The sequence below is a fragment of the Prinia subflava genome (assembly GCF_021018805.1).
Source record: "Prinia subflava isolate CZ2003 ecotype Zambia chromosome W unlocalized genomic scaffold, Cam_Psub_1.2 scaffold_22_NEW, whole genome shotgun sequence".
Classification (NCBI taxonomy): domain Eukaryota; kingdom Metazoa; phylum Chordata; class Aves; order Passeriformes; family Cisticolidae; genus Prinia; species Prinia subflava.
Window position 1 is genome coordinate 5,961,081 of NW_026960606.1, and position 114,076 is coordinate 6,075,156.

A 114,076-nucleotide genomic window follows, 5' to 3' on the forward strand; every position below is an offset into this window, starting at 1 on the left:
TGATTTACTGGTGTGAATTATGATACAGCACTTTCACAGGCACAGAGCTGCCAGCCCCACTTACACTGGGTTTTGTGAAAGAAAAACCCTGATTGATAACTTCAAAATAATGTCTTGTTTCTGAACTTCCTTTCTTAGAAAATTCAATCCTGATTGGCTGTGGGGTTTTTTGAATAGCTAGGCTGAGTCCAAGATTTTTTTTTTCTGAAAAAGTCATCAGGATATATTGAAAATAAAGGAACTTTGCTTCATTACTATGAATTTAAGCATTCATTAATACAATAATAGCAGAGTGTTGCAGTGTGTTTTTATGGTTTATTTCTGAACCCCTGGTTCTTCCCCTGGGTTTCTCCTCCCAGCTGTGTCAATCCTTCCTTCTCTCCCCACCCAGGCCCCTGCCAATCTCTAGAGTCCTGTCCAAGAATGGGGGGGAAAGGGTTTCCCCCCTCAGGGGAATTCCAGAAGAGAGTGTCAGTGAGTGGCAGATTGAAAAGATGCCCTTCACCTTTTGGAAGGTATTGGGCTATCCAGGTGTCCTTCTTCCCATGAGAACCCCCCTCCTCTGCCTGGTTGGTGGGTTTTCTGTCCCTTCCCATCTCACCTCCCCCCAATAAAAGCTACAGGGACCGCGTGGCCTGGGGTTCTGCGGGGGCTGTTTGACTGGTTCAAAGCCCATGCTGGGGCTCAAATAAACTTTGGACTGTTATAAATGCCAATCCAGTAGTCCAATTGAAAATATGATTTGGTTTATTAAAAATCAAATTACAGAATTTCGGTAAGCCCAACCAGTGGAGTTACGGTGACGATAACCCAAGAATCCTCAAAGGGCGAACTAGACAGCAGCCTCTACTGCACTGCAGTCCCCCAAAGGTTCACAAATTGGCCCCGTTTGGGGTCCAGGTTTTATACACTTTATTTTGACCCTGGCATATGATTTCCCCACAGTTCTTTGTTTCCCTGGAACAGTTATTCGAATGCATGGCTGAATGGAGTCTCCTCTGGGAGGGAGAAGTGTCAATTTTAGTCCTCCAGTGAGTGAATGAAAGCTGAAATTTTTGAATGGAAAGGCATTCTCCTCTGGAGATCGGTGCGATGATGAGGCTCTGATGGCTCTGCTGCCCATGGGAGGAGAACTGATTCCTTATCTTAATGTGTCTTCCTTTCTGATGCCAATCTCATCATCTCCAGTTCCCGACATCTCATTGTGTTCTCCTAAATGGTGGTTGTTGGGTGGTGCCTGCCTTGGAATTCCTCAATTCCATGGTTGGCTGAAATTTAGGTTATACTCTATATTACATTTACCAAATCCTGATTTTGACATACTATAACCCATAAAAACAAGAATTAACCCACTATATCTATCACAGGACTAAGACCCCCCCCCCCCCCCCACACACACACGCACAGTCCGGCTGCTTCTTCGTCTAGTCCAGTTTCTCAGGCAAGTAAACATCAGGAGAAAGTGGTCTCCTTTTCCCAGCTTCCTCAAGGGTCTGCCTCTACCAGCTGCCGTTCCCAGTTTGGGATAAGACGGGACAAGAACTAACACGTGGTTGGAGTGTTGCTGCTCCCAGCCAAGGAGCCAAGAGAGGTATGTCTGTGGGTAACTGCAGCAGCTGTCTCTTTGTGGTATCAGCTGGAAACTCAGCAGCCCAAGTGGTCCGGTCCCGTTTTGTGGTCTAGCAACTCCACAAGAGAGATGACAGAGAACATGTAAATGGCATTAATGACCCTTAGCAGGAAACTGCGCTGTAAAGTTGATCAGGACCTGTGAGTGATTTGCCTATAAGTGACAGTCAATAAGATGATAATTGTTCACTAGCAATTTGGGAACAAAATGAGTAGTATTCACACAATTAAAGCTTTAAGTGTGCTGTTAATCAAGGAGGATCAGTTCTGTAGGAGATTCGCAGGACGGTCACAAGATATCTCTGGAGTCTGGGCAGCTCTTGAAACATGCAGTTTATTGCATAGGGTCGTGAGTGCAAGACCTCTGCTTAAAGCTGCCAGCCACAGCTAGAAGCATGCCCAAGAGAGACAGAGCAAGAAGGAGAAAGATGAAGAAGAAGATGGAAATGATGAACATGATGATTAAGTTCTTGTTACATTACATTATATCTCTTTTTGTCTTGAATATGCTAATTTACAATCATCCAACCAGTAAAAGACACAAATCCAATAGAATCTGCATACAGCCTATTAGAAGTACTACATTACCACACCGTGTTACATTTTAAACCCTAAAAGCTAGTTTCTAGGCCCCTTTTTTCTTCCCTGCCACGTCGGCAGGGTCTCCCCAACCTTTGGACCCTTGGCATCCCTTTATTTGCCAAGGGTATTGTTCAGTCAAGAGGGATTCTCCTTCAACTGGCTAAACCATTGTTTTCCAGTTGTTCAGTAACTAACAGCTTGGCATCTTACATCTCAAAGTTCGCCTTCATTTCTACTTCGATTATAGGTTTCATATTCTTAAAATCTTCTACCAAGCAATTATATTTATAAGGCTTTCCTATTTCATCCTTCCCAACAAGTTTGCAAAGCTCTCCTGTTTAAAACGATCAGGCTTGAAGAATGAAGTCTTTCATCAAATGAATAGTTGGATCATTTGGAATGGCAGCAGAGGTGACTGGAGTTTGCAGTTGAAAGCACTGAGATGCCTGAGAGGTTTAAAAGCTGATGGATACTGCCCAGTGAACAACCTTGCTGACTTTGTTTCCATAACACCTTCCTTTGTGTCACCTTGGCCCCAGTCCAAGGAATCCTTGGGTAAATACACCTAGCTCTCCTAAAGCTTCAGGAATTCAACTCTCAGGGAAGACAGGGCACCCTGCAGTTTAATATGGGCCCACAAGGAGCCATCACTCATCCTACACAGAGCATCAGATGACCCTGCTTATTCCTGGGACAGCCAATGAAGCAGAAATTCACTGGCCTGTCACTTCTTGTAGGGTTGGGCACCAGCACAGGCAGGGTTCAGCTGCTCACAAAAAACTCCTCTCCTTTCTATTTCCTTTTCCCTTCTCAGGTTCCAGTATAGGCTGTTGTAACCGAATTTCTTAGAGATCGTGGGCACAATGTGCTGTGGAATGAGATTTGAGCTATCCCAAACTGGGCCTCAGATTTGGGCCTGCATAGAAGTAGATAAGCTTTGTGGCGCAGTTGGAAATTAGGTTAAGGTGTGGGCATAGACTGTATAGGGCAATTAGAGTGAAGATACGGTAGCTGCCTTAAACTGAAATAGTTTACATACTTGTTCATGCTGAATGCCAATAAGAATGCACCTGTAACTGTAAATTATTTTGCACTGTATAAAACCAGCCATTTCAGGAATAAAGAGGAGAACGTATGTTTTAACGACACTGGTCGTATCTGCGTTTGCTCCGTCTCCAACCCCAAATAGAGACCCTGGTTTCAGGCTGTGAATTAATAATGTTACAATTCAGAAGATGGTCTTACATGTGGACCAATGTCTTTTATTAAGAGTGATTAAAAATCAGAATGATTTTTGAAGATAAAAGTAGCAAATACTTTCTGGGGTTTTTTTTTATTCTACAGCTGTTTTTTTCCTTCTTTTGTTTTCTTTCATTGGTTGCCACTGACATGAAGTGATTTACCAAGTTAGGCATACAGCCTTGAAACACTGAGACCGTGATCAAAAACATGCTATAAGCATAAAGAAACATTCCATGAAGATATCGTTTTGTCTTTCAAACAGCATTTTGGCTCCTGGGGAAACTCCAGACAGAAGAAGAGCACAAAACTCTCAGAACCCTCAGAGAGGCTCTCAGAATGAAGGAAGAGGTTGCCCAGCGGAGCAGAGACAGGATTTGTTGGGTTGTTGTCATGTGTCACCGCTCTTTTGGGAGCCCTGGAGGCTCAGGTGTGCCCCAGCTCCACGGAGACCTGCCAGGAGGTGGCAGGGCATTGATGGAGGTGTTTTATCCCTCTTTGGAGCCCTTTGGTTCACGTTTGTCTTTGCAAATCTTCTGCGAGGATGTCTTAATTAACCCTGGGCATGGGTTTTAAGTACATGAGGAAGGCCAGAAAGGCGTTCTTAGGTGATCCTTGTGCCAGGCTTTAAGGATGGCCTCTCTGTAAGAACCCAGTGCCGGAATAATTCATCATTATCTTGATCACCTGAAAAGTTTCAAGACTGAAGTTATAGATTTATTTTAAATGGGAGCTTGCACTAATGAAGCAACATGAGAGCAGATAAAATGCTTTAACAGACTAGGTTTAAAAGTTCTTTCACATCTTAGTTTAATTGCACTCACCTTACTGCAGGTAAAACTTAAATCTCCTCTCAGATTTCTAGTGCTCATAAGAGTCTTTTTCATATTTACTTCATAAAGTCTTAAACATTTTTATAGAAAAGAAATACCCTACAAGCAGAATCACCATTCTGCAAAAGAAAAACTTCAGAAATTGTGGAGGAATCACAGAGCATATTCCAGATAAGGTAAGTGGAATGAATTAATCTCGCTCAAACTCTGGTAATCAGAAACTATTATGTCTAGGACATATAGTATAACGCATGTCAGAACAGAAGATAAATTCCTTTGACATAAAATTACAGTGTTTAATGAAAATGAGCTACAGATGGATGGAACTTCTGAATCTTCTGTCAACCCCATACAATTCTGAGAATGGCAACAACAAATATGGAGGAAAAAGTGAAGATCTTTTACTTAAATTTACACATCATTTTCTGTTCCTGTACCGGTTTCCTTTTAAAAATGGGCATTTTTCCAATGTTACATGCAGCGATTTGGAGGAAAAGTTAATTTGGGAGATGTTTGGGCTGTTCAAAGTGAGCAGTTTGGGCAATACTGGGACCACTAAATCCACAAGCTCTCTTCTCAAAAACAGCTGCACACTTTTCTTCCTGAGAACTGATATAATTTAGTTTAATTCATATTATTTATTACAGGACGTACATGGAAACCTTCTGTTTCATAAAGGAACTTAATAAAAGAACTTAATTTTGTTACATAAAAAAAAAAAAATTACCAGTGAGGGAGAGCTTACAGAGAACCAGCAAGGCAAAATGAGTTCATGGATCTGCTGAGAAGTTTTTGAGTTACACGAAGTAGATTTTTATGCCTGTTAAATCTTGTTTTAATAGGAAAAATCTGAAGGCACTCTCACTCCTGTTATAGCTATAGTGTGGTAAGCACCAACTGGTTCTGTGTGCTTCAGGTGTATTCCTAACTGGAATTCCCTGTTTATAGTGTAGCTGATAGAATAGCATTATGTGGGAAGGAAAGCCAAAATTCTGACTTTCAAATGTCTGCATTTCCTCAGAGCCATAAAATGGAGTGCACATGAGACTCTTCTCACATCTAATGGGCATATTCTGGTTTCACACAGACTGCATAGGCTGAGGGCTCAAAGGCAGCATTTGACAAAGCACCTAAATACATTACTTTGCTTCTAATACCAGATATTTGGAGTATTTTACAGCTGAAATCATCTCCATTTTTAACTGTTTAATTTCTTAAGGTAAAAACGTCAGGATATAATAAAAGGAAGGTTGTGGTGGTCCCTGGACCATCCACAGAGGACAGTTCACTCCCTTGGAGAGTGAGCAGCTCCTAGGCTGCCTCAGTCAGCAGTGACTCCCCTTTAAGAAGTCCCTTTGAGAGATTTCCTTGTAGCTCAGGGTGAGCAAAAGTGCTTCAACCCATGTGCAGCCCCTAGGCTGCCTCAGTTTGCAGGGACTCTCCTTTGGGAAGTCCCTTTGAAAGATTTCCTTTTGTCTCAAGGTGAGTAAAAGTACTTTGACCCATGAGACTTTGCAGTTCTATGTTAATGTTTCATACCCCATTGGTTGTTCCCCTTGTTCCTGGTTTTTATCCCTCCTGATTGGTTCTTTTTGGATCCTTCCCCTGATTGGTCCCTTTCCCAATTCCTTTCCCCATTGGCCAAGTTGTGAAACCCCACCCCTGGCTACCCTATATAATCCGCTGTTGCCCGGAACGCAATAATCAACGACACAGAGGCAGAGGTCTTCAGCGAAAGCTGCTCCCCACCGAAAAGAGGGCCCAGCCTGTTTATTCTTTTCCTTTTATAATCTTGTGGGTCTGGGAGCACATTGGCTCCTGGGGTTACTACCCCTTCACCCCACTGGCCAGACCAGCTGTCAACCAACATTATTTTCAGGCTGGAAATATGTAAGCAAAGGACAGTGAACAAAAACAAGAAGGGTTGTTTATGTTCCAAAGCGTGAGAAAGTGAAAGACTGACCCTTAATATCGCAACAGTAGCTAAAGAACTGACTCCATCTTACAAGCAAGTAGAAGGCTTTAAAAAATTTCAGAAAAACCAGAGCAACAATCCGTCTCCCCTGGGACCATTTGGCTCTTTTCCCCTCTGGACCTTGTGAAATAAAAAAGCTCTCCTGGAGATCGGAAAGACCCTGTCTCGCTGCTTTTACTCCTGCTCAGGTTGGCAAAAGAGCCTCTGCTGCTCAGGCAGCCACACAAAGAGCTAATCACTCTGCACCTGTGAGTGCACAAAGAGCAAATCATTCTCTGCCTGAGAGTGCCTGTGCCTCCATCGATCTAGGTGTCTTTTTAAAGATGCTTCTAGCGAGGAAGGTCGCAGTACCTTCACCACCGGACCAGACCATGACAGAAGGTGTTTGGGGGAAGTTCAGTTTTGATCTGGCTGCATACTGATCCCATTTATTACATCCTAGTTTTCATAGATCTCCTTGAAGCTTTTCTGAATTTTTATTTGCACATCAACTCAAAATATTTTTCTTCTTTTAAAAGTTCTAGTTATGCCAACTTTGTATCAGTACATCATGAAATTATTGAGCAGCCTTGTTATTATGAACTGGACAGAAATCCTCTGCTGTGTCTGTCTCTGTGTAGGGACATGTGGGCCAATAATTAATGAAAACAAAAATGCTACTGACAGGTAGGCTTTGAGAAGCAATCTTGGCAATAAATATAAACTTCGGTAGATATCTCACCATTGATTTATAAAGTCTTTGTGAGCAGCAAAAAACATTTGCATGAGCCCAAGAGGATTTTTACACCTTGGCATTGCCAGGTTGGAAAATCTATTTACATGACATTAATTTGAAGTAATTGGCTCAGTGCCAAGACAAAAACACTGATAGGTCTCTTTACCTGTCCCTCAAAAAAGTAGCTATTCTCTATTGGGCTGTTTGCCAAAAACACCCCACCCAAATCATTCAATACTTAAGGGAGAGCACGAGGCTCCTCAGTGCATTCTCGAGGTGTTGTAGGTGTATGGGACCTGTCCCTACACTGTTTGGCTTTGTTCTTTGTTTTTTGTATGATTTTCTTCTTTTATTAAAACCTTTTTGCTTTTTCAAGACATACTCAACCATGCCATCTTGCTAGTTATTTAAGCCATTTTCTGTGAGGTGCTGGACACCCTCAGAGGTATTGAACCCTCGCAGAGATGATAACACCTGACTCTCCGGGAAACTCAATACCTGAAACAACTTTAGCAAAAGTTTATTTTCATCTATAGCAAAAGTACTTTTATGAGAAGATGCCAACATTGTAGTAGAACTTGCATCATATTTGTCTCTGGAGGGCTGAATAAACTCAACAGTCATAAGAGAATTATAACGGTTTTATGATGACAACCTAGTGGAGAAAATAAAAAAATGAAATTAAGTAAAAGAGGCTTGACCATGAAAAAAAAGAGAAGAAATACAAGGAGATAGCAAACCAAAAAAAAAAAAAAAAAGTAAAGTGAAGTTCACAGAGATTGATAGTGTCTTGGTTTGAGGGGAAGTGAGGTTTTCAAGAGGCTGTAGTCAAACCAATCAGTGGTCAGATTTGAATGTTGGCATTTTTAGTGGCCGCTGAGGGGTTGGACACGCCTCCAAGGACACAAGGAGTTAAAAGCGAGGCTTCCTAGAGGGTCTGCCTCTTTTGGGTTTCGGTTTCAGCAGGGAAACATCTCTTGTCCCCTGCCCAGTTTACTAGGCTAGGTGGGGGAGAGGAGCCAGGTGGCCGGGCTGAAGGGAACCACATGGCCAGGCTGAAGTAAGCTAGGGCCCCACGGGAGAAGAGAGTGGACAGGACTGGAGCTGAGCTGGCCCCATCCAGGATGGAGGGATGGAGAACTTTGGAGGTGCCTTCCGTCCCCCCGTCCCCCATTCCCCCCCCCTCCCCCAAAGAGAGAGACTGCTGCTTCAGCGTTTCGAACATTGGCAGCAGGCAGCAGCGAAGAAAAAGCGGGGGGAGGGGCGAGGAGAAGTTCTCACTGTGTAAAGAGGTGCCAAGTCCGGGACCCTGCCGGGAGCCAGGAACTGTTAACCCTTTCTTGGCAGAAGGAAACTTTTTCCCAGACATTGCTTCTCATGGCTAGTAGTTTCAGAAGAGAAAGAAAAACAGCCTAGGACCGAGATGATAAAGTTAGAAGATGAAAAGAACCCTAGATGGGCAAAGAATGAGAGGAGTGGCTTTCTGAGCTGGACTTTTCTTGCATAATGTTAGCCATAGACTGAACTCAAGTCTCTTTTGAACATAAACTGCATTTGGGTGGATGCAGCTGCCTTTGCTTTTGCTACAGTGACTGGCACTTTAAGAGTAGAGCGAGCAGAGAAGAGAGGGGAAGAGTGTGGTGGCGCCCTCTGCCCTCAGGGGAGACCTGCTCTTGGAACCCTCGGCCCCAGGGGAAAGATGGGGAGAGCTCGGCATGCAAGCATCCTTAAAAGAGCCCTATATGGAGCTTCAGCCTATGGACAGTGGTGAGAGCACTGGACATAGGAGAGTGTCACCACGGCAAGTTCTCCGGGCGGTGCCATGGGTGACATAGAAATACATAAGGGGTGGACCTGTGTTTTCTGAGGAGCAGTCTGTGGTGCGAGAGAGGCTCCTCTCTCCCTTGCTGAATTGAAGATTAGTTTTTTGAGTGGTGATTGTTTGATTTAAAACCCAAGGGTTTGGTCTGTTGAGGGTAATGTGTAAAGGGTACAAACTGGGGGAGGAGAAGAAATGTTCTGGGAAGGTTTCATTTCTGTTTTGTGTGTGTGTTTAGAGTTTTCCTTTCTATTTCTGTTCCTATGTAATGTAATAAAGTTTTGTTCTCTGTTTTCAAGTTTTAGGCATGCTCTGCTCTGTTCTTGACCACATCTCACAGTAGCTCATTAGGAAAAACATACACTCATGAGTGCATTAACATCTGGCCAGCGTTAACCCATGACAGATAGTTAAAACTTAAAAAAATTACATTACATTTTAGATTTTGTTGGCTTTTAATCTTTTTTAAAGGCCCTTCAATTCTCTAATGCTAAAGTAAATAACCTCTTGGCATTTAATCACCATGAATTTTAACTCTGTTGCTATGTCTGCATGCTAGATAATTGAAATGTGAATCTATATACAATTTTCAGCTCTAAGTTACTAAGTATAGAGTGAAACAGATTCCAAATAAAATGTTGCTTTCTGATCTGACAATTATGTTGTTGCAAGGAAGAAAACAGGAAAGAGATCTGTAATGCTCTTGTATACATTTAGAGCTTCATTGCTCCTGCTTTGCTTCATGGCCCTTTTTACCTTCTGTAGTAAAGCATCAAATGAAATTTTTATAGTGTATTTTATTGTATTTTAAGGATCAAATTAAGTTTGAGAGGTTCCTCAGAGGAATTACTTTTTGGGTTGGTTTTTTTTTTTTTCCCTACTTTGTAATGTCTCTTTTAGCTTTCGACCTCTTCTCTCCAATCTTTCCCAGTTTTGCAGGATATTGTTAATGAAGTGTGTACAATGCTGCTCAGGAAAACATGCCATAGTGATTTTTTTCTTCATTCTTGCAGCATGTTGATTCCATCTAGCAGCTGCAGGGCCCTTTTCCCACAAAAGAATCTGATTACTGAGTGTGATTAAAATGAATTTTTCTTTATATGGCACACTGTTTTCCCCAACTGAATCAGATAAGCACATGTTTTTCTGAGCATCGTGCAATACTTAAGGTTCTAAAGACACAATTATCACAAGACTTTTTATTTACTATTGTTCAGCATCAACACTGTAGAGAGAAAGAAACTAATGAGGCCTTTGATAACCAGTTCTTATCAGATGCCTTGGGAAGAATGGGGTTTTTCAATTACCATCAATTGTTCAGTACCCGTACATAGGCTTTTATTTTTTTCCTCTAGAAGTGCTGATTTTATCTTTATTTTGAGAAAGATTATCTTATATTTGAATACTTGAAATTAAAACTGTTCACACTTGGAGTGGTTTTGTGACAATTGGCATTATTTTCTTGTGCCTGATCTTACATGTGAGCACTGTCAGATAAACACTGAGCTTCAGGAGGAGACTCTCAAAGGCAGGAAAGCCTTTGGCAGAGAGGTCTGGAGGATTTGAGGGCAGGATGTTTTTAAGGAGGCTGTGAGAATAGAAGGCAGGTAATGCATACAGAAGCCTCTAGGGAAGTGATATTTCCAAGCTTTTTGGAAGAAAGCTCCTGTTTAGTGAGGAGAGGGAGGCAGGGAAAGAGCCACTGAGACTTGTTATGTAAACAGCTGCATCCAAATATTAGCTCTGACTTTTAAAAGGGACCAGTTGGACTCTGAGGAATTTGGGAAACTGAGGCAATGAATCCATTTGGTTTTTGTCTCTCTATCCATCTCTGCTGCTTGTGTCACAGAAATAAAGAGGTTTTCTTAGGGAGTTTTTTTTGCCCCACCATTGTAATTACTGAGGAACTGTCTTAGGTGGGGGGTAGGTGTCCTGAAACAACAAAAGCAAATTTTGCTATGTAGTAATGGTGGTTCATAACAGGTTATTAATATATTTGTAGTGTTTTAACTTCTCTACAGAGTATAGTCAAATATCTCTGAGCTCAGAATTACCTTGAGCTGACAGAAGTCAGGAATAGTTAGCCCTTTGATTAAACTATAGCAGAGGAAAGGGTTAGTTTCAAGTGCTTCACTTTCCCCAACATTTTTAATATTATTGTTTTTATTTAGAGCTGTCTTATAAATAGTATAAAGATGATTGTGAGTTGGTGTCTATTTTCTGTAAGAAATAATTCATAAACTGTCCTTTTTTAATGTTTTGCTTCAGAACCTCTTTCTGAATTCTGGAACTAGTATCATTGAATTGTCTTAATTTGAGGTGACAGGGAGAAACACATATAAAAGCAAATTGCAACTATGTGTTTACAGAGAGGTGAGGTGAAATGAGATTGCTGAATGCTGGAAAAGTTGCATCCAATATCTGGGAGCAGTCCCTGTTCCCTGCTGCAGTGGAAGGATGAGGCCCTGTTTTATCCCTTATAAAAAGAAATGTGAGGACTGTATGAAGTTTCCTTATCTTTCATGTAAAACACATTGTATTCACCTATGGCTCTGTTTTGTGACTATCCTAGAATGGAAAATGGGGAAACAGGGCAAAAACCATTTTATATCATATATTTTATTTATGGCTTTAACACCGTGTGCATTTTCTAAACGGCAGAGCTGGACAGTTTTACCCCACATCAGGAACTGCAGCTTAAAAATGTCTATATGAAGTCAGGGGAGGGTGCTTCAGGCTACCTGGCTGGTTGATGGGCTAATGGGCCAAAATAGACCCTTCTTTTCATCCATCTGCCCACATCATTGGCTTATCATCCAGAGCCTTTGCAGCCAAAGAAATGGGTTCCATGATTTGAGCTCAGCAAAATCAAACACAAAAATCTTTTGATTACCATGTGCCAAAACCCAGGACAGGCACCAGGGCAGGGATACCAGCTGGTGCTTTGGGAATATTTACAAAAGGAGCTTTGCTGTAACTCGGTAAATTTGATTCCAAATTTTCCTGAGGAGCTCAGCAGTGTCTGTGTGTGCATGTGGGGAGCATGTCCATTAGGCAGTTCCACTAACAAATGGAGGAGGCTCTTGAGAGTATTAAAGAGTGGATTTATATTTCAAGGATAAATATTACTACAAGGTAGCCTCGTGTTGTCTTAGAAACAGGATTCTCCAAAAATTGTCACATAGCACCATCTTCTGAGCAGAGCCTGAATGGCAAACCAAGCCTGAGCTGAGCTCGTTTCGCTCAAACCCCCAGTGCTCAAGACTTTGCAAGGACTGGGGGAAAAGAAAACTTCTATCCAATTGGCTGAGGAAGAGGACTCATTATTAAGAAATGGATCTAAGAGTGTCATGTCTACCCTGAGTGAAAAATTCATGGGCAAACATCAAGCAACTCCAAGGAAATTCACACTGAAATATCCTACATGGAAAATGCAATATGTGTGACCTTGTCAAGGAAAAAGTCTTGTGTTACTGCCTGGATTGAATAAATCCTTACCAAGTTCCTATAAACTTTGAATGTAGGCTGTTCACTCCTTGGTTTCTACAATTTGAAGACACCCAGTACTGATCAGCTGAGATTGAGATTGTGGTTTAGTGTAGTTGTGTTGTGCAAGAAATTAAAAATTATATTCTATCAGGAAAATAATTTATTTTTTTGTGACAGCTGTAAATAGCTCTAAAACTGCTTTCCTCCAAGTATCACTGCTAAAGTTATGGGAGGGAGTTTTCTGGGCTTATGCTCTTGGCCTAAAGATCTCCTACTAGACAGAGACATGGTTAAGCTGCATCTTCAGCCTTTCCCAGAACTGATTTCACGGGTAAGTGGCATCGCTGCTCCCCATACATTATATTTACATAAAGTATCATTGCTGCTGCAGCTCATGTAGAGATTATCACCCAAACCTTCAAATCCTCTTGCTTTCTTTCTTTCCACCTTCCTGTAAAGAGTCCAATATCCTTTTGTGGAGTGCTGGTTTCCTTTCCCATGGTTTTTCACTGCTGTACAAATAATTTGGAAAAACCAAAACAAAACCCTTAAAGTTCAGTACTAAAACCATCATACCCTTCCCATCCTTTCCCTTTTCCCCATACCTGTATTTATCTTGGTGTTGTTTCTACAACAAGGAGCCTTAAAATTGAAGTGCACTTGTTACAGCAGCCCTGCCATGAAAATGAGACCATCTCATCTCATCACACACACATGCAAATATTCACATGCTCTGCCTCAGAGATTGTGGTTCATGCTAGGAAGAGCTACTGAATTTATTAAACTGATAAATGGAGCTGCTTTCTGCAAGGTAAAAGCATGACATAGTTTTTCTGCCTCGTGTTATTTTTTACATAAGCAAACCTGATGACACAATTTCTTTAGAGAGCTGTAAAGAAATACAAGAAGTCTTCTAATACTCCTTCTGAGCCTTTATTAAATTACAGAAATGTCAGTGTGTATTTCAAGAGATATTTAAGGGGATTGTTTATATCTAAGTGTTTTCCCTAAGTTTCATGCCTTGTTTACTGATAGAGGACTTAATAAAATTTGCAAACTGAGGAGGGGACAAAGGTAGGGGAGTTCTGTGTTATCTCTCAAAGATCCTGTGTGTTTGGATTAAGATACTACAGACTTGAACAGCTTTTTGGAGATAGGTTTATATTTATATACCTTTCTCTTGGCTCAGGAGCTGTGGCTGCTTTCTCTCACTTGAGGCTTCTGCCTTCTTTTTCCCAAGAAAACTTCAAATTCCCTGCAAAGGCTCAGTGGGTCAGACCCACTGGCATTGTCAGTCTGTCAGTGTCCTGATGTGCTGCTTGCATATGTTGGCATCAGTTGCACATTGTTTGTATCATTTTTATGTTGAAATTTAAAAATTGAGCATTCAATACCAGTGCTTTCCAAACAAATAAAGTAAAAAAAGTAAAATATGAGGCTGTACAGGTTACTGGAAGCAGTGGTGTGTGGCAGTGTGTTAATTTAATCGGTTAGGCTTTCTATACTTTTGTACTTGTCCCCTGTATCCCACCCCTCGATGGTTCCTTTGTTAACTCACATGACTCCAGCACCTGCCATGCGACACATACGGTTAGCTGTCTGTCAATTCTCCCGCCTTTGTAAATCCCTCCTATTTTTCCCCTGATTAGTCCAAGCGATGTTCTATTACACCTGTATCCCCTGGCAACCTGCCTCGGTTGGCTGGCAGCGGCTGGCCACCCCCTTTGTCCCCCCTCCAAATCCTTCGGACAAAAACCCCCGGCACCCCTCGCCCCCCGAGCAGTTTCGGGCTGAGGAGGTGTTTGCAATAAACCCTCTGTTCGTCTGAAATTGTTTCCTCCTTTCATTCCACTGCCGTCGAATCTCCATCGCTCGCATAAGCCCCTGCCAGGCAAAGAACCCACGGGAGTCAGAACTGCTTGTGAGCCTGCAGACTGACCCCATACCACTCTGTCGCTGTGTCTGGGCCAGCGGTGACAGAGCCCGTTGGCTCTCTGTGAGCACACCGACGCAGTGGTGTGCTGTTTTAGGAGAAAAGCATGATTTAGAGCCTGAGCGAAAAGTAGCAGTGACCCTCTCCCTGCATCCACACAAATCCTTATTCGTACAAAGGATCGCACATGGCTGTTGCAGGACCAAACCAGGATGACAAAGAATAGGGGGGGAAACGTTAGAATTTTTATTAATGTTTAAAAGTTAGTGTTTGCTGCAAGAAGATGCTCTGGGTAGGTGGTCAGACAGCTTCCCTCTGGGACAGGAAGAGAGGAGCAACATCCACCTCCCAGTCCCCAGTGTGTCACTGGGCAGATTCTGTCTATGCTTGTCCCCTTGTGTTTGCTTCAGATTCTGGATCTGCTGGGAAATTAAATATTTCCTTCTGATGTGACTTCTGGAACCCACGAGCTGGTTTAGGGTTCATTCCCCATTTGCTTGGCAGGGGGGAGTTTGTGCATCTTTTGTTCTTTCAGAGTACAAAAAATGAGACTGATGCTTTTGTGTCTTCTAGTTTTGAAAGGATGTAAAATAAAATCCACAAAGATGTTAAAATATAATCCAAATTTTCTTAGCAGAGAAAGTAAAGTTTATTTGAATGTAGCATGCTATATAGAAACACAACTGATTTTTAAAGTTAAAAATGTTCTTTTTATAAATATGCTTATGAGATATTTTCTTTAGAGGCATTCAGTAGGTTTAATACTATATATTTTTTTAAATAGCACATTGCTAAAATCTGAAACCACAGTATTCTATCAGGAAAGTTGGCCTATACATTCAGAGATTTTTGTCTCTGTCCTGAATTTTCTGATACTGACAAAACAACATCTTAACAAACACTGAGGTGGATACTGACCAAATATTGTGCTTTACAGCATAGAATATCTTACATACATTCTTTTTTTCTAGAAAACACTCAGCATTTGAAATTATAAAAAATGAAATTAAAGTAAAACAGTAGAAATTGGCACACAAAAAGAAAATATCATGCATGTGGAATACTGTGTGCTGTTTTCAGGTGATTATTTTCCTTTTTGTTCTTGATTCTTATCATTTCACTAATTCCAGATAGAACAGAAACGTGTTTACATAAATGGTATGTAATGTTACACAGTGGGTGTGGTTTATTCCTTACCATATTTCTACTGTACATGAGAGAAAGCTGGTTATCTTCAGCTGAGGTCAAAGACTGTCATATCAATATGATATAAAAATTTCATTTTTTAAGTTATATTCAAGGAATTTAATTATGTGAGTGTTTTAAAATTTAATGTACGGTTATCATCCCAGGAATAGTCAGATTAGTTTAACACATATGGTTAGTGGGCAAAGAGAAATCCGTGAATAAGCTGGCACACAGAGCAGCATTAAAATATCACATATCTATGCACTGAAATTGATTGCAAATTATATTTGCCTTATGTTTTGACAAAAGAGATTTCTTTCTGCTGGCACACAATAATGTAAAGGTACCTTAACCCTACTATGATTTAACTTGCATTATTCAAGTCAATACACTGCTAAAAATGGATATTCTGTCATGGTTCTAGCAGTGCTGGATGGTAAATAAATTATCTGCTTCTCTGGTTTGATTTCAAAGTTAATTTCTGAATATAGAAATTAAGTTGATTCTGCAGAGAATATTCTGTTGACAGTAATATTTAAGAGCAAATATTTCTTTTTGTGCAGTTCCCTGTTGGAAGTGTTTCATAGTCATTTTCATTTACTTAAAATATAAAAGCTTTTAAAATAAATTTTAGCATTCCTGAAAATATAGAAAGGACAAAAGTTTTCTAAATCTTATACACATCTCTCACTGCTGCATTTTATAAATAACCTATACACTTTTGTAACAAACCTGAACCATTCAAACATTTAAATCATTTTAGTGGATTTTACGTATTAGGCCTAATACTGATTTACTTCTGCAAACTTTTCTGATTTTTGTGATGCAGGAAGACACTTCTGTGCTGTAATAGTGTGACAGCTCAGGGATAAATATTGTTTGTAAGGGAGGACTGCTGAGGTGTGTGCAGTCTGTACTGCTCCTGGAAATGTTTCTTGTCTTCTGGGACTCCACTCAGTTCAGTTTCACAATAATTTACAGTCCTCAGGGCAACTTCACAATGACAACACATGCTCCAGCCCTGCCAATGTTGACAGGAATTTCCTAGAAGGGAAAAGGAAAAAAAAAAAAAAAAAAAAAAGAAAAGGGAGGAAACATTTTTAGATTTTTAGTAGTATCCTATGGATAGGACAAGAAGAAATTAATTTCATATTAATAGGAAAGAAATTTGTTTATTCAAACTGATGTAATGCTAAAAAATTAGGTTTAACTAAGGTATGAAAACACAGTTTGGGCTTTTTGGCAAAATTCAGCAGCCCCTGAGTTACAAAGGTGTAGCTTGGTGCTGTTCCCTTGACATGTTCAAAAGGCCTTCACATCCAATGTTCCAAAACCACGGACTGTGTGCCTGCAAAAGGATCTTGGCAGTCCAGGTATTTCTTCTTGGCCTCAGTGGGGAGGGCCATAAATATGAAAGTTTGAAGGTGCCTCCAGAAGAGGGTATTGCTGATAAACACACCAGATCTACCAACAGTGAATTTAAGCATGTCAAACCCAAAGTAATTTGTGCAATCTGCTTTGCTTGCCCATGCATTTCCTCCACCCCTCAGTCTAAAAAGTTTCACATGGTTATTTTACAGGATAGGAAACTGATATTTTATTCAAGCCCACTTACAATATTGCTGCATCCTAACGTGTTGTTTTTCACCAGACTGGCAATAATTTCACAGTTATTTGGACAAAATTATTCCTAGCTGCAGGAAGAGCCCCTATCATTTCTGAGGCATCATTTGTGTCCCCATTACCTCTGTCCACTGGTTGTTCTGAGCATCATAGGACTCCACGGTGTCCAGGTAGAAGTGGCCATCATAGCCCCGCACTGCATACAGCCTGTCCCCCAGGGGACAGATCCCAAACGCGTCCCGAGGCACACTCAGAGGGGCCACTGTGGTCCAAGCATCTGTTTTGGGGTCATACCTAGGAAGCATGGTGATCAAAATCATCAGAAAAAATGCATGGTGGAGACACATTTCAAATTTAAATTGCTGATGTTCACTTGTTTTCTCCTGTAGCAACGCATGATTTACACCAGGAACAAGTAGAACTGAGATGTGATTCAGTTTTTGGTTTAGCCACTAAAGGGGTATTCAAGCACACAGAAAATGCCCCTGTTTTCACTTTTTCATTACAGTCTCTCCATTTCAATTACATTAAGCCATCAATACATTTAAAACACAAATGGGACCTGAGGGAATGACACCCTGGCCACCAGTTGACTCAGCAAAGTTAATTTCAATATATTCTTATTTTCTTCCTCCATAAAGCTTTTGGTTTTCTGTTTATTGTCAGAATTAATGTTTCCAGCGAAGTTTACTATAAAAGAAATTAAATATCTTCTGTAATAGCTCTAAGTTTCTCTCATGAAATGCATGGCAGCATCTTATGTTAATATTATTTCTGATCTATTCTAATATAAATTACAGTGAATTCCAGGTAGTTCCTGCTTTACCCCATCTAACTGAGAACAGAATTTGGCTGTTATTGTTCACAGCAGGGTTTAACACCTGCTCAGTTTTCCTTTTTTTTCCCCAAATGACAAGACTTTATGATATTTCTTATATTTTTACAACTTTTATCAGTGTCAGTCAAATTATTGGAAGAAACTGAAAAGTATTTCCTTCCTACAGTACATGGCACAAGCAGCCTAAACCTGAGTTCTGGACCTTGAGGAATAGAAAGGTCACATCTTGAATTTGTCTCACTACTTCGGTTGCTTTTATCTGGCTCTTGGGTAGCTCAGGCAGAAGGGAGGAATTTGCTGCTGAGGTTTAATTCTTTTGTTATCACAAAAGTATTGGAAATCAATTATTCCTGCTCAAAATATTATTTTTAAAAGGTGGAATATGTTTTACAAACACAACATTCCAATTGTGAAGAGAATTTATTCTGTAATCCCTTCCTGGAATGTAAACAGAGAAGAAACAAAAGCAAAATAATTTCTTACCTCTCCACACAGTCAGGCAGGTGGGAGCAGTGGTTAGAAGCAGGAGCATCATGACCTCCCACGGCGTACAAAAACCCACTGTAGGTGGCCACACCGACACCACCTCTCCTCTTGGACATGGAGGCACATAAACTCCACTTGTTTGTATGAGGATCAAAACACTCCATGGATTTCAGGCAGGAGCTCCCATCTTGCCCACCAACTGCATATAGCCTGGGATAATAACCCGCAAGCAGGCAAACAATTTCAGTCTTTATCCTCCCACTAATAAGAATTTTATCTGGCTGACTTCATTCAGACCATGCTAAAATTGCCATTACGCCCATTTTTTGCTGCACTCTGGAACTTCCTTTGCTCAAAGGCTTTTTTGTGTTAGATTAAGTTATATTTTTCACTCAGTAGAAATCTTCAAGCAGCCACATATGAAAATTAAGCTTAAAAATTCATGTCAGGTTCTCTAAATGTGAGCAATAGAAAGAGTTGAATTGAAAGATGCTGCATATGTTTGAAATGTATGGTAGCATTCCCTGGGACAGTTACAGAATATTTGACATTTTATCACATTAAAAGTTTTTCCTGTGCAGTTAACTTTAATAACTTGAATAGATATCTAAAACATATATAAAATATGTATTAAATATATTTCCTTCTAAGTCTGTATTTAAGAAAATCTGCTGTACAGAAGGCACCACCTTGTGTCATCTTATCTGTTCAGCCCAAAGACACTTAGCAAACAACTGGAGATTTAAACAGCTGATGTCGGGGAAACTTGTAGGAATAAATTGTGGTAATCCATGTAAAAAAAACCATCAGGGGTTGTGGCTTTTTTGTCAATGAATTTTACAAAGCCTGAACTTCTTTCTGGTCTCAAGCTAACTTGGATGCTGTTGGACTAGGATGAAATATAATAGATGTGTTCAGGTGTTGAATGTGCTGGGTTTTCCACTCCCTTTCAGACCCCTGTTATTGTTTTCTGCCATGAAATTGAATTTATTTAGTGCAGCTTATTAGAGACCTAGGGAACACGTGGACTTGCCCAGAGTAAAACACGTAAACCAGATCAGCTAAATTTTCCTTTAGAAGTGCCTGTTTTATTCCAGAGACTTAAAAAGCTTTCAGACTTCTCTGGTGCATATTTTAACTAGAAGATTCTTCTGTTCACCATTAGAATAATAAAAAATCCCTAGCTCGCTCTCTCCTAATGTTTGTTCACTTGATAAAATTAAGTTTGGTTTTGCAGTTTGTTGTCTGATCCATACAAAACTTGAGGCTTTGATTTATTTTCTTTTCATATCATGTCATTGATAGAGCCTGCTTGTTTACACAGCTTTCACAGGGCAAGGAAATCTCTGTATACATAAAGTGATTGATTGTGATCCTTTGTTTTCCAAAACATGTCTTCAAACATGGCGGTGTTTCCCATTCTCTAAGGAAAAGACCAAATATAGCATTATTGACTGATGTTTTCAATGGACCATTTATTGGTCCAAGTGTTGCTCCACCGATATACAAAGGCTTTTCTGGTAGGATTGAACAGGAAAAAATACATCGTGATTTAGGGAAACAGGAAAGGAAGCATTCTCTTGGTTGGACCGCAGCAGTTGCACTGAGTGATGGACATTTGATCTCCTGGTATGCCAGAAATTACATCACCAGACTAACAGACAGATTTTGTATAATGCAAGAGATGGAAGGCAGAGCAAATCTGGATAGGAGAAGATTTATAAGAGGCTGTTTATTCCATACCTAATTAATGAACTCATCTTTCCATTAAACACACCATACACCTTCAACATTTTAAAAATTGTCTGTGAATTTGTATGACAAAGGAAAGACTCTTTCCATTCACATTGTCTATTTAGAATCAATGATTTTAAAGTGTAAACATAAGCTTGGATTTTTTTTTAAGTAGCTGATTTTATATCCCCACATGTTATAATCTAGGTAAAATTCTGATGTGCATGTAATGACATTTTCACATTGCTATAATTTAAAAGGGCTGAAATGTGTTTAAAACCTGACTGTAAGTTTGAAATCAATTTACCACACAGCAGAGGAAAGGCTTTCCTTTCTTATTTCTATGCATTACATCGTCTCTTTGTTTCTTCGAGGTCATTAATAACCATAAGCCTGAAAATAAAATTTAAGAAGCTGCGTTTCCAAGGAAGGAAGCAGATGAAAACCCAGAAAGGGGTTTTCCTGTTGCCATACTTGCTGTTGAGTGCTGCAACCCCAACAGTGCTCCTTGGGGTGGACATGCTGGCCACATAATTCCACTGCCATGCCTGCGGGTCCCAGCGCTCCACTGTGTTGAGGTAACTCCACCCATCATGGCCACCAACTGCATACATTGGTCCTTCAAGCATTGCTACTCCTTGAGAGACAGAATTAGGGACAAATTATCTCCTGGTTTCAGTGGCCAGCAGCATATTCATCCCATACATTAATTCCCTGTGTGCAGATAAGCAATTTCAGCTGGTATTAAACAAACTGAAAGCTGCCTTTTCATTTGGAAGAATAAATAAACAAGCACTTCACATACAGTGTTCTCCTAAATAACCATTATCTTTTGCCAAAAGATTAGAGGAAAGCTGCTTTAGTTCTGATGTTCTCTTCTTGGACTTTTATCTCTTTCACTTCTAGTGACCTTGCTCTATGTCATGGGTTAGCACTGGCCAGATGTTAATGCACCCATGAATATATGTTTTTTCTCTAACAACTACTGTGGGATGTGATCAGGAACAGAGCAGAGCAGGCTTAAACTTTAAAAACAGAAAAACAAAACTTTATTACATTACATAAGAACAGAGATAGAAAACTCTAAACACACACAGAGACAGAAATAAAAACTTCTCAGAACATTTCTTCTCCTCCCCCAGTTTCTACCCTTTACACATTACCCTCAACAGACCAAACCTTTGGGTTTTAAATCAAACAATCACCACTCAAAAAAACCCCAATCTTCAATTCAGCAAGGGAGAGAGGAGTCTCTCCCGCACCACAGACTGCTCTTCAGGAAACGCAGGTCCACTCTTTGTGTATTTCCATGTCACCCGTGGCACTGCCTGGAGAAGTCTGCCAGGGGACACTTTCTCTTTCCTATGTCCAGTGCTCTCACCACTGTCCATAGGCTGAAACTGCATACAGGGCTCTTTTAAGGATGCTTGCATGCTGAGCTCTCCCCATCTTTCCCCTGGGGCCGAGGGCTTTTTTTTTCTCTGCGGGCAGAGGGCGCCACCATACCCTCTCCCTTTTCTTCTCTGTTCACTTCACTGCAGCAAGTCGAGCTAGGCTACATCCACCCCAAAATGCAGTTTATGTTCAAAAGAGACTTGAGTTCAGTCTATGGCTAACATTATGCAAGGAAAGTCCAGCTCAGAAGCCACTCTTCTTCAATTCCCTGCCCATCGGGTTCTTTCTAATCGTGCTTTATCATCTCGGTCCCAGGCTGTTTTTCTTTCTCTTCTGAAACCACTAACCATGAGAATCAATGTCTGAGAAAAAAGTTTCTGCCTCAGAAAGAGTTAACAGTTTCTGGCTCCCGGCAGGGGGCTGCAGGCTCAGGCACTCCCAGGCTCGGCAACTCCCACGCAGCTAGGCACTTTCTCTGGGAGAGGGGGGAAGAAGGAGGGCACCTCTACAGTTTTCCACCCCTCCAGCCTGGATGAGGCCAGCTCAACTCAAAGCTTGTCTCTTCTCTTCTTCCCCCGGGGCCCCAGCTTACTTTAGTCTGCAGTGTGGTTCTCTTCAGACCAGCCACGTGGCCCCCACCCCCACCCAGCCTAGAAACTGGGCAGGGGAGAGGAGATGTTTCCCTGCTGAAAACGGACCCCAAAAAGAGACCGAACCCCCCTGGAGTCCTGCTTTTAACCCCTTGTGTCCTCAGAGGCGTGTCCAAACCTCCGAGTGGCCAATCCAAGTCCCAGCACAAAACCTGATCACTGATTGGCCTGCCCACATCCCCCTGGAAAATTTCACCTCCCCCCCCAACCACGACACTCTAAAACAAATTTGAGCCTCTAAGAGGGAAATTATGCTATTCTCCTACAAAAAGGCAAAACTTGAGTCAGGCAATGAAAAATATGCCCAAACCAACAACCTCCCCTAATTCTGAGCCAGCTGAAGCTCTGTAGTGCTGCCAGCAGGAAGCCTGGGTGGGTAGGTAGCTTGCTGTCCTTACCAGCTAAAGCATCACAACATTTTAATGCCTTTTGGATAAGAGCTGGCTCCTATCTGCTGTCCTTGAGGCACAGGAGAGCCAAATTGGCTGTCTCTGCAAAGCTCTGTGTGGACAAATACTGGGCCATTGTGCTTTTTCATAGAAGGGCTTTGGTGCCTTCTCTTTGGGAGCTGCTGCTGCTCTTTGTTTCTTTTGTTAGGTGAGGTAAAATGTTTCAATCCAGCTGCTTAAAAGTTTTCAAAAACTGTCTTTCAGGCCTAAATATACATGGCCTCATTTCTTCAAAAGCACCAACTCTCCACAGAATCTCCCTGAAGGTAATAGGGGCTGTAAGTGTGAGGCAAACCAGGCACAGATTGAAGCCAAACTTTGGGCACTCAAATTTATGGCTGTGACCTACCTGTTTGGGAGAATTATGCCCCTGCAGTCAGGAACTATAAAGATTTCAATGACAATTATTTCATCTGTTTAGTCTTCTTCCCATTTGCCACCTACTAGTATTTGGTTCCATCAATTTTGTGCTCTAACTGGTAAGAACCCTACACTACCCTTTCTCTACCAAGCAGTGGAGAAGGTGACATAGGCCACAATAGTTTGCCAAATAATTCTGGATTGATCTTCCTCTATTATCCATAAAAATAAAAATATTCCATGTCATTTGAACTTACTGATGATTTCAAGCAATGCCTGTTTCTGTAACTTAAGAGAAGCCAGCTTTTTCATAAGATCTGGGATATATAAATCATTCAGAAATCATCATATTCCCTCTGTTACAGTCTATTAATCTGTAAACTTAGCCTTATTTTTTATAGTTCTGGAAAGAAATTCTAGATTTCATATTCAAATTATTCCTTCAGTGTGAATAATATTAAGGATTGTTTTGCAGTAAAAAAACCATAGATACTAAGCCACGACAGAGCTCTGTAAAACTTCTTATAATTGCAACATTAGAACTGGTGAAGTTGTACTTATTTTCATACACTGTTTTCTTCAGTCTGAGTTGTTGCCCTGAACTGAATTACAGAGGTGATTAATACCTCTGGATTGAATTCATCATGTATAAAAAAAATAAATAAAATCAGGTTGTTAGTGTATTGTAAATGTATCCCTTGGCCATTAAATCATGTGATGAGTTGATTATTTTCACTATAGCTTATATTTTGGAATTTCCTACAAGCAAAATTAACTCTGGAAGACCAGTGCTAGTTAGGTGAATATTAACAAAATCATAAAATCATGGCAATAGGCAAACCTCTCTTTGAAAAATATCTTCTACAAATATTGCTGCATGTTACCAAATGCTGTTAAAAGTTTCTTCAGCAGTGTTTGAGTTGATCAAACCCCATCTGTGTGTGCTGGGAGGCATTTGCAGAGGCAGAGCCCCTCTTACCCAGGCCGTGCCTGTGTGTTGACATTGGGGGCATCACAGTCCAAGACTTGGTGAGAGGGTTGAAGGACTCGACAGTGTTGGAGGTTTTGAGCCCATCCCTGCCCCCCACAACGTAGAGCTTGTTGTCAATCACTGCAACCCCAAACTGCAGCCGCCGGCCATTCATGGTCCCAATTTGGATCCAGCTGTTGGTCCTGAGGTCATATTTCTCAATTGTGGTGGTGCCTGTGAGAAACAGAGACAGCCATGGAGAGAGCAGTACCCAGTAGTCAGCAGCCAGCTCAAAACACGATTAAATTATAAAATATTGAAGTTTTTTGTGTGAGATTGTGCTGGGAACTTCAGTTTTCATGTGAAGTTCTCATTCTTCAGTCCTCTCTAATAAGAAAGCTGCATTAATTGCACACGTGATTGGCAAGTCTGAGAATATACTGGTGGCAAGAAATGGAGAATCAAGTTGTAGCAATTTTTGTAGCAGTGCAAATTTTGGAGGTAAGTTAAATCTGTTACTTAAGTACCATGAGAGTAGGGGGTTTGTGGGGTTTGTTTTGGGGTTTCTTTATAGTCCTTATGAATACAGTGCCTCACAACAATCCACTCTTTAACCATGTCACTAGTGTCACTCTTATCACTAGTGCCTAAAGCATTAATGATATTAAAAGCAGACTCCATGTACCTGTCTGAGGAACTAGACAAACACCTTCAGGAATCCTGTGGATATTTTCCCTTTTAGGATGAAGTCAGGCAGGAGACAGGGCTGTGTGTGAGTGCACATCTGGTTCCCACAGGTATCTTCCCTGAAGCTCACCTGTGCAGCAGCCCTGCAGGAGCTGCTTGGCTATCGTAACACATCAACCACATTTTCCATTTTTTCCAGGTCACTGGACATCCAGTAACATTTTTGCTAAAACTCTTCGTAAGGCACGAACTCTCTGCCTTTCAGCACTGACACTTCTCCACGCACTGGCTCCCAACATCACTCAGGAGCCATAATTGCTCCTCTGAGAGCTGCTAAGCACAGCGAGGGCACAGCTCACTAAGATCCAAGGTAGAACTGCCAGTGCACCCTGGAGCTTAAATTCAGCTCAGTCAAAGGTAGCCCGTTGAGGAAAACAGAGCTGATTTCTTGTTCCTTGACTGGGATTTGAGACCGGACAAGTGGTGTTTTGAAGATAACAACAGGGAGTTTGTGGCTAAGAAATTATTTTTACAACAGGAAAACAACCATGCAATAAAGCAGAAAAGAAAGATAGGATTTGGTTTCGAGATCTGTTAGGGATCACCTGATGTACTCCAGAAATTCAGTGAAATAAGAGTTTATCTCATGCTATTTTATTTTTTATCCATATGTTTTTCCACATGCATAGGTTGGGAAAGAAACAACTAGCTCCATCTGCAATAAAAGACAGAAACTCTGCTTTCTCCCCTTTATTCAGAGCAGCTGGGTGTCTTTGCCTGTTCTTTCCATCTTGTTGTTCTGTTTGCTGCTCTTTGCTTTGATTCTTCCTCGTTTATTCTATGCTAATACACGAGTGCCCCAAAGTTCTCCATTTTAAAGGAAATCTCTCACACTAAAACACAGGGAAAATGCAGTCAGGTTTAAGTGTGTTGACATACCCCTGTGGGCTGTAATTTTTACAGAGGCTGGAAGATTTGAGAGCCACAAAACTTAATGTAGTTTAGGCACATTCCCATTTTTCAAAATTCCAGCCCAAAAGTACCTCTTTGATCTTCTTTTGACCACTGGAATTTGAGATTTGTCTTCGTATTCCACCTGAGATAAGCACAAAGGCAAACCTGGCATTGCCTGAGATGCCAAGCCTGGTGTCTGCCTTTATCTCAGGCAGTGTGTTACTGCCAGAGGTGGGAGTTACTCTCTTCTCAGAGCTGTTCCTCCAGTGCATCCTGGTCTCTTTTTGCTGTTTCTTTATCTCCCAATCCAGCCCAGGCTCCAAATCTGAGTCAGAGCTGTGGAGGACAGCAGGGAGGAGCAGAAGTGCTGTTCTTCTTACCCATCAAAAGGGAAAAGTTCAAACAATTGGCTTCATTCCAAGGTAAGAAGTAAGAGGCACCAACAGGAAGTACAGATGTTGACTGAAATATCTCTTTCTTTGCATAACCTTTACTAGGAAAAAATGATTGGAAAAATGTATTCTTATTTTAGGGGAAGATAGTTTAAAGATTGCCTGGTTGTCTGATATAATTCATAAATTCTCAGTATCGCTAATGAATCTACTTAATTGCAACAGATTACTCATATTTGCTAAATTGTCCTAGGAATGAGTGTTTTCATGTTGTGCTGGCAATGAATGTGTTCTGCACTTGATTTGATTGCACAGAGATAGGGAGGTAGCTATGCAAGGTCTCTCATATGAGGAAAAATCAGTCATCAGCAGCTTTTTGTAAACCATGAAATAGATTATCTTCTTTGTGATTCTATTAAAAGTGAACTCACACAGCTAAAAGTAATTCTGTGCAGCAAGTCACTAGACTTAAAACTAATTATAGTTCTCTGGCTTCAAGCTGTGGGTTTGAAGTTGAGGTTCCTGGAGAAAATGATTTAACATTCAGCCTCCTAAATAGAATAGTGCAATGTTTAAAGCTGTAACCTGTGGAGTCCCCTGTGCCCTTAAAGGAATTCCCAACTGCCTTACCCTGGAAAAGCAAAGATTAAAGACACCCCTTCCACATGTAACAAAGGCTTTTCCCCCATCGTTCCTTGCAAACATTTCACAATCTGCTCCTTTGGTTTCCCTATGTCCATCAGTCCCTCATGGTGTCCCCTTTCCCTGGTCCCGCATTGGCTGTGGGGCCTGGTGTCCAGTTTCTGTCTTCCCTATGGCCACTTGCCCCCTGCACCACCCGTGAACCTGAGACACTATATAACAGAAAAAAAAAAATCACATGATCCTCCCTTTTTCGGCCCCATGGATCCACTTCGGCACATGGAATAAACTTTGCTGGAACTGATCTGGTGGCTGAGGGCCTTCTGCCTCTCGTTGCTTGAGCTAGCTGAGAACGTGTGTGGATGTGTGGGCTTGATTGCTTTGCCTGAATTCTTCTCAAGCAGCCTCTCCACTGGAGAGGCTGACTGAGATCTAATTAGGCTGTGGCTACACTCCAAAAGTAACCTGATTGCAGTTGTGGAAATCAAATGATAGAAACTGGAATATATTTATAATAATTAACTTTTGACTACAAACCTAAAAAAAACACCCCTGTGTATGAAGTCCTGAAAAACAGGCTGCATTCATGAAAAATACAAATCTTTCCACCTGAAATGTTATAATAAGGATTTATAAGCATTAGGTAAGAGCTCTCTGTAGTTCAGTGATGCTTTTTGGTTTTATTTTTCTGCTTCTTTGAAATCTTAGTGTTCTTACTTTGTCAAAATATAGACCGAAAGGTTCAATATTAAACAAATCTTGAAACATTTTAAATATTTACTTTTTCTTCTGATTTGTAAATTCAACAATTTTTTGCAAAAATTCATACTAAGTTTAATTGTAAAAACCACCATATGAATCAAACTTCTTTAGTCTGCACTCAAATATAAGCGTATTGTTCACAAAAATGATTCTAGTAAGAAAGAACTTCTGACATAGGATTCTATTCCGTGATTTGCTTTTTCTTCTTTTTTACCCCTAAATTGATATTTTCCCACGGGAAATATTTAAATAAATGTCATATATTCCATGGGTGTCTGTAATACAATTAATTAATCCAATCAAATGAACTCCTGGGCTTACCTTTAGTGGCATCCATGCCGCCCACAGCATAAAGGGCACCCACCATGGATTTTCTGGGCTTGGTTCGAGGGCTCTGCATCATGGAGCGTCTCTGGCAGCAGGTGGTACTTCATGGCCTCCATGAGAAGTTTCTGACACTCAAGGTCATCTGCAAACATTGGGCTGCTTTCTAGATCAGCCAGTAGCTAAGAAATGGAAAAAAAAGCACATCCTGATATATAGCTAAATCATTAAAATTGCATGTACTTGAATAATTAAGGTATTTGTAGCTACTGTCCTGGTTTAGGGCTAATTTGTGAGAGAATCCCTGAATGGAGTCCCTCTGGGAAGCAAACCCAAACAGCCCCTCCCCCCAACCAGTCTGAGAAAAGAACTTCCTCAGAGAAAAGTGGAAAAAACTAATTCTTTAACAAACAAAGTGCCTAAAAGCATAAGGAATGAATAATATGAAACAATAAAACCTGTCATTGCTCCAAAGTGGGATGGTAAATTCAGAAAGTCCTTGCCATGGGTAGCTCAGCTCACTCAGTCTCTTATCAGTTCCTCCAGTGCTGGAAAAATGCCATCCTGGGCCCTGGGGGGCACAGGCGTAAGATCCGGGTGTCTCTCTGGGTTTTTCAGTCCAGGACAGGTCACTACTTGTCCATGCCTCAGATGAGCACAGTCCAGGAGCAGGAATGCAGAGGAGTGAATGCTGTTTTCAAAACAACTCCACGTGTCTTCTTTCTCCCCCTTTGCTCTCGGAACTGGTCTCACAGCAGCGATTCTCTCTCTCTCTCTCTCTCTCTCTCTCTCTCTCTCTCTCTCTCTCTCTCTCTCTCTCTCTCTCTCTCTCTCTCTCTCTCTCTCTCTCTCTCTCTCTCTCTCTCTCTCTCTCTCTCCAGGATCCCACTCCATGAGTCCCTGCTCCTCAAGGTTGCCCCTTCCCTTACCCGTTAACCCCCTCTTTTATCTCACTCATCCTTATTGGATATAGCTGTTACTTATCAGAGGCAAGGCTGTATTGGTTAATTAACACAGCTGTTACTTATCAGGAGTTACTTAGTCTTAAAGGTACAGAACTTCACATACAGCAGAGACAGAACAGACAATTGGGGATACAAGCATCAAAAAGTCACCCCAGGACAGCTACAAACACTCATTTAAAGCTCACCACTCACTTATGCTTTGCTGGGAACTCTGCTTTAATGCAAGAAAAACTATATAATTGTGGAGGGGAAAAGTCTATGAATGTGATGGCTTTGGTTAATTTTTTCTTACCTCTTTCTTTTAACTTTTAAAAAAGCTTCAAATCATTAATTTGTAGTACTGCACCCTTTATACAAAACTCAGTATGTGAAAGAAATCTACCACAGAGTATTGGACACCTCTGTGAATATTACAAGATATTAAATGTATTTCAAATGTATTTGTAATTGAATTAAATGTAATTCAAATGTATTTTAAAGGTGTATAGTACTTTTATGCATTATTCAAGGTAGAATATTTGCAGCATCAGTCACATAGATTCATAAAGTGTCTGGACTGACAGTCTTGGTGTTCTATATCCATTTCTGAGGAGATATAAAGATTCCTCTATGACACAGACACAGCAGCATCACCTTTCTATGAAACAGGATGTCCAGCTCTGGAACTTGATGGATGAATTGTCTCTTTCAGAATTAAGGGACAAGTAATGTCAGTGCTCAGGATTGACAGCAATAATTTAGGCCCTTTTATATTTGTCTATGTTTTATGGCAATAAAGAAAGAAGCATTGTGGCATATCTGTCCTGCAGTTTGGCAAATCTAAGGAAATATCTTTTCATGATATCTAAATTGCTGTGCTGTTAGAGGAGAACTATTACAACCCAACAAAGGAACACTTGGCTTTTGGAATAGACTGACTTTTTTAGAGGTAATTCTGAGCCTAGTAATTACACTGGCACTGGGGGATTTCTTTTCATCTGTGTTTAAAAACAATGAAGATGTATACTATATCATTTAAAAAAAAATAAAAAGGATGAAAAATACCGATAACCTCCAGCCCAAACCAGAATCTTTGCACAAAACTCTCCTCTCTGCCTACAGGATGCCTACAGGACAAGCATTTCAGCTGGCAGAGTTCCCTGTTGGACCTTCATATTCATACCTGAGGTGGCAGTAGGGGCAGTCTGATGTAGGAGAGGAGGATCCCCAGGTCCTGCTGTCAGTTTTGCAGGTCGTGCCTCACCCACATCATCAGGGCCTGCAAAATTGTCTCTTCATCCGGCACATTGATGTCATTGCTAGACAAGAGCTTGGCAATTTCATTAGCTGGGAGCAAAAGAAATTCCTGGTTTTTTATTACTTCTATGAAGTGTTCCTAAAAATAAAAGAAGATTTCAATGCGCTGATGTTTTTCACACATACGTAGAAATGGCTTTTTCTTAGATAATGTAGGCTTTGTGAATATTTCATTCCTGTTCAGTTCCACAATGCAGGAAAATGCTGTGGATATTCTAAAGATCACTGAATGTCCTACCATTTAAGGGAGATTTTGGTTGCTTTTTGCTGCTCTATTCTTGCAGAACTGAAGAATAATACTCATCTCCACACCACCATGCTGCAGATGTCTTTGTCAGGCTTCTTGTCAGCCTGTCCTGGCTTAGGGTTTTGCCACAGGCACTTTTGTTCATCAGTGTGATCTTAGCACTGTGGCTTGATAGAAATAGTATTTGAAGATATAATGTGCATTTTAGAAATGCCAAGTGGGCGTTCAAATAAAATGTGTCCCTTCTGTTGCAGATTCAAAGGTTTTGAGCCAATTACATGGAAACCTTCCAATCATTTTGCAACTTGTGCCAGCTGTTAACTGTATGACTGCTCTTAGGGCAAGAAAATACAGCAAAGGAAATTCAGCTAAATTTTCTAACAGGACTATTTGGGCAATACAAAGTTGGACAGATTTCAATGAAGGGCTCTCAGCCTTTTAGCTACTGCTGTGATAAAACTCCCCAACTCCAGAAGTGACCAAATGTATTAAATACTTAGAGTCTTTCATAGAATTATTTTTCATTTAAAAAATTGTACAATTGAGTTATAACAAAATCAGAGTTGATATCAATAGATAGGATATCTATATATATATTATCTCTTTCCCTATCAAATTCCACAGGAAAAAAGAAATTTGGTAAAGAGAGTGAGGGGATCGTGTTACTCGCAAAGAGATGCATGTAGGAATTCATGACTGCATTTGAAATAGAATTTCTATTTCTGTACCTAGAATTAATATATCTTTTTTAGGAACCAGATTGAAATAGGACAGGTGAAGAAATTTTAGTAATTGATATTTTATTGTTTGTTTTCAGTAGTTACTTCACTTTCTGTAACTCTTTTTAAATGTATCCAGGATGCAAATACAGAAGTATCAGTGATTTAAGGAGATGTCAACTTTGGTCTGTTATGCATATCCTGCTTTAATACTTGTGACATTCAGAGAACAGGGATAGGAAGGCCAGTACACTTCTAGCTACAAATATAGCACAAGTCATTTACCAGAACAAGCTCTATCTGCACGAAAAGATACCAGGCAGGAAAATGTTAATACTCTGCCTCGGTGGCCAAAATATTGAAGGGGAAGGTCCCCATTGTGTCTGGTTTTATTGAATGGGTCTGGTGCTTACAGCACGTTTGAAAATGTAATGGGCTCTATATTTACAGGACAACTTTCTGGTCTTTCCCCTAAGTTACACATTTTTACCATCATAAACCAAACCTGAATGTTTTACTTATCCCCTTCCACAGTTTTTATGTGCTTATGCATTGCTATGATCTCCTGTTCTCCAAAGGCTTTTTGTAATATCATTGCCATGGTTTGAAACAGAATTTTATTTCCTCTTCTCTTTCTAAGCTATTAGTAGAAAATGTGGTGGGTGAATTTATGCTCCAGGTCCTGTTTCATGGCAGAATTTTCAGTCTGTTCCATGCAAAAACAGGAGGTGGTTCTAGAGGTGGCAAGAGTTGTTTTCAAGGGAAATAGTATAAAACCTATGCCCAGTGCTGCTGAATGTCATAGAGTCATCATGATCCTTCATTTTAGGAAGTTCTTAATGACTCAACTCTCAAATCTGTGGCACGTGGTTTAAGAAAAAAAATAAAGGTTTAACTCCTGGGAAAGACTGGAGGTTTCAAATTATTAAAAAAAATATAAGCAAATTTTATTGTCATAATCTCTTTATTGTTTATTGTCTCAACATATCTTACTGTCATAAAATCATAAATCCAACCATATGATTTTATTTCAGTTTTGCAGAAATCTGAACCATAAAACTAAATGTTCAAAGCTGGCCCCCATGTTCTTGCACTGGTGGGAGGAAAGAGGCAACAGTAGAGGGGGATTTCCTAATTTTTGGATGAATATTAAAAAGATTGGAGCAGCAAAGACAACACTATTTTGTACAGGCTGAGCAAACCTCTGTCGGGGTGCTCACTCAGAGCCGACGGCTCTATTACTGACCAGCCCAGATGCCGTGACAGACGTTTGCAAGGGTCAGCCTGCACGCAGCGCAGGCAAGGCTGACTCCTGTGGGTTCTTGTCTTATCAGGGGCTCGGATGAGCGATGGTAATTCGACAGGCAGGGGAACGAAAGGAGGAAACAATTCCAGACGAACAGAGGGTTTATTAGAAACACCTCCTCAGCCCGGGACTGTTCGGGGGGAGGAGAGTACAGGGGGTTTTTGTCAAGGGCGAGTTGGAGGGGGGGCAAAGGGGGTGGTCAGCCCCTGCCAGCCAACCAGGGCAAGTTGCTAGGGGACCCGGGGGTAGGACAACATGGCTTGGACCAATCAGGAGAAAATAGGAGGGATTTACAAAGGCGGGAAAAAATATCAGACAGCTAACCGTGTGCTGAATAACAGGTACAGGTGCAGACAGGAGTCATGTGAGTTAAACAAAGGAACCATCAGGGGAGTGGGGTACAGAGAACCAAACGAGTACAAAAATATACAAAGCATAACTGATTAAATTAACACACTGCCACAAACCTCTATCTTAAATGCCCCGTTTCAAACTTTGAAATGTAAAGGGAATTTTAATTGCTGCTAAACAAACCATTGATTGCTGTGACAGGGAGGAGCACATGCCACTCTCACCTCTTTCAGCAGGTGGACATGCACAATCCCTTGCTGGAGTGTTCTCAGCATTATGAAGCCTCTAAACTGGTTCTGACATCCTCCTCTGATATTTCAAGCATAAAGCTGCCATGGGTCTCCTAACAAGTAGTTCTTTTTATATCTATTTAGCTGTAGCAGTTGCCATTCTTTTTGTGTTTTAAGCTGTGATAGCACATCTCATTGCCCTGAATATTTATCCCTCAATTTGGTTTCATAACAAGTTATCGCACTTCTCTGTTTCCCATGCTCTGAATATTCATTTCTTGCTTTAAACCAGAGGAGGATTATGTTCCAGTCAGGGACATGATTCTTTTTAGCATTCCAAATCTTTCCAATACGTTCTTTATTTTGACTCTTTTTATGCGTGTCTCACCGTAAAATCAGCTTTAGAATTTTTTTCATGTGGAATCAAAGGCGTAAGGTTGGCCCATTGCTGTTTGTCTCTAGACATGAGCCATGTTAAGGTTCTATTACATTTTTTGGCAGGAATAGGTACCACTCGTGCTGCAAATTCAAGTTCACTGAGGATGCCTTTCTACAAAGGCAAAACTGAACTGGGGAACAACAGAAGTGAACATTTCTGGATGTAATTGTGACTGCAGAGCTGTCAGCTGTTCACCTTACCATGGTGAGTGTGTGGGGCACCTTCAGGAGCTCATTGCAGCCCTGGGTGTCCCCAAACGAGCGGATCCCCAGGCAGTTGGAAGGGTGGAGCTGCTTCATGAGGAAGTTGCAGCACACCTCAATGACCTGGGAGAGCTGCAGAAGTCGTGCGGCAGCCACCAAACTCTCTATAGTGTCTTTCTTTAACTCAAGGATACCTGGGCAGTTTTCATTTCAGAGAAAAAAAAAAAAAAAAGAAGAAAGTTTTTAGTCATTTCACTTGTATTTTCATTATTTAAAAGTTTGTCGCTCTGGCTTTTCTCTGAGATGTCCTGTGGTTCGCAAATTCATTTTCCTTTCTTAGTGAAGGATTCTTTAAGCAGATGTTTTAACTTATAGGATTTGGTGGATTTTGAATACAATGATTAGGACATTTTTATTGGAACTTTATCAGCTTTATATCTGATCTGGATGGTAAAAAAAATAAAAGAGAAAATTGTAATTAGGGAAAAACCCTTTCCCAAAAAGGGGCATTGAAAAACCTGGCCTTGTGGAAGGTGTCAAGGTTGGAGATGGGTGATTTTTAAACTCCCTTCCAACCCAGAGTATGAAAATTCATATATTAATGAACAAAAATATATAGAATGTTTCTGTAAGAAGAACTTTAGTGTGAGAAGCTGGGAAGCAGCACTGGGACAGGGTTACCTGTGTAGGTGTAGCACACCAGAGCCTTCAGCGCCTCAGGATCCACTTCCTCCATCTTGATCTCCTCCTGCTTTGCTTTCCGCACATCGTTGGTGAACATCACAGCAAAGTAATCAGAAACTGCGCTGAGAACCAGCCTGGAGGGGAGGCAGTGTTAGCAGGACAGCAAATTACCTCATCATCTCAATGCCAGGCAGAAAATTCACCATTATTATGTTATAAATTCTGGGTACAACAGAAAGGATTAGCGTAGGATTCAAATCTTGCAGCAGTGAGCAGTGAAGTTAAAAGAGTAATTAGTAATCTAATTTTGTCCCAGCGTGCTTATCTGGGCTTCACTGATCTTGCTATAGTTTGACAGCAGCAAGGAGAGAGGGTGGACAGTGCCAGTGGTTCGCATTTGAATTTCATTGTTTAAAATAATAGATATGAAAGGCTGATCATGTGATTTTATTCCATCTTAGCTGGAGTCCTAATTACAACAACTCTTCATTCATAACTAACCAGAGTATTCATAAACTGAGGCAGCTTTTTGGCAATTTCAGGCATAAAGGATCCTGGGAACTGTACCTGTGGGCTGGAATCTTTTGGTGGCCAGCGATAAGGAGCACATCACAGAGCTGCTTCAGCTGCAGGTAATTCTCCATTTTGTGGAACGTTTGCTCCACGTGGTTCATGGACTGGAAATACTCGTCAGAGCCATTGGTGCTCATCCCAAGGGAGCTGCTGGTGGTGGACAGCCTGCCAGGGACAGATGCAGTGATAAACACAGCCTTAGAAATGCATTATAAATGCTGATTACATTGATTTTTGTTCAAAAGGCAGCACAGAAATTTTTAAAACTACAGAAGTCCCACAATTCTGGTCTTACCATGCCTTCTTTCAGTTTTTTCTCTTTGGTATCTGGAAGTTTTCATTCATAAGCCTGCACGTAAACTGTGCTTGACTGCAGTTGTATGTGGTAGGTGGTGCTACTGATTCGTCTGCTTCCATCAGTTTTGAGTGGATGGACTGTTGGCACAGCACTGACATGATAGATGCAGCCTCCTGAGCACTCACAAACAGAATCCTTTAAAAACCCCTATTTTCCTGTGATATTGATAGCTAAAATATCTCTTGGCATGAAATGCTGGATATTACACCTTTAGGTCTTATTTCTGATCTCTTCTTACTTTGTCTATTAAATTACTTGACTCAATAGTAATGAATCTAAAGACAATTTAATGAGCACCATATATTTCTAGAGAAATATCCAAATTAAAAGCTCTTGGAACCTGTACATTACTGTCATAGTTGAGGGGGAGGTGAATTTTCCAGGAAGTTGTGGGCAAACCAATCAGTGATCAAGTTTTATGCTGGCACATGGAGTAGCCACTGAGGGGTTGGACACACCTCTGAGAACACAAGGGGTTAAAAGCAAGGACTCCCAGAGGGACTTCCTCTTTTTGGGTTCCGGTTTCAGCAGAGAAACATCTTCTCTTCCTCTCCTGCCCAGCTTACAAGGCTGGGTGGGGGAGGGGAACCATGCGGCCGGGCTGAGGAAAGCCGGTGCCCGGGGGGGGGGGGGGGGGGGGAAGAGAGTGAATGGGACTGGAGCTGAGCTGGCCTCATCCAGGATGGAGGGGTGGAAAACTGTGGAGGTGCCTTCTGTCCCGTCCCTCTCCCCCCGCCCCCTTCTCCCCCCCCCCGGAGAAGGTGCCCAGCTGGGTGTTGCCGAGCCTGCGAGTGCCTAAGCCTGCAGCCCTGCCGGGAGCCAAGAAGTGTTAACTCTTTCTGAGGCAGAAGGAAACTTTTCCCAGACGTTGATCCTCGTGGCTGGTGGTTTGTAAGAAGAGAGAGAGACAGCCTGGGACTGAGATGACAAAGAAAGATGAAAAGAATCCCAGAATGAGCAGTGATGAAGAGGAGTGGCTTTTGGGCTAGACTTTTCTTGCATAATGTTAGCCATAGACTGAACTTGAGTCTCTTTGGAACATAAACTGCATTTGGGTGGATGCAGCCAGCTGGATTTTGCTGCAGTGACTGCCACTGTAAGAGTGGAGTGAACAGAGAAGAGAAGATTTCTGTTCCTGGAAACCCTCAGCCCCAGGGGAAAGATGGGGAGAGCTTGGCATGCAAGCATCCTTAAAAGAGCCCTATATGCAGCTTTGGCCCATGGACAGTGGTGAGAGCACTGGACATGGAAAAGAGAGTGTCACCCTGGCAGACTTCTCCGGGTAGTGCCATGGGTGACATGGAAACACATAAGGGGTGGACCTGTGTTTTCTGAGGAGCAGTCTGTGGTGTGAGACTCCTCTCTCCCTTGCTGAATTGAAGATTAGTTTTTTTGAGTAGTGATTGTTTGATTTAGAACCCAGGGTTTTGGTTTATGGAAGGTAACGTGTAAGGGGTGGAAAATGGGGGGAGGAGAAGAAATATTCTGGGAGGTTTTCATTTCTGTTTTTGTCTGTTTAGGTTTGTGTTTTGTTTTTTTTTTTCTACTTCTGTTCTTATGTAGTTTAATAAAGTTATTTTTTCTGTTTTTAAGTTCTGGGCCTGCTCTGCTCTGTTCTTGATCACATCCCACAGTAGTTGTTAGGAAAAAACATATATTCATGGGTGCATTAGCATCTGGCCAGTGCCAACCCATGACAATTATATGGCCTTTAGAATCTGAATGCAAATAATGGAGACAAATTATTTTCTCTGCCTTTCATGGAAATGTGCAATATAAATATATTCCTCCCACTCCAGAATTCTGCTAGCTTTCCCACTTATAGAAAACACATATTGTTTTTTCAAAACATCATTTCTTACAGCCCTTAAATATGGATTTTGATGTGGATTGAAACACCTTTCTGACACTTCCTTAGAAAAATCTTTTCTATTAATCTGATTTTATCAAATAATAATGCATTTGTTTTTATAAATGTATATCACATAGCTTGAAAATGCTGCAATATTTACCACTAGCTAAAGATTATTTAGATAAACATTTTCTCAGTTTAATATCATATTTTTTTTACAATGTATTGCACCTCTTGTTTTAAATTTCCAAGCCGAACTGGGAAATAATGACAGCTGGTTGACTAAATTTTCTGGTTGTCTTTGATATTGTTAATGCAAATTCATAAATGATTAGGAGAGATAAGATCTCTTCCTTAAAGTAGCATAATAAATTTAGCAGAATATTGGATTACATCCACAATTTAACATCTAGTTCAGAAAACAGAGAAATTAAAAAGGGTAAGTTGGGTTGAATTGGTAGTACCAGAAAACAGAGATGTTAGATCATGCATTTTCAGAGATCATACCTCATTATATAGCTCATAGAATTCAAGGGAAATAATTAAAAATCAAATTATAATGTAATATTGAATTGAGACACAGCAGTTTTCCATCCCCTCTGCAAAATGTTTCTGTCTCTTACAATTTCAAATCCATTTTAGCTTATCTTAGTTTAGTTTTACAGAAAAAGGGGAAAACAAAGTTTGTCGTGTTTCCCAGGGTGCGTCAGCCGCAAAAGGGTGTGACACCTTCCCCCAGGGAGCTCTCTCCTCCCCGCCCAGGGACTCTGATGCTCTCAGCGATCATTTCTGGGGTGCAGAGATGAAGCAGAGATGAGACGGGTCTTGGGGTAAACTGAGGAGATTTATTAAAGGTACAACTGAAAAATAAAGCCTAAAGCTGAACCCCAAGAACTGGGAGCATGCCCCCGGCCGTGGGTTTTATAGAAAGGGCGACACAAAGCAAACAACCAATAAGGGTACACTCAGAGAGGAGTCTAAGGCGGGGAATGCAGAACTAAATCCAATGGGAATAGCAAAAGGAGTGGAACGATACAAAATAGCAAATGATATATCAAGCTAGGGGAAATTAGCAGGGAAGGTTTTAGAAACAGGGGCAGGGATACAGGGGATTGACAACTGGGAAAGGAGCAGATTAGGGAAGGGATAAAGGTTTGAGGACCAATGGGGAAACCTCTAGGGAGTGGCCAGCTGACAAGTAAAAGAATTGACATATAAAGGTATGCATAATTTAAATCATAACACACAAATGAAATAGAAAGCTGGCCTGGAAAATCAAAGCAAAAACCCACACCACAACAAAATTTCACCTCTAATGTGTTTCCTTTGTCATTTAGGACTTGCAAAAATGAATTTGTCTCAGTGTATTTAATGACTCCACTTTCTTATTTGTTTTCTTTCAATGCTTCCTTGTGAGTGCTCCCATTTTAAGGTCACTAGATTTAATCTTATTCTCCTTGTGTTAACTCCTCCTTTGACCCAGACCCTAAAACTCTGCCCCTACAACACCCAATAAAACCCCACAACCTGGCCCCTCCTCCCCCTCTTCCCCCTCTTCTCCCTCTCTGGTCCTGGGGAAAATAAAAATGGATCTTCAAGCTTAACAAAACAGAAGCTTGTCTTGTCTGTTTCCCTGCCAGATGCACCTCCCTGGACAAGATGGTCACTGTTGCCATTCGATGCAACACTTCCTAGACAATGACAAAGCTGCAAAATTGGATTATATGCTCATTAGTTTTGTATCAGCTACTGGATGCAAAATTCATACTCTGGAATGTTTTGCTATTTACCTCCTAAGCATCCTTCAATGTTTTTCAGAAAATTGTTTTTTGACAAAATCTTTCTTTCAGATTCAATATATCCACTCTTAGTGTTGTATCTCAGTACATTGCACTTAACCTTGATGTTCGCAGGAAAAAACTCAAATAATACTTAACCATCCCTATTGTAAATAGACAATACTGGTTGTGTGAAATAAATAATTCCCAATAGAATGTATTTATTTGTGGTTAAAGAATCATCCAAGGGAGTAAAAGTCTGATTATTTCATTTAGTCTTGGGTATTTTTTTCACAAGTTTAGTGGAGTCACATTTAACTACAGCATAATACCACTAATATAATTAATTATTTCAAAGGCAAAGGTCTTCAGAGACTGAAAAATACTGAAAGCAAAAGCAAGTTCTCCATTAAAATTAATAATATAATTTCCGGTTTATCTTCAGCAGCTGATTCAAAATGGTAGCTATATTATGGAGGGGGAAAATGAAATTCAAAGACATATTTATATATTTTCCTTATTTTTTGGCTGTCAGACTCAAATATTGACCTTCAGAGTGTACTACTGGGTAACGATAAACTAAAGAAGTCAGAGATCAAAATATCCTAAAGGAAGGAGTCAGGAAAAGCCCCCTGGAGTCTGATGTTGATAGTGTAGGGTTAAAAATGGTTTCTACATGGCAAGTGGCTAACTACGGGTAGAAGATGCACAGCCTGGAACCTGCCGGGCAACCAGGCCTTGGAACAGAACTTCAGCTTACTGTAACTTGCATCATACTATTGTTTTAACTGAATCAAGTGTGACTTGGGTCTGGGAGATAATTAGGGGGAATCGTCTTAAGAAAATCAAGTATAACTTAGGGGAAGAATAGGTATGATTTTGTGACAGTAAACAGGATCAGGGGAGTCGGTAGTTTGGGGTGGGTGTTAATTAACATATGTATAACTTGAAGGTATAAAAATCACAAGCAACTTTGTATTCTCGGGCATAAGACTTGGGCCACCGCGCGAATAAAGGCACCAACATATAATCTGCCTTGCGTGGTTATATGTTTTTCCGAACGCTAACATTTTGGTGACCCAGATGGGACCTTGTGGGTGCAGCTAGGACCCTGCGACCCACTCTTGCTCCAGCCAGCACCGGGTGATTTTCAGGGACCCCATGTGTAGGAGCTTCTCGGTGACGGCAGAGTCGGCAACAAAGTATCTCTATAAGCAAAGCAGTTGTGGTAGCACGTGGTTTATTGTGAGGGCCTTGCTTGTAGCTGCTAGCCACAGCTAAAGCAGGCCAGGAGAGCAGGAAAAGAGGGGGAAAAGAGGGGGGAAAGAGGGGGGAAAGAGAGGGAAAAGAGAAGAGAGAGAAAAGAGAGAGAAAAAGAGGTGGAGGTTCTGAATACTGTACAATAAATGTCTTTCCAAGTTGAATAGTCTGTGTTGGACCAACCAATCTAATACAAGATAACAACATTTACATACAGCCAATAGAACTGTCCCATTACCTTTGGCAAGCAGAAGGGTATTGTTTAATCAAGGGAGATGGCCCTCAGCTAGGCACACTATTGTTCACTAGCTGATGGCCCTGTACCCCACACCCTAAAGCCTGCCCTCACTTCCATCTCACTTGTTGGTCTCATACTCCCGGAATCTAAACCATCATACTTACAAGGCCTTTCTACTTCATCCTTCCCAACATCCATGGGCACCGTGATCCTCGCCACCTCACAACGATCCCTGGAAAGAGGTAATGTGCTTTTTTCTGGTCTGGTCTGGTTGCTTGCCAATAAGACACAGTGAAAGCTACATGTGGTTGGGCTAAGGAATTCCTGGGTTTGCCTAGGCAGTTGGTCTGTCAGTCAACTGCAAAAGCATTGCTGGATCGGCATTGGTGGTCTTAATGTACCTGTAATATGGAGAAGTTAAAAGGGCTTAAAGGGGTTTTGGGTGGCAATAATGCCTCCTGACCAAGTTCTTCTCCTTTGGGTTGCTTATTGGCACATTGGAAAGGGGGGAATTTCAGTCAGGAATTACAGAAAGATAAACTGATTGAGTATCATAATGTGAGCTGGCGGAATTATGCTTTGCCTAATAACCAGAGCTGGCCCAAAAATGGGTCTTTGGAATCAAAGCTTATTTTGCAATTTATGTTTTATTGTACACAAGAAGGGAAGTTGGCAGAAGTCCTGTACATTGATCTTTTTTTTTTTCATTTACTAGAAAGACCAGTTTGGTTAGCAGAGTCTGGTTTGAAAGCAATGATGCTTGAAAATAATAAGTGCCTGGCTTGCATCCAAGATAAACATTGTGTGCAACATTTAGCTTTAAGTGAAGCTTTAGGGGGAAGAGGTGACGCTCTGGACCCGGATTTGTTAGTGGCACCCACGGCCCCTGCACCCACCACAGCCTCCTCTACACTGAGTTCTACCCCGCTCACCCTGACTCCCTCTGATTCTCTTACCCCTCCCTTGCTCACACCTGCCCAATATATTTCTCCCCCAACTTTGTTTGCTGAAGGAAATTATTTTCCTTTGCCTATGCCTGCTCCTCCTCCGCCTGTTCAGGGAAACCCCCCTTCTCCACATACACCTACTCAGAGCTATCCTCTCCCCCTGCCAACACCTGCTCAAAGATTTATTCCTCCTCTGACACCTGCTCAAGGGTACCCTCCCCTCCCACCTACACCTTCTTCTCCAGCTCCCGTCCCCTCTGCCCTGCTGTACCCTCCTCTGCCAAATTCGCCAGTTCAGGATTTGAGTGTGAAGGCAAAGGGAGAATGCAGATAGAGTGGAAAGTAGCGACAGTGAAGAAGATGGGTCAGATGCCCCAGTAGCTCACCGAACACGAGGAAAACTGGCCCCGGCGTGGCCTAAGGCAGGAAAGGGTATATTAAAATCAGGCAAACAAAAGAGAACAATTATTGCACCACTAAGGCAAGGGGTGGGAACTAATGGACCTGTCTTTGTAAAGGTACCCTTTTCACCTGCTGATTTAGTCATATGGAAACAATCATCTGGAAGAGATAGAGCGAACCCAGATAAGGTAGCTCACATGGTTAGGATGATAATGAAAACTCAGAATCCTGTTTGGGAAGATATCTATGTGATATTAGACACTGATGGATGAGACGGAGTGGGACATGGTACTTCGGGCAGCGAGGGAGAGGGTTAGGGAGGACATACAAAATGGTTTGGTGACAGGGACTCTGGATCATAATTTCCCAACTGCAGACCCCGAGTGGGACCCAAATGACCCATCTGGAGTAGATATGCTGAGGCTAAAAAGATACAAGGAGTGGATTTGAGTAGGTGTTCAACAGGAAATACTTAAGAGTATGAATTGGTCTAAGTTATATGAAATTTGGCAGGAGACGAAAGAATCTCCTACTGCCTTTTTAGACAGACTTAAGGAAGCAGCTAGAAGATATACTGATCTTCAGGTAGACAGTGAGCAAGCAAGAGTTCAGCTCGCTTTTATTTTTCTGGGCCAAGCACAAGAGGATATTAGGAAAAAGCTATCTATTGGCAGCATTGAAGGCAGTAATTAGTTTTGAGAATGGTGAAATTGTAATGAGAATACCTGAGTCTAAGACAGGAAGGATTTTGATGATAAAAGAAAAACCAATTTCTGATATTCCTAAAGAAGTAGAAGATGCAGTAATTCCCTCTGTCTGGGAAACAGATGTACCTGGAAAATCTAAATTAGCACAACCAGTGCATGTAGAGTTAAAAGAAGGAGCAAAGGCTGTGCGCATCAAACAGTACCCTATAAAACCAGAAGCACGACAGGGAATAGCAAAGACCATTGATAAATTCTTAAAATATTGAATTCTAGAGCAATGTGAGTCAGAATACAATACCCCAATATGTCCAGTAAAGAAACCCAATGGTGAGTATAGAGTCGTACAGAATTTAAGAGGCATAAATGAAATAACCAAAGCCATTCATCCAGTGGTTGCCAATCCTTATACATTGTTAGCATCTGTAAAGGAGATATATAAATGGTTTACTGTAATTGACTTAAAAGATGCCTTCTTCTGCATACCCCTTGACCAAGAAAGTAGGAAACTATTTGCCTTTGAGTGGGAACATCCAGAAAATGGAAGAAAGACCCAGCTCACCTGGACTCGATTACCGATGGGGTACAAGAACTCCCCCACCCTATTCAGGAGTCAACTGGCAAAGGAACTGGAAATCTGGACCAAAGAAGGACAGGTACCAAGAGACCAATATCTACTACTCCAGTATGTAGATGACATTTTGATTGCAACAGAGGAAGAAATGACTTGCATAAAGGTAACCATTAAGATCTTAAATTCATTAAGAATAGGAGAGTATAAAGTATCCAGAGAAAAAGCACAAATTGCCCAACAGACTGTGATTTACCTGAGATGTGAAATCTCACAAGGGCAGAGAAAACTGGGTACTAATCGTATTCAAGCCATCTGTGCTATTCCAGAGCCCCAGAATCTACATGAGCTGCGGATCTTCTTCAGAATGACAAGGTAGTGTCGCCTGTAGATCATGGACTATGGACTGATTGCAAAACCCTTGTACGAAGCTCAAAAGACGCAGCCGTTCACCTGGGGCAAACCACAGAAAGAGACCTTCCAGAAGTTAAAAGAAGCACTGACAACTGCTCCTGCTTTGGGGTTACCTGATCTGTCTAAAGACTTTCAGCTGTACGTGCATGAAAGGCAGCGACTGACACTGGGAGTCCTGACCCAACGACTGAGAAGCTAGAAAAGGCCGGTGAGTTACTTTTCCAAACAACTCGACAACGTAAGTGCCAGATGGCCTTCATGTCTGAGGGCAGTGGCAGCTACCATGCTGCTGATACAGGAAGCCAGGAAGCTCATGATGGGAAGACACATAGATGTCTATGTGCCACACATGGTAACTACAGTCCTGGAACAAAAGGGGGGCCATTGGCTCTCTCCAAGCCGGATGATGAAATTCCAGGTAACCCTGACTGAGCAGGATGACGTTGCACTAAAAACAACTAACCTCTTGAATCCAGCTCTATTTCTAGGTGCCACAGCTGAGGAAGGTCCATTAGAGCATGACTGTTTAGAAGTAATCGAGCACACCTATTCAGCAAGAACAGATCTGAAGGATGTCCCCCTAAAGCAACCAGAGCAAGAACTCTTTACAGATGGGAGCTGCTTCATGGAGAACAGAGCCAAATACGCGAGATATGCAGTAACTACAATTGATATAGTAATAGAGGCAAAAGCACTACCACCTAACACGTCTGCACAAAGGGCAGAACTAATCGCATTAACCAGAGCTCTCGAGCTGAGTGAAGGGAAGACAGTGAATATCTAGACTGACTCCAAATATGCCTTCGGAGTAGTGCATGTACACGGAGCTTTATGGAAAGAAAGAGGACTGCTGTCCTCCCAAGGGACAAATATTAAACATCAAGATGCAGTCCTACAATTGATAGATGCAGTACAAAAACCTGAACAAGTAGCAATCATGCACTGCAAAGCACATCAATCAGGCAACTCCAAAATTTGTGAAAGAAATCGAAGAACAGATTAGACAGCCCGTCAAGTAGCGCGAGAAGTACAGAAAACAATGGCGTTGATACCATCAAGACTTAATATCTCTCAATTTAATTTACCTCCTAAGCCAAAATATACAATCGAAGATGACAGACTAGCACAACTGCTGAAGGCACAGAAGAATGCAGAAGGGTGGTATGTAACCGCACAAGGGCAAATAGTGGTACCTCCTTTGGTAATGAGAGAAGTTTTACAGGTAAAACATAATGAGTGTCACTGGGGTGCAGAAGCGTTAGTAAAATAGTTAAGACAATACCTAATCTCAGTACAGATGCAAACAATAGCCAAGTCAGTAATGTCTAAATGTAAAATCTGTCTGAAAAACAATCCTGTAGCTAGACGACAGGCACAGTTAGGCAGAATTCAAATAAGAATAGAACCAGGAGACTATTGGCAAGTAGATTTTGCAGAACTGCCAAGAACTCGGAGATACAAATACCTGTTAGTAAGGGTTGACACGTTTTCTAGATGGCCAGAAGCCTTTCCCTGTTGCACAAACCAAGCAAAGGAAACAGTTAAGTGGTTATTACAGGAGATCATTCCCAGGTTTAGGGTGCCCCTAGGGATATCATCAGACAGAGGCCTACACTTCATAGCCACAGTGGTACAAGGGGTGAGCAAGTTAGTGGGAATATCTTGGGACCTCCACATACCATGGAGACCCCAGTCAAGTGGGCAAGTAGAGAGAATGAACCAGACACTGAAGGGGCAGATCAATAAAATATGCCAAGAAGCCAAACTGCAGTGGCCACAGGCTTTGCCGATCGCATTGCTGAGGGTTCAGATAAAGCCTAGGAGTAAGATGTCAGTTAGTCCTTATGAAATATTGTAAAGGAACCATATGAATCTCCTAACCCCAATCCAAATGTTCATGTCACAAGGAAACAAGATGTGTATAATTATGTTCTGTCCCTCGGGAAAACTCTAGCTCGGCTTCGAAGTGTTCTCGTGTAGAACAAAGCACTGGCCCTGGAGAATCCAGTCCACAACATCGAACCAGGAGATGAAGTATACGTCAAAACCTAGAACGAAGAACCACTAAAAAAGAAGTAGACTAGTCCCCATCAGGTACTGCTAACCACCTTTACAGCAGTCAAAGTAGCTAGAGTAGAACCCTAGATACACTACATGCGTGTGAAGAAGGTCCCTCGTGGAGTCCAATCGTGGGCTATAGAAACTTTTAGACCAACAAAGCTGAAGCTGAAACATCTGTAACTGTTCAAATATTATTAGTAACTGTGCTCATGCTCTTCTTGTAGGTAATGTTAATTTCATAGATACTAATGTCACCAGTAGAGATTGCTGTTACTTTGAGATATAGAATACAGAAGGGTCAACTAACAACTCTTCATTCTAGAATGAAGAGAGAGATACAGGCAAAAACACAAGTAATAGAAATTTCTAATGAAATTCGGGCTGAGAATGTAATAATTAGATTAGTCAGAGACTGCCAAAATGCACAATACCAGCAAAATAACGGCCTGTCTGCCAATACCAAAGGCAGCAGGGGACCCAGTAAGCTAGGGGATAATAACGTCAAAATTACCTGAAATAAGAGAGAACAAAACAATTAACTGTAAACAAGTACCAGAGTCAAGAGTAGTAGTCAGAGAATACTAGAAGATAACAGAAAATTCCTATATGCAACCCATGAGAAAGTCAGAGTGCATTCTTAGTAATAGCAAATTAAGACAAATCATAGAGTAGTGGGTTAAAAACCAAGACCTTGCAAAATGGCAATGTTAGTTTCTACACTATCAAAAGATCAGAGACAATGCTACAGAGAGTGTTGTGGTGTGGAAATGTGAAGAAAAAAATTAGAAAAGACTAGAACCTTTAGACAGTGCATGGTCTATGAGCATCCTCCAGAAATTCCAATATATGGAAAGCACTTCTTGGTGCATTAAATGGAAAGGCTCTGAAAATGAGACAGATCCCACAGTGACGAGTACTGGTACTAGCAGTCAGAAAGAAGCAAATAAGGTAAGTTAGTAAGTATGTAATAAAATTTATGATTGCACCTCTGATAATCTAGAAATAAAACAGTAGTCACCATTGGCAGTAGCCTTACGAATTGGTTGTGCCTGCAGGAAAATTAAACACAAACAAGGCGAAATAGATTCCAAGATTACAGTAAGATGTAGCAGGAGTAAAATTCGAAGTCCAGGACCGTTTGTATGGGCAATGAGTGATAGCACATAGACAACACACTTGCCTATAGACGGGGAGGTAAGAAAAATCACCCTAAGCCTTCCCACTTTATGTCCAATTTAGAAGAAATCCCCATTTAACAAGAGCAGTAAACCCTTACAAATAAAAGCAAAACGAGATGTCTCAGAAGACAAGAACCCAGATGACACTTAGAAAGAACCCTCTAGTAGAGTAAAGATTAAGTAAGCCTTAGAATCCTTGTTTAGTCCCATTGCAAATTATCAAAATAAAGAAATGCTATATAAGATAACAGGTCAGGTAGACAGATTAGCAAGAATCACACGAGAGAGATTTAAAGAACTCAATGTGCAATTACAGGCCACCACCAAAATGACCCTGCAAAATCGTTTAGCTTTAGATATGTTACTTTTGAAAAAACACAGAGTGTGTAGATATTTAAAGAGACAAATTGACCATTGCTGCATCCACATCCCAAATGTAACTGCAGATGTAGAACATGACATCAGTCAGTTAAAACAAATAGAGCATGAGGCACAAAAAGAACAAAAAGATTTAGCTACTAGCTGGTTAAGTAAAATCTTTAAAAGATTAAGATAGAATGTGAGTTCATAGATAAAGTCTATCCTTGAAAATCTGATAATTTTACTAATTATATTTTTAGTAATTTAGTTTACAGAATCCTGAAGAGAGAGATACAGAAAAAGGCATCTTAGAACAGGACCATAATGAAAGCATTGGCACAGAATCCAGCACCTTCAATCCGCAACAACATCCCGGACAAAGCCTATGACAACAGAAGATTTGAAGATGAACATCCAGTATAAACTCTGAAGCTTAATAGACTGTATTAAGTAAAAGCATTTACACTTAGTATATTAGAGTGAAAATACTTTCAAAGGGGAGAATGTTAGTAGAAGGTTAAAAAATATTATTTCTGTATAAATTAACCACGGGGTTAAGTTGAGGTATGTGTGGGGGGAGAAAGTAGGGAACGTACAACCAGAACTTGACGCAACTCAGCTTAAGAACGAGCGTCAGCTTCTGCAATCAGCTCCATGCTCTTGTAATGACCGAATCAAGTGTGACTGCAACTCAGGAGATAATTAAAAAGCATTGTTTTAACCAAATCAAGTGTAGATCAGGGTAGAAGCGTAGGTAGGATTTAAGATAGTAACTAAAGAATAAGATAATCAGTATCTGGGGTGGGGGTTAGTTAACATGTGTATAATTTAAACTATAAAAATCACAAATCGACTCTGTATTCCTTGGACACCAGATTTGGGTGTATCATCACCCCTGTGTCCCGCGCGCTTGAATAAAGAACCGCATATGATCGCCTTCGTGTAGTTATATGTTTTCCTACGCTAACAAAGGGGTGGTCAGCAAGGCTCATTCACCTTTCAACAGCCCTATATGGCCAGTGCGTAAGTCCAGTGGAGAATGGAGACTGACGGTGGATTACCGTGGTCTGAATGTAGTCACACCATCACTGAGCGCTGCCATGCCAGACATGCTGGAGCTTCAGTACAAGCTGGAATTCAAAGCGGCAAAGTGGTATGCGACCATCAATATTGCCAATGCCACCTTCTCCATTCCTTTGGCAGCAGAATGCAGGCCTCAGTTTGCCTTCACCTGGAGAGGCGTGCAGTACACCTGGAACCGACTGCCCCAGGGGTGGAAGCACAGCCCCACCATCTGCCATGGACTGATCCAGGCTGCACTGAAAAAGGGTGAGGCTCCCGAACATCTACAGTATATTGATGACATCATCATATGGGGGAACACAGCAGGGGAAGTCTTCGAGAAAGGAGAGAACATTATCCATATTCTGCTGAAGGCTGGTTTTGCCATTAAGCGAAGTAAGTTTTAGGGATAGGCTCAAGAGATCCAGTTCCTGGGAGTAAAGTGGCAAGATGGACGTCGCCAAATCCCAACAGAGGTAATCAACAAGATCACCACCATGTCTCCACCTACCAACAAGAAGGAAACACAAGCTTTCCTAGGTGCCATAGGCTTCTGGAAAATGCACATTCCCGAGTACAGCCAGATTGTGAGCCCTCTCTATCTGGTAACCCACAAGAAGAACCATTTCCACTGGGGCACTGAACAGCAACAAGCCTTTGCCCAGATCAAAGAAGAGATCGCTCATGTGGTAGCCCTTGGCCCAGTCAGGACAGGACCAGAGGTAAAGAATGTGCTCTACTCTGCAGCCAGGAACCATGGCCTGTCCTGGAGCCTTTGGCAGAAGGTGCTTGGTGAGACTTGGGGTTGACCAATGGGATTCTGGAGTCAAAGGTATGGAGGATCTGAAGCCAACTACACTCCAACAGAGAAGGAAATCTTGGCAGCCTATGAAGGAGTTCAAGCGGCCTCAGAAGTAACTGGCACTGAAATGCAGCTGCTCCTGGCACACCAACTACCGATGCTGGAGTGGATGTTCAAAGGAAAGGTTCTCTCTACCAACCACCCCACTGACACCACATGGAGCAAATGGATTGCCCTCATTACACAGTGCTCCCATATAAGAAACCCAAATCACCCTGGGATTCTGGAATTTATAACAAACTGGCCTGAAGGTGAGACTTTTGGATTATCTTCTGAAGAAGAAGAAGAGGAGCAAGTGACACGTGCTGAGGAAGCCCCACCATATAATGAGCTACCGGAGACTGAAAGACGATATGCTCTCTTCACTGATGGTTCCTGCCGAATTGTAGGCGCTAATCAGAAATGGAAAGTTGCAGTATGGAGCCCCATATGACGAGTTGCGCAAGCTACTGAGGGACAAGGTGGATCTAGTCAGGTTGCAGAACTTAAAGCTATCCAGCTGGCTTTGGATATTGCCAAATGAGAGAAGTGGCCGAGTCTCTATATCTACACTGACTCGTGGATGGTAGCTAATGCCCTGTGGGGATGGCTGAACCATTGGACAAAGGCCAACTGGCAGCGCAGAGGAAAACCCATCTGGGCTGCCCAGATTTGGCAAGACATTGCCACCTGAGTAGAGAAGCTGACCGTGAAGGTTCGACACGTGGATGCACACGTACCCAAGAGTCAGGCTAATGAAGAGCATCGCAACAATGACCAAGTGGACAAAGCAGCCAAGGTGAAAGTATCACAGGTGGATCTAGACTGGCAGCAAAAGGGAGAATTATTCCTAGCTCGTTGGGCCCATGATGCTTCTGGTCATCAGGGAAGAGATACAACATACCGATGAGCCCGTGACCGAGGGGTGGACCTTACTATGGACAACATCTCACAGGTCATGCGCAACTGTGAAACATGCGCTGCAATCAAACAGGCCAAGCGAGTGAAGCCTCTGTGGTATGGTGGACGATGGCTGAAGTACAAGTACGGAGAAGCCTGGAAAATTGACTACATCACCCTTCCCCAAACCCGCCAAGGCAAGCTCTACATCTTGACCATGGTAGAAGCAACCACTGGATGGTTGAAGACCTACCCTGTGCCTCACACTACTGCCCAGAACACCATCCTGGGCCTGGAAAAGCAGGTCCTGTGGAGACATGGCACCCCTGAGGGAATTGAGTCAGACAATGGGACCCATTTCAAGCACAGCCTTATAAACACCTGGGCCAGAGAACATGCCATTGAATCGATATATCACATCCCTTATCATGCACCAGCTGCCAGGAAAGTTGAACGGTGCAGTAGACTACTCAAGACTACCCTGAAGGCACTTGGTGGGGGGACCTTCAAGAATTGGGAAATGAACTTAGCAAAAGCCAACTGGATGGTCAACGCCCAAGGCTCCATCAACCGAGCTGGTCCTGCCAAGTCTGAACCCTTGCACACGGTGGATGGAGATAAAGTCCCTGTGGTAAACATGAAAGGTATTTTAGGAAAGACTGTTTGGATAAACCCCACCTCAGGCAAAGGCAGACCCACCTGTGGGAGTGTTTTTGCTCAAGGACCTGGTTACACTTGGTGGGTAATGCAGAAAGATAGAGAAACCAGTTGTGTACCACAAAGAGACCTACTTTTGAGTGAGAACTGTGTGTAAGGTTTCATTCTGGATATATATATATGTATCTGTAAGAATGTATTGATTCAGGTAGGATGTAGATGATAATAGAATAAGGGGTGGATTATGTCCTAGGTTACAATGTAATATGTGCCCAAAGTATGTATTTTACCACCATCTTAATAAGCTGCTAAAACTAGGTGGGACAGCATTTCCCTTGCCCCCCCCCACTGGACTGTCTTCTGTTAATGGGCCATCAAGGCCTTACCCACTGGATTCCCAGAGGACAAGAGCTACCAGACCTTTCCACAAAATCACTGCTTCAACAAGACCGCTTCATCTGGACGGCTACCACCACCCTAACTAACAGGGTGTCAGGTTGTATTCTGACTCTCAGTGTTTTTTGTGCTATTGCTTTATTTTATTTTACTTTTTTTTTCTTCTCTCTCCTATTAAATTGTATTTCTGACTTAGAGTCTTTCACTGGCTTTGCTTTCAAACCAGGACAGGAAGGTCTACTAGAACATGACTTTGTAGAAGTAATCGAGTACACGGATTCAGCAAGAGCAGACCTGAAGGACATCCCCCTAGAGCAACCGGAGTTGGAACTCTTTACAGATGGAAGTAGCTTTACAAAGAACGGAACCAGATATGTGGGATATGTGGTAACCACAATTGATGCAGTAGTGGAGGCAAAAGCATTACCACCAAATACATCTGCCCAGAGGGCAGAAATGGTTCCATTGACCAGGGCACTAGAACTGAGTTAGGGGAAAATGGTAAACATATGGACTGACTCGAAATTTGCCTTTGAAATAGTGCATGTACATGGAGCTCTGTAGAAAGAAAGGGGACTGCTGTCCTTCCAAGGTACACATATTAAACATCAAGTTGCAGTCCTGCAACTGATAGATGCAGTACAAAAACCTGAACAAGTAGCAATTATGCACTGCAAAGCACATCAATCAGGCAAGTCCAAAATCATTGAGGGAAATCTAAGAGCAGATTGGGCAGCCCGTCAGGTAGCGCGAGAGGTGCAGAAAACAATGGCATTGATACCGTCAAGACTTAATATCTCCCAATTTAATTTGCCTCCTAAGCCAAAATGCACAATAGAAGATGACAAACTAGCGCAACTGCTGAAGGCACAGAAGAATGCAGAAGGGTGGTATGTAACCGCACAAGGGCAAATAGTGGTACCTCCTTTGGTAATGAGAGAAGTTTTACAGGTAAAACATAATGAGTGTCACTGGGGTGAAGATGCGTTGGTAAAGTGGTTAAGACAATACCTAATCTCAGTACAGATGCAAACAATGGCCAAGTCAGTAATGTCTAAATGTGAAATCTGCCTGAAAAACAACCCGGTAGCTAGACGACAGGCACAATTAGGCAGAATTCGGATGGGAATAGAACCAGGAGACTATTGGCAGGTAGATTTTGCAGAACTACCAAGAATTCGGGGATACAAATACCTGTTAGTAGGGGTTGACACATTTTCTGGATGGCCAGAAGCCCTTCCCTGTCGCACAAACCAAGCAAAAGAAACAGTTGTTATTACAGAAGATCATTCCCAGGTTTGTGGTGCCCCTAGGGATATCATCAGATAGAGGCCCACACTTCATAGCCACAGTGGTACAAGGGGTGAGCAAGTTACTGGGAATATCTTGGGACCTCCACACACCATGGAGACCCCAGTCAAGTGGGCAAGTAGAGAGAATGAACCAGACACTGAAGGGGCAGATCAGTAAAATATGCCAGGAAGCCAAACTGCAGTGGCCACAGGCTTTACCGATAGCATTGCTGAGAATTCGGATAAAGCCTAGGAGTGGGATGTCAGCTAGTCCTTATGAGATATTGTATGGGAAACCATATGAATCTCCTGATCCTAATCCGAATGTACACATCAGGGGAAAACAGGACGTGTATAATTATGTTCTACCTCTTGGGAAAACTTTAGTTCGGCTCCGAAGTGTCCTCGTGTGGAATAGACCGCTGATTCTTGAGAATCCAGTCCATGATATCGAACCAGGAGATGAGGTGTACATTAGAACCTGGAACGAAGAACCACTGAAAGAAAGGTGGACTGGTCCCTATCAGATACTGCTAACCACCTTTACAGCAGTCAGAATGGCTGGAGTGGAACCCTGGATACATTACACGCGAGTGAAGAAAGTCCTTTGTGGACTTACAGTCGTGGGCTGTAAAAGCTATGGGACCAATGAAGCTGAGGCTAAAACTTCTGTAACTGTTTAAATGGTATCGGTAATTGTGCTCATGCTCCTCTTGTGAGTAATATTTCTTTCATGGATACTAATGTCACCAGTAGGGATTGCTGTTACTTTGGGATATGGAATACAGAAGGGTCAACTAACCACTCTTCATTCTAGAATGAAGAGAGAGGTACAAGCAAATACACAAGTAATAGAAGTCTCTAATGCAGTTCGGACTGAGAATGTAATGACTGGGTTGGTCAGAGACTTTGCCAAAATGCAAAATACCAGTAGAATAACAGCCTGTCTGCCAATACCAAAGGCAGCAGGGGACCCAGTTGTTGCCATTTGATTTAAAATAACCCGTATTTAGCTAGTAGAGAACCTTATAGTTAACATTAGTCGTAGTCATGCTAAGGCTTGGTAGGCCGCATATAACCTGCAGATGAACTATCATAGTGAAATTTGTAATGTAAGCAGTGTAGCTAAGAAATAATCACTTATCTAAGGAATGTACCTTTTGGCAGGAACCTAAATGTCAAGAAGATAATAGTACCAGGCGATAGAATTAAGTAAGATCTTGTAACTATGAAGAAATCATGTAAAGAAACATATAAAAACCCTGTAAAATTTCTGTAAGATGGGGCTCTGATTTTGGACGCTAGTCCTCGGCTCCCAGGGCCCTCAATAAAGCACCGCATAAACGACTTCGGTTGTTTGTGTTTTCTTCGGATCGGGCAACACAGTGAGCTGGGGAATAATAACGTCAAAATTACCTGAAATAGGAGGGAACAAAACAGTTAAATGTAAACAAGTACCAGAGTCAAGGGTGGTGGTCAAAGAGTACTGGAATATAACAGAGAGAGCCTATATGCAACCCATGAGAAAATCAGACTGCACTCAGTAATGGCAAATTGGGACAAATCATAGAGTGGTGGGTTAAAGACCAAGACCTTGCAAAATGGGAATGCTGGTTGCCACGTTATCAAAAGATCAGGGACAACGCTACAGAGAGCATTGTGGTGTGGAAATGTGAAGAAAAGGATTGGAAAGGATTGGAACCCTGGGACAGTGCATGGTCTATGAGTATACTCCAGAAATTCCAATATATGGCAAGCACTTCTTGGTGCATTAAATGAAAAGGCTCTGAGGATGATACAGATCCCACGGTAATGTGTACTGATACTAGTAGGAGGAAGGAAGCAAATAAAGTAAATTTGTGAGCATGTAATAAAACTTATGATTGCCCTTCTGATGATCTAGAGATAAAACAGTGGTCACCATTGGCAGTAGCCTTACGAATCGGTTGTGCTTGCAGGAAGATCAGACATAAACAAGGCAAAATAGATTCCAAGTTTGTAGTAGGATGTAGCAGGAGTACAGTTCGAAGTCTGGGGCTATTTGTATGGGCAATTTTGCCGAGACCGTTTCTACGGGTTATAGGTCTTAAAGGTCTAAGAACATTTTAAGGTCATAAACAGAATTGTTTATTATATGAAAGCATGTATCTGAAGGTGCAAGAGTCCTAAATGAGCGGTCTTACAATGTCACAATCGGTTATGAGTATAAAGTATATGACTTAGAAATAAAATTCCAGAATAAACAGTAGTCTTAACATGGAATTAAACATAACATTCCAGCCTTAGGATAAAACAACCTTCAGCTCCTGACCCCAAGCAGGGTTTCTGGCCGTGGGGTCTCAATAACAGAAAGGGATCACGAGATCACAAATCCCAGACATGGGTCCCGGCCGAGGGGATCGCAGGGACAGGAAAGGTCCCTAGATTCAGAACCCGCACAGAGTCCCCAGCCGTAGGGTCACGATGGCAGTGAGGGATCCCGAACCAGACAGAGTTCCCGGCCGCGGGATCGCAGTGACAGGAAGGGGGTCCCAAGGTCCCGAATCCCACGCAGAGTCCCTGGCAGCCCCGAACAGAGTTCCGGGGCAAGTGCCACAGGGGGAAAGGGAAGGGACGGGACCCCAGGGCCCTGATCACAAGCGACAAAGACCACAATAGATGGTACCTTTAGAATCCCATTTCAGCTCCCTGGCAGGGCTCCTTCCTCAGGCTGCAGAAGGTGGAGGTTGGATCGATAGAGCGGATTGATCAATCAATACCTTCACTTCCAACACAGAGGCTTTTTATCCATAAGTTACAAATGCATATTCATATCTTTATCTACACACTACCCAATCTAGGTGCAATTTTCTAAGTTCGTAAAACTACGAAAAACTATGAAAAGCAGCATCAAAAACCTACGCATATAGCATATCTATCAGTGCAAAAACTCTATCTTACTAGTGTAAAAGTTCTATCTTATTGTGCATAAAAATTCTATCTTGTTATGTGAAAAACTCTATCTTAACATACGTAAAAAACTTTATCTTATTTGCACAAAATTCATACCAAAAATTATAAACAGTACTCTATTTTTGTTGTGTCTAAACTCTATCACTAGGCCTGAAGCTCTGTACTTCTACACTAACAACTAGGCACTTAGGGCATGTGAAGCTTAAAACTGAGGCTTAGATTTCTACTTTATGTGTGTGTGGCTTTATATATTCTAATTTTTCTAAAGGTTTTAATTCAATCCCTGCACTTCTCACTCTCTGTGGAGGATCCATGGAAACATGGACTCCAACAGGCAATAGGTGATGGCACATGGACAACACACTTGCCTGTAGACGGGGAAGTAAAAAAAATTACTCTGGGCCTTCCCACTTTATGTCCAATTTGGAAGAGGTCCCCATTTAATGGGAGCCGTGAGCCCCTGCAGATAAGAGCAAAACGAGATGCCCCAGATGATAAGAAACCAGATGACACCTGGCAGGAACCCTCTAGTGAAGAAAAACTCAGGTGGGCCCATGTTGCGGTGCCTTTAGAGAACTTAGTCTCTCTGCCTGCCCAGGCTAGCTCAGGCTCCTCGGCAAGCTAAAAGGTACAGCCAGGCGAGTCACGCAAGCCGGCTGATCCCTGTGAGTTCTTGTCTCCGAGAGGCTGTGTGAGGTGGTGGAGAAGCGCTGACAATGATGGAGAAGAAGAAGGGAGGAGCCAGTCCAGTAAAATGACAGATTTATTTGGGGGTCACAGGGGACCTCCTTACCACCTGCCAGATCCTCAGACTCCGCCCCCTAGGCTCTCAAGACATGATGTTTTATACAGCAGTGATGTGGGGCGTGGTAAGGAGGTTACAACCAATGGGCTTCAACCAAAGAGGTGGTACGAACATGGGGTGACATTACAGAAACCAATCAGGGACAACAGGGAGGGGTTTACACAGACCATGAGGAAAGACTGACAAATAACTGAAGAGTTATATGACTTAGAGAATTCCAGGATGATACCAACAGGGGAAAATGGGGTACAAGGAACATACCATTGTACAATCAACCTGTACAAAACTAATAAACTTATTATGAACTTAATTCCACACCACCACAGGCCCAAGAGTCGTTGTTTGGTCCAGTTGCAAATTAAGGAAATAGAGAAATGTTATATAGACTTACTGGTCAGGTAGACAGATTAGCAAGAATCACATGAGAAGGATTTAAAGAACTCAACATGCAATTGCAAGCCACCACCAAAATGACCTTACAAAATTGATTTGCTTTAGATATGTTACTCCTGAAAGAACATGGAGTGTGTGGGTATCTAAAAGGACAAATTGAGCATTGCTGCATCCACATCCAAAATGTAACTGCAGATGTAGAACATGATATCAGCCAGTTGAAACAAATAGAGCATGAGGCACAAGAAGGACGAAAAGATTTAGCTACCATCTGGTTAGACAAAATCTTCAAAGGATTAGGATGGAACGTGAGTTCATGGATAAAGTCTATCCTGCAAAGTTTGATAATTTTACTAATCATATTTCTAGCAATTTGGTTAGTTTACAGAATCCTGAAGAGAGAAATACAGAAAAAGATATAGACTAGAGCTATTGAAATCCAAGTTAAAAAAGAGAATGCAAGGGAAGACGTTTTAGAGGAAATGGCATTTGCTAATGGTAATGAACAGTGTAAAGCTGCAATTTTAAGCTTACCTTTAGAACCCCCCCTACACTAAAAGACATGCTTCTAGTTTGTAACAGGAAAGTGCCTCTGATGGGTGTAGCTCGACACCAGAACAAAGCAGCTGCCTAGACCACCACAGAGGGTCGCCGTTTTCAGCCCAGCACTCGTTCCATGAGCACAGTGGCACACTGGGCAGCAGCCAAGACCTGCAATGGTTGACCCCACAAAACCATGCCTGCTGTGTAAGGACCTTGGGCACTGGGCTAACCAGTGCCTGTTAAAAAAGCAATTCAATGAATTAAAAAATAGCGGGGGAAAAGAACTGCAAAAGCTCCCAGGGGGTCAACAACAAAAGAAACTAAATGGGGAGCACCGGCCTGCCAGGCACGCAGACACAAAAAGAGCAGTCCAAGGGAATGAGGGAAGCGAAAAAGACCAAGTGCGCGATAACATCCCAATTTCTCTAAGTGAAGCAGATGCTTCAAAGACCACTTCTGCTGGTCCACCACTGGACGTGACACCAAATAACCTTTGCTATGACTTAAGCAAACCTATTCTAACCACCACTTCTGTCAATGAGCCTTTCAGGTTGCAGCTGATGGAACCACTACACCTGAATGACACTGAGCGGCATTTTGCCTCGGTTGATTGGCAACAACAGGGTACTTGGCACCAAATTGGCTGTAAGTACATCATCACTGGGGACACCAAACACACACCACAAGAGATTGAAATTGCTCCAGGGATGGTAACATCAGGTCCTGGGCAACTTGTTCTCTGGCTGCACTGTTTCCACCCACTTCTGTTTCTTCCCAAAGGACAAATCATAGCACAAGCTATCCCCGCTCCGAATCCACCTGAAGACACCGAAAAACAGGGGCCCACAGTTGCCTGGGTCCAAGCTATGGGGAAAGACAAACCCAAAATCTGGTGTAATGTCAGAGGGAGTGGGGAGTCAAAATGCATTAAGATGCTTTTAGAGACGGGGACAGACTGCAAGATAATCCCAGCACAGGATTGGCCATCACATTGGGCTTTACAAAACGTGGCCGGTCCCGTTCAAGGTATAGGGGGCATGCAATTGGCAAGACAATCTAAGACCGTCATCCAAATCGAGGGGCCAAACGGACAATTGGCAAATCTACATGCTTTTGTTTTAGATTATCCAGAGCCCTTGTTGGGGAGAGACCTGATGGCCCAGTGGGGAGTCACAATTGACATTCCAGACTCTCCACAGGATTTTTGGGCAGTGGTCACTGAGAAGCCCCATACTCAAAATCTGGATTGGAAAACAGATACACCAGTCTGGGTAGAACAGTGGCCACCCAGTAGACAAAAATTGAAGGCGCTTGAGGAGCTAGTGGAAGAGCAGTTAAAAAAGGGTAACATTGTGAAGACATCTCCATGGAACTCCCCAGTGTTTGTCATCCAGAAGGGTGACAAAAAGAGATGGCGGCTCCTCCACGACCTCTGACAAATTAATGTCATTGAAGATATGGGCTCTCTCCAACCTGGAATGCCATCCCCAGCGATGCTCCCCCAAAATTGGAATTTGGCTGTAATTGATATAAAAGATTGTTTCTTCCAAATTCCCCTACACCCTGCCGATGCCCCGTGTTTCGCATTCTCAGTTCCCACCATCAACAGGGAAGCCCCAAGGAGAAGGTACCATTGGAGAGTGCTGCCTCTAGGATTAAAGGCCAGTCTATTGATCTGCCAGTGGTCTCTTACTTTCTGTCCCCAGTGCATGCAGCCACAGAAAAGGCCATCATCTATCACTATATAGATGATATATTGGTGCATGCCCCCACTGATGATTTACTCACCCACATTCTTGACCTAACAATCAATGCATTGATTGTTGCAGGGTTCGAGCTCCAGGAAAAGAAAATTCAAAAGATGCCACCTTGGAAGTATTTGGGCTTGGAAATTGGAAAGAGAATCATTGTTCCTCACAAATTAGAGATCAAAACGAAGATCAAGACTCTTGTAAATGTCCATCAGTTGTGTGGGTCCTTGAATTGAGTAAGGTCCTGGATAAGTCTGACCACCGAAGACCTTGCCCCCTTTTTATTTTATTGAAAGGGGGAGAGTGTTGCCATGAGGTTTTTCCTGGTTTGCCGAGCGTTCATATTGAAAGAGAAATGTGCAGTTTCTCGCACTCGTTAATGTAAACACAGGACCATGTTTCTGTAAACACTGCCCTTGTTATGAATTCCTTCTCAAGGAGAAGGGGAGGTTGAATGACAGCCTCCTTGGCCAATGTGGTAGGGAGGTGGGAATTCCATCCTCCAATCCATGGGCATCATAGGAAATGTATAAAAGTGGTTTTGTAAATAAACCCGGGTCTTTCTGCCCTGCTCTGCTGAACCCAGAACTGTCTCCCGAGTCTCTCACTTCTGGTCAGGCCCCGCAGTGATAGGAGAGGAGCTGAGTTCTCTTAGGGCTATTACCCCAGAGGCACAGAAAGCTCTAGAAAAAGTTCAGACAGCAATGTCCACAAGACAGGCCAATGGATGTTGACCTGATCTGCCATTCAAATTTATCATCTCAGGTAAGTTGCCACACCTCCATAGAATCATTTTCCAGTGGGAGCAGAAACAAAGACATAAGGCAAAAGAAACACCCAAAACGGGCCAGGACCAGAGAGACCCTCTCATGGTCATAGAACGGGTTTTCCTCAGTCACCAAAGGTCCAAGAGAATGATAAAGCCCCAAGAGCTGGTAGCAGAACTGATCCGGAAAGCTAGGACCCGGATAAGGGAACTGGCAGGGTGTGACTTTGAGTGCATTCACATCCCAATCGGGTTAAAATCGGACCAAATTACTAAGGCAATGTTAGAACATTTGCTTCAGGAAAATGAAGCCTTGCAGTTTGCTCTGGATTCCTACTCAGGACAAATTTCTATCCATAGGCCTGCCCTCAAAGTTTTCGTACAGGAAGTTCAATTCACTCTAGAATTGGAAAGTGCTCAGAGCACAAGACCTTTGAAGGCTCTAACCGTCTTTACAGATGTGTCAGGAAGATCGCATAAGTCCCTTGTGACTTGGAAGGATCCTGAAACTCAGCAATGGGAGACAGACAGCTGAAGTGGAAGGTTCACCTAAGGTTGCTGAATTGGCTGCAGTTGTTAGAGCCTTTGAAAGGTTCTCTGAACCATTCAATTTAGTTACAGACTCCGCCTATATTGCAGGGGTAGTATCCAGGGTAGATCAAGCAATACTGCAAGAAGTGTCTAACATCTCACTTTTCAAATTGCTCTCAAAACTTGTAGAGTTAGTCTCCCACCAAGAGCAACCTTTTTATGTGATGCATGTCAGGTCACACACCGATTTGCCTGGGTTCATCGCTGAAGGCAACAGGAGGTCACATGCTCTCGCTGCGCCTGCAGAGGTAGGTCCTCTCCCAAATGTTTTTGAACAGGCAAAAATCAGCCACCAGCTTTTCCACCAAAATGCACCTGGCCTAGTTCGCCAATTTTGTATCACTCGAGAGCAGGCTAGAGTGATTGTAACCACATGCCCCACTTGCCAACAACACACACTCCCTACGATAAGCACGGGAGCAAACCCGAGGGGGTTGAACAGTTGTGGACTATGGCAAACAGATGTAACACACGTACAGTCATTCAGATGGCAAAGATATGTTCATGTCAGATACCTTTTCTGGAGCGGTCTATGCCTCTGCCCACACAGGGGAATCATGGCTTGATGCCATAAAACACCTCCTACAAGCTTTCTCTTTCATGGGCATCTCCAAGGGTTTGAAAACTGATAACGGGCCCACTTACAAATCCAAGGAATTCAAGAGTTTCCTGTAACAATGGGGAGTAGAGCACAAAAAAGGCATCCCCTACTCCCCTACAGGTCAAGTCGTAGTAGAAAGAACTCACCGTGATATCAAAAGAGTCCTGGACCAGCAACATCATGTACTGAAAGTAGAGCCGCCCCACATCCGGTTGTCCCGAGCACTTGTCACAATAAATTTTCTGAACTGTTCTTTTGACAACCTGAATCCGCCAATCGTACGCCACTTTGGGGGGAAGCAGTCAGATGTCATTGAAAGAAAAGCCTCCAGTCCTAGTAAAGGACCCTGAGACTTAGAAGATGGTGGGACTCTACAAATTGGTCACATGGGGAAGTGGATACGCCTGCTTATCCACCCCCTCTGGTTTAAAGTGGCTTCCATCTAAATGGGTAAGGCCCTACGTCCGCAGGGTCTCTGAGAAGTCTACACAAGTGGCCGAAGTTGCTAATGGTGCTTGGAGGAGGAGATGCCACATGTATTCCCTAGAAGAAATTCCATTAATACCTCCTATCTGGAATAGCTTATAATATTTTCTCTGTCTAAAGTTTCCTTTTACTGGTTTAGATACCGCTGTCAGCTTGCAGTCTTGAGACATCATGAGACCAAGTCTGCTCCTCATCCTGCTTGTGACCATTCTACCAGCGAGCCTCTGGATAGTCCTCAGCCCAAAACAAATGTATGGACCACTTTGCCCAAGGCCCTTGGACAAGATCACATCTGTCTCTCCACAGCAGCAGCCTCTGACCCCCTGTAAACTTCCCTAGTAGGGGTTCCTTTTAAATCTACAGAGTTCCCAAACGAAATGTGGCATGCTTTAAATGAAGTTAACTCACTCACACCTCCTCCTGGTCATTACCCTGCTGATAATCCATTACTGTTCTGGCAGAAGTGGGCAAGACAGTTGCCGGTGCCAAAAAGGGAGCCACAACAATTCCATCTCTTGGGCTTCATGAATGCAACTTTTTGCATTCACTTTAAATTTAATCCCTGGACACCACCATATGAAGTTGAACTGAACACCTATCCTTACCCTAACAACCCACACTACTCAGACAAAAACTGGTGTGAAAATTCGGTCCTAGTCATGCACTCGTCAAGTGAAGATTATAAGCCCCGTGAGCTCCCAAAAGGTTTGTTTTTGATATGTGGAGACAGAGCATGGGCAGGTCTCCCCCCTCGTCTGCACCTTTGGTAAGCTGAACCTGTTTACCCCAAATGGAACAAATCTAATGCATTGGCAGATGAAAAACAATACAAACAAATTGGCCATCCAAAAAAGAGACTTAAGACAATTAGACCCAGACTGTGATTCAGAAACTGTTCACTGGTCAAGATTTTAGGCCACCACAATTACAGTCCTTCTGCCATGGATCTCGGCAGCAAAAAGCATGGGAGAATTAGGCTGATTGGAATATTGGGTTGCAAAAGAGGCAAACCTCACTTCTACTGCCTTGAGTGACCTCTTATCAGAAGAGGAAATTACCAGGCAAGCCACCATTCAAAACAGGGCAGCCATCGAATCTGCTCCTACTGCACAACCATTGCTGTGAAGAATTTGAAGGTCTTTGCTGCCTCAACTTGTCATCGAAAGCAGAGAACGTCCATGCCATGATCGACAAAATGAAAATCATGGTGAACGACATCAAGAAAGAGACAGACGACTGGCTGAGCGGACTGTACAAAGGCTAGGGACTCTCAGGCTGGGTGGGATCTGTGCTGAAAACTGTGTTTTTGTTATTGTTTATTTTAGTTATTGTTATTGTAGTTGTTAGCATCATTTTTGGTTTGAGTGAATGGTTTTAAAATTAATCTTAAGCTCATCTTCCCCCCCGGAAATTTAACATCTAGAAGCCCTCAGTGCTCCAACGGATGACCTAGAAGCCCCAGTTGAAATCACTGGCCTTCCCAATGAAGAAGAACCAACTTACCAACCTTGGTTTAGTGAGCATTAAGCACCCCAAACCCAGTCCTCTTCTTTTTAAACAAAGAAAATGGGGAGATGTTGCAGTGCATTTTTATGATGCCTGATTCAGAAAGATTCATTCCTGTAACCCATTTGCTGTTAATGGTCTTTCCCTGCCGGCCCCCCCCCCCCCCCAGGTTTGGATCAATCCCTCCCCCAGACCCCCAGAACTTTCTCCGTCCCCTCCCCAGATCCTTGTCCATCAAAAAAGGGGTTTTCCCCCTTCAGGGGAATTCCAGAAAAAGGCGTCGAGTGATAAGAAGAAAACAAAGGAAGTCGACACCCCCCCCCCCACAAGAACACTGGCCCCCCGGGTGTCCCTCTACCTTGGTTAACTCCTCCCCTGCCCCCTCGTTGGTGGGTTCCTTACCCCCTGCTCCCACTCCTCACCCAAATAAAAGATATGGCAAGCCTCGTGGTCAAGGTTCTGGTGGGGCTGTTGCAAGACTCAGAAGCTCTGAGTGCTTCAATAAAGCTCTGGATTGAAACCCCCCCATCAGATCCAACTTCTTCCTTCACCATTCGTCTAAAGGCCTCTCTGGCAGAGGGATTCCTGAGGAAGAGTGGACCCTCTGCAAAAAGGCAGCTTCAACTCTCTGCCGCTGGGGCTCTGGACATGTCTGGGCTTGTCTCCATGTGCCCAACTCCACCGCCTGCAGCATCTGGCTAGCCAAAAGCGTCTCTGTGGAAACTACCCCAGCTGCCGCTCTCTGGCTCAGCCGCTGGATTTCGGGCAAGCCCAGGCTAGCAGCGTTCCACTCTGTCGTAGCCCTAACACACCACTGTTTTAATTTGATTTTGAGATATGTGAGACACTTTTTACAAGAGCTGATGTATTTTGATGACAGATGCATGGTTAAAATTTTGCTATTACATTGTTATTTGCTGTAAAACTTTAGAATCTAGTGTTTGGTTCAACATATATGAGACAATACAGCTGCTGTTGAGAAAAAAAAAAGGAAAAATATTAGTATTTTAAAGTAAATTTTACAACTGATTAGAACTTTCTTGAGTAGAGAGGTCTTTGCTTTTTCTATTAAACCTGTCACATATAAAGAAATTTTTAATATGAAATAGGAAATTTTAAAAAGTTGCTGACAGCTGTTCTTTTTGATTTTGAGATATGGCTTTTAGACGTGCTTAAAATCTGATTTCAATTTTTTTGGTGTTAGGATTTTACTACATGGTTATCAGGTCTTAGATTTTCTTGAGTTATTTAAGAAAACAATTTGTTTTTAGGGATATATGAATTTTAAAAGGTTTTTAAATTAATTATTATATTTAATTAAAATATAAAGGTTTTTAATTTAATTATAAAGATTAATTTAATAGAGATTTTTCTTGCAATATTCATATGGGCAGTTTGTAAAAACTTTTGAATTTTTAATTAACTATTTCAACTAAAGATATGAGCAAGCAAAATATTTTTGCAAAATATTTTCCTGTAAAGGAAAAATTGTTTAGGAATTAGCTTTTATAATTAACTTGGAATATAATTTTTTTGGCAAGCCTCTACAATATTATTTAATTGACAAAACAGAAAAGAAAAAATTTTTGGTTTAGAATTATTTGATAGTCTTTCTTCTTGAGATCTTGATGAAAAATTAACTTATAAAGTTGTGTCGTCTTGAAACTGCAAAATAAAGGAATAGGTTAGGGTTTTAAGGTAATTTGAGCTTCTTTGGTGAATTCTTGTGATGATTTTAATGTGTGTCTTTTTGGATAAAGTCTATTTTGTATCTTGGTTGTTGCTGAGAGCGCATGGTTAGCTGTTGTTGCTTTGTTCTCTCGGAGGGTTTGGGGGAACGAGAGATCGCTGCTTCTGTCTTTGCTTTGCCCTGTCGCTGGAATTGGGGCTGAGGTTGGCTCTGAGGGTGCTGGTTTATTTTTTTGCTGCTACCTCGGCACTGGGACTGGGGTTACTGTTTCACTGTCTCTCAAGAACTGGCATGGGACTGGGGCAGAGGTCTCGGCTGTGTTGCTCTTTGCTGCCTCAGTGCAGGGGCTGCATTGCCTCAGACATGCAGCACTGGTGCTGGCAGCTGCTGTTTCAGGTGTGGTCTTAGCTAAGGGTTGGTGTCTGTCGCTGGGCACAGCAGGCCATGGGGGGGAGAAGGGAGCTCCCCTCGCACTGGGAGTGGCACCGCCGATGAGGCTTGGCTATGCTTTGCCTTGCTTTTCTCTTTCACTCTCTGCTAGTGATTTTTACTATTTGCTGAGTGTCTCTCGCATTTTGAGGCAACAGAGAGTGCAGGATCTGCGAAAGCTGTTGCAATTTGGACTTGCGTTTTGTTCTGGCTGAACGGCGGCTGCTGTGCTGGGTGGGGTGCAGTTTTTGAGACGCTAGCTCTGGTTCCCACAGTCAACCGAGCCAGGGGTGTTTCTCCCTGAGTTGAGGGGCGGTGACGAAGGCTGGGGCTGTGAGCAAAGCCCACGAAAGGGGTGTGGTACAGCGGCTGATAGGGAGGGACTCTGACTTTGGACTGGGCATGCCTTGCAAGGCATAGCTAGATGGTAACTGCCCACAAAGCTATCTCTCTCCTCCTTGCAGTAAAGACGGCTGCGGAAGCCACGTGGTCGCTCACAAAGGAAATATTTTTGTCGCATTTTTTAAATTTCTGCGCTGCACCTTCCGAATTTACTTTCCTTTTTACGATTATTGGTAGAAGGGGAATGACAGAAACAGAAGGATAAATGGATAATTGTTAAATTTTTGTTAAGTGGTATGCTCTGTCTCACCCCTTGAAAATGTATGGTTTATTCCAAGTCTGTACCCTCCCCTGAAGTATCGTGTATCTGTAATCCCATTGGCCCAAGTCTTATTCCGCGCCCATTTTGAATCTCCCTCTTAAGCTGAGCAGGGGAGACGAGATGCTCTCTTGCTCTTTCCCTCTTGGTCCCCTGTCTCCCTAGGCTCTCCCTCTCTACCCCTCCCTCCCCCATCTCGAAAATGCCCTGATCACCTTTGTTCTCTCACTTATCTACTTAACAATTGAGGAAGGTTTAATTGGCAAACTGCCAACAGCAACAGGGATCGCTTTTGAAGAGCATCCAGAAAGTCCAACAGGTACTTCTGTCTTGGCACTGAGCCAATTGCCATGAGAGAGGCAGGCATGGAAAGTTCTAGCTAAAGTTCCTAATATGTCTAGAGATAAATTGAAATTTCTTTCCTTATACAGAACTGCCCACTTGGAGGTGGAGGATGCCTTCCTACAAGTAACTGTCCCAGCCTCTGCCTTGACATTTCTGCTGAAGTCATCTTTATTTTTTAGTCTTTATTGTGAAGTTTGTAGGGTATGGGTGAAAACATTTGTCCTAAAAGAGTATGGGAAATTGTTGATGACTGTTGTGGTCATAACATTAACATAAGGTTAGAATAATGATATAAAATGATGTAGCAAATGAAGAAATAAGTAATTAAAATTTATAATTTATTTCAGTTAATGGAGAAACTCCTAACTTCCCAACTAAACTGAAAGCTCTGACAACTCCTTTAGAACTTGACACCCTTGAAACTGTTTTTAGCAATTTTTTTTTTATTGTTAAGGTTAACATAAACCTGCCATTTCTCACAGTCGGTGTTAGTTGTGAAAAATGTGAAATGATTAATTCATGTTCTTATGGTTAATGATAAATTGAAAACTATAAAAAACTGTATATATATGTGTGTTGTATGAAAGTATAAGTTTCAGGATACCTTGTAACATTTTGTTAAACCAAATTATGAAAAGGCAGGCACCACACCAGAAGCTCACATTCAGAAATAGACAAAAGGTTTATGGGAAAACCAGCAGTCTCCTCAATCACCAGGAGGAGACCCATCAAGATAAGGCAGCAGGGCCATCAACACCACCAGCCAACACCCTCACCGAGCATCAAGCATCATCATCCATATCTCGGACCATTAATCAGCCAGGAAATCTGCCAAAACCAGAAATTAACACCTTACCGGAGAGAGGGGACTCTTTCCAGCTGAGCCGGAGACACCTATGAATTTGAATAGATAGCTTGGACACAAAGGGGAAAATGAGGAAATATTGCCAAGGGCAGAATAAAGTGTATAAAAACCAAGCCCCGAAATGGGCAAATTTGTGAACCTAGGGGGAGACAGCAGATGGCCAGGTTCTGTGTCTCAAGGTTCACCCTTGGCATTTTCCCTAGAAAAAGACTGTCAACTATCTCCATTGTTGGTGGGTTTACCAAAATTCTGTAATTTGATCTTTTGTTAATAAACCAAATTATTATTTTAATTGGAATATTGTATTGGCATTTATAACATTAGTTAAAATAACTTTTCCCATTTGGGATTATAAGTGTAAACGTTCATATCATTAACTGCAGGAGCTTCAGCAAAACACTGAAACCACTTTAGCTATTTTGAGTTTTGTTCTTCCCACAGACATGACAATGTACAGACAGATGTCATCATGACTCATATCAGGATGAATTTGGGTTATGATATGTTGAATTCTCCTAGGAATAGAAATCAAGGATTTGTTGGGGTAATTCTGCTGGAAAATGGAAGCTGCACCCAAACTGCAGAGCCCCTGAGCCCTTTCTGCCTTCTGTCAGCTGTGGCCACATCATATTTTGAGGAAGATGAGTCAATCCAAACACTTTCCTCAGTAAGCTGTTTGCCTTTGGAAATTGTATATTTATTATTTTTTAACAGAGTAATTACAAAATTATTTTCCAATCTCTGCAGATTAGTGTGTGAACTCTCTTGATTGTTGATCTTTTTCTACTTTTTCTGCTGTTGGAAGATCTCGTGTCTACAGAAGGGTTTTATACTCACTGTTTGTTTTATGCAGGTAATTAAGAAATGGAATAATCCTACGTACATAGGAGTTTATTTTCCTGGTGCAGAACTAATCTGAACATGAAGCTTTGCTATAAACATTCTGATGCATGTCCTAAAAACACTTATTTCTGTGGCATAAAAATTGGAGCTGTAGCAATATTTAATCAGCCTGGAGAGAACACTGTCTGTACAGCCTGAGTATTTTATTTAATAGATATGTGTCTATATTCAGGGATGAAGTGAGTGTCTCAGTCAAATAAATTCAATTAATGCCAATTTAAAGCACAATTCAAGAACATTCTCCTCCAGGAGAATTAACACTGTATTCATTTACATCATGTAATAAAGAATAACTGAGTGAAACCTTTCAGGTAAAAGGATAGGAGTATTTTATATATTATCATCTTAAAATTATCCTTTGTTCTGATAATGCCAAGTGGTCACTGCAATGCATGAATTCCAAAATCACATTTATAGTACATGATTGTGTTGGAGGGAAATTAAAATGAAGGAGAAACTCAGGGAGGCTGAGTACTTCTTGCTTAACTTCCTGGGAGCAAGTGATAATCTTTCTAAAGAACAAAAAATTATGTGATCAGAAGGCATGATATAGCACAATTTTGAGCTGTCAGAATGTACAAAATGAAAAATAATGGCTTAATGCTAGATCTGGGCCTGTGGCATTTTTCTTTAGAGGACATAGAAAACAAAATGCATGCCAGTGGCAAAAAGAACTGGTTTTCACTCCAAGCAAAGCTATTGCCAGGTGAAACTAATTAACCCCATGTTTTTCCTTCATTAAGCACTTTTCATAGACTCCTGATGGGAGAGAGTGAGGGGAAGAAGATCATGCTTTTTGCTATCCCTTTTAAGTATTACTGGGAAAAGTGGAGCAGAGAGGAGCAAAGGGAGATACAAGTACAAGAAAAAAACAAATGTGAAGTGGTTGTGCCTCTAGTGAGCAGAGAGTAACAATCTCAATAGCAATTATCCATGCCCCTACCAATCTGAGTCTTGCAGCTCATCAGATATGGATCCCACTAGGAGATTTTTTTAGGATATCTTGATTTATTAAAGCTCAAACCACTACCTTAATACCTTCATACATGCTTCTTGCTTCTTTTTTGTTTTTCATCAAAGGCAAAGGGACACTGTTCTTGGGCTTCTCATGACCATTTCATTTTTTACATTTTTTCCTTTCCTACATTTAATTGGATCCTAACTAGCAGATAACAAGACTTATCACATTTTCCCATTCAAGTGAAACATGATCCCCTAGATGAAGGTACCACTTCAAATTTCATTTTGCTATATAAGACACCCTCAATCATGTAAAAATCTCCAGGCTTGTTACAGAATATCTCCTGACCTGATTCAGCTGATCTGCTGGATTCCTCATTCAAAGCTAAACACAGCTGCAATGGGGAGAAAAAGTGTGATTTCTAACCTATTTATCCAGAGTTCCTTGTCATAATTACAGATTTATTACAAATGAGGGAGAGAGGATGTGGGTAAAGGTCTGGGCAGCCTCACAAGTAGAAATCACAGATGAGAAATAGACTGAAGTTTTCTATTCTATTTGAAGGTTTTGTAAGACACATAAATTTATCTATGATCAATTCTCTCCTTCTCTTAATTGTGCAATTACACCCTGAGAGAGTTTACCTGTGTTCAAGCCAAATATTTCTATGTGTGCCCAGTACAGATATGCTGATACCAAAGTACTCTCCAGCCAGTTGTTACCTTCTGAGCTTCTGTGTCAGAAAATATAACTCAAACCTAGGTCTGGAAAGGAATTCAAATAACCTGCTGTATTCATTTCTGGCTCAGTTGAGGGCATTTTCTTTCAAGTCAGTACAACCAAACCAGCATATTGTGAATGCCCTTCCATATCTACTGGAAGGAATTTTGAATGTTATAAATTCTGTAGACTGTTGTGCTTTAAGCCCCTGTTCTTACCTTTGGTCACTGACTTGCACTTTTTAACACCTGAGAAATATTTTAGCATTTATTATTACGTGCATCATTGCTAATGTCAGAAATGAACACCCACTGAACATCTCCTGTGCAGAAAAGAAGGGGGTTGAGGCAGCACCTTACAGGAATTCCTTAGTGAGGAAACCGCTACTCATGAGCCCACAGCACCTTTGTAAGAGAGAGAATTGTCTTTACAACCTTTACTGACAGACCATTAGGTCTGCTTTAATTTGACAGTATCAAGTGTATTTAACAGTATTTCTGATAACCTGGCTTAATAAAACCTGCTCTCTCAATGCCATTAGTGACTTGGCATTTATCTGGACAGATAATAGTGATAACTTGCTCCAACAAGCCGAGGTCTGTGTCAGCCTCTCTCACTGTAACTGAATCAGAATAAAACCACAAAATCTAAATAAATGTAGCACATTAAATCAAAAGAAAAACAAAGAAAGGCTAAAAGTGTGTAACTGATATGAAGTGTGGAGGGAATTTCTGCCTTTAGGTGTAGTTTTCCACAAACTGAATGATGAGCTGGAGAGAATCTTTTGTGAGTGACTTTTGTGAGATGGTAAAGAGAGTCATGACCCAGAACCAGCATTATCATCTTTAAATGATCAATATATATCTGTTATAAAAGTGAGAGCACCCCGGTTTTTGTTCAGAGTATATATTTACTCTCTGCTCTGCTCCAAAGGGTGGCCAGAAATGGTGGCATCAGAGCCAGCCTCTCTCCTTTGCCTTTTCACTGAGTACATGACAAAGGCAAAGCTCCTGCTCTACAAAGATGAATGTCTGAAACATGAACCCCAATGGATCAAAACTGAAGGCAATGTTTGAACTAATATTCTCAGTCTGGAATCAGAGCTTTTGATCTGGTGGTCATGGCAGAGAGAGAAAGCACGAGCTCCCACCAAAGACGTGGAACATGACTAAGATAAAATTACTGAGGTTTTTTTGCCTGCATATGTGTGTGTATGTGCATCTCTATTTCTTCACATTCTACAGCATTCTGAAATGGTCTGACATGGAGACAGAGCTTTCCTGAGCATCTGTGCTAAACGAACACTGTAAAAGAGGTTTGTTTCCCTAGCAACTCAAACCATATGTAATAGCTTAAAATAGCTTTTCTCCAACTCCTAGGATTTCTTAGTGGTTTGCTCACAATTTCCATTTAAATCAAGGTATATTTGCCCAGTTCAAAAAGGTTCTTCAATTTCTTAACTTCTATTAGAATGAACAGGGATTGAAAATGCTCATTTCCTGCCAGAATGCCTCCCTTCCTCTTGACTTGTAACTTATCAGGTAAACTGTAGCATGGCAAAGGGTGACAGTGGCTGTCCACTTTCTCAAATGTATTGCCTTTGCTGTTCAAAACATTTTATTGGCAGTATATTGGTCTGTACTCATTGTAATGGGAAGTTCTAGCAGACTTTGATTTCTGTGAGGTGAGTACAATGAGACGATAAACTGTGCAACTATGAAATATAATGAATCAATCATCTTGTACATGAATTCCACTTTGCATTGCAAAGCTGTTTGCACGCAAATGTGGATGTTAGAAAACCCTGCTCAGTTCCTGTTGTGTCCACAGGAAAATGCTCTTTTACATGAGTGAACTGTGATATCAAGAGGCTGGGTGGTTGCTCTGAGGTAATAAAACAAACAGGCAACAAATCTGAGACATAACCCACATATTGATTTTCAGATCCTAGTCATGAAGCTAAAAATTTAGGCTGAGAGCACTTGAATTTGATTAAATCAAATTTTAAGATCCAGGTAAGAAATCTGGATTCTTCTCCCAAGGTTATCAAAATGTGCCCAACAAAACTGAAGGAAGGACCAGGTACCAGACATTGCTTTCTTTTCCACTAAAAATGTTTATTTGGCCTAAATGGGTTTTAGTGGAGAATGTTATGAGGGAAACCTTTTATCCTGTAAAACAGCATGAGAATACAGTGCCCATTTCCTGACAAAACACTTTGAAACTGTATTAATTTAGATGATCTAGAATATATTTAAACCTGAAATGAGGGCATATTCCTTTAAATACTTTTAGTTATCCTCTTGTTCCCTATGAGCAGCAGACAGGTTTTAGTGAAATATCCTGACTTGTCACATAGGATGGAAACAAATACTACAACGAAATGAAGGATGTTTTAAGCTAAGAATTATTGGATGGGCAGAATTTTTGTAAAGAGCCAGGTTCTCTGGTCTTGTTCTAGCTACTTTAATTTGTTTTGAATTGAGTTTTGACTATTAAGCACTTGCTTGGAAAAGGAGGGAAGGAGATGGGCTGGGAGCAGATTTACTGTCACAGCAGAGTGGGAATTTCCAGTGCTGGTGTTTCTGTTGATGGAGTCACTGAGGGGGAATCTGATGTCACAGAGGAATAAATTTGGTTACAACTTTGTTTTAGAGATTATTTTCTTGACGTTTGTATCCTATACTTATCTTCAGCTCTTTCTTTGTATCCTAACAGTACTTCAACTTAATTTTTTAATTCTTTTACCCTCCACACCAGCAGGTGCACAAGTAAGCCACAGTCATATTTAATTGCCTGATATAATCATTCTCTAAATACATTAGAGAATTATTTTATTCTAGCAGAATGAAAGGAGCTAAACCAAACTGGTCTAGTTCAGTTGGGAAAATTTAACTGTTTGATTATAACAAACAAATCCCTTTATTTTTTAAATGTGTAGGATTTTAGTAATTTTCCTCATTACAATATTCCAAAGTCAAGAATTCAGCCACAAACCAAGGGTGAAAATAAATAATTTCCTTCTTTTAGGATCCTGTCTGGCTATAACTTTGAAACCAAGCAAAACCTTCTCCCCCTTTTCCCAGAATGTTTCACCAGCCATCTGATTTCTTGTTGATCTTTCAGTTGCATAATCTCAGTGTGTCTGTAAAAACTGCTCTGCACTGGGCACATGTGTTTAATCATCTCCTAAACTTTTTCTGGAGACATTAAGAAGTGGTTTTAAGAACAGAAATAACTCTTTAAAAAGTCCTTTAACAGCTGTCTTTGCTGAGAGTGAGCTCTGTGGAGTGAAAATGAGAAGATAATTGAATCATAAAGAAATTGTTTTGAAAAGACTGGAATTGTCCTAGATTCTTAAATGACTCTTACATGGTATTTTTCCCCTTGCCTGTAATAATTCATCTTTAAAAGCTAGGCTTGTTAAATGTAGGCCTGTAAAATATGGTGTGTTTTCTAGTAAGTCAGATTATTTCTCATCATAGACTTCTTGGTGGGTAGACAGGGCTAGACTTGAGGACATCCAGAGCCCCTTTTCAGCTTAAATTTTCCTATGATTCTATTTATGTAGCTATGAAAAAAAAAAAAAAAAAAGAATAAACATCCAGTCCTTCCACAAGGTGAATATAAAATTAATTTCAAAACACGATTCTACTCATTCCTTTCATCTTTAATAACTGTTTCAACCCACTTCAATACCCCATATTTTTGTTTTTTCAAGCTCTTCAGAAGATGTCATAATAGAAGGTGAGTCGGAATACATCCCAAGGATGCCTTTGAGACATTTTGATTCTAATTTCTGTACCAAGAGCCCTTGTATGAGGTCACAGCATTTGTTTAGTAAGAACTAATTCATTGGTCACTGTTCAATGCATTTGCACTTGGCCTCAAAAGGCCTGTTCCTCTTTGTGTATTGGCGATTGATGAGAGACGGGAAGACTGATTTGGTGATCTGAATTCCATTTTACTCAGGTTTCCCAAAAGCTTATTTACTATTTCAAACAGGTTAATAATTTCTACTACAATAATCAGGTTAAAAATCACACAGAAAACTCATGCATTTTACAACAATTCTTTGCTTGCAGAAGTTGATTGAATCTTCTCTCTTCCCGTAAGCAGGTGTAATCCCATCTTCTGTAATTTTCACAGTTCTGTTTGTTCTTGCCATGGGATCTTGGTTATCAAACTAGCTATGCTAATCAAGTCTGTTTGACTCTCTGTCTTGTGTATTCCCAGATTTGTGAATTATCAACTGCTGGGAAAAAAAGTGATTTTCCTCTTAGATTTTAATCCTGCATCGGATACCACATACTATAATTTTATAGGTTTTCCACACTTAGCAAACATTAGATATCAAATTTTCTTGGTTACCCCCAGCTACCATATTTCAACCAGTTGTCAGTGAATTTCCATAAAATGCGGTCACTTCTGACTACTCTCAAATCAGCTACAAACATCTTAAACAATCCCGTTTCAAACTAATATTTTGACCTTTAGCTAAAGATCATTGTTGGAAGAAAATTAGTTTTTGCTTGTCCCTAAGGTAACAAGGAAGCATTTTGGTTATCCATTGCAGGCTTGCAGAAAATCATCTTTTTAAAATGTACTGCTGGAATTGATATTAAATTATATCAATAATATCAAATATATAAGCTATAAATGCTAAAGAAACTGAAAAATTATCCACAAGACACATAATTTCTTTTCCTTGTTGCTACTTCTTGCCAAATTATACAGTGTAAAATTCATATAATTATTATTTCTAAGCACTTAGAAATAAAACTTAAGTCAGCAAGAATTTGCCAAGAATAACGTGTCAAAGTAAATTGAAGCGCCTCATTAACAGGTTTTACTAGAAATTATGGAGAACAGAAAAGAAATAGTTGTCATGTGTACCTTGAACATCAGAGTATTATTTTTTAGTGTGTTATATGATATTTTTTAGTGTATTATATCAGATAGTGCTAAGTTCAACCTCAAGGATATCTGGAGTAACCCATTTTGAAACAAGTGTGAAACTGGTTTGAAATCATGCTATTAAATTGTCCATGGTTCACTGACAAATAGGAAGGTAAATCTAACTGGGTTCCTAAGGAACTTAGCACTGAAGTTCCTTTATAACTTCACATAAATTTTCTAAATTACTTGAAAAAATAAAGAGAAATCTTTGATATTATATATTACAATTGGAGATCGTGCCAAGCTGAGAAGAGCTGCAGGTATGGTGGGGTATTTAATCAGAACTGAATGTTAAATCACTAAATCAGGGTTATAAAATCAGAACTGAATACTAGCTCAGCCAGTTGGAGCCATTATCTGATAAACACAAGATAGAATGTATTTGTGCAAAGTACTGGTTTTAGGAACAAATAACTGCAAAAATGTACAGATGGTTTGGGAACAGGTCTCTGGTACAGAGGCAGGAATTTCACGTGAATCACAAGGCAGGGATGAGCAATAGCACCACATTGTTGATAAAAGAAAAACAACTACTGAGGACATTCAAACAGATTTGAGTCAGGATGGCACAGAAGGAATCCAGCTCTCCACTAGAACTGCCAGACTCCAACAGGAACACATCCAGGTCTGGCCACTGAGCTGCAAGTCCAGACAGACCTGCTGGAGACAGGCAGGACAGCAATGAAATATCAGAGCTGTCAGGATAGGAATTCTGAGACAAGACTGCAAGAATTGCAGCTCTTTAGACTTACAGCAATTTTCAAACATGAGCAAAGGGTGTAAAGAAGAAAAGTGTGGCAATAAGAAGAATAAGGAGAACAATATGCTACCTATACTGATGGGGGAAGACCAAGGCACTAATGAGCTTAAATTGTACTGGAGACAAGCAAGAAAGCACCTAAACGTAGTTGGTCCAGCTTTGTCACAGAAGGACTGAAATGCTGTCTGACTGTCTGTCCTGCATTCTTTATCCTGCTTCTAAAATACTTATTTGTTAAACTTAAGATTTTTTGAAAGTTTTTTTCAAAATGCTGAAGGTTCAGTGAAAACAAAACTGGAGTAGTTCTGTTTTAAAAATAAAGGCTGCAGCAATGTGAGATTAGGAATTGTCATTTCTAAACATTACCTTTGGCATCAGAGATTGTTCATGAAACTGAATTTTTATCCAGGACAGGGAAGCAGTGTCATGATGTACCCCCCTGAATGCAGTCCTTTATCACCTTCTCTGCACAGGGCACATCACAGTCCTCCCTTTTACTGCTGCCTTGGGATCCATTCTCAGTTGTTCCTGTGCTCCACTGTTTATTTGGATACCCAGAACTTCACTCGCAGTGCCAAAAGCCCTCTCAATCAGGTTTGACCAGTGGTTTCACAGAATAACTCATACATTCCATTTTCACCTGGAAAATTATCACCTGTTTTCTTTTTCTTTATTTCACACTGAAATGGGAGCCAAGGCTGTCATCTACTACTGCAGCTAAAAGCAGAACTCAAGGGAAAACCTTCAGATAGGAGAAAACCTCTGAAATAGTCATGTACACGTGTGTTTATATGTATGTCAGAGACTGTCGGAGTCTAGAACATCCCTCTGGCCAGCCTGGAGGGTTTTGAGACCGGACAGGGGGTCTGGGATCTGTACATGGGGGTCAGTTAGACCCACACAGGTCCCAGGAGGACACTGCCTCTGATCCCTGTCCATGGGAGTGAACACTCACATGCAGGAAGAATCACAAATCCTAAGAATTTGAAATAAGTAGCGGATAGTTTATTATAGAATATAAATATAGAAATTAGGATTCTTAGCATATGGGGCTGAAGAGACAAGATGGAGGAATTGGGGAGTGGCCCCTGTCTTCCTTGTTCTTGTTCTCGTCCCCCATCTTGTGCTGAGTTGGGTTTTAGAGATTGGTTTAGAGTAGAACTGACATGTTAGTATAGGTAATAGGCATTGGTAAAATTTTGTAAATAAAAAATACGTCTCAGACAGTGGTTGGGTCAAGGGGACTGTACATAAGGTACGGGGCTCTCTGATCCGCCCAGTCTGCCGCGTGTCCTGCTCTGCGGAGACACCTTGCAGAGCTGAGAAAGAACTAAGATAAGGTACCCTGCCAGGAAGGCCTGGCAGAGTTGAAAAAGGACTGAGATAAAGAAGAATAAACAACCTTGGAAATGTGCACCGGCGGACTCAGTTTGTCGTCTCTGCCTCTGGTGTGTAACACTTAGGGCAAAGAGAAGACCGAAAACCTTATTACCTCTGGGAACAGCAACCCAGGGGAAACTCCTAGGGAACAGCAACCTTGGGAGACCCTTATTACCTTGGGGAACACCAACCCCAAGGAGAATCTCAGGAAAACTACAACCCTGAGAAGAGACAGTGAAGAAAATAGTCTGATAGTTATTTCCATGTGTCTGGCAAAACCAAAAAAAGTGATTTTTCAAGTCTTAAGATGAACTATCAAAATAACTGTAGATCAAAACTAGTCACCACAGAAATGGATTGCCTTTGGGAGGATGCACCTCCCAAGTATCTGTTTCCATGTGCATCACTAATGACTGGATTACATCAAAAGATTCTATTAAAATTAATTAGAAATATATTTTGCCTCATGTGGGAAATTAGAAAACATTTGTCCTTAGCAAAACTAGAATCTGTCCTAAACTAGAGTTTGTCAGCAATTTTTCAGCCACCTAATTAGAAAAAAAATGCAGAAGAGAAAGATGATGAATGGATGCTACATTTGCTATTGAAATCTATGTGCCTTTGGGCAACTAGGAAATACTTAACCAGTACACATGGTCTGCAATAGCACACTTGTGGAATCAGAAACCTGGCAGGCATGCAGGAATTGATGTGGTAGTGTGGTTAATGTTAATAAATGTTGAGCACGGTGCTCTCATGGAGAAGTCAATATCTGTGAGTCCAGAACTTATTAAGAGAAGTAATCTAAGTAATTCAATATCAAAACTCTTCTTTTTAGGAGGCTTCAGTGCTTTGTCAGTCTGTGTGCACACATGTGTTCATGGGGTGCGCACAAAATTTCTGTTGACTGTCAAAATCTAACAATCAAATCCTCCCAGTGTGTGCTGATGTCTCTGGATCACCGCCAGACCACTTTCTTTGAAAGAAATAGAAATGCTTCCTTCCCCTGGCAGAGGAGCCTGAACCTCACAAGATTCCAGACAGGATAGATCAGAGATGTCCTGAACAGCTCAAGGGCTCAGCTTCCCCAGCCCTGCCTGCTGAACCAGCAGCCACCCACAGGTTATTTCCCATGGGTTCCTACAGAGCTCACTCTAGCTCCCTCTTTAAGCCAAACCTGAAATCTCTGAAGGTGTTTTCTCTTCTTTGGCATGGCCATATTCCACATATTTAGCTTGCTGATCACCCCAGTAATACCAGAAAATGCTATATTGGGAATACACTCTACCAATAAAATAACTTGGTGGCTATGCAGACTTTAGCTGGTTTCTTTCTTTCACCCATGAAGAGGTCCCAGTCCTCATTCAAGGAGCAGATTGGTGATAATCAGATGAGGTCAGTAAATACAGATTTTCCACTGTTCATCTTTTTTTCCAAACTATAGATGTAACTTGATTAGGATCTTAGAGCAGCAGGTCAAGGCCCATCATTTTAGATGCTCCTAGGAGGCTGTTTGAGCAGGTTCCCTGAGCAGCACTGGATCTGACAGTCCCCAGGATGCTGAGAGGCTTTCCTTACCCTTGTGCCAATAAACCATCTATCTATGGCCCAGAATGTATTGGCTGACCACACATTAACTGGTTATGATTAGGACAAAACTAATGAGTTTTGGTCACTTGAGCCTCATTTATTTTGGCACTTGTCATGGGACATAATTCAGGAGCAAGCACCTGTTTTAGAAGGGTTTCTTTAAGTTTTGCACTATTTAATTTGGGGACAGGAATACCAAAATGGATTGAAGAAAGCAGAAATAAGTGTATTGATGATCGTGCATTCCAAATGGAACTGTTGTTTGGAACTTTATTATTTAACTTTTTTCCTCAATAACCAACCCTTATTTCATCAAAACCCTGGGGTGCTCTCTGTCCATCACTGACAGCACTCAGTCCTGAGGTTTCTAGAGAAAGACAGCTCAAATTTTTCTGAAGAAATTCAGAATATTGTTTTTACATTTCCAAAGTTTTCCACAGGAAGCATTAAACTCCTAGTAGAAACTGCTTTCATGCTCTGCTCAGGGTTGAGGTATTGGCCAGATTCTCTCTCCTTTTCTACTATTTAGCATGTTCATGTGACAGTCAGCTTTAGATCCACCTAAAAATGGGACTTTTCCAGGCAGAGGGAAATCCACTGGTGTAGAGACAGCTGCTCTGAAGGTACAGTGCTTTTGTGGTCTAAAAGGCAAATTTGTCTTTGGTGTCCTCAGGTGTGGATGTGAAATTTGGCTTCAATATCTGCACAGCTCCTGCTGTGCTGGCTTTAGCAGTGTGAGAACAGGGGCTCAGGGGATCCTGCAAACACCTGATTTTTACATATTAATCACCAGCAGAGCCCACTGATTACAATTGATTGGGACTATCTGGAACTTCTAAAGGAAAAGGAGACCTGGAATGATTTAAAGGCATGATTACAAAGATGAGACAGTTTTGAAGAGATGAAAATATATCCAGATATGGATATCTACTTCCTAGATTTAGGTAGATATAGATATAAGGCTGCTTCTCCTTATTTCTTCTCAGTATCTCATTTCTGCCCAGCCAATTAATGTATTAATTAATGTGTGGTGTGTGCTGGATGCTGTAGGGGAAGAGAAGTGTTTTACTCAATGATTTCTGTTGATACATATTTAAGAAATTTGAGCTACGTTGTCCTTCATGGTCAGTTTTATTTTCTTGAAATAAATTTTAATTATAGAGAAACTCATAGTCATGAACCACTTCATAAGCAATCTATTGCCAATTCAGCTTTTTAAGATGTATGTTAAAATTGATTTTAATCTACAACATGCAATGATGGCTTTTACTGAAATCTCTAAAGAAAGCCACTTATTTAACTATAACAATATATGATATATGCAGTTCCAAAGCTATCCTAAAAGCTGCAAGTTTAAACAGCTCAAGAGCAGAACTTAAATTGGAATGGATATGAAGGTACAAAACTTCAGGAAGTCTTAACAGAAACTTTATATATAGCTGGAGAAAATGTCGATCTTATTTTAGAAGGAAGTGGTTTATTAACTCCCAAACTGAACTGATTAGGCTTTTTTTTACCTCCTTCTTCACATGGTGTGGAATCTTATTTGGATAGACAAATGTTCCTTATTTTTCTTCAAATTAAAGCAACTTTCCTTCTAAGGTGTGTCTAAAATCACCTTTTTTCCCTGGAAATTTTTACTATCCTTTGAAATGTTGTACTAAGGGTATGCTGCTTCCCCATTCCAAACCAATGCCCTTGGAAACACAGAACTCTCAGAGTCTTTCCTTGGTGCTTTTATTCTGAAATGATTTTATCTGGTACCTACTGACTACTGGGACTGGTTTCCAAGTGACATTTTGGAATGCAGTTTTTGCTGTTCCATCTGCAGATGTTCCCCCACAGCAGATGCACAACTTGAAAAATAATAACTGCTAAAAATATGCAAGCTGTCAGCTTGGTTTTTACTGAAAAAACTGTAATTTCAAGTAAGATAAATTTGTATTTAAATGCAATATAATACGTTTAAATTATGTCCAAAGACTGATAGCAATCTCATCAAATGGTGCAAATAATCATATCATAAATGCTTGATTTAACTCCAAGGTGGGGAAAGGTGGGGTAAAAATGTTGCTGGATAAGCTAAAAACACTGACATGAGTTTTGAAAAAGAAAACATTAAAAAGTTTATTTAATTAAGTGGTATTAGTATTGCATTCTTTGTTATTTGCAATTTTAAAATAGCTCTTCATTTGTGCTTACACCTTTAAGATCTCATAGCTGTAATGTTTTTTCGCCTGACCTTGCAGAAAATATTTGTCTTAACATACTAAATAAGCTGTGAAAGTACTGGGATTGCAAACTAATCTTTAAAAAAAGCAAAGAATGATGCTTCCTTTCCACTTATTTCAAGATTGATTTTACTTGCCAGGAAGACAGTAAAAGAAAATCAGTGAGAAATTTGAGAGATCAATGGCAACCACAGAGCCCGTGCACCTCCAGCAGTTCCCATTTGTCAAAGTTGCACCCATTGATAAAAGAATGAGGACAGGATGTCAGGAGGCTCCTTTTTTCATTGCACTCACACATAATAAATCAAGAGAAGAAATTGATAGGCTGTGAATGTTGATAGAGCAAATTTGAAAAACTGGCAGATTTTATGCATATGGAAAAGTTAAGGAAAGATGTACATTAAGCAAAGATCAAAATTTCATGACAATGTTTCTATTAATTTTTCTGATGCAGAAGTGTTACTTCTCATCTGAATGTGGGTGTGCACATATATAAAGTGAGATTAATGCAGTAAGGAACTATGGCTAAAAACAAAGACAGTTTTAGGGAATAACTTGGAAACAAGTCAGGCTTTCCAAGTGCAGACTTTAAAACTCCTACCTCTCTGCAGATTCATCTGCGTTTTGTTCTGTGATCATTTGCAGCTCCTGTGTGGTTTTACTTGAATCTTCTTTAGCAGAGTTTCCCTCTGTGCTGGCTTTGGGGATATCCTCACTAGACCGCAGCTGCTCGATGAGGTTCTGCTGGTGCCAGGTGTGGATGGATCGGTGTTGCACTGGCATTGGCCCTGGCACGGGGGCCAGGATGTTGTGGTGGACAGGGCTGCTGTTCTTCTTCAGCCCAATTCTGTCCCGAGAGTGGCTCTTCAACCTATTCTGCACCAGAGTACCTCTGTGTTCATATCCTTCCTGCTGATGGCAGACCCCGGAGCCTGTGGAGCCCTGCGAGGGGTGGCAGAACCTTCTCCAGCAGAGCTTCAGGATCTGCTTCACATCAAACTCTTTCTTTCCAGAGACTGACTTTTTTTTTTTTTCAGAGGGGAAAAAAACCCCGCAAAAAACCAAAAAGACAAAAGCCTATTCTTTTAGGAAGGAAATGGATTCTTTATCTCTTCTGTTTCAACTCCTTAAGGAAAGACAACAACACAACAAATAGTGGTAGCTCTCTCCTGGTTAATGCACTGCGAGATCTTTCTCGCAGCTGATGCTGAGCTGCTGTTAATTATATAGATGGGAATCCATACTGACAGGATGATGTCAGACCTTAAACAAGTAAATCAGCTTAGCACAGGAAAGCAGCAACCATAACATTCCCCAGCTGCCAGGCTTACACACTCCCAGCTCTATAGCACGGCTCCCAATATATAACTCAGCCTCACATGATCCTCAGGGAGCCTGAGTTCCAACTTAAGATGCAGGGAAGCATGCACAAATAAAGTGACAAGACTTTCTATCTATCTCACGGCGCTCTCCATCAAGGTCCAACCCAGGTGTTGCAATCCTTCCCTTGCCCAATTCATTAGCATATACCCACGTTGTTTCCCCTAATTCCCCTCTCATGCTTTGCCCTCATTGGGTAATCACCCTGACCCCGACCCCTTCTGCTTTCTGTGTGCATAAAAGCCCTCCACACGTGGGCAATAGCGTCTTGGATTCCACCATGCATTGAATAAACCACCTCTGTTCAACCCCCAAGACCTGTGCTGCTGTTCCATCTGTCCCTGTGCTGAAAGCATCGATAATTGGGACTGCAGAGCTCGTAAGGGGGTATGTCGCACCCCGTTCAGTGCGGCCTCACCTGAAGCACCCCTGGGGTACGGAGGTACCCCGGGGAAATGCTTCACCTGCTAATTAGCAATGATGTGTTTCACAGGAGATTTAGAGAGGATGCTTCCAGGCGGATTTTTGGTGGCGATTCTCGTAGCTCACGTGTTTCCTTAAGGGTCTGCATTTGTTTGTCTTGCTATGCAAAATTTCTACAAATGGCCTCAGAGTGGTAGCACTTACCTAAAAGAGAGGCAGCGTTTAAATGCATGGTGCAGGACTGGCTGTGCTTTCACCTACAGATGAATTTCTCAATATAACTGCAGGGCTAGGAGAAGAGAGGCAGGGAGCTCAGGAAAATCGGAGATGTGCTCCCTGAATGACTGGATCTGTGGAAAACAGTTTCCTAGCTAAGTGCCTGTGTAAACAGCCTTTCTCATCCTGCTCTTGATTTCTCACAGACACTGAAACACTCGTGGGGTTTTTTTGAAAACACCTTTCTTTTCTTACTTTTGATAGTGTGCACTGTAACATGTTTTCAGCAAATTTAATAGGGGAGATGTTTTCATTCCCATCCCTTGGTTACCAGGCAGGGCTGTGAGAACTGTTCCCAGTGTAGTTTGAAATAATGTACACAGAATGTTTTCATGTGCAAATTGAAAAGAAATGAATGGACTGGATTTTTTATGTTATTTTCTCCCAGGTTGGCTACTGATGGTCTATCCCACTGTAAGCAGTGTGCAGAAATAGAAAAAAGCTGTAACACAAAGTCAGTAGAACATGATTCAGAGAGGATCCCTCTCTAACACACCTCTCCTCTTAGACCTTCTGACATTAATTTCCTTTTTCTCTGTCCTTTCTGTGAATTTTCTTCTTTTTTTTTTAACCTAAATTCTATGATGGGACATTGAACCTTCAAATAAAATCTGCTTTTTATTCTTTTGGACTGCATATAATACAAGCAAGGAAATGTGATGTAGAGTTTAAAAAAAAAAAACAAAAGAAGAAAAAGCAAAATGAGAGGATAGGACTAAGGAATTGCCAGTTTTTGTGCTGTGCTCTTCTGCCCCTGTCTTATTCACGGTACTCAAGCAAAGGTATGCAGCATCATGGACTGGATGCATGTGAGAGAAATTACAGGATGAGTGAAGAACTCATCAAAATAATTGAAAGATATTTTCCTATCTCGATCCATAGAGGGAAAGACTTTGTAAAAAAGAAAACCTGTGTGAAAGGCTTGGCCATAAAAGGCAGAAAGGAAGAAGCTGAGGGAAGATTTGACAGACGTAGCCAATGCATATTTCTTGCTATGGAGAACATTGAGGCTGAGCTGTTGCAATTAAATGTACATTAACAAGATTTTGAGATGTTCTAGGAGTAGAGAGAAGTTAGAAAACTCAACTTCTAATAAGTCACATTAAGAAGAAGCTGTATAAAGGCCTGTTCGTGCATTTAATAAGTGGGTTCAATTCAAGTTTGTTGAGGATATGAGCTAATAAAGAAGCTGCTGCCAAACTTCAGGGTTATTAAAAGATTTGTAGACAGGGAGTGGATCACTGAAAAGGCTGGGCATTGAGCAAGAAAGATTATTGTATATCCAGAAGTCAGTTTCAGATGTTTTCACACTTTAATGATGACCTTTTACAGCAGTCTATAACTTTCTGGAGACCCTAGTGTTTCAGGCATTTTTTTCTTGTATTACAAGTATATAATATTCAATATAATGTTTCTTGACTTCTCAGTTTCAGCCTGCACACCTAAGGATGTTTTTCTTTTCAATTTCCCACAAGTAATGAGACTTAGTGGTATCTCTATATATTCCTGAGGATTGCCTACATGGCAATTTGACATCTGTTTTTAGGGAGGGAGTCTCTATATACCAAGTTAGTGAAAAAATTTATGATGAAATCTTGTAGAGGTGGACAGAGAACACGGTTTCTTGATATTCTTTAATTAGGTCATTGAGCTATCTCAGCAGCTCTGTCAGCTCCTCTTAGCAACAGCTCCGATACATTTAATCCATATTTTTCCACCATGTCACAAAGCTTCTGTCGGTTTTCTTCCCTTAAATCTCTTTTGCAGAAGTCATCCTTTGTTCTGAGATATCATCAAAAGCAAATTCCTTGCATTTTCCCGGGGAATGTACATGCAGCAAGTCTGCTTGTGAATTACTCCTGTTCCTGCTAACTCAGTACATGTTTTAGCAGATATAATGAATCTAGCTAAAATTAAAATAGTCAAAGTGGACATCTTGCTCAGAAAGTCAGCTTCAGTCAGCACAGAATATGTTTCAGGTGGGGCAGAGGGAGATTATTTTTACATTATTTTTTACAGAGCTTGTTAGTGTTCTGGCTAAAATTTCAATGTGATATACCAGGTCAACAGAAGTGATTTGATAACCCAACATTTCAGGCCTGAAATTATTGGAAGTGTGGCATATATATGTATAACCCGGAGCAGCTTTATGCCATGTACCTGCTTTTCACCATTTACATTTATCTTCTGGTGAGAAAATTAGTTCTCTTGAACCTGAATGCAGAGTGTTTATTTCTGGGTGATTTCTTTCTGAATCTCTCACATACTTTTAGGTGTATCTCTGGGTTCAAACTTCTAAATGAGAAAAGAGATAAGATATAAGATTTTTCTGTTATTGCTATCCCTAATTTAAGGCCTTTGGTCTCATTTACATGAATAACCACATAATAGCATTTTTTCCCCTCATGGCTGGAAATCTCAATTGAACAGGATTTTCTAGGACTACAGCAAGTCCAGCTAGGGCCACCAAGAGGGTCAGGAAGCTGGAGCATATATGATGGATGAGGGGAGGCAGCTGCAAAAGGATTTGTTCAACCTTATGAAAATAGTCTCAGGGGCATTTTCTTGCTGCCTGTAGGTACCTGACGGGAGAGCAGAGAGACAACAGAATCAGGCTGCTCCAGAGCAGTCACGGACACCACTGGGGAAAGCAGGCACATGTTGGGCCATGGGAAAAGCTGAGCAGAGGTAAGAAAAACTTTCTACCTGTGAGGGTGATCAGGGAGGTGGCAGGAGGCTGCCAAGAGTGGCTGTGGCATCTCCTTCCTCAGGGAAAGTGAGATCCACTGAGGGTGGGGAGGCCCTGGCACAGGGTGCCCAGAGAAGCTGTGTCTGCTCCTGGATCCCTGGAAGTGTCCAAGGATGGAAACTGGGGCTTGGAGCAGCCTGGGACAGTGGAAGGTGTCCCTGCCTGTGGCGGTGTGTGAAATTTAGTTTATTAAGTTTGTTATATGTTCCTTTGTTCCCTCCTCATCCACATGTACCCCTGAGGCAAGTGACGTAACTGTCAGTTTTCTGTCCGTCAGAAAGCCCGTGAGTTTTGTATTTCTCCCTCTCCCCTGGTTGGCAAAAATTGAACATTGCACCTATCTAACGGTCCCTAGAATTCCTCTATTGGTTGTTTTGCCTTTACCCCTCCCTGACACCATCTGTATAAAAGTGTACGCAGAACCGCCCTCGGGGCAGTTGCGAGAGCAGACGCAGGCACGTGATATCGCGCTTGCCGCACAATAAACGCTGCTACCTCACTGCCTCCCATCCTGCCTCTGCTTCGTCACTTTGAGACCGCTGCCAAAGATCTCTCGAAACAAAGAACCTACAGGAATCAGTATCGTCGCACGGCGCACGAACTGATCCTTGTCCCGTGTCGCGGTGCCTGGGCTGGCTGTGCGTGGAGATGCTGAGGTCTCGAAACACAGCACCGTGACACCTGCCCATGGCAGGGGTGGCACTGGATGAGCTTTAAGGTCCCTCCAACCCAAACCAGTGTGGGATTCTGTGATCCCAAGTGGAATTGGTCCTGTGTCACTGCTCTAACTGGGCTTGCTTTGAGTAGGAGATCAGACTGGATGAGCTCCAGAAGTCCCTCCTGAGCTGTTCTTCTGTGACTGTGTGACATGCCAGGGGCTCTTTGATATCTTTATCTCATGGCTGTGGTAGAGCCAAGTAAAATTCCTGTGGTTGTCAGCTGTGAAGAACAAATACATCTCCAGAAATCTCCCCCGTAGTCCAGCAGCAAAGCATCACTGCTGCAGGGGTGGAGCATGGCCAGCTGCTCATCTCGGGAGGCTTGCCAGGACTGAGGAAAAAGAAGTCTTTATCCACAAAAAACCCTCCATCCCATTCAATGCATACAAGATTTGGGGAAAGGTCTTTACTCCCATTAGGAAAACACATTAAATTTCATTCCCAGGAAACTTGGAATGATTTGAAAAGCTTTGTATAAACATGTTGAACTTGCAGATAATTTGAATATGTTTTAAGAGTCTAAACAGTTTTTTGTAATCATTTAAAGATTACGTGTTTAAATACCTGATGCACTTCCTGATTTAGCAAATTATAAAAGTACTTTGGTCATAATCTACCTATGAAAAGAAATTGATCATTTTGCCCCAAATCATGTTTTCAATAGGCTTCAAAAATTACTTTTAGCTACAGCTGTCTCCCAAGTTCACCTGCCACCAAAACACCTAACAGAAAGGAGTTTTGTAATACATTTCAAAATGTCTGAATTTTTCAGTTAATAACTCAGTAGTTTCTTTAAAAATTGAAGCAAGTGGATTATATCCATGCAGTTATGTAAAGTTTATTTTCTTCTCAATAGAGACACATAAAATTATTATTTTTTCTTCTTTTTTCCCTGAGCCTGGTAGTACAGTGCATGCATGGAAAGCCTGTTAGAAAAATCTCTCTCTGTTCCAATAAACCTAGAAAAGAATAATAAAAAGAAGAATCATCCACCTTTCTTGTAAAATAATCCCAGAAAAATACCACTTGTGGAGTCTGAAGCCAGTAGTATTGCAAGGACTAGGTTAGCAGCAAGAGCTGATAAAGTAGTTCTTTGCTGGATATGAGACAGACCATAAAAAAAATTGAATTTTTTATTAAAGTCAAGGATAGCTTTGGAGCAGAGTTCTTCGATGCCAGGTAACTGAGTCAAATAGGGAAAAATCTACATAGGCTGAATGAGACAACCAAAAAGCAAGATAAGCACAAAAACTGAAGAATGTTTTTTCATATTTTTGAAGACATTTTTTGTGTTATGATAGTACACTATTTAGAAAGTCAAGTTAGTTACTCGTATCAGTATCGTTTACAGAGTTTGCATTGGGGGGAACATCATAATAAGATCTACATGTGCACAGATTGTTTATAAATAAATGAAGCCAAATTTAAAAACTGTTCCCTCTGTGCCCAAACTGTGTTCCTCATGGTCTGCACTTTGTGTACTCAGCCTGTGCACTTCCACTGTAGATCAGGCCAGATACAGAGAACAAGAAGTTGAATATTTTTATTATCATGTTTTGAAAAATAATGCAAAATAGAACTCCCATTAGTCCATACTTTGTGCAAGAGATAGGCCAGGAAACATCTGCACAGCACAGCAGCAGCATTGCAGGAGTCAGAGTTAAGAGGAAAGGAATGGGACAAAACCCAAACCAAATAGCTATATTTAAAATCTGCAGGAAAGCTCCACTTTCTTTTCAAAAAAACCCTTTGAATGCTGCAGGAACAAATCAGTTTAAGACAATCAGTGACTTCCCATGCTCCCCGCTAAAGGAGGCAGGAGAGATGATCCACTTAAGGGAAGGTGTTGACACATTAAAAAGCAATTGCTTCCTCAACTGGGAACTATCCTACAGATTGCAACCCACCTACAAAGCTCTGTGCCAAAATTGGAAAAAAAATCACAGCATTCCCACAAGATCCAAGGAAAAAGAATGTGAGACATGAGCCTGGTATAAGTAAGTCTGATTAAGATCTTGATAAACAGTGGCAATGTTGTCACCCTCAAAACGAAACCAGAATATTGGAGTGAATTAAGAAACAGTAAATGTCTGGAAGGGTCTCCCATGGATAAGGGCTTGAAAGTGATGCCACTAATACAGCAAAAATAAAACTCAAACTCATGACTTGAAACACCTGTCACAGGTCAAGAACAAGATACAAAAGAATGGGAAAAATGTGGGTTGATACAGGTAGCAATGCATCTGTGTAACAAGCCATTTTGATGCACCAGCCAAACTGTTAGTGAGAAATCTTATCAAGCCACCTGCAGTCTTGTTTTCAGGGTTCTCAGGAATCACATCAAAGTTACTGGGAAAATAACAGGATTAAAATAAGAACAGAGAGCCTGAGAAACTGTCCACAAAGAATGTAAACCCTAGATACAGAAGGCGCGACGTGATGATGGACATTTGACCAATTACATGTCCTGAAAGAGATGAACCTGCCTCTTGAGCAAGCAACTTAGCCAACCAAGAGATGTGTGCCCACATGGGCTGGAGACTTAGAATCTATAATTGGAATTGTATTGTAAACAATAAACGGCTTTTGGTGAAATCATATTGGTTTGTCTATTCGGTTGCCCTTATCCCCCTGCAGATGCAAAGATGTATAAAGAATTATTTGTACTGATTTTTATTTCTGTGAACTCTCTTCAGTTTGTCAACATCTTTCTCGTGCTGATGGGGCAGGGTTGTGCAATCCTGGCAGTATTTATGTGTGTCAAGTTAAAGGTGACTGCTGCTTACCTAGTAACCACTAGTAAATTCCTAGTAACTACCATTAAGTAGCAGAATTGTAGCTACAACTTGCTTTTATTGCATGAAACAGATGGATCAAACAAGCATATGATGGTTTATATTCCACAAACAGAAAAGGATCATGGTAGTCAGGTTTTTGCAGAAAATACTTGAATTTTCTGCTCACTCTGTGGTAGCAATAACCCCTATTTAACCCCCAATTATTACTGTTGGATATGAAGGAGTATGGAAAGGAACTGACATACCCTCAACAGAGCCCAGTATGTTGATTTGACACGTGTCAGTATAGCTCTGTATCACTTGCCATCTGAAAGCCTTGGCGGAACAAGGACTTATGCCCAAGGTCAGTGTTCTCTGAGAATTTTTTTTAATGTGACTCTTGTTTTTTGTCTCTTACAAAGTAATAAATGAGACCTTTAATTGCAGGAGAGGGGAATCCTGGAGACAGCCGTATTTCTGTGCACTGTAGAATGTATTGGTTCTTAGGAGTATTTAGGTTTTAATCCCACAAATGTGTTCTGAGGCCCATGAAAGGTGCTGTATGTTAGTAAAGCCCCTTAAAATATGTAGTCCTGCATCTTTCCTGAACCCTTGACTTCAGGGGTTGGAGAGTTCTTGGATTATTCCTGGGAAAATCAGCAACCTGGGGGAGGTGTGGGAGAGGTCTGAGACAATTTTGTCTTTCTCCTTAATGGCTTCTCTGACTTGCAGTGCACACTTTGATTGGAATACAGACACACACCCAAGCTCCCATCAGCTGTTTTTTTTTGTCTCTGCAAGGGTGCAAAGAGGAATTCTGGAACAGCAGCTGCTTTGCCTTTATATCAACAAGGGAACAGTGCCATTTTTTACAAGGCTCTTACTGCTGGGGTTTGGTAGCATAATAATCCATCAACCTTTTCCCTGCCTTCAGTTTCCCTCCCAGTTGTCATCACTTTTCCTACAAATTTCCCAGAGGTTTATCTCTCCTTTGTGATTCCATAAGCATGCAGGGGACAGAATAATTTTTAAAATCATATTCAAAAGCATCATAGTTAAAGCTCATCTGAAAAAGTGCCGTGAACCAATATCCTTGTCAGCAACCTGTCTCCAGCATCCTGACACCATTCCTTTGTTCATGTCGCCTGTAAAAGCACACAATAACTCAATTTTTACTTTGACAAAAAGCCATACAGATACTACAGATACACATCACAATATTATTGTTGTTCAGCCTGGCTCTAGCTGCTGTTAGCTGCCAAAACACCTTGAGGCTGCACATTCACTGGCCTGGAATATAATAATACAAAACTACATTTAAAACACTCAAGTCTTATCCTTCTCATGAAAAAAAAAAAAAAAATCTTTGGTTCTTTCATGTTTGCAATTTTTAGCGTAGAAAGACTCAGCTTTTCTATTTTGGTGTGTAAGGAATTTTTAGTAAGTGTTTTCATATTTTCTGGGGTAAGAAATAGATGTACGTGTAAGTATTGTACCATAAGATGAAATCTGGGAATTGATAGGAAAATATATTTTATCTTCATATCTATTCATTAATAATAAAAAATGTACTGAACAACATAGTGATTATATTTGCAAGTGATAAATTTCAGGGAGAGAGGGATGGCATGAAACCTCTGGAAAACACAGATTACTGAATCTAACATACAATATTCTGAGACAAAGACTATGAATGACAGATTCCCAAAGGTCCAGATATACACAGCCTGCTGAAGTGAAACAGAAGTACAGAAATCAACACATTAAATCTGACTATTTAGCATAAAATGACTGAAGGACACGGCAGAGATCATGTGACAACCACAGGCCCAGGGCAAGATATTAACTCTTTCCTTGCACAGATGAAACTTCAAAGCCCTAACTCTCTCTGAGTGAGAGGAAATGGACAGAGTGAATGTAGAGAAGACACGGAATGAGACAGAAGTCAGTAAAGAGAAAGACGAATTGAGAAGAAGGGATGGAGGAGTAGTCATTTTAGGCTGTACTTCTCTTATGAGCTATGGTAATGAACTGCAATATATTAGTATATCCCTTTAAACCATGGAAAAAATATGCATTTTGGGGAGATGATTATTCAGATTTGTGGATTTGAGCAATGGTATCTGTGATGGACTGAGTGAATATTGAATTAGTAGCTGTGATCCTGTGATCCCATGAGATGTTTGAACAGAGAGATAAGAAGCCCTCGGCACCACTGAAGAAGTGAGAAGACATCTCTATTCCCTGCGATGAAGAATCCTTTGCCTTTGGAGTTGCTTATCTTTTAAAATGATACCCCAAAGCATCCATGACCCATGAAGCAACTGTAGGAAAGGCTGTGTGATATGGGAAGGACTTCACAAAAGCAGGTTCCCGGACGGCTGTTTTTGTGGTAGTTAAAACCCACAAGAGAACTGTTCTAGGTTGTCAGTGGGTAAAATTCCATGGTAAACTAAGAGAGACTCCTCTCTCAAAGAACTGATGAAAACTTATTTTAAATGGTGAAACTGACTGAAAATCACAGTGTTGGAGGTTAGATTTGCCTCTTTTTTTTCACTTACAGAATTTTTTCGCATAAGTTTCCAAGAAAACCTTAATGACAGTACTTAATCAGAACAAAAGGGAGTAGTTGAAGGACATGGCAGCACAAGGCTACACCTATTGTTTTTGTCTCTGGGAGTGTCCCTCAGAGGGGAGAGATAACGCGAGCTTTGGGAAAGGTAAAAAGAGCTGGGGGAGGGGGTCTCACTCTTGCTCTCAGCATCGAGGAAGACAGTCAAGCTGCCCCTCGCTGCAGGAAGAGTTCACGGCCATCACTTTGCCTCTGCCTCGTCCTGGGAAATCTACCGTCATCTGCTCGTGTACCCAGGAATCCTGAGCTTGTTTTCTCCAGCCCTCCCCCCACCACCGCTGCTTCTTCGGAGCTTTGAGGCTTTCCTGCTACTCTGTAGCCCTGCACTGCCCAGCCCTGCCGGGACACCCCCTGCCATTCCAGCTACCAGCGCAGAGCTCCTTATCTCATCCACCAGCCTGGGACTTTCCACCTTTCCAGCTCAGCCTCTTGGAGTCCTGCAGGGGCACAGAGATCAAACTGCCCCGGGCTTTTTTTTTGTGAAAGAAAGCCCTCAAGGTTCTTGGTTCTGTTTATTATTAATGCTGTAGTTGTTGTATGTGTGTTGGTTTTGTCATATATACTAGTAAATAACTGTTATTACTATCCCCATACCTCTGTCAGAAAGCCCCTTTAATCTTCTAAATTATAATAACTCGGAGGGAGGGGATTCAAATTCTCCATCTCCAGGGAGGTCCTGCCCCCTTCCTAGCAGATACCTGTCTTTCAAACCAAGACACACAGGTTTTGTCTCTTTATGTTTGTGGGAAAGTGAATAGTTTGTTGGGGAGGAGGAGTGTTTTGAAAGTTTCATTTTGATTCTCATTTTCTTCTTTTAGTGTGTGTTAATAAATCTATCTTTGTACCCTTTAAGTTTGGGCCTGCTTTGCTTTTCTCCTGATCCTATCTCACAGCAGAGTTCTGGTAGATACTCAAACCACTACACTAAATTTGGCAAACAGAATTTGGCTAATGTGAAACCATTACAATGATCCATTTCCCTGAAAAAGAGAACTTTTGTACGAACAGACCCACTTTCTTAAACTCCAAACTAAACTCCCTTTTTTTTTTTTCTGTGCTTGGTTGTGCTGTCAATCCTATAAAGAATTCAGTGCTGAATTCCATAGCATGACTAAAGCCTTTCCTTACTTTATTTTGTTTTAGCTTGAGGCTTTAATATTATTATTAGAATTTTATTATTTTTTTCTCTCTCTTCCCAATCTTCCTCAAAACCAGTTTTGCTAATTTTCCTATATTATTTACCCCAAAGCTGAAGGCACAGTTCCTACCTTTTTAATTTAGCAGTGGGATATGAACACAGCCAGGAGGAAATTCCTGTGTTGCATTATGTAATCCATAAACTTCCACTGATAACCTATCTAATACAAATACTGCCATTTTGAATTTGGAATTCCCTGATTTGCTTGTTTTTAAAGCAAAGAAACATAATTTAAAAACTTAAAATAAAAAACAAAAAAAACTTATTCAGGAAATTATATGATCCACCAGTAGAGTCATTAAGTTTGTTCAATTCTTCAGTCCTATCAAAAACCTGTTAGGTTCCAGTGGGTTCTCCCCAACACATAAATCTTGCCAGGCATCTCTTTCCTAATTACATGGCACAGACTTTCAGCTTGCAGATGTTGTATAGTAAATTAAATTGTCAGAAATACCCAGTTTCAAGTGATTTTTTGTGCTACTGAAGCTGTGCTGCAGAATTGGAAGTGTTTTCTCAGCTACTTTTGGGCACTGCTTTCATTACTTACAGTTGTGAAAACATTTTTGGGTGGAGAGAAATAAGTTTGTATTTAACAACTATGGACTACAATTTGCTCTCTTTGCTCAGCAATAAAAGTCAAGGTAATGAGATACTTCCTGTTAATTTTAAGTATTGGATGTAGATTTCAATGTCTCACTTGTCTCCTTGTACCAAATCAGGTCTGTGAGGGTGTGCAGCTACAGATAAGAAATAATTCAATTCCTAGTAAGCAAAAGAAATCTGTTGAAAAACTGGGATTTTTCTGATGAAAATGCCAGAGTATTGGTCTAGAAGTTATAATGAGAATATGTACTGAGTATTTTTTCATTATTTTTGATCCAAAGCTCTGAGAGCCTCTTCAGAAATCTTTAAATGATTTATTAGAAAAGCAATACTCCCCTCTCTTTACTTTGCCATATATAAATTAACTTTATGCTCTCTGTGACCCTTCTCTCTTTAAAGCAGATACCAGAGAGATGATTACAGCAATAATTAATTTGGCCTGACTGTTGTTCACGTCCTTCTGTGAGTCACCCAGAAGGAAATACACTGGGACAGAAAATGTATTGACTATTCCAGAAGTGTCCATGTTCCCAGCCCAGAACCACAGGCCAAAATCTCCCTTCTGTTTCCCAGCCAGGATACACACCTGAGCAGAACAGTTCCTCAAAAGAAAACAGTGCAATATTTCAGTCTCATCAGCACACTCTGATCATGGCAAGGGTGACTTCAGTGGAGAGGTTTTAGGGCAGGATATTTGATTTACTGGAAAATAATGCCATGGACCAGAATAGTTTGGTGCAACTGTTCAGCTACTTGTATTTTATTCTTAAAATAAGGTACTCAAAGAATTGTGCATTACTTTTCTTTGCCTCATAGACTTCTGTAATTCAGAAAGTCTTGTTGCCAATTAATTCATCTGGGTAGATATCTCCCCTTATAAAAAACACACTTTCAGAATTTTTATAGTGAAAAAGCAGAATGTTGTGCAACTTGTTAGGCTGTGGGAGTGCTTTCAGAAATGACTTATGCCAGATGAAAACACAATTCTGTACACACTGATTTAAAGTCAGTCTGAGCTGGGAGAGAGCAGAAACTCAAAGGTTTTGTGTTTATATCAACTGCTGAACTCATTCAGGTAGATAATAACTATATTAAGGATAGACAAGTAGTTGTGTGATGCATTTTTATTGCCTTAAGATCAAGACCATCAAAATAAAAGGGGCATATTTTTGTGCTTGTACTAGAAAAATCCCAAAATATACTTTCTTGTTAAACCTGTGTCTTAGTTTGAAAGACAGGTGTCTCGGTTTGAGGGGAAAGTGAATTTTTCAGGGAGTTGTGAGCAAACCAATCAATGGTCAGGTTTGAATGTTGGCATTTTTTAGTAGCTACTGAGGAGTTAGACACGCCTCCAAGGATACAAGGGGTGAAAAGCAAAGACTTTCAGAAGGTCTGCCTCTTTTGAGTTCCGGTTTCAGCAGAGAAACATCTCCTCTCCCCTGCTCAGCTTTAGGCTGAGTGGGGGAGGGGAGCCACGTGGCCGGGCTGAGGAGAACCATGCGGCCAAGCTAAAGTAAGCTGGGGCCCCAGGGGGGGAGAAGAGAGTGAACAAGACTAGAGCTGAGCTGGCCCCATCCAGGATAGAGGGGTGGAAAACTGTGGAGGTGCCTTCTGTTCCCTCTCCCCACTCCGGGAGAAGGTGCTCAGCTGCGTGGGAGTTTCTGAGCCTGGGAGTGCCTGAGCCTGAAGCTCCCTACCAGGAGCCAAGAACTGTTAACTCTTTCTGAGGCAGAAAGAAACTTTTCTCAGACATTGATTCTCATAGCTAGTGGCTTCAGAAGAGAGAGAGAAACAGCTTGGGACTGAGATGATAAAAGAAGATGAAAAGAATCCCAGATGGGCAGGGATGAAGAAGAGTGGCTTCTGAGCTGGACTTTCCTTGCATAATGTTAGCCATAGACTGAACTCAAGTCTCTTTTGAACATAAACTGCATTTTGGGGTGGATGTGGCCAGCTTGACTTGCTGCAGTGGAGCGAACAGAGAAGAGGAGGGTGTGGTGGTGCCCTCTGCCCTCAGAGAAGAAACCCTCAGCCCCAGGGGAAAAATGGGGAGAGCCCAGCATGCAAGCATCCTTAAAAAGAGCCCTATATGCAGCTTTGGCCCATGGACAGTAGTGAGAGCACTGGACATGGAGAAGAGTGTCACCAGGGCAGCCAAGTGGTGCCACTAGTGACACAAACACACATAAAGGGTAGACCTGTGTTTTTCTGAGAAGCAGTCTGTAGTGTGAGAAAGACTCCTCTCTCCCTTGCTGAATTGAAGATTAGTTTTTTGAGTAGTGATTATTTGATTTAAAACCCAAGGTTTTAGTGCCATGGAGGGTAACGTGTGAGGGGTGGAAATTGGGAGGAGGAGAAGAAATGCTCTGGGACGTTTTCATTTCTGTTTTTTTTTTTGTGTGTGTGTTTAAAGTGTTGGTTTTTTTTTTCTTTCCTATTTCTGTTCCTATGTAGTGTAATAAAGTTTTGTCTTCTGTTTTCAAGTTTTGAGCCTGCTCTGCTCTGTTCCTGATCACATCCCACAGTAGTTGCTAAGAAAAACATATACTCATGAGTGCATCAACATCACCAAGCCTTCTATATAAGGAAAAGAGTTTCAGTTTACCTCTAAACATGTAAGAAAGTTAAACTAAAATTTTCCATGACCTTCTCATTGTAATTGGCCCAGTGCCAGCACAGGAGCACTGATTTGGCTTCAGAAATGTACCTCAAAGCCTGTTGCCAATTTCATTGGGCAAGGTGCCAAACAGCCCACCAAAACCTTCAAGTACTAAATAGACTGCACAAAGGAGCTCAAGGCTTTTTTGGACTGCCTTAGCCAGTGTAAGAGTGTTCTCTGCACTGCATTCGACTTAGATTTCTTTGTTCTATGTTTATTATTTTTGTCATTATTAAAACCTTTTGTTTGACAAAGCATGTCCAGAGAAGTTGTCTCACTATTATTAAGCCATTCTGGGAAATGCAGGACACCCTCAGAGACTGATACATTTACACGGGGCTCATAACACTCTGGCCACCCATTAAACTGTATCAACCCACAGGATCATCCAGGCCTACTCCTAGCCCTGCACAGACACCCCAAAAATCCCCCTGTCCCCTGTTATCCAAACTTTCCTGGAGTTCTGCAGCCTTGGGGCTGTGCCCATTCCCTGGGAAGCCTAGTCAGTGCCCGACACCCTCTAGGGGAAGAACCTTTTCCTGACATCCAGCGTAAACCTCCACAGAGACAAAAAAGGAGCCTGTATTTACAGTTACCCAATTTCCTAAAACATTTCAGCCTAAATCCCACTATCTTTGGAAAATTTGGCATAACTTCGCCAGTTTTGCTGAATATTTCCAGTTTGCTAAACCAGAACAGAGTCCACTCACACTTGGGATTATTTTTTTAATGTGGAGTGTTTCAAAACAAAACTTTCTCGAGGACGTAAGAGATGCTGTGAAAGGAGAGGTGGGAATAACTGACTCTGCCCTTCCCTGGTTCTGAGCATCCCAGGGCAAAACCATACACACACTCTTTCCCCAAGGTCCTGAAAAGCCACAGATGGGAGAAGGAGGAGAGATGGAGGAGGGATGGAGAAGGGAAGCCACGGGTGGCAGAGCCAAATGTCCCAAAGACATTTCTTCCCTATTTTTACATGCTCAAAATCTGCCAGTAACCACTGGAACCTGTGAGCACCATTCTGTCACTGGGATTTATGAGGGCCTAAAGTTTTTACAGAGGTTTTAAAGACAGGCTCATTTCTTTAAATCACTGCAAACAATGTGTCTTTAAAAGTCCTCTGTTGTGTTCCTTGTGCGTGAGGAACATTATTCTTGAACTTTCCCCCGAGGATCCTGGTGTGTTGCTAAAATCTGCTCATAATAAGCCCATTTGCAGATGTGCAGACACAGAATTATAGGAAGTACAAACAAGACCCGTGTAACGCAGAGCACACGCAGAAAAAGGGAGGTTTATGATTCAAGTAGTTTAAAGGACTTTTTAATAGCTAGTGAAGGAGGTTGCTTTAGGAAAGTACATACAATAATAATGCACACACTTAGTACAGAAAGAGATGAGGCAAAGCAATTATTCTGCTCTTAGTTGATGTTATTTGTGTAATGAACCACCTAGAATGAGGTATTTTGCCAAGATCCTTGTTTCAAATACTTTGTCAGGCAATCTGAATTGGAACTTCTGCATGAATCAGCTGGACCTGATGTGCTCCACTATTTTTTTCCCATTATGTGTTGTAGTTTGTTCTGTTGCTCCCCCATTTACAATGGTTCCTCCCTAGTTATACCCTCTCTCTGAGGTGTCAGTTTCCCCTGGCCCTTCCCCTTGTTCCCAATGGTTCCATGCCAATCCTGCAAGTGTGCCTCCCACCTCCTTTGTCGATCCTTGTTGTGCTTGCCCCTTGACCTAGAATTATCGAGATTTCTCCCGATAACTCCGAGGGTCCAGCCAGCGGAGAAATGGCTTAATAAAATAGCGAGACGGCTTCCCAGGATATGCTTTGTAAAATAAAGTTTTAATAACAGGAAAAATAATAAACGTTACAAAATGAAAAGAGATAAGCCGAGCACAGTGTACCAAGCACAGCTACACAGGCTAAGGCACTCCCAAAAAGCCTCGTGTACTCTTATGCAGGCCCTTTAGTACTCGATGGTCTAGGTGGGCTTTTTTGGCTCTTGGCCCAATGACAGGGACACTAGACTTTGAGGTGCACTTCTAAAGTCCTATCACTGTGTCTGTGTTGGGACCAAGCCAATTACAGCGAGCAGGCTATAGAAAATTCTAGCTTCACTTCCTTATATGGAAACACCTGCTCGGGTACAGAAATGCACGACTACATCTCACCCTGTAAAATCATATTAAAAAAAGAAAAAAAAAGAGAAATAGTTACTTTGAAAAAATTCTCACTTTTGTTCATAATTGTGATTGTGTCAATAACTTATTGTTATTTAACAATTTGGTTTATAGTTAAACTGTAGTTTTATGGATTACAAAATTTTAAATTTGGTACTTTCTTTTTATTAGCCAATCTTTAAAATTAATATTTAGTCTCAAATTACATATGAATTTTATTTTACTTTTTGTTTGGGGATTTTTTCAAGTGAACTATATTTTCTTTTTCTTTTGCATAAAGATTTGACAATAACTTTTAACATACAACAACGAACAATTTTGACATGACAATAATAACTTCAGAAATTTTAACAGTGCAACTCTTATAAAACTTAAGTCTCTGCTTCAAACGTATTTCAGTGTCTATAGTGCTGGGCTGTGTCAAAATGCAGAAGTCCTCTTGAAGCTACCATCCACGGTCATCTAGTGTCTTTGGTGTGTTCTTCTTCAGGTGTGCTCTGCTGCTCTTTTCTTCTTTTGTAGTTGTGACTCAACTTCTTTTGCAGGAACTTTCTTAGAGTCTGTACCTGTGGAGACAAACAAAACCTCTCTCCCTGCCATAAAGGACAGGCTCTAAAATTTGTCTTGTTTTCAGAATTTTTATGAATATGAGAGATTAAAAAACATATATATAACTTTGTTCAACCTTTCTATAATAGAAAGCACTACACCCTTTCCCATTTTTATCTTTTAAAGAGCATTTTTAGCTATTTGTGTGCTTTTTAACAATAGATTGGCTTTTGAATGAATTAGTTATAATATGTGGTAAATTTGATATGTTGAAAAACTTCTGTAATTTTAAGAACTGTACATTTAGGAATGAGAAATGTTTACAAGAGATGTTTTAATTGTCTTTTTTGGTCTTTTTCTCCTTTATGTGTTGAGGTAGAACATACTTTAAAAAGTGTGTGGTTAGACAAGTGAATTTGTTTGAATTGTTTAAATGGTTGATATTGCATGATACTTGTTTTTAATTCTGAGGGTTAACTTTTGCTGCTATTGATGGCGTAGTTAGTGTTTGGTAGTTTGGGCATGGTTGCACAATTGTCTTAATTTGACTTTGAGATATATGCGACACTTTTTACAAGAGCTGATGTATTTTGATGTATGGTTATAAGTTTGCTGTTACATTGCTATTTGCTATAAAACTTAGGAGTTTAGTGTTTGCTTTAACATGTGACACAATACAGTTGCTGTTGAGAAAAAAGGAAAAAGATTAGTATTTTAATGTGAATTTTACAATTGATTAGAACTTCTTCTTGAGAGGTCTCTGCTCCCTCTACCAAACTTGCAACATAAAAATTTGTAAACATAAAATATGAACTTTGAAAAACATGTAGACAGTTGTTCTTTTTTGGTTTTGAGATATAGTTTTTAGACTTTCTTAAAATCTTATTTTTATTTTTTTGGTGTTAGGATTTCACTACAGGGTTATGAGATTTTAGATTTTCTTGACTTATTTATAAAACGAATTGTTTTTAGAGGAGTATGAATTTTGAAAGGTTTTCAATTTAATTATAGAGATGAATTTAATAATTTTTTTTGTAATATTTATACGGGCTATTTTTAAAAACTTTTGAATTTTGAATTAACTATTTCAATTAAAGATATGAGCAAGCAAAATATTTTTGCAGAATCTTTTCCTGTAAAGGAAAAATTATTTAGGAATTCGCTTTTATAATTAGTTTGGAATATGAATTTTTTGGGCAAGTTATTACAATCTTCTTGCTTAATTGACAAAACAGAAAAGAAAAACCTTTTGTTTTGGAATTACTTGGTAGTCTTTGTGAGATCTTAATGAAAAAATTAACTTACAAAGTTCTGGGTTTCTTGTTAAAACTGCAAAATAAAAGAATAGGTCAGGGTTTTAAGGTATTTTGAGCCTGCTGCTTTGGTGGATTCTTGTGGTGGTTTTCATGACAGTCTTCTTTTGGACGAAGTCTACTTTGTATCTTGGCTGCTGGAATTGAACTGTTAGCTGTCTCTGTTCTGTTTTCTTGGAGGGTTTTAGACGATGATAAACTTTCACTGCTTCAGTCTTGCTCTGTCCTTGTTTTTGTTTTGTTTTGGTCTCTTGTCGCCAGAGCCGGGCTGGCTCTGGGGTGCTGGTTTCTTTCCTTATCTTGTGCCAGGGGTCTATGCTGGCTGATGAATCCTCTGAATCATCAGAGAAACTGCAGGACGTGTGGGAAACCTTCTGATTTTTCATCGGAGTTTGTTTACATTTCTCCGGCATGGGCGCCGCCATCTTGGGGAGGGCAAGTTCTGGGATGTCACATCCGGTTCCCACGCTCGTCACAGCCAGGGCGTGTCTGTCCAGGCTGTGGGTGGCAACCTGGGGCGGTGCCCGAGGCTTGGGACTGCCCATGGAGGGGGAGCCTCCCGTGCTGGAGTGGGAGGAGCTGAGCGACACATCAGATGGGGCGTGCCGCAGCGTCGGGCTGTACTGAGCCCGCCCACATGGAGCTACAGTTTCTGCCTCAGAGATGGGGAGAATTCCACGTTTTTCTTTGTTCTGTGAGCCCGCGCTTTCAGGGCTTTGTTCAAAACTCGCGCGCTCAAAATTAACGGACCGGGATCGCCCGAATCTCGTACTGGGTGACTGAGGGGGTGGGGAGGGCGGTTGGAATGGAACTCTTGCCTGCTTGGCCACGGCTGGCACAGGTCCCACTCCGGGGGTCTGAGGACGGCTCGGGGGAGGGCTTTGAGCTGCCCCGTGCCTTCTCCTCGGGAGTAAATCAAACCGGTTTTTTCTGGGACTTGGGGCATCAGAACTTGGATTTTTATCTTCATGTCTAAGGTGAGCAGGAACCTTTTTGCATTTTACTTTCTGGGCTCCTTTGTTATGGTTGCTTTTAGAGGCTTTTCTCAAGGTTTCTCTTTCTGCAGTTTCAAGTGTTTTTTCACTGCTGAGCCTTTCACCTTCTTCTGTTACAAAGTCTAACACAGTTTTAAAGATGGGTCTTAATTTTAACACAGATTTTTTCTTTGAATTATACAACTTCAATCCTATTTTGTCCCAAAATTCCACTGTTACTGTTTCAGCTGTATTAGTGTCCGGATACTTCTTATAGACCCATTTCACAAGTTTTTTAAGTTCTTTCCTCTCAAACTTATAGTCTTGAATAGTCAGTTTATAATTAAAATAACAAAAGGTGTCTCGCTGTTCTACGGATTGCCGGGTCCCCATTGTCACTCACCAGAATGGCTCTTGTGATCTCCCGGCAGCTCTTGGTTGTCTCCGACTCTCTCAGGTCACTCGGTGATTAGCTGTTCTCCAGCTCTGCTAGACTGCAGCTTCTCTCTTCTAAAGAGTAATCTACCTTGTACCAGAATCGGTGTCCGGCAAAGACCCCCTCTCACCGGTATAGGGGTTCAGTCAAAAGGCTCCCTCTCAGCCTTTTTGACCCAAAAATGTGGTTTTATTTTCACGACCAAAAAAACCACCACGAGCTCGCTTTTAAAAAAACGAAACCAAGAGCAAAATGGCCTAGCTGAACGTGAGGGCTTTGTCAGCAAACTTCGATTCAGTTACCCTAATGTAGGGTCCCTGTTCGGGCGCCATTTATCGAGATTTCTCCCGATAACTCCGAGGGTCCAGCCAGCGGAGAAATGGCTTAATAAAATAGCGAGACGGCTTCCCAGGATATGCTTTGTAAAATAAAGTTTTAATAACAGGAAAAATAATAAACGTTACAAAATGAAAAGAGATAAGCCGAGCACAGTGTACCAAGCACAGCTACACAGGCTAAGGCACTCCCAAAAAGCCTCGTGTACTCTTATGCAGGCCCTTTAGTACTCGATGGTCTAGGTGGGCTTTTTTGGCTCTTGGCCCAATGACAGGGACACTAGACTTTGAGGTGCACTTCTAAAGTCCTATCACTGTGTCTGTGTTGGGACCAAGCCAATTACAGCGAGCAGGCTATAGAAAATTCTAGCTTCACTTCCTTATATGGAAACACCTGCTCGGGTACAGAAATGCACGACTACATAGAATGTTCTGTGTTCCTTGACAGATGATTGGTTATTGCGAGTTGCACCCTCCCCAGAATTCTTCCTATAGGTCCCTGTAATGTCTGTCAAGTCCCCGTATCCTCCCCTATCCTTTCCCCTTTGGTTGTGTACTTGTCCCCGCCTGTAAGACCGCTCCTGCTTAAAAGCCTGGGTCCGTCATTGTTTGGGGTCTTCGGTCATTGTGTCTGCATTGGTTAACTTCCCTTCCTGAGGAATAAAAGCCTCTTGGATTTACAACCCTAGGACCCTCCTCTCATTCTTTGCCTCTGCCTCGCGCTGTGTGTGTGTGCCTTCCATGCTAGAGCTCCTACTCTAAGCAGCCCTTCAGATCACCCTGCTTCTGGAGAGGGTCCCTTGCTGTGTGCAGTGCCGGCAACTGAGCTGGACTGGGCTGAGGGACTCTGAGGCACTGCGTCAATTATGTTGCTGTTGCAGCAAACAGATCTCCGTGATCTCAAACTTCTGGGGAAAGCTTTATACACCCCAACATGAAATTGCTAAAGGCAACTTCATTCTATTTCTTAGGATTTCACCATCCATGTAGTGACTAAATTGAATTTATAACAAGGTGGTTCTGGTGTGTGCTGGAGGATTTCCTGGGCAGTGCAAAGATGAGAAACAGGCAGTTCATTGCAGGCATGGAAAAGTGAGATGTGCAAGGCAGAGTCTGCAGAGTTCTGGTCTGCTGCTGCTGTGCTAGCTGACATACAGATTATTGCATTTGCTTAACAGTGAACACTGTGAAAGATCCATAGAAATGTCCATCACTGAGAGGCTTTTGAAGATGCTGAGGATATTTATCTGAAGTGTCAGTGATTGTTCAGCTGTATCTCTCATTTTTAGCTGGTTCTAAGTGTGGATGCTTTTTGAAGACTGAGTGGAAACAGAATGACAGTCCTTGGGAAAAACCCCTTTATATACTGTATTTCCTAGCATTCTCTCCCTATGTAATAGGGTGTTAGAGTTGATGCAGATTGTTGGGTTTTTTTTCATTGTAATGTAGTTTAAATATATTGCAAACTTAAAGCTGGGAATTGGAAATCCAAATTCAAAAGCTCTAAGAATCGGAATATAATGATAAAATTGTGCCATCGCTGTAGTTTGTGAATGACATTCAAGCTCCATTATAAATTTAACTCCTTTCTGATTACCGTCTGTATTAATAAAACCTGTTTGATAGGTTTTTTCACACTGCCCTAAATTTCATAAAATTAGGGCAACTATTTCTCCTGCTCAGAACTTCCAGGGGAAAAAATTTAGTTATGTGGAAACTTCTGGTTTGAGTTCTGCTGAGGTTCACAGGGCCACCGGGCAGTGACCAAAGGTGCTTTTGAAAACCCACAGTAACAGAACTGCCTTTTAAACTCTGCTGCTTGCCTCAGAAATGGCATTTTTAATCTTCAGCATGTTCGACTAGAAGTATATAAATATTGCATACTTGATTTTAAGCCAGGCAAATTCAATGTAGCATTGGAAATGTAACACTTTAGTAGAAGAGAAGCCAATACTGAGGTCAGAAGAGCTGGAGTAACAGCTCTGGAAGTAAATGGCAGAGCAAGGACTGCCTCCTTTTATGTGGGATTATTTTGGGGGTTTTTTTCCTGGGTTTTTTGTTTGGTTTTTGTTTTAGGTTTTTTGGGGTTTTTTGGTTTGGTTTTGGTTTGTTTTTTGTTGTTTTTATTTGTGGTTTTTTGGGGTTTTTTTTGTTTTTGGTGTTTTTGAGAGGAATATGGTCGTGTGTTTGGTTTTTTAAATAAGAGCTTAGAGATTTTTTGGAAAAGGACTTTGGTTTGAGATCAGCTTTTAAACTTGAGCTCCAGAATTTGGCAGCAGTGTTGCCATGGCAACCCATTATCTAAGGCTGTGTTACTGAACCTCCTGCCAGTTCACCCACAGTTGAATACTGAAGGCAACCTCAGAGGCTATTGAATGTTCTGTCCTGGAACAGTTCAGCAGGCCCTGCCAAAAATAGCCTGGGACTTGAGAACAACAGCAGCTGTCTGGGAAAAAGTGGGGAGAAAAGTTTTCTCTTTAGAGGTGAATGAATACACTCAATCTTGGTAGTGAATTTCCATCCTCCTGGTTAAGCCATTGGATGTTTTCTGGTGAGTGGAGACAGCTCACAGACATTTTTACTCTGAGAGATGGTGATTGCATTTTGTTCTGGAATAGCCTGGGAATTTAGGATGCTGTCACCTTCCTTTCTCCTGTGACACAGTTGGACAAGAAAGAACCACGTGACTCACAGATGTCCCACCAGAAAAGAAGGGGCAGAACTTTCTTTCATATTTATACATTTTCAGCACCAGTTGTGGATTGGAGGATAGGATCACTAACACAGCCAGTAAAATCCCAGCTAGCTCTGAATCCCAGCTGTGCCAAGGGCCGATCCCAAATCTGCCAGCAGATTCAGGTAATGGTGCAGAACAAGGCTGTTCTACGGCAACAGGTGTTGTGGTGCCTAGACTTCAGAGCAAGGACTAGAGAAGACTCTTTTCTGTACGATTTCTCAGAGACCTTTATTGCCCAAGAGGGGGATACGAAAAGGAGCAAGCAACAGAGCCCGCACCTGCTTTTAAAACCGAGGGGTGGGGGGTGTGGAACAAGCCGGTGATTGGTCCCAGGACAGATGGACAGGGGTTTTTCCATAACCTAGGGCAGGGTCAGGGGAAAGATGGACAGCTGACCAAAGCTTCTAGGGACAGGGCAGGGGTAGGAGAGGTACACAAAGAGACAAAAAGGGGGACATGCCTGGACAGCACCCGACCCATCAAGCGGGGGGAAACAGGGAAGAACCATTGAGATACAGAACCCAAAACAGCTTAACAAAAACCCACCACCACAGACCATGACCCCTCCAACCACACTGGTCAAACAGACAGTCAATCAGTTTTTCTCCTCCTCCAGAACGGAATGTAAACAAAAAACAATCATTAAGTAAACAGAGCTATATTTACATTAAGAGACTGTTAGAAGCATGAGAAATTCTGACTCCAGGAAAGTAAACAATCAGAAGGCTAAGAAAATTCCAAAAGAACAGGGCGACACTCCTGTGCTGATGTGGGTGGGGCTGGGAAGGGCTGTCCTTAAGGAAGTGAACCCAGGGCCATCTCTCAGGGTGCCAAAAGATGGGGAGATGTTCTGTGAGTTCCACGTGCCACCACTTTACTGCTTCTGCTGAGTTCTGTTTGTAAAATCAGCCAGCTGGTTGCAGTGAAGCACCCTCAGTCCAGCCAATTTTTAATAGTACGGTCTTCACTATCATCCGTTCATTCTTCCTTTTTTATTCACAAACAAGCACAGTGCTGGTCAACAACAAAAATGAAGAACCTCTAAAAATGTAGAATTAATTACATTACTTGTGCTCATACCCTCAAATGCAAAACTTGAGGACAGCTTTCTGCATGTTTGTTATTGCTTGGGAAATACTGATCTCAGTTTTGGCATTCTGCTCTCCAGACTCCTGAGAAGTTAACCCAAACACTTCTATGCTCTGCATTGCTTTGACTGCTTCCTAAACTGATTCTTTGTGTTTAGAAATGCTTGTACTGTGATACACTTGTCAAAATGTTTTCAGAAAATAAGCCCCAACTAGAAGTGCCTGTCAAATAATGCAAAACTGACAGTTTTAGTCAAATTAATGATGACCGATACCATTTGCCATAAGCATCAAAGCTTCCAGTAACATTTTCTTCCTGGCAACAAGCAAAAAAGATGATTTTTTTAGTTGAATTACTTTTTTTTCCCCATTAGGTGGTATGAAATGAACAAGGTTAACTTCATATTTACACAAATTCTTTTTTATTTATCTCATGATCTAGTTAAATGTGGTGCTGTTTAACAAAATACCACACCCCTCATGACGACATTTTCTATTCTACCCCTAACAAGCGGAAATATACATATATATATGTACAATGTACATTATATAAAGTGTGTATTAATACATTATGCATGATACATAGCTTCATATAAGTTTATATATCGAAATTTCCATATTTTAAAGTAACTTTGTGGGTGATCCATAGGTGGAGGAGTAGTGTTGGGGATTTATCTTTCAAACCTAGTACACGATTACAACCTAAGGCTGAGTGCTGTGTTCTGTAGCTGAGACTGGGGCAGAGGAGACACCAAACAGGAATTACTGCAGAATTCCTGTTGGATTACAGGAGCTGTTTAACAGAAACTCAAACAAAACATTGACTTCTGATGTACAGGTATTGCAGTAGTGCAAGAGAGGAAATGTCATTGGATTTCACACTTTTAAGCACTTTCAAACAAATGAAATGTGAATTCCACCTGAGGTTCATTCTCAATTTACTTCTGCTACATGGAGGCTACAAGCCTTAGTGATGAGCACTCCTTGCAAAAATTGGAATATTTCCTCTGAGTAACCAAAGAGCAGATATGTTTAATATAGTTAAATTAGTTTTAGATCCTTTTGCAGGAAAAATAAAAACTGGGAGGGGGGAAATGTAAAGCACCCACACCCTAGCAGGTGTTTCCATATAGGGAAAGGTTTAAGACTCACTCCTTGCATTTCTTATAAGGTAAAGGACTCAGAAACTTCTTTGCTGTCCTAACAGTAATTGGCTCAATGCCAAGATAAAAAACACTGATGGGTCTCTTTGGCTGTTCCTCAGAATGTAGCTGGATTCTATTGGCAGCAAGCTAAATTGTCCCTCCTAAAACATTATTTAAGAAGGAGCACAAAAGAACTCATGAGCTTTTTAGGGTGTTTTTAGCAAGGTGTCAGAGGTTTCTCTAACACCTGTGCTCGGATTTCTCTTTTGTTTCTGTAATGTTTGTTATTTTTCATTTATTAAAACTTTTTGCCATTCTGAAAAGTGCTGGACACCCTCAGAGACTTAATAAATCTTCACGTCTCGTTCCATTCTGGACGCATGCCAAAGATTTTATCAGGGAAAGTTTTGTTGTTTGGGGTTTTTTTTTTCAATTGTATTCTGGAAGACACCATGAAAATAGAACTTGGTACAGCCCCAAGGTACAGAGCTACACCTCAGTTCTGCTCAGAGCTAAGGACAGGAGCCAAATCCCCTCTGATACTGCAGGATTTTGAGCCTGCTGAAAGCTCCAAATGTTGCCGGAGATCAGCCAGAGTCAAGACAGCACTCAATAGGAGTTAAAAATCTTGCTCCTTTATTCAGCTATTTGACATACATTTATACTGTGCTAAGCAGATCATGCACCTAACTCTGAACATCATTGGTTAAACCATAGTGTTCACACGTCCTTGCAGTACACATAATTGGCTTAGAAGCTCTGTCCACGTGGCTGGATGCTGTGAGCCTTCCTGTTGCCATGAGATTTTCCTAGTTTGTTGAGCGTTCATATTAAAGTAGAAGGTTTGCACCTTCTCACACTCCTTTCATGTAAACACCAGTTGTGTTCTATAAACATTGCCATTGTTTTCACATTCTTTGCTGGAACAGACAAGACTGTGTGACAGTCCCTTTGACCAATGTAGTTGAGAGGTGGGAATACCACTCTCCAATCCATGGTCACCTTGCTAAAAGTATATAATAGGAAGTAATAAACAAAGCAGGAGATTCTCCCTGCTGCTCTGATCTCCCCAAATTCGTGGCTCCGTGTGTCTTTTTGGGCAAGGCTCACAGCGACACCTTCCCCAACTTATGGTCAGCACATCCTGTCTAGCATCCTGTTATGGCTATTGCTCCAAACTTTACTTCATCCTTATCCCATCTAAAGAACAGTTCAAGGACATTTCAGCTTCTACTCATCCTTTAGGCTAAAACCAGGATTGTGCACATGTCCCTGCTTTTCCAGACATTCATCCACATCCAACCTCCTGTGAGGGGCTCTGGATTTGGCCAGGCAGCAGCACGGAGAGCCAGAGCTCTCAGGGACAGCACATCCATCCCACAGCATTCCTGGGATGAGGGGCTCAGCAGCAGAGCCAGAGCTGCTTCCAGCATCCAGGGCAGCTCTTGCTCACCTAGGAAGTCTCCTCGCACTAAAGAAAGCAGCCAAAACAGGAGCCAAGGGCTGGCATGTTATAAATCACACTGCTCAGATCAACCTTTTCTGGTTTATTTTTTTCCTCCTTTTTATGCATAATTTTTCATAATGTTTGCTGCATAGCTGGAGTGGCTCACCTGCCAGGTACAAGCTATTCCATAAGAATTTTTTTCATTTGTGCTTGTTAGGAGACTGGATTTATGGATGCTCCTTGCTCCATTGGGCAGTTGGTATCTGAAGGAGGGTGACAATCCGTGGTAAGCTTGTCTTCCTTTAGCCTCTCTGAAGAGAGAGGTCGTCTAACTTTTAGAGGATTATCATACACTGGAATCCATGGAAAAATAAATGGAGTTGCTGTCCCATGAGAGCTAATACAAGCCTGTCAAATTCATAGTAAGTTTAATGCATGTATGGTAAAGTAGAATATAAACCCCATCAGCTGTTTTATCTTTTCAAATTCACTATTTCAGCTCCTGTGGCAGTTTCAGGAGCTCTGGATCCATACCCAGGGCACAGCTGGGATACTTGGGTTGCGAGAGTCATAGATGGGGAAAGGGAAAGGGAAGGGGAAGGGGAAGGGGAAAGGGGAAAGGGGAAGGGAAAGGGGAAAGGGGAAAGGGGAAAGGGGAAAGGGGAAAGGGGAAAGGGGAAAGGGGAAAGGGGAAAGGGGAAAGGGGAAAGGGGAAGGGGAAGGGGAAGGGGAAGGGGAAGGGGAAGGGAAGGGAAGGGAAGGGAAGGGAAGGGAAGGGAAGGGAAGGGAAGGGAAGGGAAGGGAAGGGAAGGGAAGGGAAGGGAAGGGAAGGGAAGGGAAGGGAAGGGAAGGGAAGGGAAGGGAAGGGAAGGGAAGGGAAGGGAAGGGAAGGGAAGGGAAGGGAAGGGAAGGGAAGGGAAGGGAAGGGAAGGGAAGGGAAGGGAAGGGAAGGGAAGGGAAGGGAAGGGAAGGGAAGGGAAGGGAAGGGAAGGGAAGGGAAGGGAAGGGAAGGGAAGGGAAGGGAAGGGAAGGGAAGGGAAGGGAAGGGAAGGGAAGGGAAGGGAAGGAAGGGAAAGGAAGGGAAGGGAAGGGAAAGGAAAGGAAAGGAAAGGAAAGGAAAGGAAAGGAAAGGAAAGGAAAGGAAAGGAAAGGAAAGGAAAGGAAAGGAAAGGAAAGGAAAGGAAAGGAAAGGAAAGGAAAGGAAAGGAAAGGAAAGGAAAGGAAAGGAAAGGAAAGGGAGATCTCAGTGATTTCCAAGGAGAAAAGAGCTTTCTCTCTGCACTGAGGGTGAGCAAAATCCTGTCCTCCTCACAGCCACCCCCCTGTCCATGGAATCAGGAACACAGAGCTGAGTCCTGTTGTCATGGACAGTTTGACATATCCCATTCCTCACTAGGTAGCTCCTCGTTTTTGGAGCAACAAAATGGAATTTTGCTGTTTCCCTGCTGAGCTGGGCTACATCTGACACAGGGAGGTTTTCAGGTGCAGTAAAAGCTTTTAGAGGAGAAAAAGGCTGAGGAAAACCTTCCCCTTGCACACTAAAGCAGGTGGATTGTGTCTTGGTGTAACATTTGCATTTCATTATTTGAATAAATAAGTTTTAAAACAAATGCCCAAGGATATTGCAATTATTTTTGCAATTCATACATTTATTCAATGCCTATCAGAAAAGCTCCTGTTAAAGACAGGAGGTAATCTGGGGTAAATGTCAATTATGATGGGTTATGTTAGGTCTGTAGTGGATGCATTTGTAAGACATTTTAATATTTAACATTTGAAAACTTCGACTGCCAGATTTTTAATGATGCTGCTACTGGTTCAGCTGTTTTCACGTCTTCAAAAATTAAAAACATTTCAATATTTAAAATAACTGTACTGCTCAATTCAAGGCATATGTTACTGCATATGTTTTAAGCTCTATTTTTCTGAATGTGTAAGATTTTTTGGCATATATTGGTATTTTATTCTGAACCTGGGGGATTTAATGTTGAGAGTCACTGTTTGAATTCATTTTTAATTTGATTTTTAAGAGCTCCTCTAGGAGTCAGGGAAGGAATCCCAAGGAGGTATAAATGGAAACAAAGGTAGGAGAAGAAAGAAAGGCATATAGTGGCAACAGTGGCTTATCTTTTTTTTTGGATCATTGATTTAGTACAAAGGAGACTGTCTTATTAATCCTTTATACACTCCATATTCATTTCCAGTGATAGAAATACTATATTTTCATATTCAAAATACATTTTGAGCCAAGAAATTTAGCTAATAAAAACCCCTGAATTAATTAGTGCAAGTAAAACCCCCTCTCATGGTCCTATAAAGAACTGAGCATCTCAAACTCCATGAATCTGCAAATTAAACTGAAAGTTTTTCTGCACCAGCAGAAAACTGATGGTGCCTCTGAGAGCTCTTAGATTATTTTTATTAATTTATTTCTTTATTTTCCATGAGTTGCTATTCAATTTATTCTGTTTCTGTGTTTGAAATATGCAGGTTTTTCTTTCCCAAAGGAGCAATAGTTAATAAGCTCAGAAAGGAATAAACTAAGATTGTCTAATGGTGAAGTTGTAAGTACTAAATGAACTGGTTTGTTTTTCCCCTGGCTCCAGTATTTGTCACCTGTTAAATTTTGGTCAGCAGTACTACATCAAATGTTAACCATGTCACATTTGACAAAAACCAAATTATCAGTACACTTTACAATTTGTATAATAAATATTTCCACACTATTTTCCAAGCAACCTGTCATGGAATCACTGCTCTGAAAAGAAAGTGCCCTGTATTTATTTCAGCAGGGATTTTTTTCTTCTCAAGTCTCTCCAGGGCAGAATTAAAATTTAGCACATGCATATTTAGCAAAAATATTTTCATGTCAATGCAGCACTCAACATACCTTCCCTGTTAACCATGAAATATTTTTTCCAAGTCACATCTCTAGATAAAAGGGAAAATCTCAGATACCTTTTAGCATTCAGAAAACAGATTTCAGCTTTATTTTTGCATAAAATGAATGAATTCCATTTTCAACAAGTACATCTATATTCTGACAGGCAGAAAAGCTGTAGATATGTGGGTAACTTTTTCCCCCAGGTTCTGCCTGTTCAATCAAAGGAACTCATTCCTGAAGTTGATAGAGAGTGAGAATTAACACAAAGCATGTCCATTTCTGTTGCATTGCACCAAGCAAATGATTCTATATAAGGAAAAGAGTTTCAGTTTACCTTTGAACATATAAGGAAGCCAAGCTAGAAAGTTCTGTTCTTCCCTCATCGCAATTGGCCCAGTGCCAGCACAGGGGCACTGGTTGGGCTTTGGAAATGTTTCTCAAAACCTGTAGCTGCTTCTATGGGCAGCAAGCCAAATTATTCCTCCTTGATCATTGTACACTTAAGAAGGAGCACAGAAGTGCTCAGGTGCTTCTTGGGGTGTCTTAGTCAGGTGTCAGATGCTTCTCTGGCACCTGCACACGACTTTGTTCTTTTGTTTCTGTATTGTTTGTTATTTTCTATTTTATTAAAACCTTGGCTTTACAAAACACACCCAAGGAGCTGTCTCGCAATATTATTAAGCCACTCTGGGAGGTTGCAGGTCAACCCTCAGACTTGTTACATCTTCACAGGGCTCATTACACTCTGGCCACATGTAAAACTGTATCACATTTTCTATTAAATGTGTTATTCCAGCAGAGGAATATTTTCATCTCCAGATCACAGCAGAAATAATTAAAAATTCAAGGCATTAATTGTTGTGGTTTAAGTTCCATTGTTAATGAACTACTCTGTTTCCCTCTGTTTCCCCGAATTAATGGTTTTGTCCCAAAGGTTGTTTCCACCCCCTGAGCTGTCAGTTGTACCTAACCCAACCCCTTTTTCCTGAATGTTCTAAGTCAATCCTTCCCTTTGGCCAACCCCTGCCAAAACCTCTCCCCGGAATTCCCCTAATTCACGAGGCCCATTGGCCCATGTGACCTGTTCTCCTCCTACTGTTTTCCCATTGGTTCCTGAAGTATGAAACTCCTCCTTGTTCTCCTCCCACATCCTCTCCCTATTGGCTGGAATTTGATACCTGCCCCTGAGACCTCCCCTGTTTATAGGCTGTTGCAGACAGTATTCTGTGTTCTTTCTGTCACTGACCATTCAGAAGAATAAACCCTTCTGGATCACAAACAGAAGATCTCCCTCTCATTCCTTGCCTCCAACCTGTGCCGATCTAAAGACCTTTGTGCCGTAGAGCAGGAAGCTCTAAGCCGTGTCTCTTGTCGCCCACTTGGGACACACGTCTCACTCTCAGTGCAGTGCCATGGTGGCTGAGCTAGCTAAGAGACTCCAGCACACCATCAATTCATTATACTTTAATTAAACTAAACCATATTTCATAGGATTGTTTTGGCATTATGAGGAAGAATCTGTCTCCTCAACAGCTCGTGAGGTGGTTATGACAAATTATAAAGTCACGGAAGCCAAGTAGAATTGTTCCAGTCAATTAAGTGTGTCTGTGAAGGGAAAGTTACAGTATGTAAAGAGGGAAAAATATAGTGATATTTCAAAGTTTTCCAGACTTACACATTATTGGATGATCCCAATACTTCTGAGGGTCCAGCCTTGCGAAGGAATGGCTCAATAATAGCAAGACGGCATGCTCGAGTATGTCTTGAAAAAGCAAAAAGGTTTTAATAAAAGAATGAAAATAATACAAAAACAAATAGCAAAGCCATGCACAGAATAAGGAACAAAGTCCATATCCCTGTTACAACATCCCGAAAATGCCTCGAGTACCTTTGTTCTTTCACTTATCTACTTAATGACTGAGGAGGGTTTAATTGGCAAACTGCCAATCACAACAGGGATAACTTTTGAAGAGCATCTAGAAGGTCCAACAGGTGCTTCTGTCTTGGCCCTGAGCCAATTCTTGTGAGAGAAGCAAGGAAAGTTCTAGCTAACGTTCCTAATGTCTAAGGCTAAACTGAAACCTCTTTCCTTATACAGAACTGCCCATTCGGATGTGGGAGATGCTTTCCTACAACACATTAAATTGGTTCTTTTTCTTTCCATGCAGTTTAAAGAAGTCCATTGTTTTTGGTATGGCCAATAATTCTATTAACCTGTTAGACAATAATGACACATCCACTGATCTGTTAATTTAGATTTCTCTGAATGACATGGCTCAAAATGCTGCTTCTCTGTATGAGAAAAAAAATTTAAAAGCAGAGAATGTGCTAAAACTTATGGCAAACAATGCTTTGAAACTTAGTGGGCTTCTAGTTTATTCTTCTTTGTCTTTATTGTTTTCTTCCTTAATATTTTTGCACTTAAATGTAGATGTGATCTATAAATGTTTGTGATTTTATGATTAGAATTGAAATTGCAAGTTTTCTTTATAGCTTCAAAAATATTAGTTAATGGGATTTTGGGGAGAGGAGGGGGGATTTTTGGTTATTTGGGGTTTGGGGAGGATTTTTTTTTTTGTTTTGTTTGTTTTTTACAGAATGTAGGCAGTTGTTAACTGCAAAACTTTCTTATTACTGTGAGCCACATTACACAGCAGGCAGACAATTTTCTGTGGCTGGGATGTGTGCAAGGAGGTCACAGGTACAGCAGCTTCCTCACTCCTTACCTCCATGTTTTAAAGCCTACAGTTTGGTGAGAAAAAGACATAAATATATGAATTAACTGCTCAGATTTGTATTCTCTTTAATTGATTTTGATATTTGTTTTTTAAAGCCTTCTGTACTCTTTGTACAAACTTCAGTGGGCACTGTGAGTACACCTGGATGTGGCTGCTGAGGATTTTAGGCAGTAATGCAGCATTTTATATCTTTTCCACAGAGTTAATTAATTGTAGGCAAGACTTGGGATCTGGCAGTTGACTTCTCCCTCTACTGAAATTAGTGAGGTGAATAATTATTACACATGGGCCTACTGAAGGAAATTACTTTCTCTTGCACAGCAAAGGAATTTGATGTTACCAAGGCAAACATTAAAACGGACAGGCGATACAAACGTGTGAAGTGTGCAAAATGTTGACAAGTTATTGATCAGGTCATGCTTGAAAATCTGAGTTGGAAGACTGTATTTAACTTTAGTGAATAGGAATGAGTCTCTATTTGGATCAGCATGGAGTTGTTTGCAGGGGGATTTGGACAACTGAAGAATAGAACCAATATAATTTCAACAGAAGCCGTTTATTGTTTACATTACAATCCCAGTTATAGATTCTAAAATCTATGGCCCATGTGGGCACACACTCCTGGTTGGCCAAGTTGCTGGTTTAAGAGGCAGGTTCATCTCCTTTAGGTCACCTAATTGGTCAAGTGTCCATTCTTATGATGAACCTCATGTATCTAGGATTTACATTCTTTGTAGACAGTTTCTCAGGCTCTTTGTTCTTATTTTCATCCTGTTGTTTTCCCTGTAACCCTGATGAATTCCTGAGAGCTCTGGAAAACAAGACTTCAGGTGTCTTGTTATCTACAATGATTTTGGCTGGTACACAGAATGGCCTAAGTCATGCAAATACATTGCTACAGTTGTTGGGGAATGTCCAGCATATTTCATATTTCATATACAGAGTCCCTGGCAGCCCCGAACAGAGTTCTGGGGCAAGCGCCACAGG

General features: G+C 41.3%; 1 protein-coding gene across 1 annotated transcript; it reads right to left on the reverse strand.

The window, feature by feature from the left end:
• Nucleotides 1-16,211: 16,211 nt before the first annotated feature.
• On the reverse strand, nt 16,212-81,875 carry LOC134564898 (kelch-like protein 4). The gene is given in 13 exon segments (XM_063424183.1): nt 16,212-16,446; nt 17,148-17,319; nt 18,347-18,559; nt 20,558-20,720; nt 23,917-24,141; nt 27,666-27,757; nt 27,759-27,850; nt 29,796-30,008; nt 33,422-33,618; nt 34,106-34,242; nt 34,676-34,846; nt 80,442-80,856; nt 81,848-81,875. Coding segments are annotated over 13 exon segments (2,178 nt in total). The 3' UTR covers nt 16,212-16,386.
• Between the last annotated feature and the right edge of the window lie 32,201 nt (nt 81,876-114,076).